The sequence below is a fragment of the Phocoena phocoena genome, chromosome 8, assembly GCF_963924675.1.
Source record: "Phocoena phocoena chromosome 8, mPhoPho1.1, whole genome shotgun sequence".
Classification (NCBI taxonomy): Eukaryota; Metazoa; Chordata; class Mammalia; order Artiodactyla; family Phocoenidae; genus Phocoena; species Phocoena phocoena.
In genome coordinates, this window is record NC_089226.1 from 68,017,633 (window position 1) to 68,161,811 (window position 144,179).

The following is a 144,179-nucleotide window of genomic DNA, read 5'->3' on the forward strand; positions in this document are numbered from 1 at the left end:
TAAACAATGACTCTAGAATACAGCCTCTACCAGGTTTTTACTGTGCTGAAAGAAAAGACCTTGATTCTCTCCCTCCTGTATAACTAATTTTTCTTTAATCTCTGTGTACATTACTTGTGCTTTTCCTTACCATTCTATGTTTGAAGGCCTATGTAACCTGAATTGCCACTTTCCTTTACAGAGATGAAGAGAGAAGTACTCATGTCATTTGTATTTCAAGTATTAAGTCATTCCTCTTTCTCGCTTTTTTATCCATTCTAAAACTTTGCCTTGAACATCAAGTTCTTCTGGCCCACATGACTCTAACCTGGTTGTCAATAATTTTTAGTAACTATTGTAACTGAGAGCTTTTCTTTCCACTCAAAGTTCACCAAACCCTATACTAAAAACAGAAATGTGTTAGTGAATCAAGCAGAGGCATGCAGAGCATCTTCTTGTGTAACCCGCAATGAAAAGTAAAGTTGCTGAATATTTGTTTCCTTTTCATTATTCAAACTTGATTACATATAATTTTGTGTGTGTGTGTTTCCTACAGTAAATACACACTTAACTTTGAGAAATGGATGGGGTGATTTTTGACTGAGAGAATTTTTGTCTTATTACTACTGACAAGCCTGGACCTTGAAATGCCTGATTTCTGTATATTTCTCTCACAGGATTGGGTAAAGAGTGGGAAATTTCCTTCCCTTTACATTGTGGATGAGCAGTTGACCCCCCTCATTCTTCTCTCTGGGAGCTGATCCTTGCCAGGGTCCCAGGGCCTTGACTCAGTTTCCTCTTCATTCTGGTCCCCTGTTCCATACTGTGCTCACAGTAGGTGAGGTAAAGGCGAAAGCAAGCAAGGAAGGGGGAAAAAAGCCCAACCCGCTGTTGCCACGATATTAGTCAACACCATGTCCTTCTGCATCACCTCCTTCCTAACTTTTATACTACCCTCATGGTCAAGAAAGGCTGACTGGACTGGGAACTTCCCAAGTTGGGATTTTATGAGAAGGAGAAGGAATGAGAAAGGGTAAACTCCATCCCAATACAGCTTCAGACCCTAATTCTCCCACTCCCTGAAATAATGCCTCACCCTTTTCCATAGAACTTTCTTTAGGTTCTTTGTACACTAATTTCTTGCCTCCTGTTTCAGCCTTTGGTCAGTCCCTATTCTCCCTGCTCCTCAACCATCCCACACCCTACTCCATTGTTATGCTGTTCTTGCACCAGTGCCAGTAATGTGGAAGGCCCACTCTCATTGTCAGAGGGAAGAGAACAGCACCTCCAGGGAATGGTACTGAAGAAAGATTTGCTTCTAGCACCTCAAGATGGAATTCTGTCACTTACCTTGATAAACCTAAAGAATAAGCATATACCACTATCTCTTGATTCATTTATTTTATCAATGAATGATCAATTAACTGCCTAGTCCCTCCACCTTTTCAACGTACTCACATATTTCCAAGTGAAGATACTTAGTAGGCAACGTTCAGGGGACAGGATAAGCCTGGATGTTTAAATTTGGGAGTTGTCAGCATCCATATGATATCTGACATACAGATTGAATAAAGGCGCAAGCTTCAATCCTTATAATAAATTTTAGTAAAGCTCAATTTCTTTTTCATTTCTGTATATATACATATTTTAAAAACACATCTATAGAAGTTCTCACATTTTCTTCCCACACATGCCTGGGGTGGTAGAGCCTTGCTTTGCGGAACAGTGCTCAGGGATACAGAAATCCAATGGCCAAGTTCTACAAAATGTACATTTTCAGTTTTACTGCAAACCGCCAAATTGCTTTTCTAAATGCAACGTACTAATCTGCAAGCAGTTTATGAAGGAGCTCCTCTTTCTTCACATCCTTTCTTAAACTTTATATTATCAGACTTCATACCTGCCAGTCTGTGGATTGATCTTTCCCCTCAGGGATCAGATTCCTGCTCTATCTCATTAGAGGAGGAACTGCCACTCTCACCTTAGCACAAGACCTTTGCCCATTTAATGTCCCTGAAAATAAGATTATTCCACAGAAATAAAAGTTTCGTTAGTGGGCCAGTAATTAAATGTGGATTTAATACTTTCTTTTCTGATCCCTATAATCACATAACGTTAAGACATTGTACCAAGAGCCCATTAAGCACTACTACCTACTACTTGGCACATAAGTAAGCCTTCAATAAATATTTTGTGAATGAACAGAAGGAGATGTCACTACATAGCCATGTACAAATACAACTGGGCATCTCTCTTGATCCCTCTCTTTTTGTTGCTTCCCTGACATGAATTACCAGGTCCTGTCAGTTCTACTTCTGAGATATCTTTTGTGGCCCTGTCTTATGAATTCCCACTACCATTGCCCAAGTTATGGACATCTAAATCTCCTCTCTTCCTTTCTCATTCTTCCATCCCCAAATTGAAAATGTGTGGGTTATTCTCTCATGTTTATGTGACATTCTACATGCTCATCTTCTGCCTAGAAAATACTCACCTGACAATATTCTTACTTATCCTTCAGAATTCAAGTCAAATATTACCTCCTCTGTGAAAACTTTCTTGACTCCTGGGCAGTTTCTCCTCTGTGCTCCCACAGATGTTCTAGTGACTCTTCTCATTGGACTTACATTCTGTTGTGTTCATCTTTTTTGCTATCTTGACCAATGCTGTCCAATAGAAATATAATGCAAGCCACATGTAACTTTTCTAGTAGCCACATTAAAAAATGTAAACAGAAACAGATTAAAAGAATTTAAATATTTTAATTTAACCTGATACATCCCAAATATCATTTCAACATGTAACATTTATTAATGAGGTATTTTATTTTTTGGTACTAAGTCTTCAAAATTGTGCGTGTTTTTTATACTTATAACATATTCCACTCCAGACCGGCCACATTTCAGGTGCTCAATAGCCACATGTGGTTAATGGCTCCTGTACTGAAAGACTAGTATGACGTTCAAAAGGAATCATATCTTGTTAATTTTTGTATTCCCAGGTGTTCGACTTGTCAGAAATGCCTAACAAATGCTTGCTAAATGAATTAATGAATAAATGAACAATGATAAAAATTAGCTAGTGCTGATTGCATGTGAAAGGCACTGTGGTAAGCAATATACATAACTTCATTCCTTTCCCTACCGGCAAATGTTTAGTTGGTATTCAATAGCTACTTAAGAGTCATTAAGTAATTAGTCTTGGGAAAGCCACTTGTTTGTTAAGAACTCAAGTTTTCCTACTTGTGAAAGACAGAGGGGATGGGCAAAGTGAGACTTAGACCAGTTCTGAAATAGTGTGGATATAAATGAATGCAGAGCATTTAGAGTTGAGTCATGAAAACAATGAATGATCAGATAAATTTTAGGAGACAATGTTGCACAGTGGAAGGGCACAGGCTTTGGAATTAGGCACACCTGGTTAGAATTCCCAGCTCCACTACTCAGTTATGTGCGCTTAGGCAATGAAATTAAATTTCCCAGTCTTCCACTTCTTCCCTGTAAAATGGAGACAATAGCTACCTGTTGCAGGGTTCGGAAATAATACCTATAAAGTCTTTGGCATGTTAGTATACCTTTAAAAAACAGAAGACATTATTTTTGGTTCTGAGAAGTCTTTCATTCTATTTTTTCCCCCTTAGGATTTAACAGTCGTAAAGGTAAGAGTTTAGATAAGGCTTACCATGTGCCGGAAACTGTGATAAAAAGCTTAAAAATATTAACTCATTCAGCTTGATAGCACCCCTATGAGGTAAGTGCTATTACTGTCATTTCCATTTACCCTCAGTGATCTGAGGCACAGAGGGTAAGTAACTTGCCCAGGGTCACACACATAGTAAGTCGTAGTGCTTCGATTCTACACCCAGGTGTTCAGAGTCAGGACTGTTAATCACTGCTCTATTCTTCTCAAGCCAACCACTGACTAATTTATTAGAAAAAACCTACAATTGGCTGCTCTAATAAATATCATAACAGAGTGGTTAAATGGCTTTTTTATGGAGAACCTAATCTGCACACTGTTCTCTGATCTGGAGAATAAGTGATTAGGAACTGAGTTAAATATAAGTTTTATTTCCTTAAGAGTCATACACGTGTGTATACCCTGACAGATTTTTTTTACACATAGGTGTGGTGTGCTGTCTGAGGTTCTCCCAGTTCAGGTCCTTTGTTTCAGCTGTTTCTGGGAAGAGGGCTTTCCCTAGAAGCTCAAGGGTGAGCTGATACTGATCTCAGAGACTTTAGGCACAGTTCTCAAAAAGCACCACCCAGAGAGCAGGACATAGGGGAGTCAGAGTCTGTGGCTTACCCCTTGGACATGCTGTGATGTTCTAATACAGATAATGAACTAGTGATTCCCACTTCTGGGCATCTGAAGCAGCTCAGTTCTGACTAATGTGCAAAGAGAGTAAATCCCTAAAAAAGAAAGAAAAAGAAAAAAAGAATAATTTCTAGGTCTCAGGGTCCTACTGAGTTACTACTGCCCCCAAAGTGAGCTCCAAACAATGACAATGCCACCCACAAAAGAAGGGCAAATGACCACCAAATCAGTTGTGGGAAGAAACAGGCCAGCAAGATGGTTACTTCTTTCCACAGTGACACTTGGAAAAAAGACAGCAGATGGTATTTAAAGAAATGTTACAAATACTGTTCCTCTTCCTCCCAATACCTGTGAGTCGGGTAACAGCAGAACACTGTTAGCAATAAACAGGGTCTGGAGGAGACACTTGAGAATGTAGGGAAGGCAAAATTTTACCTCTACCTCCTTAGGGGTTTTCAGCTGGGCCTGAGAATTAAACTGACATAAGACAGGAGAAATGTATACAAATTTATATGTTTTACGTGACATGGGGGCTCTGATAAGAAAATGAAGACGCAAAGAAATGGCAAAACCTACAGGCTTTTACATTAGGTTGAACAAAGAGAGGAAATTGTGGGAAAGTAACAATTATATGGGGAGGTTAAAGGAAGATAAGAATTAACAGTTCTGTTTATACAGGATTCTCAGCTTTGATTCCCCATTGAAGAATGTTTCTTTCTTCTGGTATAGGAAGGGTATCTTTCACCTGGGAGATTTTATCTCCTGTTTTCAGGAAGAAATGGGGAGATTAGAAGGCCACTTTGGCATCTGCTATTCTTTCAAGTGCCTTTAGTTCAAAATAATCCTTATGTCACAGTAGCATATTTTGGGGTGGTATATTCTGCCACTTTTTATTCCTCCCCTGTGAAACTTCACCCCAAAGATTCATAGTGCAGAATCTGAGCTTGCAGATTATTCTGTTTCTCCTCGAATTAGTCTTGAGAATAGGTCAGTTTATTTGAACAGTTGTGTCTTAGTTAAGGAGGCAGTGGTGCAGGTGAGAGCAGTAGCTCATCTAAGTTAGATCTCTATATGATGTGAACAATCAGGCATTTAGTGAGGGATTTTTGTTTTGTTTTGTTTTGTTTTTTTATGGTACGTGGGCCTCTCACTGTTGTGGCCTCTCCCGTTGCAGAGCACAGGCTACGGACGCGCAGTCTCAGCGGCCATGGCTCACGGGCCTAGCCACTCCGCGGCATGTGGGATCTTCCCGGACCGGGGCACAAACCCGTGTCCCCTGCATCGGCAGGCGGACTCTCAACCACTGCGCCACCAGGGAAGCCCTCTCCAACTTTTTTAATGTACTGCTGTGTTTGACATGCATCAAGCAATTTATTTTTACTATACGTCCTGATTTTAAATTGAGTTTAAAATTTTACAATCTTAAACATCTAGTAGAGATAACATAAATTCATTTGACTAGTAAACCCAAATAGAATAAGTGCTATGTCTTCATTATATTTACTGTTGACAACTCTGAAGACATGACTTAAACAAGCTTTTATCCCAGATCCTGTGAACCTGAGAAACATTTGGGTTAGTTTCTATATTTCTGAGAGTTTTAGGAATACTTTATATAAGCGTTTATTTTTTTAAACCAATTAAATAGAACTCTTTTACAGAGTAGTTTTGGCAGTATCATCCAGAGGTAGAAAAATATTACATATATACATAGACATATAGAGACATATACAAAAAGAGATCTTACAGTTTTCATTTTAAACCTTAGCCATGAATTAGGTATAAATATAGAAACACAAAATTTACTAACTTATACAAGAGTATTCTTCATCTTATTAATTTTTTCCTTTCAATTTGACCTTCCCATAGGTAACAGTAGGATAATTGTATAGGGTGTGAGCTCTCTAAAAAATCCTTTTAGATATAGAAGTCCAAATATTCAAGAGTATACCTATTTTAATTATGACTCAAAACCAATAAGCCTTTTATGGCTTAGCCACGGACATGAGAGGCATCCCCAAAGAGAGTACAGAAGATGCAGCCCTCCCAAAATCCAGAAAGTTCACTCCCAGAGTTAGCCTAAGAATGCAAAGAGCTTTACTGTCACAGGCAGTAAGAATAGTGTTTGTGAAACTGGTGTCTCTTGTTTCCTACAGGAACTTGAAATGTCTCCAGCTATAGACCAGCTCATTTGTGGCATCGGGTGGGTGACATTAGGATAAGGGCTTCCTAGCACTATGAAGACAACAAAGGTCAGACAACCAAGGCTCCTTATGGACTGGAATCTCTCAAGACAAACTGGAATCTCTCTTAAGACACACTTCTCTGAGAGGTGGCAAGGATGGACAAAGAGAATGCTGCTTGTCATTTTGTGTCTTGATTTCCACCCTGTCTGGCTCGTTACCTGACTCAAGCCAATACTTGTACTGTCCAGTCCAGCTGGTGGAGACCAGAGAGAATATTTTCCCTGCTCACAAAGCCAAGCTCTGAAGATGTGAAACAAGATGAATGGTGCAGCTCATTTTATGATTTTCCTCCTTATGACAAGCACCACTAAAGACAGAGACAAAGAAACAAAGACTAGGAGGCTGTGGATTATAACCGATGGGTACTCAGAACCAAATACAAAGGTCACAACTCAAAGAACTAAGTTCTACATATTTTTTCTCCTGCCAAGCTACATTTAGAAAGGGAAAAAGATAAGGAGAGATTTTCATTATTCTTGCTTTGGTTGGGCCATGCAGGCAGAGATCTAAGGGATTGATGTGTAAGAATTCTTACCTTCTGCTGGCTTTTTGTCAGCTGTCCCAGGATCTCTCAGTGTCCCAACCATTGAAATCCCAACCTCATAACCAGAAACTGTAGGGGAGGCAAAATTTTACCTCTATCTTCTTAAGGATTTTTGGCTGGGCCTGGGAATTAAATTGGCATAAAACAGATTAACGGTAGAATTGTATACACATTTATGTCAAATGAAGACTCAAAGAAATGGCAAAATCTACAGGCTTTTATACTAGGTTGAACAAATAAAGGCAATTGTGAAAAAGTAAATTATATGGGGAGGCTAAAGGAAGATACGAATTATTTTAACAAAGTCTATGTATACAGGATACTCAGCTTTGATTTGCCACTGAAGAATGTTTCTTTTCTTCTGGTATAAGAGCATCCTTCACATGGGAGCTTTTATCTCCTGTTTTCAGGAAGAAAAGGGGAGCTTAGAAGGCTCTTCTTGCATCTGCTGTTTCTTAGGTGACTTTAGCTCAAAATAATCCTTATGCTAAAGTGGCATATTTTGGGGTGGCATATTCTGCCACTCTTCAAGAACCAGAAAGTCAGTGGTCAGGACACAAGGAATATTTTAGAAGAGCCAAGAACACAGCAGCTCCACTTTTGTTCCACGTAGATTAAAGCTGTTGAATAACTGAGGGTCAGATGATTCGCCTCCAGGTGAAAACCAAACTTATTTCACAGATCTCTAAAACACTCAGAACAGATACTGGGCATTAAGTTTCACCCTTCTTTTAGAGATGAGGAAATGAAGCCACAGAAACCTGTGTGTACTCGTTCAGACTGACAATTGATGTATTAGCAGAAATGTTAGAAACTTGGCAGAATTTTTTTGTTTGCTTTTTAATAACAAGCTTTAAAAATATGTTTAAAGCAGACCAATTCTGGATGTCATAATTGAATACAGAACAAGGCAGAGATCACCAAATGAATTGCAGAGAGTAACTGTACTCACTAGAAATTTGGCTCTCTTGAGAAAAGCTGCCTGAAACTCTTTCTATGCTGTGCTCAGTCTATGCTATGAAAGTGAGCATCTCTGTTGCATTCTAGATAGCAGTAATGGGCTCTTCACTGCAACTACAAAGTTGTGTTCCCTTTAGTTTTGTCAAAAGAAGTAGTTACTTTTAAATAGTTCACACTCTCCTTTGTCATGAAACCTGTAAAGATAAAGCATGGTGAAAAGAATTATTAACACCATGAGTTCCACAAGAAACATACGTAAGATTCTGTGCTACTCATTGTGAGGAACACAAAGATGTATGGAGGAGAAGGCAAAATGACCAGATCTTGTTTTGGAGGAGGCAAATGTGGCATAGTAAAAAGATTATGGAATTTGCCATCAAATAGACCTAGATTTCAATCCCACTTCTGCCACCTAACAGCTGTGTGACTTTGGGCAAATTACTTGTCTCATTGAGCCTCAATTTTCTCTTCTACAAAATTCAGATGAATAGATGAACATTTGCATAGGGTTGTTGTAAAGATGGAGTGAAGAACCTCAACAAAACTATGTTTAATGAGACATTGACAGAACAATGTATCATATGAGTTAGAAAATGATACATGCCATGAGAAAAGTATTTCCTCAGAGCAGGAAGAGGTACTGTTTGCATAAAAAAGTTAATGCTTGACCTTACTTGACTTCTGTTTTTAAAGAAGTTATAGAAGACTGAGGGAATACACAAATAGCTATAACTAGTTTATGAGTAACATATGTGTTTTTGGTGTCTATTCCTATTTATTTTCTCAGTAATATATGGTATCCTTAGGCTGTAAACTATAGTAATACATTTTTGGCATGGTATAATTTACCTTCATTTACAGAACTGTGTTTCTGTAGCAAGAATCAAAAGTATATACAGGTGTTCCATACGTGAATAAAATTACAATGTAGTAGATTCCAATATATGGCAGCCCAATTTTCGGGGCTCTTGTTGAAAAGAGATGGGAAAAGCATTTGAATGAATTATTACTTTTTTTTTGGTATTACTATATTTTAAGTGTTAGACTCTGGGCAAAATCCTTCATTACCTTTTGTGAAGACTATTAGTCACTTTTTATAGATATATGACTTGGAATTCACATAAAAATGGTGGTGCACTGCAAGGGACATGAGCCACACAACATGCCCATGAGACTGTACCATCTTGGATAGTAAACTGTTGTTTTAATTTTAAGTCCTCTTCCAGAATGCATGCTGCCCATCTGTGGGGGGTCTCTGCTGGAGGGACATGTTACATACACATCGACTTGAATCAAATGAATGCCTTTAAGCTTGCAACCCTAAAGTTATTTCTGAAAGTCATAATGTATTCATTAAGCAATTACTTAATTTCTTCACATGTTTTTCTCAGAACTAAGTATTAATTTATATATTTATATATAGCTATTATATTGTTATATTTACATATAACTATTTTTTAAAAATGAAGGTATTTGCACAAAAATTTAAAAATTTGTAATGAAAGTACTCTCCAGAAATAGTGCCTAATTGCTTGTGGTATGGTGATAAACCTTAGCAGTGGTTAACTTAGCTCTGTATCTTCTAAGAAGATGCCCCTAAATTCCCTAGGCTGGGTTAGATCCTTTTTATATATATTCTCTCATCCTTCATTATAATGGAACTATCTGTTTATGTCTGCCTCCCTATTACACCCTATACTCTGTGGGAAATACTGTCTTACCTAACTTTATGTGCCTAGTTCAGGGACAAGTACTTTAAACAAAGGAATTTATCAGAAATGAACAACTTAATGACTGAGTTAATAAACACGAATCCTGTAATCTTTAACTTGTTTTGCTGCTGATGCCCTTCCACAGGCTAACATTTGGCCCATAGTTCTTGTGGCTATTTTGGGAAGAATATTATTGACTTATAGCTAAGAAGTGTTTCATCTGACTCTGGATATTTCAGAATTTTGCTAATGGACTGGGTTTTAGACACAGATACATCTTGCCTAGTCTAGGAAAATGACTCATCCCTGAGGGTAGGCAGCTGTATTAGTTTTGTGTTCAGTGCCCTCTGCCAGGAATGACTGTATCGACAGCCTCAGTATCTGTGGGTTCCACATCTGTGAATTCAAATAACTGTGGATTGAAAATATTCAGAAAAAAAATTCTAGAAAAGTTCCAAAAAGCAAAAGTTTGAATTTGCTATTTGTCAGCAACTGTTTACCCAGCATTTACATTGTATTTACAACTACTTACATAGCATTTACATTGTATTAGGTATTATAAGTTAACTAGAGATGATTTAAAGAATGTGGGAGGATGTGCACAGTGGTTATGTTAGCAGTGGTTAACTTAATTCTGCATCTTCTAAGAAGATGCCCCTAAATTCCCTAGGCTGGGTAAGATCCTGTTTATATGTATTCCCTCATCCTGCATTATAGTGGAATTATCTGTTTATGTCTGTGTCCTTATTATATTCTATGCTCTGTGGAAAATACTATCTTACCTAACTTTATATGTCAAGTTCAGAAACAAAGATTCTTCACCATCTCACATGAGGAACATGAACATCTGTGGATTTTGGTATTTGCCGGGGGGCGGGGGGAGAGTGTGTCCTGGAACCAATTCCCCAGGATACAGAGGGTGACAGTACTTGGTGCTGGACTGTGAGCTCCTCCAAGGCAGAAGCCATGGTGTTCAAATGAAAGTAAAGTACGCAGCTCCGTAAACTTCTGTAGTTTCCAACTGGGTGCAGCACCATGGGTGCTTTAGTTCTGGTTAACAGTGTCAGGCACTGAAACAAGCTCTAAATTCTCAGAGAAAAATCATTCTGAACCATCTTAGCTCATCCTTAAAGCACCAACCTGTGAGTGTTATTCACCGTGCCAGGAGCTTTTACTCACTTTAAATTCTCACAGTCCTTTTTTTCTTCCTCTGGTTTCTAGTTTTTGAACGATAGCTAAATCCTAGTGGGATTGTTTATACCACGGGTGTCCCATGGAGCCTAAGGTTATGGTAATATTAGAGTTTTTCTCACAATCCTTTTATCATTTAAAAAATTGAGATATTATACATAAAGTGCGTTGAGTGAACTAATCTTAAGTGTACGACTCGGTGAAGTTTTATCTAGGCAGACACCACCTCGGTAACTACCACCCAGATCAAGAGGCAGAACGCTCCGAGCTTCCGTGAGGTTCCCTTGTGCCCTTTCCATTTCCCCTCCTCCCCCCCGCGAGATAACCATTATTCTAATTTCTCTCATCATGGATAAATTTTGTATGAAATTACTCTGGAAGCAGTGTTAAGTGGAAATATTTGACCCACAGTCCCGCGGGGCTGGACGAGACGCACGCTCGGCTCCCTCTCTATAGGGCACCCCGCGGAGGCTCCAGGGGACCACAGAGCCACGGTTCCGCTCTCACCGACCCAAACCAGCCCCGCCAAGAGGCGCGTCGGGACTCACGAAGACAGCGCGGGAGCACGCCACAATGGCTGCCAGCGGTCACCTGCGGCTGCCTCGCCGCATCCTCCCCACCTTTCCAGTGGGCGCCGCTCCCAAGCGACGGGCAGCCCGGGTGTGGCCCTGGACGCGACCCGCCAGAACGCGAGCTGCCGGCGGGGGCGCTCGTGAGCTCGGGGTGTGGGGCGCGCGACCATTGGATGAACTTTCCCCGCGAGCTGGCCGGGAGCAGAGCCCACCTCCCGGCCCTCTCTCTGCCCTCCCATTGGCCGTTCGTGTCCCACCCGCGCCCGCTCCCGTCCTCCTCCCGCCCGGATGGAAACGGGGTTGAGGGGGTGGGAGGCCGAAGCCTGGCGGAGGGTGAGCGGTCCTCCTAGTAAGGGGGCACGAGGGAGCCAATCAGGACAAGACGTGGAAAAGAGGCGCCGCGTCAGCCAGTCACATTCCGAGGTCCGTGTCGGGGCCGGCTGACGCGAGCGCGGGCCGCAGCCAATGGGCGTGCCACCGCCCGTTCGCTCTTCAGCGGCCGGTCGGGGGCGGTGGAAGAGCGAGTGAAGGGAGCGCGACGCCGACGGCGACAGAGCCCTCTCTGGACTGCCAGGAGGAAAGCGAGGCCCGAGCCTCTGCGTCTAGGTGAGAGGCGGGGACGCCGGGCCGGAGAGGCGGGCTGCGGGTTCCTCCTCGCCTGGCCGGGGCCACGGCTCTGGAAGCCGGGGAGGCAGGCCTGGCCGAGGCGGGGGCTACACCAGCTGCCCCGCCCCCGCCTACGGCTGCGTAGAGCGGGGGGCGCCCGCTTCTGCCCGGATGGTCTCTGCGAGGCTTGGCGGGGCCACCGCCCTCTGGAGAGCCGGGACAGAGAGCGGTGCCATAGGGAGGGGTTTGGTTTGCAGACGCGGAGCCTGGGGGCGCCGCCTGGGGCGGAGAGACCGCGTAGAGGTGGCGAAGGTGGGGCTGAGTAGTTAACGGAGGAGCAGGTTTGTGCGCCTGAGGGTGGCAGTGAAAGGAGGCCTGTGATGGCAGGATTTTGGGTCTGGGGACGAAGAAAGTGATGGGAATAGGGTGATGCTCAGAAAAGGGTGCCCGGGGAGAAGGTGCGGAGCCGGGGCGTGTGGTTGGCCTCTTGGAAGTAGGCATTGATTGAGACTGGGGGGAAATCAGCTGGGAGTGAAGGGAGGACAGGCTTGGGACACGTGAATCTGGAGTAAGAGGCACTTACTAAAGCCGGAAGGTGACTGAGAGGCAGAGGTTTTAGGTGAGGTGTGGTTGGAGGCTGTTTGATTGGAAGGCGTTAGGTGGCCAGTTACGAGAAAGTATACGAGGAGCAAACGAGGTAGGTTTATGTATGGTAACTGAAGGGTGTGGATCTTTTATGAGTAAGTCAGCAAGAATAACTGTCGGTTTTGTCAGGTAGGAGTCAGTCAGCCAGGTCCATAGGTTCATTCACTACTCATCGATGGCCAAACTCTCAGACTTGTTAACTCTCACTGCTGAGGATGATTGTCCTCCCTCCCCAACCCTCCTCCTTCCTCCCCAACCCATCTCCCACCCGTGTGACAGTTCATCTCATTGTTTTGCCTCAGCAGCACACGAACTCATCTTCTCACAAGCCATGGCACAAATATTGTTAGCTTTTGATTGGATGGCAGTGAGGAATCGCTTAATTCTTATATAAAAAAAGTAGAATGTGTTAGTTTAAAGACAACATCACAGGATACTTTGCGAAAACTGCAATACAGGGGAGTTTCTCAACAGTTACGTGTCATAAAAATGATGCAAGATGTCTTACAGTAACACAAGTAAGAGTGAACATAAGTACAATTCTCTTACTCTATAAGAATCAAGCATTTTGATGTAGAATTTGATTATGCATCATGCTTGTTGGGAAATTTTTCAGCCTTGGGAAGAGTTTTGTAGCTAAATAGGTTCAAAGTTCTTTTCACTTACAGGAAAGAAAAACATGGTATCACTGCTACTACTTTTCTGTTTAAAGCTTTGGAAGTTTTATTTGCGGGGTATGGGCAGAGGTTGGGGGCAGGGAAAAGATAGTAGAAAAGAAAATGGTCCATTACTACATTTCCATTGGATTTAAACAGGAGGAGGTGATACAACTGAGGTAGTATTTCTGCCTGAGGATAGGACAAAAGGATTGTGAAGAGTTAAGTGCTTCTTTACCAACACGAAGTAGCATAGTGTTAAGGACAAAACCCAAAGAGGGCATTTGTCATATAGGATGTTTCCTAATTAACCAAATCAACAAAGCATTATAGGTAATGGACCATTCTTTAGGATGTAGAAATAGTTTTGTGGAAGTAATTTCTTGGTAATGCTATTCACTGATCACATTTTACTCTTAGTATAACAGAGTACCTAAGTGCTGAGGGGCTGAGGCGACTCGGAGCAGAGAAGTAATCTGAGTGGTGTGGAGTTAATCAGGGAACGTTTCCTGGAAGAGGTGAGTGTTGAGCCATCTTTTGAACTAGGAGTTGGGACATGGGTTATTGCAAGATAGGAGGATGGCATTCCAGTAGTATGGACATGTTATAAGCAACTGTGGACAAGAGTGACAAACTAAAAATGGTTTTTAAGGAGGATTGAAGATTTGAATGAAGACTTTTTAAAAAATAAATTTTATTTATTTATTTTTGGCTGAGTTGGGTCTTCGTTGCTGCGCGCAGGCTTTCTCTAGTTGTGGTGCGCTGGGGCTACTCTTCTTTGTGATGCATGGGCTTCTCATTGCGGTGGCTTCTCTTGTTGTGGAGCACCGGCTATAGGTGTGCAGGCTTCAGTAGTTGTGGCACGCGGCCTCTAGAGCGCAGGCTCAGTAGTTGCTTGAGGCACACGGGCTTAGTTGCTCCGCAGCATGTGGGATCTTCCCGGACCAGGTTTCGAACATGTGTCCCCTGCATTGGCAGGTGGATTCTTAACCACTGCGCCACCAGGGAAGCCCATGAATGAAGATATAAAGGTGTAGAAATCAACTAAGTCTGTTGTTATAGCTTAGTTGATAAATGATGGTTTTGTATGGTGGCTAGGAGAGAAAAATTAGAATAGTTGATGATGGATTGGAGATAAGTAGTGAAGAGTACAAAAATGTTTTTTGATAGTTATGATAAGAGGAATATGGTGAAAGTAAATTAGGTTATTGAGAGGTAGATTTGGTGTTCAACCGTATATAATAATAAATATTTTTGATTCCTGTACTAGATTATGTTGATAATAATAGCAAAATTTATTGGGTGCAACTTTGTGCCAGAAACTGTTTTGAGCTTTCCAAGCATCATCTTCCTTTGATTATCCCTACTTTATAAATGAGAGAACTGAGGTTCAGAAAGATTTAATTTAACCAAGGTAACACAACTAGTAGGTGGCAGGTCAGGGTTGGCAAAGTCAGTAAGTAAACGTGAATTGAGCATCTGCTTCATGCCAGGCATTGTGTTATTAAGTGCTAGGGATTCAAGGTTGACAAGCAACTTCAAAGTCAGGACTGAGCCATGTTTTAGAGATTGTCAGGAGTTAACAGAAGAGAGCCAGTGAAGAAATAGAAAAAGATTAGTTGGAGAGACTTTTGTAGACACTGAGGAATATACTGTTTAGGGAAACTTAGGATAGAGTTTTAAGAAAGAGGAAGTGATCATCACCAAAATATGTAGAGACTCAGAAGAGGAAAGATTGAGAAGAAACCATTGAGTTAAGTGAGGAAAAACAGTGTGAATTTGGTCTCAAGAAAGCCATGATGAAGATACTAACATACGGACTGGTAGTTAATTGTGTTTAGTGGCAAGTGTTCTGTACAAATTTAAAGTTTGGTATGATCATAATTATGGTCAAATTCATAGGAAAGATGTTGGTATGTCCTTTTGTAATATTTTAGTTATTGGCTGGTAAGATCATGGGTAGTTTAAAAATGCTGGTACTTTTTGTATTTTTCCAAGTTTAAAAAAAAGCATTGTTATATTTATCATTAGTGGGGAAAAATCATTCAACTAAAATGAACTAATAGTGAGAGAATATGTGGGTGGTCTAGTCTGTACTATGTTTGGGGTGGGAGAGAAGATGGTCTTATTTCAGTGTCTACTGCATATGAGCCACTTTGCTAGGCACAGTCCCATCTTGGCAATGACTTGTTATTGTTGGAAACAACCTGAAACTACATTTGCTTAATCTGAGGGATCAGGTTACTAAAGCATCCTGAATCATGGAGATATGGTCTTGGCTTTTCTGAACATTGTTTAATAAATGAATTTAAGGTTAAAAAAAACCAAACCAGTCGTACTTTGAGTCATTTTAAATGTGTCTTTTTGGCCTTATACCCTTCTCTCCTCCCACACGTAGGCTTATAGTTCCTCTCTTCAGTGGGTTTGTATTGGGCTTAGAGTCTCAGTTCAGTAAGGCAACATGAAAGTGCTGAGTTTACATATAACAAGTTTAACTTAAACACTTAAAATTTGTCATTGTTTTCTGTTCCCAGTTTGAAGAAGAAAAGAGAGAAATTTCAAGAAAATAAGCTTTTCTTAACAAGTAATTATTCCAAAGCAAATTAGTAGTATTTGCCCTAGGGTTAATACAGATTTATTCCCATCTTATAAGTCAAGAATGGGACGTAGTTTTTAGTTTTAATTTCATTTGGTCCATAGGAACTGTGGAAGGAAACTTAACATTTCATCTAGGCACTGTACTATGTTCCTTAAATAAATTATTACATTTAATTCTCAGGTAGTTCTCTAAGGTGGTTATCTTATTTTATGAAGAGAATGAGATTTGGAGAAATTAGTAACTTTCCAAAGGCCAGAGAGCTAAGTGGCAGAGCTGGAGATTCCAGTTTGCTTTCTCTGACTCCAGAGCTCATGCATATGAGATGTATGGCAAAAAGGACTTGTTTATTAATACAGACAACTGAAAAAAATGCCACATAGCCTTAGGTATTTAGTAACTATTTGTTACTTTAGAAGATGGGACTCTTGCTCTGTGTGTTTGTGCCTGTGACATGGGGTCTTAAATGATAGTGATTTTTGTGTCTTATAGGGTGCGTTATATTTCATTGCTTTAGAGGTGTGTGTTTTCACATTTTAATATTTTTTGAAATGAAGATTTTACAGTGTCTATATTTTTTAAAAAATGTTTACAAAATGGATACTATGTCTTAAAGTCAAATGTGTCTCAGAATTAAGGAAGTGTGGTATGTGCATATAGTATTCATGTATAACTGTCTTAGCAGTTTGTTTGCATTTTCTACCCAGCCTCCTCCCTTTACTTAGTGTATTGCTTTTTTTTTTTTAGTATGGTAGAATACAGAATTGAAGTGTATATTAATAATAAAATAGTCATTCTCTTTCGGTAGTGAATATTATGGGGTAGGAGAAAGTTTTTTATGTAGAAAATTCGCATTGCACTGTGAATGAGCAGATCTGAATTTTACTTTTGGTTTTGTTAGCAACTTGATGTGTAACTTGAGGCAAGTCACTTCCCCTCTCTGAGCTTTAGTTTCCTCATCTGTAGAATAGAGTGGGGAAGGGAACTTTTAGACCTGTCTAGCTTAAAGAAACTGTATGCCTTCTTTCTAATTAAAAATGCGAATGCCTTAGAGCCCTTTCTTAAAATACTGTATTTGTTGCTTTTTACTATTTTTTCTTTCCCTTCATCTCCCTGTCTTCCCTCCCTGCCCTTTTTCCCATGGATCCTTGAGGGTATTGTCAGATTCTTAATTTATTAGAGAGTATGAATTACTTTTTATATCCTCCATTTATCAAGACAGGATATCTGAGAAAAGCAGGTATCCAGTAAGTAGTGAATGAATGAATATGTTTTATCTGGGTTAATAAAAGAATTGTTTAAATAAAATACCATCAAAGAGTTGTTGAAGTTTCATTGAAGGATAGTACTGCTGCCTTTCACATAAAGAATGAAATGTGTTTAGCAAAGTAACTGCTCTCTACTGGGCAGATGTACAAAGAGGAAAGCTCCTGCACCTGTCTTTAAGAAGCTCTCTGTTCTAATAGGCGAGGCCAATGTCTTTAAACTTTGTATTATGGAAAATTGCAAACATAAAAATATAATAATATGCATATCACCAGCTTTAACATTTTTCAACTTGTGGTCAATCTTGTTTTATCTGTATCTCCATCCACTCCCCTCCCCCTTCTTAATTTTGAAACAAGTCCCTAGACATTTTTACCTGTTATTACCATACAATGCAACAATAGACATGCTAATCTAAGTGAAGTGGAAATTTCTTCATATAAATATATTTGAGACTTGTATATTATACTGTTCTGAGCAAGAGAAATTAGAGATAATAATCTACTGTAGGACAGGGATAAGTAGTTGGAGAGACTGAATATACATGTATAAAACAGAATGTAGCAACGTAAGATCATATGCCAGTATTAGAGATTCTAAGTGGGAAATGACATTGGTGGAGTGTGTGTATGTATGTGTGCGTGTGTTTAAGTTTTAACTGTTTGACAGTTTTAAGATTACTTTGAGATATCTAGTCTAGATCATTCTTGTTCTTTATGGAATTTTGCTGCCATGTGGCATGGCAGCCACATGAGAAATCCTTCTTGAATGTAAGGAATTCTTACCACTATATCTTATTATTTTGGAGTATTGACTTAAAAACTTTGAACTATTAACTGAGAATTAAAATCTTAAAATATATCCCATAATGCAGAGTCTTAGTCAAAGGTCATAAACTTCTTTGAGCATCTCAAAGCTTTGTGCTATCTCTTCTCCTCAGAAAAAATATACATATACACTTAGTTTTTCTAATAATTTCAGGAGGCTGATAATAAGACTTTCGAAACCCATTCAGATATCTTTGAAGGTTTACAGATTCTGGTTTAATAATCCATTCTTTAATGTATAGGCAGATAGCATACTGCTAAAATTCAACTTTATTTATTTCTTTGTGCTTTTCACCTTTTACATACAAGTGTTTTTGTTTTTTTTAACTTTAAACAATTTTTATTACACAAACGTTTTCACATAATTGGATATTGCTCTACTCTGTACACAATTATTCTTACTCTTCACAGAAAGTCTGCTTCTTAACTTCTCATCTGTTGATGGCAATCACTAAAATCCTGATTTTAATAGAATAGTAGTAAAAATGCCTCAGTGATTTAAGTTGAAAGCAGTACATTGGTACATGGCTCTTATACTCATTTACCAGGAATGTGCAAATGTCTTTATTCAAAAATACAAAATCAATTATCTGTAGGTATGGACAATGACAGCAGTAAACCATTCTATGTTGTCAACTGAAACCAGTAACTGATGGTTATAGTGATTTTCTTAAACATCAGCCAGCCTTTTCTTCAGTCATCTCCTTCAACTGACCTCTCTTAAAGTTATTGGTGAGGAACGCTGCCTTGAGCTTCCTTTCACATCTCATTAATGATGGTAAAACACTATTCTAGGAATTAGGACATGCCACCTCCCATCCCACCTCCCATCCCACCCATTCCGCCCATTCCAGGGTCCTTCTCTTTTCTCTTCTTTAGGAATTTCTGTGACTACGACTTCTACTGTAGTTAACAGAGAGGCCACTCCAGCAGCATCCAGTAATGCACTTCTTACAACCTTAGTTGGATCGGTGATTCCTTTTTCCACCATATTCACAAAATCTCCAAGCATAGCGTCATAACCAGCTTCTGAAGAACTTTGCAAAATTTTCTCAACTATCAGTGATCCTTCGACACCTGCATTCTTAGCAGTGGTCATTGCAGGAATTTTGAGTCAAACAAGTGTTTTTCATTATTGAGTGAAATTATAAAATTCATTATGCAAATGCCTAATTTTTTAAAAGACCAATTCTTAATTGCATTCTTGGGGGAAAACAAGCTGTAGCCAGTTTGAATATGTAGGAATGATTTTACCAAAGATTTTGGAATAAGTGTATGGAACTTTATATAATGGCTGCTATCCATCCTGAATTAAGGTGAAGTAGAATATGATTTAAGAATGAATAAATACATAAATACCACTTTTTCAGAGGTAAAGGAAAATCATCTTTGACCTCTCTTGCCCTTAAATAGTTAAGATCTGTGGAGGAAAGGATCTGTTAAAATATTTTGAGGTTCACATTTGTGTTAAAACAACTCCTAGATATGATACACAGAGGCTTAGAAACATGTATTGGTCTGACAGAGGATTGATTCTCTGTAGAGCCCTGAGATCATAAGTGTTTATTGTCCATCTAGTTTGAAGGATGGGCCTAAATATATTTCTTAGAAGTATGGTTTTTTTTTAACATCTTTATTGGAGTATAATTGCTTTACAATGGTTTGTTAGTTTCTGCTGTATAACAAAATGAATCAGCTGTATGTATGCATATATCCCCATATCCCCTCCCTCTTGCGTCTGCCTCCCACCCTCCCTATCCCACCCCTGTAGGTGGTCACAAAGCACTGAGCTGATCTCCCCTTGCGATGCGCCTGCTTCCCACGAGCTATCGATTTTACATTTGGTAGTGTATATATGTCAGTGCTACTCTTTCACTTTGTCCCAGCTTACCCTTCCCCCTCCTCGTGTCCTCAAGTCCATTCTCTACATCTGCGTCTTTATTCCTGGCCTGCCCCTGGGTTCATCAGAACCATTTTTTTTTTTAGATTCCATATATATGTGTTAGCATATGGTATTTGTTTTTCTTTTTTTGACTTACTTCATTCTGTATGACAGACTGTAGGTCCATCTACCTCACTACAAATAACTCAATTTCGTTTCTTTTTATGGCTGAGTAATATTCCATTGTATATATGTGCCACATCTTCTTTATCCATTCATTTGTCAGTGGACACTTAGGTTGCTTCCATGTCCTGGCTATTGTAAATAGTGCTGCAGTGAACATTGTGGTACATGACTCTTTGAATTATGGTTTTCTCAGGGTATATGCCCAGTAGTAGGATTGCTGGGTCGTATGGTAGTTCGACTTTTAGTTTTTTAAAGAACCTCCATACTGTTCTTCATAGTGGGTGTATCAATTTACATTCCCACCAACAGTGCAAGAGGGTTCCCTTTTCTCCACACTCTCTTCAGCATTTATTGTTTGAGGATTTTTTTTTTTGATGATGGCCATTCTGACCTGTGTGAGGTGAGAAGTATGGGGTTTTAAAAATTTGTGGATTGTACCTAAAATATAATCATAATAATGGTTATTAGCATAAGCAGAATCCTTAGGAGATAGGAACAGATCAGTTAGCTGCTAAATGAGACATTTGACTGCAGAGCAGAGCATAGGTTATTTGAAGGTCAGTGAATATTAGGTGTATGGCTTTAAAGTGATAACCTTGTGACCCATTGGAGTTAATAATTTTCTGAGTATCTAATGTATTACTAGGAAATAACTTATTCTAATATACAGTAATACATAGACTTTGAGAGCTAGAAGAGGATTTATCCATCAGTGATTTAGCCTCCCCTTCAGTGAATTTTATGACTGATCAGAGCAATTAATTGACTTGCCCAAGGTCACGTGGTTAGTGGCAGTCACAACAGTGTAGTCTGTTGCTCTTATTTATCTTGGCTGCCTTTTCATTCTGGATCTCAGTTTCTGGAGAAGGAAATATCTTGACAGAGTTTTTAGCATTGTGACTTTGATTCTCAATTGATAAATTGACTAAGAATTCGCTGGGCTTCTTAGATGCGTTAAGTCAGTTTCAGAGCTGGAAAGAGATTCTAAGAATCCACAAAGTCATCAAACACTTCCCTCCTGTTTTCTGTACCTTTCTATGCTTGACAGCATTTTGTTTGTTGCAAGCTTTACATAAGAACCTGGCAAGGTTTTAAAGCTAGACCAGGAAGATTTTTGAGAAGAGGCTTTGTTATGGGATTCAGTTGTTTAAAGAGATTCCTGGAAGCTTCCTACTCAAAACTAGAGACTGGAGGGATCATTGACATTCAAGTTCAGAGAAGTTTCTATTACTTCCACGAAGAGCTCTGATTCCAAGTCCTCATGCCACATTTGGTTGGTGTGGACCTGGTGACCAGGGAGAAGACCTGCGCCTATAGCTGGGGTAAAGACCTTTAGAACGGTGACCCTCCAGCTCTTTTAATCCCGGCCCTTTAGCTGGGTCATTCTTTAGCTCAGTAATTCCCATTTTCTAGTGGAATAATAACAACTAAATTGTCAAGGTATAAGCATTTTGGGGGAGAGAGGGACTTTCTTCAGCAGTTAGGGAAATGGGTGGTTCCTGTTTGAATCACAAAAATATACTTATCTTAAAGTCTAGACTAGTTAGAAAACTGTAGGTCTCAAATTCTAGTGATGGAATTATATAACACATTCTCCTGGTTTAATAAAACAACTAAAATGATAATAATTAAGCTCAACTTAATTAGAAGTAAGAATAATGATAATTGAAAACCATGACCAGTTTCACTGACAATGATTGATTGCTCCTCTTGAAAATTACAGAATTCCAGGTTTTGAGTGTGCATATTTGGAGCATTGTGAGTTGCAGCAAGCAGAGTTATTACTTATATACAAACTGAAGTTTTCGGTACATTCTAATAACATACTCATATTTGCAACTCTTAATAACTGGCTTTATAGTTTATTCATAAGTAGCCTTGTGGATCAATGGAAGGTCATGCTTTCTAAATAATTTGTAGACCATGGGAGGTTTGCTCCATGTTTGTATAGTCATTACCTTAGAAGGCTGATGTGGCAATAATGAGCTTTTCAGGAGCATTGTTTCCCTAGCGGTGTTGGGAAATTGGTGAAAGGCCAGCCTTAAAAAGAGGTCAGATGAACCGGTTTGCAGGGCAGAAATTGAGACATAGATGTAGAGAACAAACGTATGGACACCAAGGGGGGAAAGCGGCGGGGGGGTGGGGGGGGTGTGATGAATTGGGCGATTGGGATTGACATGTATACACTAATATGTATAACATGGATAACTAATAAGAACCTGCTGTATAAAAAAAATTAAATTAAAAAAAAGAGGTCTAGGAGTTTCTTTACCTCAGTACATTTTGTAGGTCTTTGATATGCTAATGCACTTTGTAGCTCTCCTGGTTGGGGATAAAATGTACAGCATCCCAGCCCCATTTTCCACAATTTGGAAAATGCTGCCTTGGTGGACTAGAGCCTGTTTTTAGGTTCAGCCTTGGGAACAGATTCAGAAGGCTTCATAAGAAAGTGATACAAGAGAAATGGAGAGGAAATAACAGCATACAGCAGGAGCTTCAAAGCACTTTTCCATAGTTAAGAGTTGCAGGTTATTTGCTATAATAATCAGACTGAGTATAAACAGCTTTCAAACAAAGTCTACTTCTGTAACCAGTGAAATACCTGATTCTAACAACTTGTTCTTAAAGTTACTAATCTTCACGAATAGGCTTTGGTAGTTTTAAATCAGACCACACAAGATACATGATTAGTAATCTGCCTGAGTCAATTTTTTGGGTAAAGTTGTATGTGTACGTCTACATGTAATGTTCGCGGTATACATGGAACATTTTCATGTTAAAATCAATTTTGCCGAGTAATTTGAAATGTGTATATATTTTCACGTAAAAGTTCTTAGTTTATTAATCGTCTCATGAAAAATCTGCACTGTCACCACAGATACAGTCACTGCAGAGTCTTTACTCCTTCTGTTGTCCAATCTCCAGCTCACTTTTACCCAGCACCAACATTGGCCTTTGCAGTCCTCTTGACTTTCTTCATTCTGTTCTTCGTTCCTTTTGCTGTTTCCTTGAGGTGTTTTTCTTATGCAGGCCATGTCTTGCACGTCTATGTTAGGGTTCATTTTTCTTTCTGTAGTCCAAGGAACCGTAAATCCTGCCAAAGCCAGTTGTCTTGCCACCGCCAAAATGGATTCTGAATCCACATCCAAAGATGACATCTGGTGTGGTCTTGTACATTTTGGCTAGTTTTTCCTGAATCTCTCTCTTAGCTACTTTTGCCTTCCCAGGGTGAAGGATGTCGATGATCTGCTGAAGTAGTTGGTTGGTCATGAACTTCCTGGTCTGGAGAGCTACTGTGTCATTTTATGATGGCTGCTGATCTTCAAGCAGCCAGAGAGAAAAAGAGTGAAATATTTTTATATTAATTCTTAGGTATATTATGGAGTCAGATGCACAACTTTAATGAGTTTTTAAGCAAAATGGGATATTTCGATTTCTGTGTTGTATTGGAGAAGTTTAAGAAGCCTTATCTTTGCTAATACACTTAAAATACTAGTATGCCTTTGTATATTGTATATCACTTTTTTGAGTCTGAAAATGTTAGGATAAAAATTACAATATTTAACATGAAAACATTTTTATTAAGGTAAGGAGTCTGTAGCACAATAGTTGATCTAAAGAATATCATGTATGACTTTTGGAGGTTACTTTTTTAAGATTGTTTTCTCCCAGAATGGAATTGGATACACGTTTTGCAAGCTGTGGAACTGTTTATTGCCAAACTGTGTTAACAAGAGCACAGCCCTTCTTCTGTAGGCTTTACAGTAGAGAAGTTACCCTACTGGTATACAGGCCTGGAGGACAGAAACAAAGGAAAATGGGTATTGCTAAAAAATTTAAGTTTTCTTGTCAGCAAATAATTTTAATGCTGTAGAATGGACATTTCCTCTCTGATGAAGTAGAACTTGACTTTTAAGGATGTTTTTGTGTTTGATTTTTACATCACTCAAAGGAATTCTGAGTCTGATTTTTCTTAACGTTTAATATTTTCCAGGATAATGAGGTTTTAGAGGCATTTTAACTTGCCAAAGTGCCATGCTTACAGAGTAACATCAGTATACAAAATAGTTGTGTAGTGCCCTAAGAACTAACGAGCCTACTGAGATTCCTTACCAAGATGTGTCGTAGAAATTGGGGAAGATTGGATATAGAGAGTTAAATATTGGCATATCAGTGTCTGTGTAGGCAAACAGAGTGGCCATTATATTCACTTCAATGGGTGCTTACAACAGGGTTGGACACTAGCATCTTTTATTGAAAACCAAGATGCTAGAGTTATTCTTTTGTTTGTTGAAAAATGCTTTGTAAGCCTTAATTTTTGAAAAGAAAAAGGAACCCACTATTCTTATCAACTTGTACATTTTGAGTTTGCATTTTTTAGTCCTTCTTTTGTTGTTTACAGTTCACTTGCAGAGGTTTTCTTTTATGTTGAGTCTTGATCAAAACACTAAATATTCTAGAGTTATTAAAATATAGTAAAAAGACGCTATACCAGTGGTTCCCGATATGCCTCCAGATGAGAGTCTGTGAAAAAATTTAAAAGAAAATATATGCTTACCTATAATATGAGGCCTCTTAATAGTCTAACTAAAATGAGTTGGCTTGTTTTTGGCTACAAGTATGTCAACTCCAAGTAGAAATCTACTGGTTATAAGTTCACAATTAAGTGAATATGGGAAAGTGAAATTTTTATTCAGTGAATGAGATTATTTGGTGGGCAAAATCAGTTGACCCTGGAGCAGCAGTGGAGGTTATGGGTGCCAGTCTTCCTAGAAGTCAAAAAAATCTGTGTGTAATTTTACAGTTGGCTCTCTGTATCTGTGGTTCTGCCTCCTCAGGTTCAACCAACTGCAGGTTGTATAATGCTGTAATATGCATTTGTTGAAAAAAATCTGTGCATAAGTGCACCCATGTAGTTTAAACCTGTGTTGTTCAAGGATCATCTGTACTTAGAAGTATGAGGCCCATGGGGCCATATTTTTTTTAAGGCATTTTGGGTAACTTGAACATGGATTAAATGTGTTACCGAACCAGGTTTGTTTGCCTGATGTGCAGCAAGCCAAACGCTGAGACACCGAGGTTTGCAGCAGAGAAAGGGTTTATTCAGGAGACAGCCAAGTGAGGAGACAGGAGACAGGAGAGCAGATCTCAGATCTGCCTCCCTGAAGGCAAGGGGTTTGAAATATTTATGGGATAAAGAAGCAGGGTGGTATTAGGCATGGGGAAAGGTGATTGGAGGTGGGGAAAAGGTGAGGTAATTGGTGTTCTTTGCAGGCATATCTGAGTTACATGCTTCTTCTTGAGATGCATGTTCAAAAATGGAGGCACTTAGCATGATCTGAGGGTGGAGTTTTGAGTCCTCTGACATCAAAAGGTCATTTATTGGACACCTTTGCAGGCCCAGTTTTAGGGTCAGTGGTCCCAACCAAAAATCTTAGCCGGCTCGAACTGGATAAGAGCTGACTCCAAGTTTCTGGAAAACAGCATAAGCCCCCAATACTGTAGGGACCCATACGACAGAGGTGTTACCTATAGGTGGTGGGTAAGGAGCCAAAAGAAATAATTAAGATGAGCTCGATCAGTGAAAGCATATTACAATCAGGGCGGTTTTTAATAAGCTGTTCCCTTAGCTGCTGTTCTGTAAGGCAAGCTCAAGAATTTCTTTTAGTCATCAGTTTCTGTTAACCTATGGGACAGTTTCAAATGGTTGACCATCTCAGGAGTAATGAGCAGTTACTTTACCATATTCTTTGTGGCAGATTGTATTTTCTAAAAGTAGTTGTAACAATGTGTCCCTTCTCACATGTTCTTGTGACCTTGACCATTCTCTCATCCTGAGGTGGAGTTATGTTCCCTTCCCTTGTATTTGGGTGTTCTTGTGAATCACTTGTGAGCAATAAGGTGAGGTCAGAAAAGGTGAGCTTCTATCCAGCTCACTAAAATACTGGTCTTGAAGTCTTCAACAGCTTTTCATCAGTATAGCCTGAGATTGCCATGCTATAAGGAAACCCAGACTGCCTCATGTGGACAGACCACGTGAAGAGGCTCTAAGATAGGAGCTAGAACTGTTCAGCTAAAACTGCTTATTTGAGCCATTCCCAAATTCCTAACTCTCAGAAACTATGAGAGAGAATAAAAATGATTATTGTTGCTTTAAGATGTTGTTTTAGAGTGATTTTGTTACATAGCAATAGATAATCAGAACACTACTTTCCCTGAATCTGCTACTATATACTGAGATTTGTCAGTGTACAGATGTACAGTCAGTGATATACCGCAATGGTTTGTTCTGGGATCTGAACATTAACTTTATTTTGGTCTTTACCTTTGATATATAAAACTTTTTTCTATCATTCTTTCCTGTACCCATTTGGAAAAGCCATTCCATCCTTAACTATTTAGTAGAATGTATTTTGGTAATTGAAACTGTCATGTTTGTTGGAAAGTGTCCATGATATGTTTATTATGTCATGAGAGCATATGATCATCTTTAGAAGGCCTTTTGCTCTGTACCTTAATTTTAGTTACTGTGGTATTTGGCCTTCTCTTAGTTTCCTAGGGCTGCTGTAACAAAGTACTACAAACTGGGTGGCTTAAAACAACAGATATTTATTGTCTCACAGTTCTGGAGGTTAGAAGTCCAAAATCCATGCTCTGTCTGAAACCTGTGAGGGAATTCTTCCTTGCCTCTTCCTAGTTTTTTCTTAGCAATTTTGATATTCCTTGGCTTGTAGCTGTGTAATTCCAGTCTCTGCTTTTGTTGTCAGGTGGAGTTCTCCCTGTGTATATCTATGTCTTTACATGCCTCTCCTCTTATAAGGACACCAGTGATGTTGGATTAGAGACCCATTCTGCTCCAGTGTTATATCATTTACCTTAACTAATTACACCTTCAACAACCCCATTTCCAAATAAGGTCACATTCTGAAGTCCTAGGGATTAGGATTTCAACATATCTTTTTAGGGGGAACACAGTTCAATCCATAACAGGCTTCAAGGGAGATTGATATAATTATGTTTTAACCATTTAAACATTTTTACTCCAGATTAGATGTGAATGGGGTTTTTAATCAGTGACCATGAAGCTCTATTCTCTGCAGTTTAGGTCCCCTTTCTCTCTAGCATACATACATACTACACATAAAATTTGATAGTAGTTTTTTTTACTGTTTACGCTCATTGACCCTTTTGAGAATCTGATAAGAACAGTGGATTTTTCCCCAGAAAAAATGTACAGATATATGCATGGGAGTGCACACTTGTACACACACACATAAACACACTCAAAACAATATTTTGCATGAAACTTTAACACGTTCTTGGATTTCCCCGCCACCCCCCAAGCCTGTTCATGAACTTCTGGATTAGAGAGTTATTAATTCCCATCAGTTACAGATACCTAATTTCTATTTCCCTTTTAGTGGAAAAGCAAACGAAAAGGAAAAATAATGAGGAAGCAGAAGTATGTATATGGAATCCCCTCATGGTCATTGTAGCTCAGTGCAGCTTTTTGGGGAATTTTCATAATTCTGTGATATTTTCCATGTGCGTAGTCTCTTTTCTGCTTCCATTCCTGTTCCCTTAGCCATGTATATAACGTTTGGCTACATAAAATTATAAGTAATGTTATACTTTTATGTAGAAAAGAATAATCTATGTAGTTTTAGACCTGTACACAGTATATAAACAAAGCTTTGTATCCTGCAACAGTGTTGGGTTAACTCTTGACCTCTTTAAATTCTGTGTTATTTTTTGATTATTATATCAAGATTATTTTGAACATGGTAGCGGTCTAGGGTTTCTGAGTCTGTGACAGGATTATATTCTGTGCTCTTCTTCACTTGTAGCCTTTTCTCCAAAATAATATCACCCAAGCTTCACCCCTGAACATCTTATCTTAATGGGCTCTCTTTTTTAAAATACACATTTTTAAGTACACCTTGAAAAAGGCTATAGGTCATGTCTTTGTGTTGTGTTTAGTCTCTGACATATCTGTGTTTCTGAAGCCTGTCATTCATTTATTGTTTTTGTTTTGGAAATATTATATCAATTATTTACTGTCCATTTTAGAGTGATATGCATAGTAACTCTAGTAATAGTGAAATCATAGGCAATGGATATTTAGACTGTGCTGGTTTCCCATTGATGCCTTTCTTAGTAGTTCATTTTTCTGAATGTGGAATATTCAGAATCTTTATTTAGAACAGGGGTTGGCAAACTGTGACCTGCAAACTGTTTTCCTGTCTTTGTGAATAAAGTTTTATTGAAACAGAGCCGTGCCCATTTGTTTACTTACTGTTCATGGCTGATTTTGTGCCCCATATGGCAGAATGGAGTAGTTGCTACTAAGATTGTATGGCCCACAAGCTGAAAATATTTACTACTTGACCCTTTACAGAAACCTTTGCCAACTCTTGGTTTAGAATATTTTGGAATTAATTCCCCCTCTTTTAAGGATATTTGAAATTCTTTTATTTATTTTACTTATTCAGCCATGGAATCTAAGGGATATTAAAAGACCATTTAGCTCAGCATTCTGTCTACTGCTGCTTGAATTTCCTCCAGTACTCCTGCCAAGTGGTCCTCCAGCTTAGAGGTGTAGTAGGATTATGAGACAAAACAGCATTGGATGTGTCTGTGTTAAACACAGAACTGCCCCTGATTGGGAGTCAATCAGTGACTCTCAATAAAAAGATAGATGAAATAGCTTATTCTTTGTCTCTTTGCTCTCCCCACTGTCTCCATTGGTAGGTTATTTACTTTGGGTTTGTTTACATGCTAGAGGCACAGAGGAGTCACTTTTTAAGAGGAAGACAACTAAGTAGATCCTACTTTAAGGTGTAGCTGTAGGTGGAAATTTATAGGAAGCTGGAATGAATGTTTAGACATTATCTAGAGATTTTCATATTCAGTGCTTAGTTTCCCTAAATAAATTTATAGCAGCTAAAACAAGGAACTAAGAGTTCTTACAATTACCTTTTGTCAGTTTTTACTGTATGTTCAATAAATAATGGTGCAGAAAGAAACATATAGGTAGAGCCAGTCTCACTGCAGAACTTCACTGCAGAACTGTGTTTGGTAATTCTGTGTACTTGACTCCTTGGTGAACATGGTGAGCGTAGGGGTCCTCTCAGGAGATGGGAGAGAGTGGTATCTGATCCAAAGATCAACATTATCCAGACGGGGGAAGAATTTCTCACATTCCATTTAGGAAATCCAGCCTGCTAAAGTCTTGTTAAACAACAGTTTCATAGTTAAAACATCATCTGGTTTTTAATCTAGTAGGTTTGCCATATAATAAAGAAATGAAATAAAAACTCAAGTAATAAAGATTAGCAGAAGAACGATATTACACTTTTTTTCTTAACACAATGCTCGTCTTTTATTTTTCACTTTAGAAAAGATTTTTCGTACTTTTTTTCTCATAGATGAAAGTGAGTTTGTAAATTGTTAGACGACAAAAGATAGTATAGGCTGGCTAATTGATGGGAAAATATACGCTTTCAAATATTTTTTTTGGTACCTTCTGATTTTTCTGTTTACTGGCTCTACCTGTATGTTTCTTTCTGCACCAGTAGTTTAAAATATATAACACATGCACTTTGTACATAATTTTAAATTGTGCAAAAGGATATATAGTGTGTATAGTGAAAAGCAAGTGCCCGTCATTTCTCTTCCCTAGTTATCCAGTTCTCCCTCCCAGAGGCAACCATTATTACCAGTTTTCTGGCTTTTTTGCCAGAAAAATCTGTGTATTTATAAACATATGCATTCATTTTTTCATTCCTTTTCCATGAAAGGTGGTATATCATACAGAATATTACATCTTGGCTTTTAAAGTTAATCATGAATGCCGTGTTTCATATCAGTATAAGTTGAACCACCTCTTTCCTTCTTTAGTCCTCAGAGGTTTGGTTTAAACCTACTTCTCCTAAAATCATTAATTTCCTTCCCAGAATTAAAAAATGGGTATATGTGCATGTGACTGTAACAGTATACAGTCCAGAGATAAAGTAGCTATTATTTTTACTTCGGTAATAAAAATTTTTTCCTAGTCTAAAAATTACACTCATAACTAAATGATTATTTCCATAAAAAAAGATAATTAAAGTTTTTTTAGACTGAAATATTACAGATCAGACTGACTGCTGAGGGACCACAGAGAAATCACTGCCAAAGAAGTATGGGGAAGATGAATAAGGAAATGTAATTATGTGCCCAGCCTTAATCCTTACACAGATGCTATGAAGTGAAGGGGTGGGGATGTATATGCTGTCTATATGTTTTAGAGATGAGGAAACTACAGAAACAAACAGATAAGTAAGCTCACCCCCAAGATAAATGGATGAGCCTGGATTCCAGCCCAGCCCTGCTAGACTCAGAGCCCAAAGGTCCCCACTACATCATGGCATTGGGTTATCTGAAAGGCTTGTTTCCACAAAGGGGGCCTACCTTGTTTATCAGGAAGCAGTTTATAACAGGGCCAGATTCAATAGAGTACTGAAAATGGCTTCACTAGAGACTTAATTTCTTAATAGCTTATGTAAGGGAGGAAGACTTTTCTTCTATCCTTTTATGTTCTAGGACTGATACCTGCAAATTAAACTGACAAAAGACATTAATAGAAAAGGCATATGTATATTTTTTAAATGTGCATAAAGGCTTCACAGAAAAGTGAAAACCCAAAAAAAGATGGTTAGACTTGAGAGCTTATATACCATATTAACAAAGGGTTATAAATTATGGAGAAGTGACTAGACAAAGGAAAAGGAGTTTGGGCTTCTAGGGGCAATAAATTGTGGGAAGGTAAATATGTGGGAAAACTAATAGAAGGTATCGGTTGCTAACATTCCATCTTCTTCATGGCCATAAAACTCACCCATAGAGTCCTCATTATGGCAGCCCTCATTTCTTGGAAGTTTCTGCTTTTAATCAGATGAGGGAAGCTCTGAGAAGAATTCTTTCTGCATCTGTTGAATCTCAGTTCCTTCAGCTCAAAGTAACCCATGTGCTATTAGTGATAAGCTTTGGGGTGTAAATTCTGGTCCCATACTCCCTTATACAGAACTCACTGTTTTTCAAAGGTAGGTAAGTGTGATACATAGTATATATATTGGTATAGATATTTGCATATATTGGTATAGATATTTATAGAAACATGTTTGAATTTTGTTATTAATCTTAAACAAGACCTTAAGAAGCTCTCAGAGCTTCTTGTCTTTATCTTATCTTGTTATCTTTACTGCCTTGAGTTTTTTGTTTCTAGTCTTCCAATAAATAGTTCTGTTTAGGAAAGGTCTTTCAGTGGGGTCGGGTAGAGTAGAGTTGGAAATAAATCCACTAACCTTCGATAAGTGTCTATTTCTTAACCTGAGAATGATGTCTGATAGTGGCAATAATTAAGTCCACTTCGGTGTTCTTGTGAGTCAAGTTCTAAGTTTGACAACAGACCTTTTCCTTTCTCATTCTCTTTGTTGGGTGCCTCTGGAAATGGCCTTCAGGGAAATACTGGTAAAGTCTAATTGCTCTTGAGCTTTAATTGTTTAAGAGTCTACCTGAACCAGTTAATAGTCTCATTTCTAAACTGTGTTGCTTAATTGGCCCATCAGCTTTTACTGTGAAATGATGTGGAGTTTTAAGGATTTTTCAGCCAGAATTTGCCTTATTTCATATGCTAAAATTTTCTGTGGAGCAGGTTCTTGACTGTTATATGCCAAGAAGATCCTGTAGTAAAGATACTGTCCATTTCCTCTTATAGTGAATCATACAACTTTAGAAATAGAAAGGAAGACCATCTGTTCCAGCCTCTTCACTTTCCTGCAACTTCTCTTCCAGTGTTATGCACTCACTCCTTACCCATGAGTTGATGCCTTTACCTCACTGTAGGACAAGTGGAAACTTCTTATACTCTCTATAAATGTGGAATTTAGTTAGAAGATACTGGTTTAAATTTGCCTCTGTCTATATATAGGTGCTGAGTGACCTTAGGCAAGAAAAATTATTAAGAAGACTTGTAGGAAATTGTATCGGGAAGCATGAGAGATACAGTTTTTTGTGCTTAATCTCTCCTTTTCCTGTCTTCCTTTTGTTATTTATTTTTCTCATCACTGATGACTTCTGTAAAGCTTTGCTTCAAGCCCATGGACCCACCTTGTTCCTCTCACCATATCCTAATCTCCATGTACTTTGTTCACATTTGTCTTTCTGCTTAGCAAGTTTCTGAAACAACTACTTGACAGTATATTAAAAGTTTTAATTAATTTGAGTTGTTTTTAGCAGTAAGATAGGCAAAGGAATTCCCATTTCTTGGCACTAAAGAGCTGCTTTTTTGGGCAGATTTTTGTGGTTTTCATGTTACTGTAATACCCCAGTCTCTCACTTTGATTGCTTTGTCTATTTAAAGAACTCTTTTTTAAAAATTTAAGTTTATATTTTTAGTTTTTTACACATATCCCCTCTTTTTTGGATTTTCCTCCCATCTAGGTCACCACAGAACACCAAGTAGAGCTCCCTGTACCACCCAGCAGACTCTCACCAGTCATCCACTTTATACACAGTATAAAGAACTCTTTTTTAAAAAGTTGAAAATGAGAGAAGGAACTTGTCTCTAATTATTTATCTTAACTAGGTTTCTGAAAGTAATGAGACAACATGATTGGCTTTCCATTAATTTTAGGACATCTATTAAGAGACTACAATTATGTTACAAGGGTGCAGTTTATATTGATTGGGTGAGTGCTATCTTAGAATTATCTGTGGTTTCTCCATTTACATCCATTCCAGGCTCTTTTTGCCCATGAGCCTGCATGTTCTCCTTTTATAGATAAGGAAACAGGTTAAGAGTAGTAGGTTTATCTTAAGATCTCATGGCTTCAAAGTGGCAGAGCCTGGACCTCAGCCACTAGCAAGTGAAGGTATCTTAGTTTAAGTAGCTTTGTAATATGTTCTCTTAATGTAAGTTTATGTGCATAATATAAAACCCACTAGGAAAACCCACTTTAGCAAGAAAGCCTCTAAAGTAATTGTGATATTTGGTACCCACCATTTTGCTGGTCTTCTGAAAGATTTCTGCCTCTTTAACTATTGAACCATAGGATAAGGTACTTTTTGAAGAAAATACCCAGCTGCCACTGCTAGGTGGTGTATCCTAAGGCATCTCAAGAACAGTGAAAATAAACATGAATCATGTTTCACAGTTTCTCTGCCCTGGCACATGGAATAATATTGCTGCTTTTCTCATTACTGCAGTGCTGCAGCTACTTTTTAACAGCTGATAGGAGCTTTAGATATTTTCCTGTGTAAGCAGAATCACACAGTAGGAACCTAAACAGCATGCTCTGGAAGGATTGGCAGCATTTCTTTCCTGGCTTCTGCTTTTCCTGTAGCTTTTGGCCATACTAGCAGGACTATGTGGAAGATGTGATAAGTCTAGACTTTCCTTAAAAGGAGTGCTCATTTGTACTTACTTTGCCAGTAAGTTAATAGGGTAAAGTATATTGGTGGGTGGGGGAATCAAGAATACCTGGAGACAGAGTTTAAAAATACTTGGTGCTTGTAAAGTTTTTGGTTGCATTGTGATAAAGTTGGGGAGCTGTGGGAATCTGTTCTTTCTTCCATGAAGAGAACCTTAAGGATAAAATCACATGCAATTAGCTTTAAGCTAGTTACCTGAAACTGGTAAGAAGTAGTTTCATTCTACAACTCTCTTAGCAAATAATCTTTATACTGTTAAGGAGAGAGTATTAAATTCGGTAAAAATTTTCTGTTGTTTGGTTTTAACAGATTTTTATAGGGAGGGTGTCCTGGTAGGTGAGGAAGGGTTGAGCCAATCCTTTGGTTGAGCCAATCACATATTCAGGCTATAAATCCTCAATTATTAAAGGGCAGACTGCTTAGTATCTTTTTCTGTCTTAAATGCATGTGTACACCTATGGAAAACTTTATGGTTCCTGGTATCTGGTAGGAGCTTAATAAATATTTCTTGAATAGATTTTTACATATGAAGCTCAGAGAATTAAATAACTTGTTCTAGGTCATGTGTCTAGGACACTATGTTTAATATATATTTAGTATGTAATTGTCATTAATACTTACCAGATTTGTTCGGTGTATTGATGCAGAATTATTCTTCATTTCTCCCCTATGACAACATTTTAATGCTCTATAGTTTTAATTAGGTTTGGGGGTCAACGAAGTCTTGAAATAGTCTTATTAGACCTGAAGCAGATTATAAGTAGAGTAACCATACTGTGAAAACTGGAACGCTTTTGAGAAGAGGGGGCTCTAATCAAAGTTAAGCTGGAATAATGTGTAAAACCAGGCTTATTCCGGGAAAACCAGGACATATATGGTCACCCTATATTTACTTTTATTTTTTACAGTAAACTTTTTTTTTTTTTTTTTTTGTGGTACGCAGGCCTCTCACTGTTGTGGCCTCTCCCGTTGCGGAGCACAGGCTCCGGACGCGCAGGCTCAGCGGCCATGGCTCACGGGCCCAGCCGCTCCACGGCATGTGGGATCTTCCCAGACCCGGGCACGATCCCGTGTCCCCTGCAGCGGCAGGTGGACCCTCAACCACTGCGCCACCAGGGAAGCCCTACAGTAAACTTTTTATTGACATGTAACATACCTTCAGAAAGTCCATAAATCCTGTGTACAACTTGACGAGTTTTAAAAAATGAGCCACCCAGATCAAGAAATAGAACATAACCAGTATCCCAGAAGCCTCCCTCACACCCTTTTTGGTCGCTACCTCTTCCTCCCCTGGAATATAACCATTGTTCTGACTTTTAACCGTAGATGATTTTTGCCTGTTTTTGAACTTTATATGCATGATATCATACAGTATACACCTTTTGTGTCTGGCCTCTTTGGCTCAGTGTTCTCTTTGTGAGCCCCATCCATGTGGTGTGTAGGATAATTCCTTCATTCTTATTGTTTTTTAATATTCCATTGTATGAATATACTATAATTTATGTAATATACTATTGACCAGACATTGGGTTTTTAAAATTTTGGGTCAGTAGGAATAGTGCTGCTACAAACATGTAAACATTGTTTATGAGTCTTTTGGTGAACAAATGTACTCATTTCTGTTGGTATATAATCAGGAATGGAGCTGCTACATCATATGATACGTGATTGTTTAGCTTTATTAGGTTGTACCACTTTTACTAAGTGTTATAACTATCTGTACTTCCTCCAGCAGTAGATGAGAGTTCCATTTTTCTCTCTCTGAAACTTTACCAGTACTATGTATTGTCTGTCTTTTTCATTTTAGCCATTCTGGGGACAGTGTACCAGGATCACATTGAGGTTTGATAACTAATGAAGTTCAGCCCTTTTTAAATTTTTTAAACTGTATTTTATTTTTATTTATTTATTTTTGGTTGTATTGGGTCTTTGTTGCTGTGCGCAGGCTTTCTCCAGTTGTGGGGAGCGGGGGCTACTCTTCATTGCATGTGCGGGCTTCTCATTGCAGTGGCTTCTCTTGTTGTGGAGCATAGGCTCTCGGTGTGTGGGCTCAGTAGTTGTGGCACACAGGCATAGTTGCTCCGTGGCATGTGGGATCTTCCCGGACCAGGGATCGAACCCATGTCCCCTGCATTGGCAGGTGGATTCTTAACCACTATGCCACCAGGGAAGTCCTCAGCCCTTTTTTATGTGCTAATTGGCCATTTGGATACTCTCCCTTATGCTTCCTTTTCTGTTCGAGCCTTTCCCATTTTCTATTGTTTTTTTCACTTCTCCTTATTGATTTGTAGTTCTTCATATATTCTGGGTAGTAATCAGTTGTCATTTATACATACTACTGCAAATATCTTTTACCTGTTTTGCCTTTTCTCTCTGTTAATAGTGTTGTGGGATGAACTCAGTTTTAGTGTCTTCCAGTTTATCAATATTTTTCCTTTTTGGTTAGCACTTCTTGTGTCCTATTTAATAAATATTTGCCTACCCCATGATCATGGAGATGTTCTGTGTCATCTTCTAGAATCATAACTATTTTACCTTTCACATTTGGGTGTATAGTCTGTCTGGAATTCATTTTTGTGTGTGGTGTGGTATAGAAGTCAAGATTCATTTTTTGCTATATGGACATCCATTGATTGTACTCTTCTCTTCTTGTCCCAATACCACATTTCTGTAGCTTTATAATGCATCTTGTTACATGGTAATATAAGTTCTCCAGCTTTGTTGTTCTTAATGCTTGTCTTGGCTACTCTTGGCCCTTTGCATTTCTGTAACATTTTAGAGTCTTAGTTTCCATACATAAATAAAAACAGCTTAAATTTTGATTGGGATTGTATTGAATCTAAGGAATGTAGTACATCTCTCCATTTATTTAAGTATTGTTTGATTTCTCTCAATGTTTTGTAGTTTTCCATTAGTATCTTTTACATTTATTTCTAATTTTTGGTGGTCTCAAAAATAAAATAATTCAGGGGCTTCCCTGGTGGTGCAGTGGTTAAGAATCCGCCTGCCAATGCAGCAGGGGACACGGGTTCGAACCCTGGCCTGGGAAGATGCCCCATGCCATGGAGCAGTTAAGCCTGTGCGCCACAACTACTGAGCCTGTGCTCTAGAACCGTGAGCCACAGCTACTGAAACCCATGTGCCTAGAGCCTGTGCTCTGCAACAAGAGAAGCCACCGTAATGAGAAGCCTGTGCACCACAACAAAGACCCAACTCAGCCCCCCCCAAAAAATTCGTTGAGGTGAAATTCACATAATATAAAATTAATCATTTTAAAGGGAAAAATTCAATGACATTTGCTACATTCACAATGTTATGCAGCTGCCACCTCTGTCTAGTTCCAGAATTCCTTCACTCCAAAGTAAAGCTCCTGAAGCAGTTTTCCTCCACTGCCCATTCTCTCCACTCTTCAGCTCCTGCCAACCACCAGTCTGCATTGTCTCTATGGATTTATCTATTCTGGATATTTCATAAAAGTGAAATCCTATAGTATGTGATCTTCTATATCTGATTTTTTAAACTTTGTATGTTTTTGAGGTTCATCCCCCATTGTAGTACGTGTCAGTACTTCATTCCTTATTATGACTGAATAATATTCCACTATATATACATGTTTGTTGATCCATTCATTTGTTGATGGACTTTTGGGCTGTTTGTACTATTTGGCTGTTGTAAACACTGCTGCTATAAACAAGTGTGTATATGTACTTTTTGAGTACCTATCTGCAGATCTTTTGGGGTGTATACCTAGGAGCAGAATTGCAGGGTCATATGATAATTTTTTGTTTAACTTTTTGAGGAACTGCCAAACTTTCCCACAGCAGCTGAGTCATTTTTCATTCCCATCAGCAATGTGCATGAGTTCCAGTTTCTCTGCATCCTCATCAGTCGATACTTGATATTTTCCATAATTTTTTGGTGTTTTGGATGGTATTATAAGTGGTATAGTTTTTTTTAACTTTATTTCTTATGCGTTGGTGGTGGTTTTTTTTTTCTGTATAAACCTTGTATCTAGTTCTCATATTCACTTGGTAATTCTAATAATTTACTTATATATTGACTGAATTTTCTGCGTACATTTGCATTTCTGATTTCCAATGCTTTTTTAAAATTTTTAAATTTTATTTTTTTATACAGCAGGTTCTTATTAGTTATCCATTTATTACATATTAGTGTATATATGTCAATCCCAATCTCCCAATTCATCACCCCACCCCCACCCCCCGCCACTTTCCACCCTTGGTGTCCATATGTTTGTTCTCTACAGCTGTGTCTCAATTTCTGCCCTGCAAACTGGTTCATCTGTACTATTTTTATAGGTTCCACATATATGTGTTAATATACGATATTTGTTTTTCTTTTCCTGACTTACTTCACTCTGCATGACAGTCTCTAGATTCATCCATGTCTCTAAGATGACCCAATTTCTTTCCTTTTAATGGCTGAGTAATATTCCACTGTATGTATGTACCACATCTTCTTTACCCATTTGTCTCTCGATGGGCATTTAGGTTGCTTCCATGACCTGGCTATAGTAAACAGTGTTGCAGTGAACATTGATGTGCATGTGTCTTTTTGAATTATGGTTTTCTCTGAGTATATGCCCAGTAGTGGTATTGCTGGGTCATATGGTAATTCTATTTTTAGTTTTTTAAGGAACCTCCATACAGTTCTCCATAGTGGCGGTATCAATTTACATTCCTACCAACAGTGCAAGAGGGTTCCCTTTTCTCCACACCCTCTCCAGCATTTCTTGTTTGTAGATTTTCTGATGATGCCCCTTCTAACTGGTGTGAGGTGATACCTCATTGTACTTTTGATTTGCATTTCTCTAATAATTAGTGACGTAGAGCCACTTTTCATGTTCTTCTTGGCCATCTGTATATCTTCTTTGCAGAAATGTCTATTTAGGTCTTCTGCCCATTTTTGGATTGGGTTGTTTGTTTTTTTAATATTGAGCTGCACAGGCTGTTTATATATTTTGGAGATTAACCCTTTGTCCGTTGATTCATTTGCAAATATTTTCTCCCATTCTGAGGGTTGTCTTTTCATCTTGTTTGTAGTTTCCCTTGCTTTGCAAAAGCTTTTAGGTTTCATTAGGTCCCGTTTGTTTATTTTTGCTTTTATTTCCATTACTCTAAGAGGTGGATCAAAAAACGTCTTGCTGTGATTTATGTCAAAGAGTGTTCTTCCTATGTTTTCCTCTAAGCGTTTTATAGTGTCTGGCCTTACATTTAGGTCTCTAATCCATTTTGAGTTTATTTTTGTGTATGGTGTTAGGGAGTGTTCTAATTTCATTCTTTTACATGTAGCTGTCCAGTTTTCCCAGCACCACTTGTTGAAGAGACTGTCTTTTCTCCATTGTATATCCTTGCCTCCTTTGTCATAGATTAGTTGACCATAGGTGTGTGGGTTTATCTCTGGGCTTTCTGTCCTGTTCTATTGATCTATATTTCTCTTTTTGTGCCAGTACCATCATATTGTCTTGATTACTGTAGCTTTGTAGTATAGTCTGAAGTCAGGGAGTCTGATTCCTCCAGCTCCGTTTTTCTCCCTCAAGATTGCTTTGGCTATTTGGGGTCTTTTGTGTCTCCATACAAATTTTAAGATTTGTTGTTCCAGTTATGTAAAAAATGCCATTGGTAATTTGATAGGGATTGCATTGAATCTGTAGATTGCTTTGGGTAATATAGTCATTTTCACAATATTGATTCTTCCAATCCAAGAACATGTTAAACATCTCTCCATCTGTTTGTGTCATTAATTTCATTCATCAGTGTCATATTGTTTTCTGCATACAGGTCTTCTGTCTCCCTAGGTAGGTTTATTCCTAGGTATTTTATTATTTTTGTTGCAGTGGTAAATGGGAGTGTTTCCTTAATTTCTCTTTCAGATTTTTCATCATTAGCATATAGGAATGCAAGAGATTTCTGTGCATTAATTTTGTATCCTGCAACTTGACCAGATTCACTGATTAGCTCTAGTAGTTTTTTGGTGGCATCTTTAGGATTCTGTATGTATTGTATTTCTGGTGGCATCTTTAGGATTCTGTATGTATAGTATCATGTCATCTGCAAACAGTGACAGTTTTACTTCTTCTTTTCCAATTTGTATTCCTTTTATTTCTTTTTCTTCTCTGATTGCCGTGGCTAGAACTTCCAAGACTATGTTGAATAATAGTGGTGAGAGTGGACATCCTTGTCTTGTTCCTGATCTTAGAGGAAATGCTTTCAGTTTTCCACCATTGAGAATGATGTTTGCTGTGGGTTTGTTGTATATGGCCTGTTTATGTTGAGGTAGGTTCCCTCTGTGCCTACTTCTGGAGAGTTTTTATCATAAATATGTGTTGAATTTTGTTAAAAGCTTTTTCTACATCTATTGAGATGATCATATGGTTTTTATTCTTCAATTTGTTAATATGGTGTATCACATTGATTGATTTGCATATATTGAAGAATCCTTGCATACCTGGGATAAATCCCAGTTGATCATGGTGTATGATCCTTTTAATGTGTTGTTGCATTCTGTTTGCTAGCATTTTGTTGAGGATTTTTGCATCTTTATTCATCAGTGATATTGGTGTGTAATTTTCTTTTTTTGTAGTATCTTTGTCTGGTTTTGGTATCAGGGTGATGGTGGCCTCTTAGAATGAGTTTGGGCATGTTTCTTCCTCTGCAGTTTTTTGGAAGAGTTTGAGAAGGATGGGTGGTAGCTCTTCTCTAAATGTTTGGTAGAATTCACCTGTGAAGCCATCTGGTCCTGGAGTTTTGTTTGTTGGAAGATTTTTAATCACAGTTTCAATTTCAGTGCTTGTGATTGGTCTGTTCATATTTTCTATTTCTTCCTGGTTCAGTCTTGAAAGGTTATAGCTTTCTAAGGGTTTGTCCATTTCTTCCAGGTTGTCCATTTTATTGGCATAGAGTTGTTGGTAGTAGTGTCTTAGGATGCTTTGTACTTCTGCGGTATCTGTTGTAACTTCTCCTTTTTCATTTCTAATTTTATTGCTTTGAGTGCTCTCCTTCTTTTTCTTGATGAGTCTGGCTAATGGTTTATCAATTTTATCTTCTCAAAGAACCAGCTTTTAGGGCTTCCCTGGTGGCGCAGTGGTTGAGAGTCCGCCTTCCGATGCAGGCGACACGGGTTCGTGCCCCGGTCCGGGAAGATCCCACATGCCCGCGGAGCGGCTGGGCCCGTGTGCCATGGCCGCTGAGCCTGTGCGTCCAGAGCCTGTGCTCCGCAACGGGAGAGACCACAACAGTGAGAGGCCCGCGTACAGCAAAAAAAAAAAAAAAAGAACAGCTTTTAGTTTTGTTGATCTTTGCTATTGTCTTCTTTGTTTCTATTTCTTCTCTGATCTTTATAATTTCTTTCCTTCTGCTAACTTTGGGTTTTGTTTTTTCTTCTTTCTCTAGTTCCTTTAGGCATAAGGTTAGATTGTTTATTTGATATTTTTTTCTTGTTTCTTGAGGTAGGCTTTTATTACTATAAACGTCCCTCTTAGAACTGCTTCTGCTGCATCCCATAGGTTTTGGATCGTTGTGTTTTCATTGTCTTTTGTCTCTAGGTACTTTTTGATTTCCTCTTTGATTTCTTTAGTGATCTCTTGGTTTTTTTGTAACATATTATTTTGTCAAAATATGAACAATCCATGTGTTTGTGTGTTTTACGTTTTTTTCCCTGTAATTGCTTTCTAATCCCATAGCGTTGTGGTCAGAAAAGATGCTTGATATGATTTGGATTTTCTTAAATTTACTGAGTCTTGATTTGTGGCCCAAGACATGATCTATCCTGGAGAACGTTCCATGCGCACTTGAGAAGAAAGTGTAATCTACTGTTTTTGGGTGGAATGTCCTATAGATATCAATTAATTCTATCTGGTCTATTGTGTCATTTAAAGCTTATGTTCCCTTATTAATTTTCTGTTTGGGTGATCTGTCCATTGATGTAAGTGAGGTGTTAAAGTCCCCCAGTATTACTGTGTTATTGTTGATTTATTGTTTTGTTTTGTTTTGGCGGTATGTGGGCCTCTCACTGTTGTGGCCTCTCCCGTTGCGGAGCACAGGCTCCAGACGCGCAGGCTCAGCGACCATGGCTCACGGGCCCAGCCGCTCTGCGGCATGTGGGATCTTCCCGGACTGGGGCACAAACCCGTGTCCCCTGCGTCGCCAGGCAGACTCTCAACCACTGCACCACCAGGAAAGCCCCGATTTATTCTTTTATAGCTGTTAGCAGTTGCCTTATGTATTAAGGTGCTCCTATGTTGGGTGCATATATATTTATAATTGTTATGTTTTCTTCTTGGATTGATCCCTTGATCCTTATGTAGTGTCCTTCCTTGTGTCCTGTAACATTCTTTATTTTAAAGTCTATTTTGTCTGATATAGTTTTGCCACTCCAGCTTTCTTTTGATTTCTATTTGCATGGAATATCTTTTTCCATCCCCTCACTTTCAGTCCATATGTGTTCCTAGGTCTGAAGTTGGTCTCTTGTAGACAGCATATATATGGGTCTTGTTTTTGTATCCATTCAGCAAGCCTGTGTCTTTTGGTTGGAGTATTTAATCCATTCACATTTAAGGTAATTATCAATATGTACGTTCCTATTACCATTTTCTTAATTGTTTTGGGTTTGTTTTTGTTGGTACTTTTCTTCTCTTGTGTTTCCCACTTAGAGAAGTTCCTTTAGCATTTGTTGTAGAGCTGGTTTGGTGGTGCTGAATTCTCTTAGCTTTTGCTTGTCTGTAAAGCTTTTGATTTCTCCTTCGAATCTGAATGAAATCCTTGCCATGTAGAGTAATCTTGGTTGCAGGTTCTTCCCTTTCGTCACTTTAAATATGCCATGCCATTCCCTTCTGGCTTGTAGAGTTTCTGCTGAGAGATCAGCTGTTAACCTTATGGGAGTTCCCTTGTATGTTATGTCGTTTTTCCCTTGCTGCTTTCAATAATTTGTTTTTGTCTTTAATTTTTGCCAGTTTGATTACTGTGTGTCTCAGTGTGTTTCTCTTGGGTTTATCCTGTATGGGACTATCTGTGCTTCCTGGACTTGGGTGGCTATTTCCCTTCCCATGTTAGGGAAGTTTTCGTGTATAATCTTTTCAAATATTTTCTCAGGTCATTTCTCTCTCTCTTCTCCTTCTGGGACTCCTATAATGCCAATGTTGTTGTGTTTAATGTCCCAGAGGTCTCTTAGGCTGTCTTCATTTCTTTTCATTCTTTTTTCTTTATTCTGTTCCACAGCAGTGAATTCCACCATTCTGCCTTCCAGGTCGCTCATCCGTTCTTCTGCCTCAGTTATTCTGCTATTGATTCTTTCTAGTGTATTTTCCATTTCAGTTATTGTGTTGTTCATCTCTGTTTGTTCTTTAATTCTTCTAGGTCTTTGTTAAACATTTCTTGCATCTTCTTGATCTTTGCCTCCATTCTTTTTGTGAGGTCCTGGATCATCTTCACTATCATTATTCTGATTTCTTTTTCTGGAAGGTTGCCTATCTCCACTTCATTTAGTTGCTTTTCTGAGGTTTTATCTTGTTCCTTCATCTGGTGCATAGCACTCTGCCTTTTCATCTTGTCTTTCTGTGAATGTGGTTTTTGTTCCACAGGCTGCAGGATTGTAGTTCTTCTTGCTTCTGCTGTCTGCCTTCTGGTGGATGAGGCTATCTAAGAGGCTTGTGCAAGTTTCCTGATAGGAGGGACTGGTGGTGGGTAGAGCTGGCTGTTGCTGTGGTGGGCAGAGCTCCGTCTCCAATGGTTTCTTCTTCTCTGTTCCTTTTTCATAGTAGTTTACTCGATGGATGCAATATTCTTGTGAATGACTTGGAGGGTATTTATTAGAATTTAAATTTCCTGTAAATTTTTCATTACCTTAGTTTTCTTCGTGGTTGGTTCTGTTGCTTTTCATTTTGGTCCTTCTTAATTTTGTAGATATTTCTTAAATATCTGATGATCCTTAGTTATCCATATTTATGAAGGACTAGTATGATTGGTTTTGGTAGCTGATACTGCCTTCCTCTCAGTTTTCTGAAGCCTGATTTTCCAAGAGATCTTTTCTCCAAGTGGAATTACTGCGAGCTCTGTATGAGTTTGTTTTAAGGGTCAGCAGCAGCCAGATAATCTGAGGACCTAAAATTTATTTCTGGGGCACAAGTGCTCTGAAGACTTTTCTTCTTTTGGTTGTTTTTCTTTCCTTTCTCCCAGTGCCCCACCTCCATTTGTGGATGTACAGAACAACCTCAAACTTAGCCCTACTTCTCTTTTGTCCTTAGCAGCCATGCTGGATGTTCTCAGCAGATCTGGATACTAAGCCTGGGAGCCAAAGTTTATACAGGAAGTAAGACTGTCAGGAGTGGCTTTGCTGTTCTGTGAGCAACCTTTAGGTACCTTAATTTCCCTAAGCTTTTATTCAGCTTCTTGATCCTGAACTTGGTGTTTTCTATTTAGGGGGTTGGGACAGCTCTTGCCTCCTTATGGTGCTTTCCTATGTTTTTTTTGCTTAGGTTGTTATTTCTTATGCTATGGCTTCTCTATCAGTTTAGTCTCATCTGTTTCTTGTGGAAATTCTTTTTTCTTGCCTTCCTTCCTACCTTTCTTCCTTCTTTTCTTTTTGCTTGTTAATGGGTTTTCAGATTGTTATGAATTTAATTTTTTATAATTGTGAAAAATGTAGATATAAAATACAGGTATCTACTCCTTAGCTTAAACAAAACATAAATACAATTGAAGCTTCTTATTCTCTTTTCTGATTGTATTATACTCTCTCTAATGAATTTATTAATATTATCATGTATATGCATTTCTAAACAGTAAGTAGCATCATTTTGAATGTGTTTGAGCCTTGAATAGTGACATACTGCATGAGTCCTTCTGCATCTCATTTTTTCCACTCATCATGGTTCTTTTGTGTGTTCATTCTATTAGTATACTCTCTTTTCTGCTGTTTCAGTAGAATTTGGGTAGGGAGGATAAGTCAGTCTATATATTCCTTACTATATTTCTTACTAAAAGGGAGGTTTAAGTACCTTTTGAATATATTGTCACTACAGACATGTAAAAGAAAGGACTTGGTGTTACCTCTTGTTTCAACTGGTGATGATAGGTGAATATGACACCTCACCATGTTATACAAGCTAGGCAATTGAGTCTTGCTGCTGACCTCTATTTGGTGTTATAAATACTTTTGGAGACAGAGAAACACCACTTATTCATGTTTGGGGTTTAACTGAGGTTTAAGTGAAGATTTGGATTCTTATTGCTGAAGGAATTTTTAGAGGTCACTTGGTACAAACTGTACTAAAGAAACCCAGGCCCAGAGAAGGTGAGTGTCTTGTCTGAGGTGGTCCAGGTAAAAACAGGGATTAGAAGCCAGTGTTGCAGTTCACTGTACTTTCCACCTTACTACAATGAGCCAAACGTTAATGTCCCCTTTTGTGTTAACGTTGAACTTTGATTTTTGCCTGTCCTTGAAAATACTTATTTGAATACCAAGAGATTTTCAGTATGTAACAATGAACATAAATCTTTGAAGTGATGCCTATTTGTCATATTTTCCTTAGGATCAGAATGGTTTCAATCCCAGAATACTATGAAGGCAAGAATGTCCTCCTCACTGGAGCTACTGGTTTCCTAGGGAAGGTACTTCTGGAAAAGTTGCTGAGGTCTTGTCCTAAGGTGAATTCAGTGTATGTTTTGGTGAGGCAGAAAGCTGGACAGACACCCCAGGAACGAGTAGAAGAAGTCATTAGTGGCAAGGTAAGTATGGAAAATGATCATTTGGAAGAGAGAAAAAAGTGTGTGTTTGTGCATGTAATTATTGTAATCATCAACAGCTTAGTATATTTCCTAAGTATCCTGAAAAAAATTGGTAAAAAAAAACCCTATAAGAATGGCAGTAAACTGAATATGACTTGTGATCGGTAGGAGAAAAAAGCTTTCTTCTATGATGAACAAAATTATATAACAAGTTCGAAATTACCTTTATGGTAAAGGTTTAATGTGTTTTTAGAATATTTGAGGCAGATTATTTGTAATTACTAGATGTTTAAATAGTTTCAGAATGATAATAATGAGTTAGTTTCTAACTGCTACTATGCTGTGAGACAGTGCTTTGATAACAGTTAAAAATTTGTAAGCACTAATTGCTCCTCACAAAAGTATTAGGAAGTAGCAAAGTCACATATTCCCATTTGACAAATAAGAACATGGTGACAGGGGTTATATACAAGAGTATGTCATATATTTGAACCTTTAGTAAAATACGGCTAAGAAAAAAATGGAAATGAACTGGAGTAAAATTATTTCACAGTTATAGGCTTTAGAATTTATCTGACATTCATTGTTAGTAAGTTTGGTATAGTAGCTATGTAATTTTTTAGTTATTAGGTGGGTATCTGATACCTTTTAACCTTCTAGGGCAGCTGTGACTTATGTATAAAAAAAACAAAAAAGACCAAAACTAGAAACCTCTGAGTTACTCTGAGCAGTGAAAGAATTGCTGCAAAGTATCAAAAGATACGTTGATTACTTACAGATTAACAATTCTCTAGAGTTAATAAGTAATTTATTAGACATGATTTGTATTCCAGCCTGTTTTGATCTTTCAGTAGAAATCCATAGTTAATAGTGGCTGACATTTATTGAGTGCTTAAGTTGTGCCAGGCACTGTGTGCAAAGCACCTTAAATGTATTTAATTATCACAGGAACTCTTCAAGGTAGGTACTGGTCTTATTCCCATTCTACAAGGTCATATAGTTAGTGTTAGAGCCAATGTCTGTGAACGATTGAAACCAGAGCTCACGCTCTGGTAGGGACAGATGTTGATATATCCCATTTTACAAATATGGACAATGAGTCTCAGAGGTGGTTATTTTATCTGAAGTTGTGTAGCTAATAGATGTCGGATATAACGCAGATGACTTGATAACAAATCCCTTTCTACTTTATAACATTACTTCCCCAATAGATAAGAAAGTAAGGCAAAGATGATGGAACGCTTTGTGATAAAATGGAAAAAGTAATCTTGAGAGTTGGATACCTTACTAGTTGTATGTTGTAGCTGGTACACACTGAGTAAAAATAGCTTAATTTCCCTAAGCCAATGGCAAAAGGCTTGGTGCCCAAGTTTACAAAAATTAAAAGAGAAGATGACAAAAGCAAAAGAGAAGTGCATGAAGGGCAGCGAATAACAGAGGTTAACATCAGAAGGAATAAGAGTCAGTTTATGGGTTAGGGCAGTAGTGGGAAGCTTATCTCCTAGGAGTGGTAAAGTATGATAACAGAAAAAGAATCAAGAGAAAAAGAGAAGGTACACAATAAGACCTGTACAGAAGTGTGGGAGGGTTTAAATATAACTTTTAATTTTCTTAACATTACAGAGTTATAATAAAATACAATCACTAATATTCACTACAGTGACTTAGGATAAATTAAGAAAAGGTTAAACTATATTTAGAATGTTTTCTTTACTAAGATGTTACGTTGTTTGAGAATGATTTCCATTCAAATATAATTTTGGTTCAGAAAGATAAACTTCTCTTTTGTGAAGCATCCACGTTTTTCTTGTTTGTATTCCCCCTCCTCCCCATTAAGAGGTAATCCTAGACCTACAGGGTTTTAACAGTGATGTAAATTAATATTTGTTTTTACTTTTAAAAATAAATTGTTTGAAACTATTAATAGGGCATTAAAGAATAAAAATAATATTTACTTTTGTCCCACTGTTTATTGAGTTTGTCCCCACATGAAAACTTTAAATAATCTTTATTTCAACTAGAAAAACTTCTTTTCTCTGAATTACTTTTTAAAACAAATCTACTTCTTTGAGGGCTACTCAGTGACAGTATAGCTCACAAGGGTAGTTATACTCTAGTAACGTTCTTCCCATTGCCCCAAACTCTCGTGCACTTATGTTCTTCCCATTTGCCCTCCCTTCCGCAAAGATGTGAGTCCTGCTACATACTAGAAGCTGTTCAGGTTACTAGAGATACGGCAATGAAGAAAACAAAATCCCAGCATTTGGAATTTACATTCTAGTTAGGGAGACAAGTTAACAACTATATAACATGTTGAATAGTGGCACGTGCTGTTCAAAAGTAAAGCAGAAAAGGGGGATTGAAAGTGATGGAGGTGCTGCTTTAGATACGATGGTCAGAAAAAGTTCTCTGAGGTGACGTTTGGTCAGAGACCTGAATGATGAAGTGAGGAAGAATCCATGTGGTACGTGGAGGAAGAGTGTTAAAGGTAGAGAGAACAGCACGGGCAAAGGCTCTGAGAACTGCTTGGTAGGTTGGAAGAGTGTCAGAGCAAGCTGTGGTGTTTGCTTTACTGGACTCTGTATAAGACATGTAAAGTAAATACTAAGTGCTGGAGTATTCCTACTAACACTCTCCTCTACCCAAGTGAGGTTTTTGCCTTTTAAAATATCGAAAATCAAAATTATTGATTATTCTTTTATTGTTAATTAATTGTTAATTATTAAAATATCAAAAATCGAAATTGTTAATTATTCTTTTAAATTTTTGCTTGTTTAACATGAGGAAGAGGGTTTCAAACAAATATTTATACTTACACATGAGAAAAATGTAGCAAGTGTTAACTTTAAACTCTTAGATTAAGGAATTATCACATGAACTTTCTATGTACTTATTTTTAGAAGTAAGATGTGGGTTAAATGTGAAAACAGAGAACAGAGTAGTGATTACCAGAGAGGAAGGGGTTGGGGGTAGGGTGAAATGGGTAAAAGGGGGTCAACTGTATGGTGACAGATGGAAACTAAGCTTTTCTTGGTGAGCACGCAGTAGTGTATATAGGAGTCAAAATATAATGTCCTAATCGTGGAACTTATATGATGTTATAAACCAGTGTTAGTTATCTCAATTAAAAAAAAAGACAAGGGACTTCCCTGGCGATCCATTGGTTAAGACTCTTTGCTTCCACTGGAGGGGGCATGGGTTTGATCCCTAGTCGGGGAACTAAGATCCTGGGTGCCAGGGGGAATGGCCACACACACACACACACACACACAAAAAAAAAGACAAGTTTTAGTCATTTTCATTATTGTTTCTAAATTCTTTAGAGACAATAAAAAAAAGATGTGAGTTAATATTTCAGTATTTACTACCATAAAATCTAGCTACATAATAACTATGCTTGAAGAATTTGCCATCTTAAAGTGTGGTAGGTACAAAGGTCATTTTCAGTTTTTCCTGAGAACTGGGAAGATCAACTAAACTGTATTCAATATCATTTTAAAATTAAAAGTATTTGGTAGCCTAGTGTAAGGACTTTTTTAAAAACGTGATATAATTTATAGCTTTTTCCAAGTGACTTTTAATTAAAACTCTTGAGCAAATTATTTGATAATGTATATTGACTGCAGTGTATTGCAGACTGATATTATTACCTTATGGCTGTATTTTTTCATATCATCCAAATAGGTTGAAAGATTCTATTTATTTAAGGCAGTGATTCTCAAAAACTTTTGACCTCTGGACCCCTTTACACTCTTAAAAATTATTGAGGACTTCAAAGAGATTTTGCTTTTGTGAGGTTTTATTTCAAATATCTTACTGATGTATTATCGTAGTAGAGATTAAAATTGAGAATTTTTTTTTTCAGTCTGTAACACCTCTTTGTAAAGTTTTGAGACTTTAACAATACCTTACACAGACCACGTGTTAAATACATGTTGAATGATTGATTCAAATAAGATACTGCTATTTAAAACATTTTGCACAAAGCCTGGGCCATAGTAAAAACTCAAAACATGATAGAAGCAGTAATAGCAATGATAGTGATTTAGTACTTATGATAATTGTAGTGCAATATTAATATTGATTTATTTTATACTGGATTGCTAGATCATTCATCGAGTGCTGAGAGTTATTTAAAAAGAACAATTTTCCAAACAGTCGGGTATTCACACTGTAGGTATGATCTATGCTTCCCGAGTTCAGCTCTTCATCCATCTTTTTCTATGTATAGATTTATCAAAGTAAGCTTTATGCTGTATTCCTCTTCTAGTTTCCTCTCTTCTTTTTTTTTTAACAGCTTTATTGGAGTATAATTGCTTTACAATGGTGTGTTAAGTTAATGCTTTATAACAAAGTGAATCAGCTATACATATACATATATCCCTGTATCTCCTCCCTCTTGCGTCTCCCTACCACCCTCCCTATCCCACCCCTCTAGGTGGTCACAAAGCACCAAGCTGATCTCCCTGTGCTATGGGCTGCTTCCCACTAGTTATCTGTTTTTCCTTTGTTAGTATATGTAAGTCCATGCCACTCTCTCACTTTGTCCCAGCTTACCCTTCCCCCTCCCTGTGTCCTCAAGTCCATTCTCTACGTCTACGTCTTTATTCCTGTCCTGCCCCTAGGTTCTTCAGATCCTTTTTTTAGATTCCATATATATGTGTTAGCATATGGTATTTATTTTTCTCTTTCTGACTTACTTCACTCTATATGACAGTCTCTGTGTCCTTCCACCTCACTACAAATAACTCAATTTTGTTTCTTTTTATGGCTGAGTAATATTCCATTGTATATATGTGCCAATTCTTTATCCATTCATCTGTTGATGGACACTTAGGTTGCTTCCATGTCCTGGCTATTGTAAATAGAGCTGCAGTGAGCATTGTGGTACATGACCCTTTTTGAACTATGGTTTTCTCAGGGTATATGCCCAGTAGTGGGATTGCTAGGTCATATGGTAGTTCTATTTTTAGTTTTTTAAGGAACCTCCGTACTGTTCTTCATAGTGGCTGTATCAATTTACATTCCCACCAACAGTGCAAGAGGGTTCCCTTTTCTCCATACCCTCCAGCATTTATTGTTTGTAGATTTTTTGATGATGGCCATTCTGACTGGTGTGAGGTGATACCTCATTGTAGTTTTGATTTGCATTTCTCTAATGATTAGTGCTGTTCATCCTTTCATGTGTTTGTTGGCAATCTGTGTATCTTCTTTGGAGAAATGTCTGTTTAGGTCTTCTGCCCATTTTTGGATTGGGTTGGTTTTTTTTTTTAAACATCTTTATTGGGGTATAATTGCTTTACAATGGGGTTGTTTGTTTTTTTGATATTGAGTTGCATGAGCTGCTTGTAAATTTTGGAAATTAATCCTTTGTCAGTTGCTTCATCTGCAAATATTTTCTCCCATTCTGAGGGTTGTCTTTTTGTCTTGTTTATGGTTTCCTTTGCTGTGCAAAAGCTTTTAAGTTTCATTAGGTCCCATTTAAAATTGGGAAATTTTTAAAGTAAAAGAATATACATACAAGCACACATTCCATGAGCCATCGAGAGTGATGATGTCATTACACCTGTAGCTTTGGAAAATTCCTCTCTATACTTGTGAGAGAATGAAAGTGAAAAATGCAAATAATGTTTTACTTTTATTATGAAAATAGTTTTGACTTCGTGAACTCCCTAAGTGGGGGTCTCAGGGACTCCTAGGATCTTCTACACTTTGCGAACTGGTGCTGATTAAGAGTGTACAGTGTTGCTTAGACCATGTGGGGACAGCCTACTGGCACATTCTAATGGATATACTGAATAGGGGCAAATGTTCATGCTTTAAGGAGAGAGTTGACTTTTGCAGACATCCAAAATTAATTTGAACCCAAGCTTGGCAGTAAAGATTCAGAGAATAAAATTAGAGTCAGAAACAAAAGTGATTAGAAAGCTGTGAGCTCAGTTTTGCAAGGACTCTGACTCTATAGGCATATCCCTCCAAAGAAATGTCAATGATAGCATTATTTTTTTTTTTTTTTGGAAGAGAATGATGCTCATTTGTCTATCTAAATTCTTATAGTCCTGTTGGAAAAAACAAAAAAATTAGCAAATCCTTACATAGCAACTAAGCAGACTTTTTACTTTGAATGAACTTTGTATACCTTTGTGATAGTTCTTTGGATTAGAACTAATTGTCATGTCACAGTAGCTTTTCTTTGACATCATGCAGCAGATACTTAACATGTTGCTTTTATTTTTATTTAACTGTAGGATGTAAAATCCTTTCTCCAAAATTTAGAAGTTATCCCTGAACTTCTTAACTACTCAGATAGTGTATGTTAGTCTCTCTTCTTTTTTCTCTTTCTGATTTTTTGCCACATCCTTTTGGAATTCTTTGCTTCCCTGAAAACCTGTGAGAAGGGAGTCATCAAGGGGGCTATCAGACCACAAGGCCTATTTTAAGTAATAATGCCTGCATGTGTGTTTTGCTGCCATCTCTGCCCTTTGTTTACTCATCTTTGCATTTTATCATGAACCACTTGTAATTGGTATATTGTAATTCCCTTCCCAACACCCTCCTTCCCCCTAATGAGAGGTTATTTTTTCTTATTCATTTTTTATTTTTCAGAAAACATTTATTGTGTGTACTCAGTGCTGGGCACTTGACTTGATGTAAGGGGTTGAATTCAGGAATAAATAAGAGTCCCTGCCTTAATGGAGCCTACAGTCTAGAGAGCTTTTAAGAGGGAAGAGGGAAGGAAGAGAGAGTGTAGAGGTGTTAAGAGAGATTGGATAGGAGCAGTTATTGAAGCTGATGTCTTGGTTGGAATTGAGGACCTAAGTAAAATGTGAAAGAGTTGGGCATCTTCTCTGGGGTCTCCAGGGTAATGCTTCTAAAATTTTTCCTCACCAGTAAGTCTGATTTGTAAAGAAAATGATTATCTTCTACTGAAAGCCTGAAATTTCATTGAACTTTTGTAGTTTAGTCTAAACATATGGCCATTATTTTCAATATAAAAGTGCCTTGTCCCCAAGTATTTGTCTAAATAAATATTTGACTAAAATACTCTATAAAATTTTGTCATTTTATCTTACGCTTTTAATTCCCCCCGGCACATCCCACCACTTACTCCTAGGGCCATTCATTCCCACTTATGTATAGCATTTCTGGTGAACCAATAAAATGAGTTCTTTTTATATCAAGTAGCAGTGAATATGTACACTTAAAGTTGTTAAGAAACCTTTAGGTAGAGCCTTCTATGATTTTGCAACAGGAATAAAAGAGCATAGGCATAGAGCATATACTATAGTGGGACATTGTCTTATAGCAGAATTTCTCAACTTCAGCACTATTCACATTTTGGGCCAGATAATTCTTTGTTATGGGGAGCTGTCCTATGCATTGTAGGGTGGTCAACATTCCTGGCCTCTACCCACTGAATGCCAGCAGCTCCCTCTCCTCACCATCCCAGTTTTGACAAAGAAAAATGTCTTCAGACATCACCAAATGTTCCCTGGGGGCTAAAATTGCCCCAACTTGAGAACCACTGATTTACAGGAATGTCTCTGGGAAGGTAAACCTCATTGCTGGCAAGGAGTGCAAATAGTTGACCACGAAATAAATTCTGGAAAGGGAATAAAATACATTAAAGAGGGCATTAGTGGACTTAATAAAGTAGGAACTAATTGGGGTACCAGTGGGTTAAAGACTTTGGAAAAGATGGTATTGAATAAAGAGATGGTAGCTAAAGAAGGGAAGAGCATCACATTTGAGATGTAACTTGTGAAGCAGCGTGATCATGTATTGGTGGTAGTGGTGGAGATATCTGATATGAAGGGGAATTAAAGGTCATTGGCAGTCTGGGAGAATGAAAAAGTCTGAATTCAGTGTGTTAAAAGTACTTTTCTGGTCATTCCTCAGGCTCCTTTTTCTCTGCTAGCCCCTTAAATATTCTTCAGAATTCTGTCCTAGGCCTTGATCTCTTCTTACTAGGTCCATTTAGGTAATTACTCAGCACCTTCTGTTTTGTGTGAGGTGAAAGGTTGTATTTTAAATTAGATTTGGAAAAAGCTTCATATAGTCTGGACCTTGGGTGCTCATCACTGCTGCTACCTGGGTGGTTAATAAAATCTGTATCAGTAGTCTGACTCTTTCTTCCCTGAACTCAGGACCCACAGAGCCAGTTATCTCTACTAGACCAGTCTTCTGGGGTGTTCTCATTGGCACTTTATACTCAGCATTCACAAAACTGAACTCATATCTCCATAGCTTTCCACCTAATGTGGAAAGTGTTTTCCACCTAATGAATTTATTCCAGTGTTTTCCACCTAATGAATTTATTCATTTAACAAATGTTTATCATGTCACTATCTTGCCAGGCACTCTGTTATCTAGGGCCTTTGTTCTGAGCAAAATAGACCTAGTCCCTGTCCACGTGGAGTTTATATTCCTTATCCCTCTTCCAGTCATTGGCCAAGTCTTACTGAGTTTTTAAAATTTCCCAAACATTAATGCTCTGTTACTTCTAGGTGGTTATACATGCTACTTTCTCTACCTGAAACACTATTCTTCTACTTTATAATCTCAGGTCCTTCCCAACTAGCAGGGCTAGATGTTGCTCCTGTACAGTCTCATAACACTTATATTATCCCTATTTTATTACTTATAACATTATATTTTAACTGTTTACTTGTCTAATTTTTCCTATTAGACTCTAAATAGACTGAGGCAAAGGTCATAATTCTTGTTTTCTCAGTGTCTAGAAGGTACTTAGTTCATCTGAAATGCTTAGTAAATGTTTTATTAATTAATATAAAAAAACAATAATATTGAAGTCACTAGCTAGCAGTGGTGGAGGGGAAGACTGTTACTTACTAGAAGTCACCTGGGAAGATGAAAGCGAGTACCATATATGTTTTATAGACTTTTTCCCCAGATTTCAGAATCTCTGCTTAAACTACAAATATGGACTTTAAATGGAGTGGAGAGTCAGGGTGTAATAGAACAGTGATCTGGAGGTGACATCAGTGTTCCTCTATAAAATCTGCGATAAAAAATTAAATTTGACTCAAAATTGAATGTACCTTTATACTGTAACCATTTTGGGATCTGATTCTCCAGTTAAAAATTTATTCCTTTGAGTATACTTAAGGAATACTGAATTTTCTATTTTCAAGTTAGAATCCTGTATGTATTTCTCAAGTTTATCCAGCTTCATATTCACATTTGCTTACCAAATTTTTTTTCCTTTAACATACTTACTTTGTTTTCCCCTTTAAAATTTTCCTAAGATATTAGGTAGAGTATGATTAATGGTATTTTAATCTACTAAAAGAGACTAAAAGCAAAATAAAATGAAGTGATAAATTAAGGTTTGGATTTTAGAAATCTGAATGATCTTTTTATTTATTTTTTTAAAAATGTTATTTATTTATTTTTATCTGAGTTGGGTCTTCGTTGCTGCATGCAGGCTTTCTCTAGTTGTGGAGAGCAGGGGCTCCTTTTCATTGTGGTGGCTTCTCTTGTTGCAGAGCACGGGCTCTAGGTGCGCAGGCTTCAGTAGTTGTGGCACACAGGCTCAGTAGTTGTGGCACACAGGCTCAGTAGTTGTGGCTCGTGGGCTCTAGAGTGCAGGCTCAGTGGTTGTGATGCACAGGCTTAGTTGCTCCGCGGTATGTGGGATCTTCCCGGACCAGGGATCGAACCCGTGTGCCCTGCATTGGCAGGCGGATTCTTAACTGCTGCACCACCAGGAAGTCCCTGGATGATCATTTTAAACGTTGTTCTGATGTCTGTGCTGCTTATGTCTATTCTGAGAGATAATACAATCTAATCAACAAAGGCATGGACAGTTAAAATTTAACTCTGCAAGCTACCAGCCCTGTGTCCTTTGGCAAGTTACTTAACCTCTCTGTGTCTCAGATTCCTCATCTATAAAATGGGGATAACAATGTGGACCCCATAGAGTGTTTTTCATGCAGAATGATAGCAATTTAAGCAACCTTAGGATTCACGTAGTGGAAATTTAAAAAATAGTGATCCTTGGGGGAGGAAAAGGTGGTGATGATGGGTTTTAGAAAGTTGAAAAATACTGCCCTAAAATGTTTTTCCCCTTTGATAGCTTTTTGACAGATTGAGAGATGAAAATCCAGATTTTAGGGAGAAAATTATAGCAGTCAACAGTGAACTCACCCAACCTAAACTGGCTCTTAGTGAAGAAGATAAAGAGATCATCATAGAGTCTACCAATATTATATTCCACTGTGCAGCTACAGTAAGGTTTAATGAAAACTTGAGGTAAGTAAAGGTATTTATATGATATTTGAACTGCAGCACAGTTAAAAGATCTAATTTGAATTCTACTTTTTAGTCAAGTCATTTGAAAGTGTTTTGAAAATGTTTGCTCTCTGTTAATTGTAGCATTCTGTGTCCTACAGAGTATTAAAAGAATTTTCTTTCTCTTCTTAACAGTTTAACAACATCGGATAGCTAGTATATGTTTATTAGAAGTTGCCATAAATTTATATATGGGGCAGGGAGGAGGCAAGAAATGGGAAGTGTGGAGTAGAAGAAAGAGAAGTTTCCCTTGGGTAGGAGTATTAGTCTTAACAACTAATAATGTTTATTTCCTCTGCCCTCCATTCTTTCAGAAGTGTATACCCCAGCAGCTTTGTCTACTTCACACATATTCATCTGAAAATTTTAAAAAGTTAGGCTCAGGTTTTGCAGAGTAAGATGAAATGGCTTATACATTGAAGTCATACCCTGTTTTTGTTTTAAAACTTTGGTATCTGTGTTAAGGGCAGGGTACATTGGATATAGGTTTACTTTAAAAACGGTTTGGACTTCCTTCAAGATGCCCTATTTCAAGAAAAAAATAACATTTTAAATGGTCACTATGTTTTAAAAAATCTAACAAATACACATTTCAAATAATGGTGCTTAATTCAGAGCATTTTTTGATGTTATATACAGTTTTATAATGTTAATCTAATTGTATGGTCTTATATCAATTAAAATGGTGCACACTTCTTTAGGTTTCATAATTGCTTGAAGGCCTTCTTAAAATGTTTTTAAGTTCAATTCTGATTGTAAAGAGTTTTGAGATTATCCCCCATATTGTCTATGTGTAGAAGTATAAACCTTAATCGACAGTGTATATAACATGACAGTTCAGTGCCAAAGCATTACAGTGAGTTTTGCCTATATTGCAGGTGAGGACACTATAATAGTCCCTTAGATTCCTCTAACAATGCTTTATAGTTTCAGGGTGTTTTCTCGCTCATTATTTCATTCCATGCTTAATGTTACCCAATGTAATATAATGGTCAAATCCATTTTATACTTGAGGAAGCTGAGGCAGCACTGTATCATGGAGAGGGCGGGAGCTTTGGAATTACACACCTTAGTTCTAATCTTGACTTTATCCTTTATTATCTGGTGGTAATAATTTATTTACATTTTAGTTCTTTTTATGCAGCAATTATGTGTTCAGGATTCAAAAGTGACAAAAGAATCTTATTAGAACTATAGTATAATCTCATTTTCATAAAATATGTGTGTACATAAATGTGTATTTATATACATATCTTTTAATATTGGCCAGTTATTATATTTGGATAGTGCAGTTACAGGTAGGTTTTTAATATGAAGTAGTCCATCTAACTGGTATTTTTCCCTGTAGTTCTAGCTTTCATTTTTTTCATAACCAAAAGAAAGAGTTCACATAGCCTTATGAAACTGTTTTCAAGGAAAAAGGTATATAGATACTTGATAATTATGGTATAGTCCTCAAAGGGAAAATCAGATGCTTTTGGAGGGGAAATTGTTTTACAAACAGGCAACATTCATTAGGGTGAAACTCATCCAAGTAACGAGGAGAACCAAAGTGTAATACTTTTGGGGAATGTTCTCTCTTCTTTCTCCCCTCAGGGTAAGCAAAGTTACCATTAACAAAAGGGAAATCTTTTTATTATTATTATTATTCTTTCTTCTTTCACTAGTGATGCCATAGTGGAAGGAGGTAGACAGGTGAACAAGAAAATTTATTGTTCTTCTCTTCCTTGTCAGGGCATGACCTAATCCTAGTCATTAATTGATATTGATGTCTAAGTGGTGATACTACAACATTCTAAAATACTGTAGGTTGACATATAATAACTACTTACTAAACAATTATTCTTTATAGCCACTTTTTAAGTTAGCCCACAAATAAAAAATGGTTCAGAGCCTTTACTGCCAGGACAAGAAAATCCAGATTTTACTCCCAACATTATACTCTGTATTTTGGGAGAAATCAAAATAAATTGTACACAGATCCTATTTGCAAAGTCCATATTGTCTATTAGAGGAAATGTAATATACTTAAATAACCATAAAATAGGATAGAAAATGTGGAGTTACTGAAGAGCATACATTAAAGTGCTGTGAGAGTTGAGAGGTGGCAGAGCTCATTTATTTTCAGATACGGTGGTCTATAAATCTTGAAGTGGGAAAAAATGGATATCAAGATTAGGAATTATAAAGAAATACAAAAGTTGAGGAGAGAGTGATATTGAGGATAATAAAGGGAGTTACTTAAATAGTTGACCATAGGTATGGTATCTCTTAGAAGGTAGAATAGGGCCATTGGACTTGAGAGTAAAGAAGTATCAGGAGACTAAAGACCATGATGAGGACAGAAAACTGGCTTAAGGGCAGAAATGGGAGGACAGGTAGTGTGGTCTGGGGAAAATTCATAGTATGAGATTTTAGAGCTAGAGCAATTTGGGGTATGAATATGAGAGTAGGTGTTCAGAAAGCAGTGGAAGTAAAGATAGATGATTTAGAAAAGATCAAGAAACTGTTGAGCCTAAGGGCATGGATTCTCAAACTTTAGAATGTATTATGAATCTTAAGGATTACTGGAAAATGTGTTAAAAATGCATAGTCTTGGACTGTATTTGCCAAATTCAGACCCTCTAGTTTTGAGATAATACCCAGGAATCCTCATTTTTAATAAGAGCCTAGGGTGTGATTTAAATTACAAGCGACCGGATCCCCTACCCTGATTGATTAGTGGTCCCCTTAATAGACATCTGTTTCTATATCTTCATTAAGTTAAAAAAAAATCAGCAGCAGTATAGTGATGAGATCTCATGTAGGTAGTATTTTTTCAGAGGTGGGGAAGGGAGTGATGAGGAAGAGACCAGAATGGCCTGGGGAGCTTATATAAGATGTGATTTAAGGGCTTCCCTGGTGGCGTAGTGGTTGAGAGTTCACCTGCCGATGCAGGGGACACGGGTTCGTGCTCTGGTCCGGGAAGATCCCACATGCCGCGGAGCGGCTGGGCCCGTGAGCCATGACCGTTGAGCCTGCGCGTCCGGAGCCTGTGCTCCTCAACGGGAGAGGCCACAACAGGGAGAGGCCGTGTACCGCAAAAGAAAAAAAAAAAATGTGATTTAAGACACATTAAAAAGTGTCTGAAGATGAGGGCCAGCAATCTGCATTTTTAATAAGCTCACAGGTGTCTGTCAAGCAAAGCATGATCTCTGGTTTAAGGTCTTAAAAGTGTTATCAGCATAGATTTTGAACAACCCAATATGTCAATAGAAGACAGGTGAATAAGAAAATTTATTGGCAGTTCAAGTTGAGCTTTTTCCTTTATTAAAGTGGTTTCTATGTCTACATTAGTGATAGACCATAATTACAAAGATTTGTTCATTTTTGCTCTCCCCCCAAAAAGCCAGTGTTATATAAGATGCGTTTATGAATACCCATAACCAAAACATAGTGAGAACTTTATGTTTGTTTGGTACTGCTAAATGCTTTCAGATCTAACATTTCAGGGTCTCAGCCTAAAGTTCAAGGTGTACAAATTGGATGGTAGTAAAACAATGAGGATACTAGCCTGGCAGAGATACTAAGTTATTTACATGGGCACAAAATGCCTTCAGGTTTGCGCTGTCAGGTGCGGATGGATGGGAAGAGGTGAGTAGGCAAAGCTCAGGAGTGCTTCCTCTCTCAAGTTATTCCTTATTTTCAGTGACCCAGAAATTCTGTCACCATCCTCAGGAACCTGTAACAAAATATCCTTTGTGTTCTGTTCCCAAAACATCACTCTCCCTACCACTATTGTTTTGCAAATGCAAAAGAAAATAGCACATTGCCTTATAGTCTAGTGGACAGTATCCTCTCTGTGAAACGTCTTTTTTGCTGGATATCTATTTAAACAGATTTTCCTCCCTCAGTTGAGATAAGGAAGGAAAAAGATACACTCATGTTTTTAAGATCCCAGCCCAATTAGTCCATTAAAAAAATTATTTTTCCTTTTAGTGTGTTTTCATAGGTTCTCAGATAATATTAAATTAAAAGAAAAAATAAGTCCCAAGAGTTTTTCCTCTCATGAATTACTTCTTATTCCTAGTGACCCAGAACTTGTTGTTCTGTCCTCAGAAACCTGTAACAGGATATTCTCTGTATACCTTTTTGAAAACAGTACCCTCCCCATTCCCACTGTTTTGCAAATGTGATACGCATCAAAGAACTACTTTACAGTCAAGTAGACCAGATTCTATCTGTGACATATCCTGGCCTTTTAAAAGAACAGTTGGATTTTTTTCTTCTTAAATACTGAAAATGTAAGAATTTCAGAAAGTACTCAAAACTATTTTTATTTAAAAAAAAAAATTTTCTTGTGGTCTCTCTTTGAAAATACGTTGTTTTCCATAAAACGTAAATATAGAATTTGTAATTTTACTTATTGAAACAATTTCCATATTTCTAACTTTTTCATAGTTATAATTTTCATGATATGTTATTTCATCATGTTACTATACTGTAATTTATGTCATGTTCACTTAGTATAGCAAATATAGGGAATTTTTCTGAGGGTGTGGAGAAAAGGGAACCCTCCTACGCTGTTGGTGGGAATGTAAATTGGTGCAGCCAATTTCTATGGAGAACAGTATGCAGGTTCCTCAAAAACTAAAAATAGAGTTGCCATATGGTCCAGCAATCCCACTCCCGGGCACATATATCTGGACAAAACTATAATTCAAAAAGATATATGCAACCCTGTGTTCATAGCAGCACTATTTACAATAGCCAAGACATGGAAACAACCTAAATGTCCATCAGCAGATGAATGGATAGGGAAGATGTGGTGGTGTGTGTGTGTGTGTGTGTGTGTGTGTGTGTGTGCGTGTATACACACACACACACACACACACACAGAGAGAGAAATATTACTCAACCATGAAAAAGAATGAAATAACGCCATTTGCAACTACATGGATGGACCTAGAGATTATCATATTACATGAAGTAAGTCAGAAAGAGAAAGACAAATACCATATGATATCACTTATATGCAGAATCTAAAATATGACACAAATGAACTTATCTACAAAACAAACTGACTCACAGACATAGAGAACAGACTTATGGTTGCCAAGGGGTAGGGGCAGGGGAGGGTTGGATTGGGAGTTAGGGACTAGAGGATGCAAATTATTATAGATAGAATGGATAAACAACAAGGTCCTAATGTATACACTGGGAACTATATTTAATATCCTGTAATAAACCATAATGGAAAAGAATATGAAGAAGAATATATATGTATAACTGAATCACTTTGCTGTACACCAGAAGCTAACACAACGTTGTAAATCAAGTATATTTCAATTAAAACACAAAAGCAAAAACACAACCAAAAAACCCAAGAAACAAATTTAAGGAATCTTAATTTCTTTCTGTTTGAAAAATTACGGTTAGAACAAGTTTTTCCTCTCAGTTAATTTCAGTGGGTTAACTAGATTAATAACTCTGTCATTTCTGTAATTCCTGGTACTTTGTCCTAGTCTCTTTCGGATCAGTTGTATCAGTTTATAGTGTCACCAACAGTGTATTACTTTGCCAGTTTTTTCACAGTATTACTGGTTTGGGGTATTTCAACTTTTTTCCCCTCAAGTAAGTTATAAACAAAAGTATAATAGAAAGCAAAAACTATCCACCCCTTAAGTAATATTTATTGAATGCCTATTTTGGGACTATGTTAAGAATAATGCTGAATACTTGCAAGCTGTTTTGTTTAATTTAACTTTATACAAATCTTAGTAGTTAGTCTCCATTACGTATTCTCCTTTACAGATGAAGAAATTGAGGCCTGAGTGCTTGAATGACTTTACAAGGTCACCTAATCCTAGCTGATAGGCAGGCTAAACCAGGGTTTGAACCCAGGTCTTATTCCAGAGTCTTGTTTTTAATCCTGTTTCACTTCATAATCTATATATTTAAAAAATATTATTCACACAGATTTTCCATGTTTTTATAGTTGTCAGTTATTTAATGGCTGTATTCTTTCGTTGTGATAAGATACCTACTTTATTATACCATTTCATAGTGAATATTTGAGCTCTCTAGGCTTTTGCTATTACTAGATGATGCTTCATCGATTATTTTTCTGCATATATACTTTTGCATTTGTGAACTTATTTACCTCAAGTAAACTTCAGGAAGGGAATATATAGATCATCTTGGGGTCTTGCATTTGCCTCTTGTAACAAATGTATTATAACACCCCTTTGAATTTTGTAAGGTAGTCTTAAAAAGGTGTTTGGGTTAATTGCTACAAAGAGAGAAGTAAACATACTTTTACTTGATTATATATTAATATAATTTAATGTTTTTGAGTTTTCTTTGACTGTTTTACCCTTATTGATGACTCTACCATAGCATTTTAAAATTACTCAATGATTCCTACTTCTCCTGGTGGTATAGCCATTCATAAAACAGTATGCTTTCAAAAATCAAGAGGCAAAAGAAGTCTAAAATGACTTCAAAAATGTATGCATAAAAGCCAAAGACTGAAATTATCTGTGTCTATTTCTGGGTAATTTAAAATTTTTAATTTGTGCTTTTATTTTTACAATCCTAATATGAAGTTTATTTTATAATCAGAAAAATTTTAAACACAACTGGTAGAATGGTTGTACTTCATGTTGAAATAACACACAAAATCTGAGCTAAGGGATCAGTTGTAAAGAAACAAAAACCTCTTTGTCCCTTTCTGTCTCTGATGCTCTAAAATGGAAATAAGATTTTTTTAACAGGTGAAAAAATGACACAGCTTCCCAATTTTTTATTGTCACTTTTTCTTTTACAGAGATGCTGTTCAGTTAAATGTGATTGCTACACGACAGCTTATTCTGCTTGCACAACAGATGAAGAATCTGGAAGTGTTCATGCATGTATCAACGGCATATGCCTACTGCAATCGAAAGCATATTGATGAAGTAGTCTATCCACCCCCTGTGGATCCCAAGAAGCTGATTGATTCTTTAGAGTACGTTTGTTTGAAATTTATATACATTTGCTTTGACCCCAAACTTTGGATCCAAGTTTATCTATTTACATGTATCTCTTGGTCTGTTTCAGTTTCTATCTCTTTCTCTCTAAATCTCCACCCACGCTTATGTATACATTTACCTCTTCCTTATTCAGCAAATTATTATGTATCTACTGTGTTCTTTTTATTTTATAGATTTGTCCCTAAATGACTCTCCATAAAGTCAATGTGTAAAGTCAGTGTAGAGCTTTCACTTTTGACCAGGTGTGATGGTTGGAGGAAAGCCTCTGAACAACTCATCCATGGTATTAGAGTCTCCGTTTTTCCAAGGAATCAATCTTAGCTGCTAAGAAGTGCCTGATATCCATGGAGACTAATGACTGCCTATTTAATAGCAAGGTCTAATTTATTAAAAGATTATCCTTTTTTTTTGCCCAATGGAGTTGACCCTTGAACAACATGGGCTTGAACTATGTGGGTTCACTTATACACAGGTTTTTTTTCAGTAAATAAGTACTCTAGTACTACACAGTCTGCAGTTGGTTGAATCTTTTGATGCAGAACCATGATACAGAGGGCTGACGGTAGAGTTATATGTGGATTTTTGACTGCGCAGTCAACGCAGTCAACGCCCCGACCCCATGTTTTTCAAGTGTCAACTGTATATCTGCAGAGAGGCCTTGAATTATTAGGGAATCAGAGGAGTCATGGTCCTTTAATTGATACTCCTAGTGTTGTTGTTTGTCATCTTTCTGAGGACTAGGATCCTGTCATCAATTATTACTTGAGAAATGTTTGCATTTGATGGATACAAATAGGCATAGCCAAGATTTCATTTGCTTCAGCCTTTACTTTCTCATCGAGTGAAACAAACAAACAGGATCAGAGCAAGAATAAATAAAGGGTCTTTTATAGACGATAATTATAGAAAATTCCAGTATCCGTATCTTCACATATTTGTTAATCCTCATATAATATTCCTGTGAGCTTTTTCCTCCTTTATTCTGTTTTCTTTTCGGTCTCTTTTATTCCAAGGAATCCTATTCACGTTCAGCTCTTCAGTTACCATCCCCTGTTTTCTCAGTCGAATTCTTTTCTTCCCAAGGGTGCTACAGAATGTTGGTAGCTCCTTCTCCAAGTTTTCTTCTAAAATAAACACATAAGTCCATTTCTTTAAAGCTTTCCTGGAAATATGAGGAAGTGGACAGATTTGTAAGGAAACTAATAAGTATGGGAGCTTACTGAGACATTCTTATGGCAGTTCCCTGGTTTCTGTTTTCTAATTCGTTTCTTAGATTGTCCCAAATGTCTACCTCATTTTCCTCAGGTCAGTAGGCAGAAGTGTTTAATATCTCTGGGAACAGCTGGGTGTGGAAGTTAATAAATCTTTTTACTTTTTCTCTTATTAGCAGTTTGTATAGCCAGACATCGAAGTTGCTGAGAAAGAGCCTATAACCTTCTAATTCTATTATTTCCTTTCTTTGCTTACAAAGAAATCTGACCAACTGGCCAACAGATAATTTTAGGATAACTCATAGATTGGCTCTGTAAACTCACTCCAGTGATGAGGCTTACTGACTCTAAAAGTCTTTCCTCGGTTTAGCTAGTTTGGTTTTTTTTTGCGGTACGCGGGCCTCTCACCGTTGTGGCCTCTCCTGTTGTGGAGCACAGGCTCCGGATGCGCAGGCTCAGCAGCCATGGCTTACAGGCCCAGCCGCTTCGCGGCATGTGGGATCTTCCCGGACTGGGGCACGAACCCGTGTCCCCTGCATCGGCAGGCGGACTCTCAACTGCTGTGCCACCAGGGAAGCCCTTGTTGTTTTTTTTTAACATAGCAGCTCTCTCTTCCATTTTTCAAAGTTCATCTCCACTATGGAATTTTTCCTAAGTTGAGTAGCAACCTCCCTTCAATTTTGTTAGTGTTCTTTTCCTTCTGCATGCAAAAAGTACTTCTACACACAGAAGAAAGTTTATCTTGATAGTCTCCATTTTATGCATCCTTATCAGTTAGTATGGGTATCATTTGTGCACTGATAGAGTACTTACTATGCATACAAGTATGCATTGTATTATAGACAGGAAGAAAAACTATCTGAAAACAAGTACATAATGTTTTGGAATTAGAAATTTAGACTGGAAAAGACTATAGAGATCACCTAGCGTATCACTTTCCTCTTACAGATTATCATAGTAGAACTTTTCTTCAGAGACACTGTGAGAGAATTGGAGGAATTTTGTGACTTCACAGTAGGTTGCTAATTGAATTTTTACAGCACGGTTCAGTTTATTTTTATCATTTACCCCAGTGTTTGTTAGTGTTGGTAGTGAGAGCATAACAAGTTTTAGTGCTTCACCTTAAATATTTAGATTACTAGACCTTTTATGTTGATTGTAAATGTATGTTCATTTAAAATATATAATTTACATGTTATGCTGTTATGGTGATTATACACAAATCTGTAATTCCTAATCTGAAACCCTTGGGGCCAGATGTATTTTGGAATTTATTTAGACTTTAGAAAGGAAATATAATCTATGTATTGTGTAATATGAAATAACTTCAACTGGATTCGGGGTAGCACCCCTCATCAAACACATATGAAGTATACGAATACGTACAACTAAATGATGTTTTTTTTTTTTAAAAAAAAGACCATAAATCAGTTCTGATTCACTTTTGCTACCTACCATATGAGTTATTAAAGAACTCTTGGTTTTCAGACCTTTGTGGCTATAGAAACTGGATATAAGAGATAATGGAGTTCTGGTTGATATTTAATGAAAGTAAAGCTAATTTCCATTTTTTTAGTAAAAGTTGTTGTCAGATCACTTGAGTCAGAGCAACAGATATGTTTGAAATATGCAAAGTGTTTTTTCATTTTATAGTAAAACATCCGAAAATATTTTTGCATGCAATTTCTTTGTTTACCAGGTGGATGGATGATGGCCTAGTAAATGACATCACACCAAAATTGATAGGAGACAGACCTAATACATACATATACACAAAAGCATTGGCAGAATATGTTGTACAACAAGAAGGAGCAAAGCTAAATGTGGCGATTGTAAGGCCATCAATTGTTGGTGCCAGTTGGAAAGAACCTTTTCCAGTAAGTTGTTAGAAATCTTTGTAAATAATTGGAATTGGGGATTTTAAGGCATAATTCTGTATAAAAAGAGTTGGCAATTTTTTATGAGCAGGTTTTGTTTACTGAACATGGCTTACTATGGCAAAGTTGTTTCTGTTTGTAGAAAGAGACACTCTTATTGGTACTTTTATTTCTAATGTAATACTGTATGTATATATATGCAGATCAATTTTTAAAATGTTAATTGAAAATTAAATCGAAGGCTATGGTGTTGTCTGGAGTCAAAGGAGACCATGAGTTTCCTTCATGATTGATGAGGGATTGGACTCTGACACGTCAACGTTTGTTGGAGTTTAAAATTATTTGCAGATTAGTTTCCCTTGCAGAGGTGAAGGAAATAGAGATGAGAATATTCAGATCTTATTTTATTTCATTTGCTTTTTAGTACCAAAAAGAGGCAGGCCTTCCAAGAGGTTGACTCCTCCCTGTATAGATTACAAGCTAAGGAAGATAAGAGATTTCTGTGATCTGCTGTAGAAAAGCAAGGCATTATGGTATTTGTGAATCCCTGAAATAAGAGAAAACATAAGAGATAAATTGATTTAGGAAAAACTTAGGTCTCTGTAATGGTAGTAAATGATAGTATCTCTTCTGTTGCTTTGGCATTATTCTGTTTTCTTCTGTTTTATTCAGTAATTTTGAGGAGGATTTACCATTTCCCTCAGTCTCAGGTTACTGCCTTAGTAAGTAGCACAAAATCAAACTTAAACAGTCATCATTTAGCTAAAATATTTGACAGATATAAAATTCTCTTTGCAGAGAGTTAATGGAAGAGTAGGTACCCCTTTGGAAACTATTTTACTTAGTCATTTGCAATCTCAGAGGAAGACTGCTTCTATTTAAGATGGGGAGAAATATTCTGGCCTGAATCTAGTCTGTTTTTTAGGTTTTAGAAGAAAACTACCAAGTATGTATGTGGAGTTATAGATTTCAAATGATAAATCTCTAGTTTCATAATATTTCTAAGCTCCCTCCCTTTTTTTAATTTTTGGTATTAGGGATGGATTGATAACTTTAATGGACCAAGTGGTCTCTTTATTGCGGTAAGTAAGCCTTTTGTTTTATTGAATATTCTGTACTTTTTTTCTGTTTTCTGTGTTTCTGTATATTGTGTATATGTGCTTTGGCTTATATATCTTAAGGTGTTGTTTTTAATTTCAACAAAGGCAGGGAAAGGAATTCTTCGAACAATGCGTGCCTCCAACAATGCCCTTGCAGATCTTGTTCCTGTAGATGTAGTTGTCAACATGAGTCTTGCGGCAGCCTGGTATTCCGGAGTTAATAGGTATATGAGATGACAGTGTCACTTGTTAAATATATAGTAACTGAGATGGGAATACTAATGTTAAATAATCCCTCATAACTGATATTTATCAGTTTTATTAACCCATACCAATATTATATAGGCATTATCACTTTAAACTGCAAGTGGTGGTTTAAATAGGCGATGAAGTGGTTCCATCAGCAATTATTAAGAATTAACATAAATTCTTGTGTACTGCCCACAGGATGGACAAGGTCATTAGAAATTTTAAAAAAAAACATGTTTTTTTTAAAATCCAAACTAGAACTTGGTATAAACTTGGCATATATAAAGAGCTAAAATTCGCAGAGAATGGCTTACATATATCAAACATGCACACTAGAGCCCTTCAATCAACTCATGGGCCTCCTTTTAAAAGAGAGTAGTAGCATTTACAGGTAACACCTAAGCCTAAACACCTAAGCTTCTTAATAACTTTTTTTCTAAATAATAAACTGCCCTTATTTTTGAAGTCAGTATTTTATATCTTAAAAAGGAGGGATATGATTATATGAATATATTGTTTCTGGTGAAAGAGAACTCAATTCATAATTGTTTCAGCTAGAGCCTCTGAAAATGGGAAGGAGATAGGAAGAGCTGAGGTTGTTTGTTGTTCTTTTTCCTCGCATGAAAAGCAGACACTCCTGCTAATACAAAGAAGAAAATAGGAAGTCTATATTATTTTTTATAAATAATTTTTTTGGTAGAATAGGGAAAAAGGGTAGTGTAAATAGTTGTTCAGCCACAAAAATTAATCCTTTAAAGATAATATTTTAAATATTCACTGTAGAAGAGGTACCCATCATCCTCATTTCTTCCTACTTAAGTATCATGTAAGATTTAGATTGGTTAAGTTTAGCCTCTTTTTATGTTTCATTGCTTTGATCTTTGTCTTTGCAGACCAAGAAACATCATGGTGTATAATTGTACAACAGGCAGCACTAATCCTTTCCACTGGGGTGAAGTTGGTATGATTTTACCTGTGTTTTTGAATGTTAGAATAAATTTTAACGAACTTAAAATGTTCACTGAGTTTTTACGTTAGAATAACCCATGAGGCATTAAAGCCACCAGTTACCAATTTATTCTTACTTTAATTGCCATGTTAGAATATCTACTAGTACTGCCTTTTGGTCCTTAATAATGTTTCATAAATTTTAAAATATCCTGCTGTATATTCCTTCCTCATCCCACCCTTGTCTGACCCTTACTATTTCTCTGCTGCCATCTGCAGCAACGCCTATAGATACTCGTGGTATGGAAATAATGCTTTTTTCCTCCCTCGTGGGTACTCTCAATCCTGATGTTCCCTGTTCACAGGCAGTATCACTTCCAACTACAAGAGTTGGTATATTGTAGGAGATAGCTAGTTGTCCTAAGAGTAATAACTGAAGGAATTAGCAAGTAGAAAATATGTTGCCAGAATATTTTCTATTACATTTATTAATCTGTTTAAATTCACAGATTCACAGCAGGTAGTGTATATGCTATGTTACTTGTTTTAGAATAGGAATAGTATAACTTAAAGGCCTACTTAAATTGAATCATTTTTAAGTTGCTGGTTTATGTTTTCAAATTTAAAGTAAAATGTATTCACAGTGTTGATTTAGTACTAGGTCTTATTTTACCTCTAATTGAACAATTTTTGTTACCCTTGAGGAGCGATTTGATTTTAAAGTAAATCTTTGTCTTTCATCCTCGGGTTTTTTATGGCATTTTTATTTCAATTGAAAGATTGACTGTTAGAGCATATAAGAAAAAGAAAATCTAGGGTGCTTTTTATTTTATGATAATTTGTATTCTTTTACGAATTTTAAAACACTTTAATGAGGTAGGTTTTTTGTAGTCTTTCACTGTGTTATGAAGTTTAGCAAAAATCAAGTTGAGCTTTATTTTAGTGAATATTCCAGTATACATTTCCATTGAAGTATTAACATACATGATAATAGATTTGATTATTTTGATATTGCATAACCTAAATAAATTACAACAGAAGTTAATTTGGGGTTGTTTTAAGCTTGTTGATATATGTTAATTTGAGCAACTTAATTATTCACAAGCAAAGGATGATGGTTTCCCTTTTCTTTTTTAAGTAAGTACAGTAATAAGAATCTGGAAAGAGGAACAGAAAGAAAGAAGCTATCATGAGAGGTGAAATATAGAAACTGACATTGTAAACTGATGTAGGTAAAACATTAAAAGGATTTTTAAGAGTGAATTTTAGCAAAAATTCATTCATCTAATTAAAATTCATAAATAGTGGCAGTTCTAAAATCATTTATGAGTTCAGCAGTCTAATACCCATATTCTCTTAGCTACTATAGAAAATAGAAAAGTTTGTTTTTTAAATGAGCAAACTCTTACATCTTTGGTAAAATATTTTGCTTTGTAAAAACATGTGTTTTTGTTTTTTTTTCTCAAAACTTCATTACATGGTTATTATCAAAGCTGTTACACAACTTTTCTTCCTCAGAATACCATGTAATTTCCACTTTCAAGAGGAATCCTCTCGAACAGGCCTTCAGACGGCCCAATGTAAATCTAACCTCCAATCACCTTTTATATCATTACTGGATTGCTGTAAGCCATAAGGCCCCAGCATTCCTGTATGATATCTACCTCAGGATGACTGGAAGAAGCCCAAGGTAATGGTGACTAGCTCTGTCTTATCTGTTCCTCTGACTGTTAAGCAACCCATGCTTACGCTAAAATGCATATTAACTCTGTATTTGTTTATGCTTATGATAAGGCTTAATGGCCTTTTGTGAATGAGAAGACTCTTGAATTTAAGAATTTGTCAGAAAAGCGAAGGTAGTATTATAATTCACTCTGTTCTAAAGTTTGGATGATAAATTATTGTCATGTGTTGAATTCTAGGTCTAACTTCAGGTTATTTTTTCTGAATAACAAATAACATTCAAAATGCTTTGACGCTTATTTTTCCTACAGGATATTATCTAAATCATTCCTTCAAGATGAATCCTTTAAACCAAGTATTCAGGCGCCCCAATATTAAGTTGTATTCCAACAACTTATTGCTTCATTATTGGAAGGGTGTCAGACATACAGTACCTGCATTATTGCTCGATCTTGCACTCAGGTTGACAGGTCAGAAACCGTGGTAAGAAGAATAGCAGTAAATACACTATGTATTGGTAAGGTGGTGGAAGCTTGCTGGAGAGACAAAAAGTCGCTAGCATGAGCTTACCTTTAGAATTACTAACCTGATTAATCACAATCACAGTCAGGATGCTAGGACATTTCTTAGAAATTAAGCATATTTGGGGAGACTAACTGTGGATCTCATCTGATTGGGCCATTGATCCTCCAGAATCCCATAATATAGGAAATGTCCAGCGTCAAGGTTGTCATTGTTATTATAAGCTGAAATTGAGCCCTTTTCTCCCCGTTAAAAACTTGGAGGTGAGTTTTATAGGGGATTAAGGGTTAAATGTTTTGCTTTAAGTGGATTGTGCAGTTTTATATGAAAAAACCTAGGATGCGTCTAGAAAATTAACTGCTTGAGCTATCTCAGCTTCCTATTCAGCTTATAATATGGTAATTACCGTTTTTGACTAATTTTTAAGGTTGAGAATTTAAAACAAAAGTTAACAAATGGAAAACTTTCTATTATAGTTGTTACGGCCTTTCTTTCTTTTCTTTTTTATTGAAACCCCACAAACTTAAATAAAGTAATCCTACTGTCTTTACCACAATTATAGTGAAATATACTATAAAATATTTATTTTTTTAACTACATTGGCATTATAGTGGAGCCTTTGATTAGAGAGTTCAGGATTTGAGTATTTATGTATAAAGAAGATGCTGATTCCAGAACTTTCATCAACTGCTCAAAAAAATAAAAGTGAGGTATCTTCCAGTTATAGTGTATCAGGATCTGAGTTACATGTAGGGAATTTTCTGTGGATTCAGTTGTCCATTATGTTTCTAACCCTGTATGTTAAATATTGAAATACAAGAGAGGTGTTGAATTGAACAACTTTAGAATAGGTAAAGAAATACTCAGTGGAAAGAAGATCCAAAATACATTAAAACTATCTTCAAGTTTTCCTAGAATGATCTGCAAAGTACAGTATTTGTCATTGGCAACATTCTTTCGTGGCTAAAAAGCAGATGTAAATTTATGAGTGATGGCAGTGATGCTGTCTTGATATTAATAAAGTTGTTGCAAATTAGAGCAGAACAATCAAAACTAGGTCAAAAAAGTAAAATAAGTTAAATATATCACAGTGCTTTACACAGAAAATGGGACTTAGTAAACTTAAAAAATGAAGAGCCAAAGTTTATTAAATAATTTATAGTAGATGTTGCTACATAACAAATCATCTCAAACTTAGTGGCTTAAAACAGCAGTAGTCATTTTATTTCTTTCAGGATCTGGAATTCAGGAAGGAATCCACTGGGCAACTTTGTCTTAGAGGTCTTTCATGTGATTGTGGTCAGATGGAGCTGAAAGGGGGGTGTGCAGTGGAACAGCTGGTATCACTGTCTCTTCATATTGTGTCAGGATCTCTTCATAGAGTCTCTTTGCAAGGACCAGTGGTAGCCTTAGGGGAATTGGACTACTTACATGGCAACTGAAGGCTTCAAGGAAAAGTGCTTCAGCAGGCAAGGTGGAAGTTACGTGCATTTTCTGACCTACCTAAGGAAATCATGCAGCACTACTTCCACCTCACTCTTTTAGTCACAGGCGAGTCACAGATCCTCCAAGATTGAAGAAGAAGGGATATAGAGAATAGTCAAGATCATCTTGTAAATGAACGGGTGAGATGAAAGGTATTGTTGCAGCCATTTTTGGAAAGTGCAGTCTGCTATAGTCAGGCCTCTGGTGCAAACAATTCATATTCCTCCTACATGGAAAATACTCTTGCCTTTTCCCCCCAAAACCTCTCTGACATCAGCTTGAAGCCAGTGTGGTCAGCGAAATCTGGTAAATTGTGGATGAAGCTCTTTAGGAGTGTTTTTTCAGGTATAGTTCCTCAAGTGTTAATCTGAAAACCTGTGAACTAAAGTGACAGGTTACCTGCTGCCCGTCCACCCAACATATAATAGTGAGACAAGCATAGGAAATACTTGAGACAGTCTTGTTCGAAAGAGAGAAAAAGAGAGGCACGCAGCAATCACTGGTCCATAACAGTTCTGCATTCCAGCAGGGTCCCGTTTGATGGTTTCTTAGTTAGGGCTCATTCCCACTGCCTGGTTGTTTTCTGAGGCTTTTGGCTCTCCCCTCTGAGTCATCCTTCTTTTCCCATAAAAAAATGGCCTGTGTTTGCAACTGAGTAGCCTTTGTACCCTACTTCCTGCCTGTAAAAAGTTGGGAATCTTCAGGGCAGGGATTGGCAAACTTTCTGTAAAGGGCCATATAGTAAATATTTTAGCCTTTGTGAGCCATGGATTCTGTTGTAACTACTTAACTCTGCTGTTAAATGTAGCTTCCATCTTGTAACTACTCAATTCTGCAGCCTTAGGCAATGTGTAAATGAATAAGCATGACTGTGTTCCAATCAGACTTTATTTACAAAAACAGGTGGATTTGGCCCCTAAGCTCTGGTTTGCTGGCCCTTGATCCAGAGGCCTCTTTTCATTTGGTACTGTCTCTGTCCTTTTAAGTGTAAACTCATAGGATTCCTTTTAAAACTGTGTGGGTTTCCCATGTATCTATTTTAAAACAATCCACTCCATTATACCAAAGCCCACATATCTTTTTGAGACATAACCTTCTCTATCTTGGGTTCCTTATGAGGTTGCTGTGGGATAACACCCTTGAATCTTAGATTCTTAGACTCTTACATCCTGCCTCTTAAACAATAGAGCTTATGTAAAGACATAAAGATGTCTTTAACATCTAGAGTGAAACTTTTGTTTGTCTGAAAGGTTCTATGAAGTATACTACCTTAAATCTTTCTGCGGTCCTAACGAAGAATCTTATATTTACATTCTGGATTTGATCTATCCCCAGAAGATGTTTCTTAAAGAATTCCTGGCTGGAAATTTACATTCCTTCCACATTGCACCCAAACAGATAGTTCATTTTTTAAGATCATCTTTGAGGAAATCTTAGCTAGATCATCGAGTTTATTAGATACATTTTCCATGTGACCACAGGTGACAATTTTGTTCTTTTAACTTCCAACATTATTTTCCTCACTTACCTTGAAACTCTCACCAACAGTTTCCTTAGAGCCCTTTTATTTTTTCCACTAACACTCTTGGTCCTTCCAGGATTTAGCAGTGGTTTCCAGGGCCTTCCAGTTTCTGTCTGCCCCCTAATCCTAAAGTCAGTACTGCATGTTTAGATTTTTATTATAGCAGTCCCTCACTCCCAGTACTGATATCTGTTCCCATTATTTGTGCTGCATAGCAAATCTTTCAAATTTATTATCTTTCTTTTTTTAAAAAATTGAGATCTAATTGGCATCAAACTTAGTATCTTAAAACAATAATCATTTCATTTATTGCTCATGATTTCTGTGGGTCAGAAATTCTAGAAGCCTTTGATGGGGTGGTTTTTTCTCAGGATCTTTCAAGTGGTTGCAGTCATAGGGGCTGGAGCAGGTACACTGTAGGAATGGTAAAGGAGAGGAAGGGTACAGAGCAGCTGGGTGGCCAGGCATCTTTCTCTCTTCATATAGTCTCAGAGCCTCTCAATGTGGTCTCTACACGTGGACTAATTTGGGCCTCCTCACAGCCTGGCAGCCTCAGGGGGAGTTGGACAGCATACATGACCTCTGAAGGCTTCAAGGGTGAGTATTCCAGTGAGCAAGGCAGAAAGCTACATCACTTTTTCTTACCTCCCCACGGAAGTCACACAGAGTCACTTCCACCTCATTCTTTTTGTATAAGTTACCTTCACCTCTTAATAGGGTGATAATTAAGGTGATATTATAGGTGAACATGTAAGATGGGAGATAATATTTGCAGCCACCTTTGGAAATTAAAATTTGCTACAAATAGGAAACATCAAATAAAGAATCTTCTTACATGAGGTTTGTCCTGTACAAGGCTTCCTAAGTATCAAAGCAGGAATGCTTTGGGAGCCTATACTGTGAAAGCAACAAGAGACATAAAGGTTTTTTATTTAGGCAATATTATAAATGTTAAATATAAATATAGCAAATTTATATTAATTTATATGTAATATAAATTACATATTTACAAATATAAATTATATTTAAATTAAATTTAATTTAAATTTATATAAATTTAAATTAAATTTATATTTGTAAATATGTAATTTATATTATTTAATTTGTTCAGATATTTACTGAGCAAGGTACTGGCCTCTATACCTTATATTGGGGCCTTAATATAATGCCTACTTCTGCATTAAACTAATGTCAGTCATGTCATTCGTGATGTCCAGTTTACTCATTTACATTATTCTGAGTACCAGCTAGATAAAAATCTGACTTACTGTATATCTTGACATAATTTAAAAAGTATACACATCATATGGATTCCTGGTTAATAGTCACTGGGGACTAAGATGCATGATATTATCACATGTAGAAGCAGTATAAATTATTTACTCTAGCTCTTGAAATGTAGTAGATATTTCATCACTCTTAAAATGGTATTTTAAAAAAATGTTTCCATTGTCTTGTTCTTTTTTTGATTATTTAGCTTAACTTTCTCCAGCTTAACTTCTCTGAATATGATATTTTTTTATCTTTGTGATTCTCAGTGGAGGACAATTTTGCCTCCCTCAAGGGACATTGGACAATTTTTGGAGATGTTTTTAGTTATCACAACTGGGGGATGGGTGCTACTAGCATCTAGTGGGTAGAGACCAGGGATGCTGCCGAGCATCTTACAGTGCACAGGACAGCCCCCTACCACAAATAATTATCTGCCCTAAAATGTCTATAGTGCTGAGGTTGAGAAACCCTGGACTAGATGACCGTTAAGATCTTGCCTGCCTCTAAAAGATTGTGATTATTTTTTACAGGTTGCTGTAATAAAGAATAAATACTCAGAACATACATGGCAGTGTAGTCCCAGGCATCTGCTCTTACAGCATGTTTAACCAGAGATTGATGGTGCAAAGTTTTAAGTTTCTTTTTATCCCCCATAGTATTCAATCCAGAGTTTTATTGCTTGATAAGTATTCTGTGAACTTCACACATATATGACCTTTCAGATTCCTTCTCCCCCTCCAATTTTTTATTGTCATTATGGCTGAATCAGTGATTGGTTTTAGGGTAGTTCTGTCACTTGAATGAATCTGAAAATAAGACTAGGTGAGAATTGTCAGTGAAAAAGGAGTTAGGAAGAAAAACTTTTTAGTAAGATGTATGTTGGAAAATCACATTAACTAAATATGTGTATATGTGTGATTCAAGTGTACTATACTGGCTGTGATAGTGGGTGTTAATTACAAATCTGTTAAATCTTTTCGTTGTTTTTTAGAAAAAAATTGCCTAATCTCTTTTCTAAAAGCAGCATGAATTGTTTTTTTTTCCCTTCAAGTACTTTCTATTTGAACTATTCCTGTCCACATTTAGCCTTTGATGCTCAATAATTCTTTTTGTGTTTAATGGAGGTTTTATTTTGGAATTGCTTCCTTGCATGAAGTACAGTTTTTCTTTACATAGTCCATGTTGCCTCATTTTCTTTCAGTATTCTGGATTTAGGGTTTCTTTCTAAATGTATGTGTCATCAGAATTTCTTAGCTAATGTTACTGTTTTGATTTCCCCCCCCCATTTCTAATGTTCTAATTTTCTCCTATTTCCCCCGTTTCTGAAGCCCAAAATTTGGGGACTTCTAAACTGCATATAATGCTATTCCTTATTGTGGGACTATAAATAGAATTCTTTTTAAGTATTACTTCACACGTAATTTTTCTATTTACCAGAGGTTAGGAATTTTTGGTGTGTGTTTTGTTTCAAAAAGTTCTTTCTTCCGTTTCTCTACTTATCATAGGTAATTATTATTGTATAGATGTTGCTTTTCTGGTTAGTGTTATGATATCAATGACTTATGGTGAGCCATGATATATAAAATGACAAATTTAAAGATTAAAGCTCTTCACCCTTCTAAAAAGAAACAAAAAAAGTATCGAACTCCCTTGTTTCCATAAGGATGGATATTGGGGACATGGAAGGTGAGTGAATATCTTGAATATTTTTTTCAGAAAGCTGTCAACATGAGTCATTGATTTCATGGCACGTCCAGACAATCACGGAACCCGTTAGTGTTCAAGAGAAAGTTATTTAAAATATATATAGAGAGTTGACTAAATGGCAAATGAATATTTCTGTATACTTTGCTTCCATGATGCTGAAGAGTTGAGATTATAATGGAACAGTATGTTATGAATTCACAGATAATCTTAGTAAAATGCAGCTGAACTAAAATGTGGCTTAAGGAACAAAAAGGAAAGGAATACTAATTGAATCCATTTATTTGCTTAGTATTGTATGTAGAAAATTTGAGCTTGAAGTATTGCATTTCCTTTGAAAATTAATTTCATATATCAGCAGAACTCTCTTTAGGCATTTACTGCTGCTTAAATTCAATTACTGCTGCTTAAACTTACTGCTGCTGTATTAAATTCATTTTGGATTTATAGAATGTTCTTCTAAGATGCAGAAATATTCTTATTTCCTGGTGGTTTGGTACACTTATTGAATTACGTGTTACAATTTTATTGTTAATGTCTCAAAATAGAAACTGGTACCCTGGGTGGTGATGAGATTTTTCCCTATCTATGCAAATTATGAATCTCAATTTTTCTTATAATACAGGATGATGAAGACAATAACTCGTCTTCACAAAGCTATGGTGTTTCTTGAATATTTCACAAGTAATTCTTGGGTTTGGAATACTGACAATGTCAATATGTTAATGAATCAACTAAACCCGGAAGATAAAAAGGCAAGTATTTTCTGTTTTATATTAGAAAACAAGTAGCATACTAATTAGAGTATGCTAATTAGTAACTCGAGAAATAATTGAGTATTTTCCCCAACCATTATACAATAAGAAATTTGATCTATTTATAGTCTCCCATTAAAGCTTCAGTCATAATTGGTGGTGATAAAGTTGCTTTATCCTAGAATTTATAATGTAAGTATGAGAGTAGCAGAGGTATTTTCAAAGCATGATTGACATGTTGATTCTCTTTTTCTCTTTAATGTCAGATTCAAAGAGAATTTTGACTTCTTTATGCATTTTCCCCCCAAACACTCTGTTTTCTTTAAGTTTTAAGGAAAACCTTCTCTCAGAAACTGCTTTTCTATACTCTTTTACTTTTTGCCATTCCACATTTTGCTCTCTGTTAGTTTGAAACTAAACTCTGTATTTTCTTTTTAAGGTTACCTTAGATATTTGAACATGCATACTTAAGAAAGTCTAAATTGAACAATTTCTGTAGTCTCTTCCTTAATAATATTTAGGACCATAAAATGTTTTAGCTCTGATTACCATCCTCATTAACTTATATGGTTATATGTTACTTTAGTTCTCTACTTAAACCTCATAATTAGAAATGATTATTTTGTTCAGTTTTACTGAGATTTAACTATATATTTACTAGAGTCTTTGCTATAAGATCTTCTCTTTAGGGTCATTTTTGTTTCTGCTTGAAATATATCCAGAATACAAGAATATGTTTGAGTAGTAGGTATGTTGGTAGTGAATTCTCAGTTTGTGATTATGTTACATGATTTCAGCACATTAAAGACAACTTTCTTTTTATATTTGTCTTATTTTCTTGGTGTTGAAAAGCCAGTCTAATTTGTGGCTGCTTTACAGTATCCTTTCTTTTTTTTTTTTTTAAACATCTTTATTGGGGTATAATTGCTTTACAATGGTGTGTTAGTTTCTGCTTTATAACAAAGTGAATCAGCTATACATATACATATGTTCCCATAAGTCTTCCCTCTTGCGTCTCCCTCCCTCCCACTCTCCCCATCCCACCCCTCCAGGCTGTCCCAAAGCCCCGAGCTAATATCCCTGTGCCTTGCGTCTGCTTCCCCCTAGCTATCTACCTTACTATGTTTGTTAGTGTGTATATGTCCATGACTCTCTCTCGCCCTGTCAAAACTCACCCTTCCCCCTCCCCATAACCTCAAGTCCGTTCTCCAGTAGGTCTGCGTCTTTATTCCTGTCTTACCCCTAGGTTCTTCATGACATTTTTTCCCCTTAAATTCCATATATATGTGTTAGCATACGGTATTTGTCTTTTTCTTTCTGACTTACTTCACTCTGTATGACAGACTCTAGGTCTATCCATCTCATTACAAATAGCTCAATTTCATTTCTTTTTAAGGCTGAGTAATATTCCATTGTGTATATGTGACACATCTTCTTTATCCATTCATCCGATGATGGGCGCTTAGGTTGTTTCCATCTCCGGGCTATTGTAAATAGAGCTGCAATGAACATTTTGGTACATGACTCTTTTTGAATTTTGGTTTTCTCAGGGTATATGCCCAGTAGTGGGATTGCTGGGTCATATGGTAATTCTATTTGTAGTTTTTTAAGGAACCTCCATACTGTTCTCCATAGTGGCTGAACCAATTCACATTCCCACCAGCAGTGCAAGAGTGTTCCCTTTTCTCCACACCCTCTCCAGCATTTATTGTTTCTAGATTTTTTGATGATGGCCATTCTGACTGGTGTGAGATGATATCTCATTGTAGTTTTGATTTGCATTTCTCTGATGATTAATGATGTTGAGCATTCTTTCATGTGTTTGTTGGCATTCTGTATCTCTTCTTTGGAGAAATGTCTGTTTAGGTCTTCTGCCCATTTTTGGATGGGGTTGTTTGTTTTTTGTTATTGAGCTGCATGAGCTGCTTGTAAATTTTGGAGATTAATCCTTTGTCAGTTGCTTCATTTGCAAATGTTTTCTCCCACTCTGGGGGTTGTCTTTTGGTCTTGATTATGGTTTCCTTTGCTGTGCAAAAGCTTTGAAGTTTCATTAGGTCCCATTTGTTTAGTTTTGTTTTTATTTCCATTACTCTAGGAGGTGGGTCAGAAAGGATCTTGCTGTGATTTATGTCATAGAGTGTTCTTCCTATGTTTTCCTCTAAGAGTTTGATAGTTTCTGGCCTTACATTTAGGTCTTTAATCCATTTTGAGCTTATTTTTGTGTATGGTGTTAGGGAGTGATCTAATCTCATACTTTTACATGTACTTGTCCAGTTTTCCCAGCACCATTTATTGAAGAGGCTGTCCTTTCTCCACTGTACATTCCTGCCTCCTTTATCAAAGATAAGGTGTCCATATGTGCGTGGGTTTATCTCTGGGCTTTCTATCCTGTTCCACTGATCTGTCTTTCTGTTTTTGTGCCAGTACCATACTGTCTTGATTACTGTTGCTTTGTAGTATAGTCTGAAGTCAGGGAGCCTGATTCCTCCAGCTCCTTTTTTCGTTCTCAAGATTGCTTTGGCTATTCGGGGTCTTTTGTGTTTCCATACAAATTGTGAAATTTTTTGTTCTAGTTCTGTGAAAAATGCCAGTGGTAGTTTGATAGGGATTGCATTGAATCTGTAGATTGCTTTGGGTAGTAGAGTCATTTTCACAATGTTGATTCTTCCCATCCAAGAACATGGTATGTCTCTCCATCTATTTGTATCATCTTTAATTTCTTTCATCAGTGTCTACAGTATCCTTTCTTAATTTAGCAAGGTCTAATATAATATTGATACTTCTACCTTTTCTTGGATAATGCAAAGGGTAACACCTATCTGCTATGTTGTTATGTTTTTTAATTCTGTATTTATGTTATGTGCCTCACAATCATTCCTATTGTAGTCTAGTCAATTAGTATTCATATAGATTTACTGGCATAATTGTCCTTTTACTGCTCTTATTTCTTCCTCCATCGTCCAGCCTCCTCTAATTATTCCAGACTTCAATCTGGAATCATTTTCATTCTGCCTAAAGAGTACCCATTAGTATACTTCTTCTAGTGTGTGTCTTCTATTGATGTCAGTTTGTATCAGTTTTTATTCTTCTGGGACTATTTTTATTTTTCAAAGATATTTATACTGGTATAGAATTCTATGTTAGCAGCTTTCTTTGAGCACTTGGAAGACATCTTCTCATAGTCTTTCGGCTTCTACTGCTTCTTTTCAGAAGTCAGTTGGTCAGACTAATGTTTCTTTGGAGGTACTCCACAGTGCCTTCTCTGGTTTTTAAAAAAAATTTTTCTTTGACTTTCAGCAGTTTTACTCTAATATGTGTAGATATATGTGTGTATATGTGGTATATGTGTGTTTTGAATCTTTGGCTTGGTCTCTCACCATTTTTGGAAAATTTCCAGCCATTGTCTTTTCAGATACTGCTTCTGTTCTATTCTTTTTCACTCTTCCTATGGGAATACAGTTGCACATATGTGTGACCTTCTCATAATATCTCATATCTTGTCAAGTCTCCATTTCAGTGCACTGGTACTTTAGTGATTTATTTATGGTAGCTTTTATATTTTTGGTCTAGAACTTGCTATTTTCAGAAATAATGGTAAATTAAATTGTGAATAATTTATTACACCAAAAAAATTACCTGATTGTGTGTGGAGGAGCACTGAGCAGTGTATAGCCCTCTTATTTTGTCATGAAATAGCATTTTTGTAAGGCTTTCTTTTTCAGATTTATCTACCCTTTTCATCAAATGGCCTACTTAAATTTATCTAAATTCCTAAGCCAGCTTTCATAACATATTCTATCTCTTGATGTCAGTACTATTTCTCTAGGAAAATTAATCTGTGTGGTATGCAGGATGTTCAAAAAGAAGAGATAGTGTAGACAGAAGGAAACTGGAAACAGGTGTATTGTTACATGTATAAAAGGAATACTTAGGTCTCTTTGGACAATGGGATTTTGTCGGTTTATCTATTTATTTTTAATGGTGCAGGCTTCTTTCTTCTTTGTGTACTCCTCTTTAAAAGCTGACATGAGTTTTTAGATTATCTTCTCAAATGTTTCTTTGTTTAATGGACGATATGAAATAACTTTTGTGAATAGCAGTAACATTTAAAAAATTAATACAGTAAATGTTTTGTAATCATGTCATGTAGAATTAGCCTTTAGAAAAAGTGTGAATTTTTGACTGGTTGTGAAAAAAATTATCCAAGAAAGTAACCAATAATTTTTTTGTTTATGTAGACTTTTAATATTGATGTACGACAGTTACATTGGGCAGAATATATAGAGAACTACTGTATGGGAACTAAGAAATATGTATTGAATGAAGAAATGTCTGGCCTCCCTGCAGCTAGAAAACATCTGAACAAGTACGTTTTTATATGGGTTTGATTTCATCTTGTCTTCCTTATGAAATATTATAATTTTTTCTAAGCTGATAAATTGAGATACTGCTAATAACATATTGTATCAATATTTAAGAAAAGTGGTTGCCTTTGAGCTGTAACTATGGTAGTATTAATTTAGCCTATGATTGTTGAACCTTACTATTTTCATCAGCTTATACTGTCCATTAGTAATAAAGTCAGGTGGAATTTAGTTTTAAATATCACTTTTATCTTCCCTTATTGCTAGTGAAGGAAGAAGTAAAGATATTAGGAGAAAATAAAAATATATTTTAAACTGGAGGTAATGTAAAGTTTCTTTTACCCTATTTAAATACATCTTTAGAAGAGGAAAAAGGTATAAAAATACATTATTCACTATAGAACTTTTCTCCTTATTTATAAAATGGTTGTAATTATTCTCTTAGTCTCTTATAAAAGTAATACATACTAATTGTTAAAAAAACAAACCTCAGAAAATAGAAAAGGAAAAATTACTATTAATCCATTATTCAGAGATGCAGTTAGTTTTAATAGTAATCTCTTTTATTCATAGTAATTTTTTGTGTGTGTGTGTGGTACGCGGGCCTCTCACTGTTGTGGCCTCTCCCATTGCGGAGCATAGCCTCCGGACGCGCAGGCTCAGCAGCCATGGCTTACGGGCCCAGCCGCTCCGCGGCATGTGGGATCTTCCCGGACCGGGGCATGAACCCGTGTCCCCTGCATCGGCAGGCGGACTCTCAACCACTGCGCCACCAGGGAAGCCCCCATAGTAATTTTTTAATACAAGTTTTATAACAGTTTTCAAAAGTCTCACATTATTTTTCTTGTGCTTTCAACTCTTCGAGAATTTTTAGGGCAGCTAGTTGTATAGATGAGGAAATGGAGACTTAAGAAAATTGTGTTTGACAAGGTCGTATTGTATTAAGTGGCAGGGCAAACTAGAATACTGATCTTTGACTCCTAATTCAAAGCTCTTTTGTCTACACCCATTGTTTGTGTGTTGTTTGGTTAACCCTTGAACAACATGGGTTTGAACTGCATGGGTCCATTTATTGATACATGTAGATTTTTTTCTACAAATACATACTGTATTACTACACAATGTGAAGTTGGTTGAATTCACTGATGCAGAAACACGGGTAAGAAGGGCTGACTGTGAAGTTATACTTGGATTGTTGGAGGGTCGATGCCCTAACCCCCACGTTGTTCAAGGATCAACTGTAGTCCTATATCTTTCACTGCCTGTTGAAGTTAATGGAATTTATGTAACAGTATTGCATATCTAAAGGATTTATATTCCTTTCTAACACCATTAAAAAACATCAAAAATGTTTTGAAACATGAGCAAGATAATGTGCATGTTGCTCTTTGAGAATAGGAGGGTCTTCCTATTTAGAGCAAGTGCCATGTTTCTTTCATGAATGAGGACTTGTCAAGTTGGCTTTTGATCCTGTGACTGAAGGAGTAAATTCACTTGTCTGACAACTTGTAAGCAGCTAAAGATGTCCAAAAAATGTTTATTTTGTCTGTAGGATGATGTATATGATGAATCTACCTTTTTAGATTAGATAGGAAGCTCCGAAGTACAAGAGATATGTCTATTGTACCTACTAATGTACTTGCTGACTAGCACAGTATAGGGCATACAGAAGGATGCTAAATAATACTTGTTAAATAAATAAATTTGCATCCCAAATGTAGTTATAAAAAAACTTAGCATTATTCGTTATTAATAGAGGTAATGCATTGTTTGATGGACTCTTGTCCAGAATGTGCACAGTCAGGTTTGTTTGATGTTTGCTAACTTTCTAATTTAAAGACTTCTAGTCAGTTGTTGTGTTTTTTTAATAGATTTATTTATTTACTTTTGGCTGCGTTGGTTCTTAGTTGCTGTGAGCAGGCTTTCTCTAGTTGTGGAGAGCGGGGGCTACTCTTCATTGCGGTGCGCAGGCTTCTCATTGCGGTGGCTTCTCTTGCTGCGGAGCACTGGCTCTAGGCGCACGGGCTTCAGTAGTTGTGGCACACAGGCTCAGTAGTTGTGGCTCACGGGCTCTAGAGCGCAGGCTCAGAAGTTGTGGCACATGGGCTTAGTTGCTCTGTGGCATGTGGGATCTTCCCGGACCAGGGCTCGAACCCATGTCCCATGCATCGGCTGGTGGATTCTTAACCACTGTACCACCAGGGAAGTTGCTTCTAGTTAGTTTTTAAATAAGTTGCAGCTTAATATGGATTTGAACTTTGATTAGATTAAAACTGAGCATGAATTATCTGCTGTCCAACAATATTCTATTCTAGAAAATAGTATCCAGTACATTTCTTGATTTGCTTTTCAGGTTGAGGAACATACGTTACGGTTTCAATACTATCCTCGTGATCCTGATTTGGCGCATTTTTATCGCAAGATCACAAATGGCAAGAAACATCTGGTACTTTGTGGTTAGTCTGTGCTACAAGTTTCTGTCTTACTTCCGAGCATCCAGCACTATGAGATACTGAAGACAAGAATTTAGCATTAGAACATCTATGCATATGGTGGTCTAAATGCACAAAATGTAAAATGTACTTAAGTCATTTCACCTTTTGTCAAGACATTAAACCATCTTAACTCAGAGTGTGGAGTAAATTATGGAACATTTTATGTAACATATGCTCATAAAAACCTAGTGAATACACTGTGGTATGCCAACTCAAATCTATAATAGCCACCAAAACCATGACTTAACATTTTGATCCCTGGGGAAAAGGGGTTGGGTGAGGATAGGAGTGGGGAAATAGGAACACTGACCAGTATAACTGTGCAATTCTGGAACATATTAATTAAAATATGCCTTAACATACAGTGATTTTCTAATTATAATATTTAGTGCAGTGGAAAGCATTTATTTGGACAGGAATACTAGCTAAGTGGTAGATATTTGATTCTTCAGTGTTTGATTCTTTTCATCAGTTCAAGTGGGTTTTAGTTTTGTTAAAGTTACAACCAAACTATTTTCACCTCATCCTGTAAGGTATTGAGTGGTCTCAGACATGAGAGACACGTTCTCATTTTTCTTTCTCTGATTAGAGGTCTGATGCATATCATTTTTCTATAAGCAGTCAGTTGCTTTCATAATCAGAAGGCTATATATTATTATAGAGGCCCTACTGGATCTAAATGAGTTTGAGAATCATGTCAGCATATGCTATGTGTTTTTAGAAGGAAAATGAAAATTCAGTAAGACAGTTAGTATCAAAAAGAATAGGAATACATTTTTCTTGACCACATTATGACCAAATGAAAATCAGTTCTGTGACATTTTGTTCATATTTTGAAGCTGGATGATTACTTGAGACTTTGACAAGCAGGTGTGGGTGCAGGGAGGAATTCACCATACTTATGCTCTCTGCCCTTTATAAATTTTATTAATAGGACTTTAAAAGACTTATACTGTCTTTCCAATGAAAACTAAAAGTACATTACTATGGAAGAATGTATTTGCAGGTAGTCATAGCATTAAGAAAATGTTCTCATGTGTGTAAACACATACTAATTTTTGACCTTGAGAGCTGAATTTCTTCCAGAAAAACAAAATAATACATAAAATAATGTGTATAAAATTAAAGAACTTTATTTACATACCACATAAAGTAGCAAACTGTTGAATGAGTTTAAAGATATCATTTATTTTTTTCTGCATGTGGTTTTAGCTTTTAGAAAGGAATTCATTATAGAAACAAGTAATAGCAAGAAAATGATGTATATTTTAATGATACATTATAATTCCCTTTAAATCTTAATAGTAGGTAACTCTCCTTACTGTTATAACACATTTGCTTTAACATATCAGCATAACATGTTCTAATTTAGCTGATCAAGTTGTACTATATTTAAATCATTAACAATGTATCTTGAATATGTTTAATGAAGTCAGTTCACAATACAAAAAGTTACATAGAACTTTACATCTTAATTTTCTTCATCAATTTAAATGCAATGTATAAGAAATTTATTTTGTTATTGTGAAAAAACTAAATGTAAAGGAAACCACCTTCTTCCATGCAGGTGTATAATCTTGAAAAGGAAAATGCTTCCATGTTGAAGCCAGATTTTCTGTAGTAAACCTTTTAAAACATTATTTTAAAAGAAATATGTATATAAATATAAATACATATGTATTCTTTGCAATGATACTAAAGTCTCTGGTTTAGGACCATACCTTGTGTAAGGTGTGAGAGACCATGGCAGTGTCTAAAGATGGAATAAATGATGATGCCTTTGATTTGAAGTGGCCCACAAAGTTAACTATAGATGCTCTATAAATTGAGTACTCCATCTCTCCAAATACATTTCCATAATGTGTTGAAAACATGCTAACATTTGTATGATTTTTACACATCTGCTGAATATACTTAGAACCAGATGAATTGTCTTTGTGTCTTGCAAAAGAATCAGGTACAACTTTGGCAGGTGTGTGAAGCACATGGAAGGTGTATGTCTCTGAACTCTGTCAGTTCTAGTAATTGTTCTTGTAATCTAACTTAAAGAAATGATAACTGGGAGGGTGCTGAGGCCACTGCATTAATTTTGTGTGTTTAGAATTCTTCTGTCAAAAGAAAGCTAATGAATAAATTAATACGTCATTCTGGAACTTAAAGTTCTAAAATTAGTATAAAAAGTATATAGGTTGTTAATCCTCACCAGCTTGACTTTAAGCTTAACTCAAAGATTTTGGAAATCATTTGTATTTATGTCATTTGCTAGATATGGTTTTTAGTTCTTTCTGATTGTGTTTTACACACAAACTCAAATTTTAACAGGGTAGCCTGTTAAATAAATCTAATATTTCATTTAACTTATTTGATAAAGCTGATTTTTAAACATTGGGTTTTTTCTCCCTATTCACCCTTGATTCTTATAATTCTAACACATGCATTTGTCAGTCGTGAAGTCATTATAACTGTATTTAAACTTGACTTGGCAACATTAATATGTTCAAAAACTCAACACAGAGAAGCATGGCAATACATTCTTTGACTTAAGGATGGTATAAAATAAATATTTTCTGAATCTGTGTAATAAAGCTTGGAAGCAGGGAGGAAAAATCTTCTCTCCCTTTTTTGTGCTTGTCTGTAGGAACTGTTTCAGGGTTTTTTGCTTTTTGTTTTAAATGTAAATCGATAGTCTTTTATAAGAAATAAATAGAAGCATTATTGGGTGCCTTTGTTTGTAAACCAAAAAGTAATAAATGAATCCCTATATTTCCATTATAGTATTTATTGTATTTTTACAATAATTGTCCTGAAAATTACTCATGGGGTAATGTGGTTAGGATTACAGGAAACAGTTCTCATTTATACTTCTTACCTTTTTAAAGGTATACTCATTACTTTTTATATCCTAATTTTATTGAATTCTAAATCTCTTACACAGCATTTTAGGGGAAGCATATAGGCAGGATGAATACTTTTTGTTAAAGTATCATTTTTATTTATTAGCTGGAATGAAGTGGTTTTTCTAAAAACAGTGCCAGGGTGTCATTAGGCTCCAGCTCCTCTCCTCCACATTGAATGATATTATATTAATTTATAAATACATTTGTTGTAATTTGTCTATTGAGTAAGTATAAAGAATCATTCATTAGTAATAGAGGGTAACTAAAAAAGGAGAGAGCTGATATCAGGCTGGGGTACAGGTGAATATAAATGTCCTTCCTAGCCAAGCTCTTCTAGGCTGACTCCAAGCTGTGACTTGAAAATATTAGCACTGACTTGCTCTATTTTGAGAAAAACTCCCTAATCTTTTGCATGAGAAGCTAGAGAAAGGAAGGTATACTGCATAACTTGATATAGAAATGTGTTAATTAAATTAACAGTCTCTGTGATAAAAGAAATATGAAATATTTTCTTATTGAATTAGTATTTTTATCTTGAGACATTTTCAAGTCATAGAATGAATGAATGCCTTTTTTTTTATGATGGTACTCTCTTAGCATACATCTCTGCTACCCTTAAGATTCCTAAACAAATCATCTCTGTCATTTGAGCATATTTGTTGAATTATTCCTTTGATTTTTCTTTATTAAAGAAAATTTGAGTAACATTAAGTTTGACGTGCTCCTTTGCAAGTTGATGGCTGTAAGAATACATTTATATAGAAAAATGTAAAGTGATAAATATGAGTTAAATATCTTTATGGTGGGCAAATAAGGCTGTAATTGTCGTTTTCTTTCTTTTCTTTCTCCCTCTCTTTCCCTCCCTCCCTCCCTTCCTTTGTCACAGATCACATACAATACCTATACTTTTATACAAGATGAAGAGAGTCAGGGACTTCCCTGGCAGTCCAGTGGTTAAGACTCCGCACTTCCAATGCAGGGATGCAGGGGGTGTAGGTTCAGTCCCTGGTCAGGGAACTAAGATCCCACATGCTGCGTGGTGCAGCCAAGAAATTTTTTAAAAAGATGGAGAGAGGCAGTGGAGATTTTTCTGAATTCATTAAAATATATAAGCATACCTCATTATTCTCTTCAAAATATTTACTTTGAGATTCTCTCCTAGACATTTGACTTTTTTTTTTTATGGGGTTGAATTAGGTGTCCTCCAAAGATGCTTTGGAGGCAGAATTCCTTTATTTTCTGCTGTTATACAGAAAACCTAATTCTCTTTCTTTCTCTCTCTCTCACATATATCTGTGGAAAGCTTATCTTCAGTTTTTGAGAGCAAAGTGTAACTAGAAAGTGTTAGGTTGAAACACATAAAAATGCTAATACTTGATGGTCTTTGAACTACAAAGATACTCTCATATGACTCTACCCTAGTATTAGAGCTGCTTTTTTTGTTTTATTTTTTAACAAACACACCTGAACCTAAACATACAGATGAATGGATTTTATTTAAAATAGTAATCCCAGGAGAATATATATTTATTTCATCAGTACTTAATTTTTTGACATATAATACCTACTTCTCTGCTTTATGTTACATCTTTCACAGGTTTGTCATTTTCCCGAACTGGGTTGTTGATTTCTGGTTGTTGAGAGGAAAACCAGCTCGCACCTTTTACACTGTAGAAATAACATTAGTGAACACTTGTTGAGCACTCACTATGTGCCAGACACTACCCTAAGCATTTTACATGTATTAACCCATTCGTGACTTACAGCAACCCTTTGAGAAGGGCACCTCTGTTACCCTAAGGTGTGTAACATTAGTAATTTATCCATGTTACACTGCTAGTGGCAGAGCCAAGGTTTGAACTCAAGTAAGTCTAGCTCAAAAGCCTGCTACACTTGTCCATCACACTATACTGTCTTTCACTATAGGAGCACGTGCTTCTGGACCATTTAGAGAGGTTCTCTTATATGCTGTTGGGTTAGGCACTGTGTTTTATATATTGCAATTATCTGTTTATCTGTCTGTATCACTCAACACACTCTAAACTTGTCAGTGGTTCAGATCGGAGTATGACACACTACCTACCCTTTAGGGTTGTATGACTTAACATAGGTAAGTAAACATAGTTTTAATATAACATATAAAGAACAAAATACTAAAAGCACAAAGGAGTGATTTACTGCTTAGTGTTTCAGGGAGGAGCTCATACAGACATACAACAGTTGAATTGTGGTTTTAAGTCTCATTGGAAGAATGGTGGGAAAGGGAAGCATTCCAGGTATAGAGAAGGGCATGTGTAAAGGGAAGTGTGGGGAGCCATGAGGAAATATCTTGGTGCCAAAGGGGAGGATGACTAAGGGAAGATGAGGCTGGGGAGGCAATTGGGGGCCAACCAAGGGCCTTTATATACTCAGAATTCACTATGGAATGTGGAATGGCTGTGGTCAAAAACACTCAGAAGGTCCTCCTAGCCAAAGCACACCAATTCCTATTAAATATGAATAGATTTTGGACTTCAGTGAACTGACCTATAACACTTATTTCCTGAATGAAATCAACTTAAGAGAAAAAATTCTACTTAAATAGTGACACTAAGTATTTTTGAGAATACAAGCCACACCAGTGTTTAAACAGCTGGTCTCTCTGTTTTTCAGTTTTCTGTGATTCTCAGAGTATGATCCCAGACCAGCAGCAGCAGCATCTGCATCACCTGGGAGCTCTATAGAAAGGCAGCTTTCCGATCCCAGCCAGACGTACTGAATCAGAGACTGGGGGGGGCCCAGCAGCCTGTTCTGAGGTGGCACCCTAAAGTTGGAGAACTGCTGGTCTGAGTAGTCAGTCTTCGTGAGATACCAGCAAGGTCCAAGTAGAGTACATTCCTAGGACCTGGGACAAGGTCTGGAAAGTCCCACTTGAAAGTAAAAATCAATATATAAAACATGACACGTAATACATAGGAAATGGTCTGGCCTCACAGGAATAATGCCAAAATGTTCAAGAAGTTAGCCTTATGTGATAATTATGGGTGGTCTAGCTTTTTGACCCTTATACTTTCATATTTTCTACGTTTTCTGCAATGAGTCTGAGTTTTTTGTAAACTAAAGCAAAAGTTTTTATTTTACGGTAACAAATGAGGGTGTGTGGAATCTGGAAAAATAAGAAAAGCCTTAAAAAAAAAAAAAAAAAAGTCCATTCATTCTGGGTTTTTAACTCCAGATCTTGAGATGGCATTTTTGTCTCATGGTTAGAGAACAACAACTTACTATGCTATGATAGCCTTTGAAATTGTCCAGGTCTTTGTTAGGTTTTTGGTAAACTTGGTAAGTATATTCATTTCTGTGCTTACTAGTTTCTTACTTGGTCTTTATCTGGTACTAAGCATGAGTGTATGTCCTTTCTGTGCAGCCAAGTTACCACAGTCCTCCAACTAGCTTACTTTCCCATTGTAATTCCCATTATAATGCTCATTTTATATATCAATTAATTGTGAGTTTATGGAGAGTCAGCTGTCACAGAGAATGCTCAGCTCTTCATAGGTTGAGAAGGTGTTTCTGTCCTTAAAACTGGGTTCTAGAGCCTGTGCCATGGGAGCCTCGCATAATTACCAAAGCATGCAGGCAGTTGAAAGTATTGCTAATTTTAGAATGTTTTACTTGGGAAAATCTGAAATGATTAGGGAGTTTGCCTTAAGCTATATGAAAACAGGATCTAACCCCATTAGATTGAAAATACCTGTTTACTTTGTTTACTTCATACACTTGTGAGCTCTCCCATAGGGCAGGGCCTATTTCTTTAAGGAACCTGGCACATAGAAGTTACTCAATAAATGTCTCAGCTTAATTGATAATATGAAGTTTGTCCTTCCTTCTATCAGCCCCAGAATTGTTAAGCTTCCTTTTCCTATATAATACAAAATTACAATCAAGAATTTGCCAAGGGCTTCCTGGGTGGCGCAGTGGTTGAGAATCTGCCTGCTAATGCAGGTGACAGAGGTTCGAGCCCTGGTAGGGGAGGATCCCACATGCCGCGGAGCAACTGGACCCGTGAGCCACAACTACTGAGCCTGCGCGTCTGGAGCCTGTGCTCCGCAACAAGAGAGGCCGCGATAGTGAGAGGCCCGCGCACCGCGATGAAGAGTGGCCCCCGCTTGCCACAACTAGAGAAAGCCCTCGCACTCGCACAGAAACGAAGACCCAACACAGCAAAAATAAATTAATTAATAAACTCCTACCCCCAACATCTTCAAAAAAAAAAAAGAATTTGCCAAAAGGAATATAAAAGTTGACACCAATAATTTCATTTTCTTTCCTCACCTAGAGATGCTAACAAAAGACAATGCAAATGCTCCAAGTTAGAAACTCCACAATTGACAAACTGTAGTAAGGCTTTTATTCCATAAGCATTGATTGGCTCTTTGCTGTCCACTAATGTAAAGTCATGCTAAATACAATCTTCTGAATTCTTAGTAGACCATCAAGTACTAGTTCTGCTGTCTGTACTACTTCTAGAGTTTTTCTTTATGAAGACACTTATCCAAAGAAATCTAGTTGTCTAGATTGAAGGGCAACTTGATTCCTGGTGTGTGGTGATTCCTAGTGGTGTGTGCTTTAGATTAGAAAATCTCTGGATAAGCTTTATGAATCTGCTTAGCTCAGTGGTGCGAAAGCAACTGGGAGGGTCGACTGTGCATGTAACACCTGGCAGCACGGTAGAATGGCCTGATGGCACATTTTTGACCTGGCTATATCATCTGCCTTCTTCCCCAGTATACCAGAATGATCTTGCAGGCCTAGGCCAATTTTTGAATTTTTTCCCTTTGACACAAGAGGTAATGTTCAGTACACTATATGAAATGCCCACCCTGCTCTGACATCACTTCAACCCTCAATTTCCTCATTGTATAATTCCAGTATTGTTCAAACTTATACCATGTTATGAGCACCCTCCTACTTCTCGAATTGTCAGATGCACTTTACCTGCAAGCATATTGTATCCATATACATCAATACTCTGCTTAACAGACCATAAAATTGTAGGTCATCACAGAGCATAAGGACAAATTCTTCAAGAAATGTCAGTACTGGGATCCTGGAGTATCCCGAGATCCTCCTTGGCACTAGGCACACGTATTAGCATAATCTCAAAAAGGCACACAGAACCATCCCCTAGGTTGGGCATCCTAGGAGGAATCCCTTTTGTCTGAAAAGAAACCTTTTTTTTCTTAACACAGAAAAAATGCAAGGGGAAAACGTTGACTTTGAGGCATTTTAAAACTCCAGCTCTGGGACTTCTTCACAAAGCCCAGGTAATGTACTAAAACCTAGCCTCATCTGTTTGAGAGTCACTACTGCTTGTTTGCCCACTCTGGTCCCATTGCTACTCTGCCTTTTGTCACATAGTTCTTGACAGTTCTCTCTCTGCTCTTGTCTTCTGCATTTCCCATTTGAAAACTCCCTTTCCAGCTGCAGTGAATCTTCCAGAATTACTGACATTCTTCTTGCAGGGAATTGGACTAATATTCCTTCTAGGAGGCTTAATTCCTATAAGGTCCGCACACATGAAGGATTTGCTGTTTTAAAAAATAACTAAGCGGAATTCCCTGGCGGCCCAGTGGTTAAGACTCAGTGCTTTCACTACTGTGGCCTGGATTCGATCCCTGGTCAGGGAAGTAGGATCCCACAAGCCGCATGACACAGCCATGTTAATAATAAAAATAACTAAGCAGTTAAAGATTAGTGTCGAAAGGGATTCTCACAGATATTCTAATTGTTCTTGAGAATGAATACTCCATGTCTACTTTTCTAACATACTGTTCCATGGTAACTGGAGCACAAGTACATAGTCACTTCTAAAATTAAAAAAAAATACAACAAAACTTCCCTAAGGACAGAGAAGCAGAATTGTATAGTAGAAAAAGCATTCATTTTGCTGTAAGACTAGGCATGAATCAACTGCCACTTATGAGCTGTGTGACTATGAATGAGTCATTTAACCTCTCAGACTCAGTTTCCACTTTTGTAAAATACCTGCCCAGGAACGTGGTTGTAAGGATTAAATGATATAATGAATATAAAGTGTGTGTTACAAAGTGTTCAGTAACTATTTCTTCAAAATCACCAAAAATGCCTAAGGAATAAAGCTATGGAATAATTATGGAATTAGTTATACTAATGCAACGCAATTTATATTCTCCAATTTTATACTATGATTTCCCCATTTCTGATGTCACTTTTTTTAAAAGATTTTTTTAATGTGGGCCATTTTTTTAAAGTCTTCTTTTAAAATCTAAATTTATTTATTTTTGGCTGCGTTGGGTCTTTGTTGCTGTGCATGGGCTTTCTCTAGTTGCGGTGAGCGGGGGCTACTCTTGTGGTACACGGGCTTCTCATTGCAGTGGCTTCTCGTTGCGGAGCACAGGCTCTAGGCGTGCGGGTTCAGTAGTTGTGGCACGTGGGCTCAGAATTTGTGGCTCATGGGCTCTAGAGCGCAGGCTCAGTAGTTGTGGCACATGGGCTTAGTTGCCCCATGGCATGTGGGATCGTCCCTGACCAGGGATCGAATCTGTGTCCCCTGCATTGGCAGGCGGATTCTTAACCACAGTGCCACCAGGGAAGTCCTCATTTTTTATTTGACACAATATTGCACACACAATATGAATTTGACACAATATTGCCCTTGCTTTTACGTTTTTGGTTTCTTGGCCCCGAGGCATGTGGGATCCTAGTCCCCTGACCAGGGATCAAACCCACACCCCCTACATTGGATGGCAAAGTCTCAACCACTGGACCGCCAGGAAAGTCCCAGATACCACTTTTTTTAATCATTAAGGAATACAAATTTTGAACATTTTGAATAAAAGTATAAGAAATCAGTTCTCTTTACACCTTGCAGTGTTAGTATTATTATCACTTTAATTGAGCACCCTTCTCCACTGTGGCTTTTCTGCAATCAACAGGACTTGCCCACTGGATAAAATGAGGATCCTTCAAAATTTCCTCATACGGGAACAGAAGTCCCACTTAGTCATTTCACCCGCGGGCACGTTGAGACAACTGGCCCTCTTTATCTGCCCTAATGATCTGTAGTCAACCCAATAGTTTGTCTTCTTGCTGAGGTAGATTATAGCACATGACCTGGGCCTCATTTGTGTTCCAAGAATTCTTTGGGGAGTTTCCCTCCTCTTGCTTTTATTTAAAAGAGATAAAACAAACTTGAACTGCAAACTGTCAATTTTTTCTAATTGTTTATATAACTTGGCTGCTGGAGCATTTTGCATTCCATTAGCTCTGTAGTCCTCAATCCTGATCAGTGGCCTGTAATTAGGAAAAGCCTTGAACTATCCAGAAGCCAATTCTGGAAATCATCCCACCCTCACACGTACACATTTAAAATCTTCATTTTTGAACAAGGCTTCTTCCTCAGAATCAAAAATCTTCAGGAAATTTTCACTTACAACTAGAAATTGCAGGGTACGTGTATTTGTATACTGTTAAATCACAGATTCTTAGCTCTAGATTTGATTCTTTGCTTTGCCAGGCATTCTGTACAGCTTTCTCAGTCTTCCTCATTTTCAAAGGAGAATGTACAGTGTTTCCATATCAGTTGTCAGGTTCCCCTCTTCCCCCTCCCACCCCCACCCTGGGCTTCAATTATTTTTTTTCCAAGATAAGTCTAGTTACTTTTTACCTTTTTTCCTTGGTTAGAGCTTGCTGGTTATTTCATTTGAGTTTCTAATTCTGATTCACAGTCCTCACTTTAGAGGCACCCCGCCTCACCCTTTTCCCTCAAGAGGAAAGTTCCTCTGCTGAATGTTCTTTGCCCCTGCAGACCCACTCTATTCTCCACGCTGCTCTTTGCCACGTCAAGCTGACCTCTGTGGATGACACATTTGGGTTCCCTTGCCTTCTGGCTTCCAGTTGGATTCAGCCCGTGAGAGGCACTGGCAGGAGTAGAGGACAAGAGGAGAGAAAGGACAGGGCTGTTTGCTCCTCAGTCATTCCCTCTGAGCTCTGGTTTGGCAGTGGTTGCATTCCTCTACCAAATGCCATTGCTGCTGCATGCAGAGTGGCCTCCCTCCTACAGCTCCGCATTTCTCAGAGTTCCAATCATCGTCTCCTCCCCTTGCCTGCAGCTCCCCACTGTTGATAGTCCCTGTGCTTCACCGTTCCTTGTCGTTGCTTTAACCCTGCTCATACTTTTGTAGTCCCTTCCTTGACCTCTATTACTTTTCTCAGTGTGCCATCTGTTTCCTGTCCGGTTTGGATACAGCTCCTCATCTACATCTTAGCAATGCTGGTACCTTCCACTAACACAGTTCAGGACCCCAAATGTGGTAGAATAAAGCCTACTGGTTGGTCCTGAAAAAGTGTTCACTGCCTTTCTCACTTTTTCAAGTTGGCTACTACTTCCTTTGTCAGTACCTGATATGGGCACACCATCATTACATGGGAATCATCCTTGCTCTTCCATATGTATTATATCACTGTGGAACTGATTGCTAATTCGCAGATTTGGTCCGCCCACCAACATCTAGAAGGCAAATTCTTTGCCTGAAAACAAAAAACAAAAAAAACCCCCACTCTTTCTACCTAGTCTGTCTTCCCCATCTATACATCCCATTCCCAAAAAGGCGTGTGCACACGCGTGCACACACACACACACGCACACACACACACACTGTTTTGTTGTTTGTCAGTGGAGTCACGGTTGTAGTACTTCAATAAAGAGCCCTTCATCTGTTCCTTAAGATGAACTCAGCTCTGGAAGAGACTGTTCAAGGTTGTCAAAAAATGGAAATTATCTCTTATATTTTTCTCCCTGTCCCCCAAACTCTCTTCCTCTGTCCCATCAGATGGACTCCATCATCCACCCAGGTAAACTAGAAATGGGAATCATTCCCTCTCTTTATACTAATTTTTGCATTAGTCACCAGATCTTTGCCATTCTATTCCCTTTACGTTGGGGATATGTTAACTTCCTTCCATCTTCATTGCTACCGCTGTGGTCCAGAGACCAACATTTCTCTTACCTGGATCGTGATGACATTTTCCTAACTGATTTCCATGCCTCTAGTCTGGTTCCTCTCCAAAGCATGCTCTCTTCAACAACTGAATGATCTTTCTAAATCACAATTCTGATATGTTGGTTTCCATACTTAAAACCCCTAAGTGACTTCCCATTTGTACACTGTACCCAGGATAAAGTTTGTACTTCATAACACAGATTTCTAAAGCTCATTACGATCTGAACATTCTCATCTCCTACATTTTTTCCTGTTCCTCATGCCTCAACCACTTGCTCTTCTACCAAAGTTCTAATCTCTGTCTCGTCTTGATCACGACGTGCTTCTACCTGCAATATTTTGTCAGCTCTCACCCATCTTTCACATTTCAATTTAGGCATCAAGTCTGTATCAAGAATGCTTTCAATGGCAAATATCCAAAAACAGATTGCTACTAATTTTTCTTATATAAGAAATCTGGAGATAGGCAGTTGATAGCATTGATTCATTATTACTGTCATCATAATCATTACTGTTATTATTTATAATAATAAGATTAGTCTTCTAACCATCATTCTTAAGTGATCCCAGACTTCTGATAAAACTCCATTCCACATCTCATTCTTCTGGTCCAAACCAGGTATTGTAAACGGACTTTATCTTAGGTATTATTGCCAGTCAGTTGATAACTAATATCTGTATTGAGAAAAAATTTGAGACCCAAGAGAGGCTCGGCAGAAGAGAATGCGAGGCGTGATCATTTATTGATGTCTGCCATGGGTGCAAAAAACAGAAACATGGGCTGTGTGCAATATATCTGCCATCTTTTGTCAAACTGAAGCATCTCTATGTGGCCTGGTTTGAAGTTGCACAGTTAGCTTGTCAGGATGGAAAAGGACAATTCTAGAATAGGAAAAACATGATTATTTTTTTCTCCTTTAATTTGCATAGAGTGAATTATTCCACTTTAAATTATAAAACAACCTCACTTTTCTAGAATTAAACCCAATTTAGTTTTGGTATAGTGTCTTTTGTATACACTACTGAGTTTGGCTTGCTAATATCTCTACTTATCACAGTCTACATGGAATTAATGTTACACCACTTAGCATATAAGAACCTTACAACAGTATATTTCCAATTACCCCCTTCCCATTCTTCATTATACTGTTACCAAACACTTTTCTTTTTTTTTTTTTTTTTGCTTTTCCAAATGTTGTAAACTGTAATAAATTGTTAATACTTTTGCTTTAAACAGTCAGCTGTTTTTCTTGTAATGAAAACAAGACTTTGTATTTTCTAAAGTACTTTTAAGAAAAAGTATTTAACATTTCTGGAGTTCTTCATTTCTTCATGTAGATTCATATTTCCATCTGGTGCCATTTCCCTTTGGCCTGAAAGCATTAACATATCCTGTTGTGTAGGTCTGCTGGTGATGAATTGTTTTGCCTTTGTCTGGAAATGTCTATATTTCATCTTCATTTTATAGGATATTGTCTCTGGAATAAGAATTCTAGGTTGACAGTTTTTTTCTTTAGCACTTTACATATACCATTCTGTTGTCTTTTTTTTTAACATCTTTATTGGACTATAATTGCTTTACAGTGGTGTGTTAGTTTCTGCTTTATAACACCGTGAATCAGCTGTACATATATCCCCATATCTCCTCCCTCTTGTGTCTCCTTCCCACCCTGCCTCTCCCACCCCTCTAGGTGGTCACAAAGCACCGAGCTGATCTCCCTGTGCTATGCGGCTGCTTCCCACTAGCTATCTATTTTACATTTGGTAGTATATATAAGTCCATGCCACTCTCTCACTTCGTCCCAGCTTACCCTTCCCCCTCCCTGTGTCCTCAAGTCCATTCTCTAGTAGGTCTGCGTCTTGATTCCCATCCTCTCCCTAGATTCTTCATAACCATTTTTTTTTTAGATTCCATATATATGTGTTAGCTTACGGTATTTGTTTTTCTCTTTCTGACTTACTTCACTCTGTATGACACTCTAGGTCCATCGACCTCACTACAAATAACTCAATTTCGTTTCTTTTTATGGCTGAATAATATTCCATTGTATATATATGCCACTTCTTCTATATCCATTAATCTGTCGATGGACACTTAGGTTGCTTCCATGTCCTGGCTATTGTAAATAGAGCTGCAGTGAACATTGTGGCAAATGACTCTTTTTGAATTATGGTTTTCTCAGGGTATATGCCCAGTAGTGGGATTGCTGGGTCATAGGGTAGTTTTATTTTTAGTTTTTTAAGGAACCTCCATACTGTTCTCCATAGTGGCTGTACCAATTCACATTCCCACCAAGAGTGCAAGATGGTTCCCTCTTCTCCACACCTTCTCCAGCATTCATTGTTTGTAGATTGTTTGATGATGGCCATTCTGACTGCTGTGGGGTGATACCTCATTGCAGTTTGATTTGCATTTCTCTAATGATTAATGATGTTGAGCATTCTTTCATGTGTTGGCAATCTGTATATCTTCTTTGGAGAAATGTCTATTTAGGTCTTCTGCCCATTTTTGGATTGGGTTGTTTGTTTTTTTGATATTGAGCTGCTTGAGCTGCTTGTAAATTTTGGAAATTAATCCTTTGTCCATTGCTTCATTTGCAAATATTTTCTCCCATTCTAAGGGTTGTCTTTTCGTCTTCTGTATGGTTTCCTTTGCTGTGCAAAAGCTTTTAAGTTTCATTAGGTCCCATTTGTTTATTTTTGTTTTTATTTCCCTTTCTCTAGGAGATGGATCAAAAAGGATCTTGCTGTAATTTATGTCATAGAGGTGTTCTACGTATATTTTCCTCTAAGAGTTTTATAGTGTCTGGCCTTACATTTAGGTCTTTAATCCATTTTGAGTTTATTTTCGTGTATGGTGTTAGGGAGTGTTCTAATTTCATTCTTTTACATGTAGCTGTCCAGTTTTCCCAGCACCACTGATTGAAGAGGCTGTCTTTTCTCCATTGTATATTCTTGCCTCCTTTATCAAAAATAATGTGACCATATGTGCGTGGGTTTATCTCTGGGCTTTCTATCCTGTTCCATTGGCCTATATTTCTGTTTTTGTGCCAGTACCAGACTGTCTTGATTACTGTAGCTTTGTAGTATAGTCTGAAGTCAGGGAGCCTGATTCCTCCGGCTCTGTTTTTCTTTCTCAAGATTGCTTTGGCTATTCGGGGTCTTTTGTGTTTCCATACAAATTGTGAAATTTTTTTTCTAGTTCTGTGAAAAATGCCAGTGGTAGTTTGATAGGGATTGCATTGAATCTGTAGATTGCTTTGGGTAGTATAGTCATTTTCACAATGTTGATTCTTCCAATCCAAGAGTATGGTATATCTCTCCATCTGTTTCTATCATCTTTAATTTGTTTCATCAGTGTCGTATAGTCTTCTGCATACAGGTCTTTTGTCTCCTTAGGTAGGTTTATTCCGAGGTATTTTATTCTTTTTGTTGCAGTGGTAAATGGGAGTGTTTCCTTAATTTCTCTTTCAGATTTTTCATCATTAGTGTATAGGAATGCAAGAGATTTCTGTGCATTAATTTTATATCCTGCTACATTACCAGATTCATTGATTAGCTCTAGTAGTTTTCTGGTAGCATCTTTAGGATTCTCTATGTGTAGTATCATGTCATCTGCCAACAGTGACAGCTTTACTTCTTCTTTTCCAATTTGGATTTCTTTTATTTCTTTTTCTTCTCTGATTGCTGTGGCCAAAACTTCCAAAACTCTGTTGAATAATAGTGGTGAGAGTGGGCATCCTTCTCTTGTTCCTGATCTTAGAGGAAATGGTTTCAGTTTTTTACCATTGAGAATGATGTTTGCTGTGGGTTTGTCGTATATGGCCTTTATTATGTTTAAGTAAGTTCCCTCTATGCCTACTTTCTGGAGAGGTTATATCATAAATGGGTGTTGAATTTTGTCAAAAGCTTTTTCTGCATCTATTGAGATGATCATATGGTTTTTATCTTTCAGTTTGTTAATATGGTGTATTGCATTGATTGATTTGCGTATGTTGAAGAATCCTTGCATTCCTGGGATAAACCCCCCTTATCATGGTGTATGATCCTTTTAATGTGCTGTTAGATTCTGTTTGCTAGTATTTTGTTGAGGTTTTTTGCATCTGTGTTCATCAATGATATTGGCCTGTAGTTTTCTTTCTTTGTGACATCTTTGTCTGGTTTTGGAATCAGGGTGATGGTGGCCTTGTAGAATGAGTTTGGGAGTGTTCCTCCATCTGCTATATTTTGGAAGAGTTTGAGAAGGATAGGTGTTAGGTCTTTTCTAAATGTTTGATGGCTTTGTCTGTGAAGCCATCTGGTTCTGGGCTTTTGTTTGTTGGAAGATTTTTAATCACAGTTTCAATTTCAGTGGTTGTGATTGGTCTATTTATATTTTCTATTTCTTCCTGGTTCAGTCTCGGAAGGTTTTGCTTTTCTAAGAATTTCTCCATTTCTTCCAGCTTGTCCATTTTATTGGCATAGAGTTGCTTGTAGTAGTCTCTCATGATCCTTTGTATATCTGCAGTGTCAGTTGTTACTTCTCCTTTTTCATTTCTAATTCTCTTGATTTGAGTCTTCTCCCTTTTTTTCTTGATGAGTCTGGCTAATGGTTTATCAATATTGTTTATCTTCTCAAAGAACCAGCTTTTAGTTTTATTGATCTTTGCTATTGTTTCCTTCATTTCTTTTTCATTTACTTCTGATCTGATCTTTATGATTTCTTTCCTTCTGCTAACTTTGGGAGTATTTTTGTTCTTCTTTCTCTAATTGCTTTCAGTATAAGGTTAGGTTGTTTATTTGAGATGTTTCTTGTTTCTTGAGGTAGGATTGTATTGCTATAAACTTCCCTCGTAGAATTGCTTTTGCTGCATCCCATAGGTTTTGGCTCATCGTGTTTTCATTGTCATTTGTTTCTAGGTATTTTTTAATTTCCTCTTTGATTTCTTCAGTGATCTCTTGGTTATTAAGTAGTGTATTGTTTAGTCTCCTTATGTTTGTATTTTTTACAGAATTTTTCCTGTTCGATATCTAGCCTCATAGTGTTGTTGTCGGAAAAGATACTTGATATGATTTCAGTTTTCTTAAATTTACCAAGGCCTGATTTGTGACCCAAGATATGATCTATCCTGGAGAATGTTTCATGAGCACTTGAGAAGAAAGTATATTCTGTTCTTTTTGAATGGAATGTCCTATAAATATCAATTAAGTACATCTTGTTTAATGTATCATTTAAAGGTTGTGTTTCCATATTTATTTTCATTCTGGATGATCTGTCCATTGGTGAAAGTGAGGTGTTAAAGTCCCCTACTATGATTGTGTTACTGTTGATGTCCCCTTTTATGGCTGTTAGTATTTGCCTTATGTATTGAGGTGCTCCTATGTTGGGTGCATAAATATATACAATTGTTATACCTTCTTCTTGGATTGATCCCTTGATCATTATGTAGTGTCCTTCTTTGTCTCTTGTAATAGTCTTTATTTTAAAGTCTATTTTGTCCGATATGAGGATTGCTACTGCAGCTCTCTATTGATTTCCATTTGCATGGAATATCGTTTTCCATTCCCTCACTTTCAGTCTGTATGTGTCCCTAGGTCTGAAGTGGGTCTCTTGTAGACAGCATATATGTGGGTCTTGTTTTTGTATCCATTCAGCCAGTCTGTGTCTTTTGGTTGGAGCATTTAATCCATTTACATTTAAGGTAATTATCGATATGTATGTTCTTATTACCATTTTTTAAATTGTTTTGGGTTTGTTATTGTAGGTCTTTTCCTTCTCTTGTGTTTCCTGCCTAGAGAGCTTCCTTTAGCATTTGTTGTAAAGCTGGTTTGGTGGTGCTGAATTCTCTTAGCTTTTGCTTGTCTGTAAACGTTTTAATTTCTCCCTCAAATCTGAGTGAGATCCTTGCCAGGTAGAGTAATCTTGATTGTAGGTTTTTCTCTTTCATCACTCTAAATATGTCCTGCCAGTCCCTTCTGGCTTGCAGAGTTTCTGCTGAAAGATCAGCTGTTATGGGGATTCCCTTGTATGCTATTTGTTGTTTTTCCCTTGCTGCTTTTAATATTTTTTCTTTGTATTTAATTTTTGATAGTTTGATTAAGATGTGTCTTGGCGTGGTTTTCCTTGGATTTATCCTGTATGGGACTCTGTGTGCTTCCTGGACTTGATTATTTCCTTTTCCATATTAGGGAAATTTTCAACTATAATCTCTTCAAATATTTTCTCAGTCACTTTCTTTTTCTCCTCTTCTTCTGGGACCCCTATAAATCGAATGTTGGTGCCTTTAATGTTGTCGCAGTAGTCTCTGAGACTGTCCTCAATTCTTTTCATTCTCTTTTCTTTATTCTGCTCTGCAATAGTTATATCCACTATTTTATCTTCCAGGTCACTTATCCATTCTTCTTCCTCAGTTATTCTGCTATTGAGTCCCTCTAGAGAATTTTTAATTTCATTTATTGTGTTGTCCATCATTGTTTGTTTGCTCTTTAGTTCTTGTAGGTCCTTGTTAAACGTTTCTTGTATTTTCTTCATTCTATTTCCAAGATTTTGCATTATCTTTCCTATCATTACTCTGAATTCTTTTTCAGGTAGACTGCCTATTTCCTCTTCATTTGTTTGGTCTGGTGAGTTTTTACCTTGCTCCTTCATGTGCTGTGTGTTTCTCTGTCTTCTCATTTTGTGTAACTTACTGTGTTTGGGGTATCGTTTTCACAGGCTGCAGGTTCATAGTTCCTATTGTTTTGGGTGTCTGCCCCCAATGGCTAAGGTTGGTTCAGTGGGTTGGGTAGGCTTCGTGGTAGAGGGGACTAGTTCCTGTGTTCTGGTGGATGAGGCTGCATCGTGTCTTTCTGGTGGGCAAGTCTGTGTCCAGTGGTGTGTTTTGGGGTGTCTGTGACCTTAGTATGATTTTAGGGTGGTTTTCTGCTAGTGGGTGGGGTAGTGTTCCTGTCTTGCTAGTTGTTTGGCATAGGATGTCCAGCACTGTAGCTTGCTTATCGTTGAGTGGAGCTGGGTCTTGGCATTGAGATGGAGATCTCTGGGAGATTTTCACCATTTGATATTATGTGGAGCTGGGAGGTCTCTGGTGGACCAATGTCCTGAACTCGGCTCTCCCACCTCAGAGGCACAGGCCTGACAGCTGGCCAGAGCACCAAGACCCTGTCATCCACATGGCTCAGAATAAAAGAGAGAAAAAAAGAACGAACGAAAGAAAAAAAATAATAAAGTTGTTAAAATAAAAAATAATTACTAAAAATTAAAAAGTAATAGAAAGAAAGAAAGAAGAGAGCAATCAAACGAGAAAACAAATCCACCAGTGATAACAAGCAGTAAAAACTATACTAAAAACAACAACAAAAAAAAACAAAAACAATAAATGGACAGACAGAACCCTAGGACAAATGGTAAAAGCAAAGCTATACAGACAAAATCACACACACAAGCATACACATACACACTCACCAAAAGAGAAAAAGGAAAAAAAAAATACATATATATACATGGTTGCTCCCAAAGTCCACCGCCTAAGTTTGGGATGATTCGTTGTCTATTCAGGTATTCCACAGATGCAGAGTACATCAAGTTCATTGTGTAGGTTTAATCCGCTGCTCCTGAGGCTGCTGGGAGAGATTTCCCTTTCTCTTCTTTGTTCGCTCAGCTCCTGGGGTTCAGCTTTGGATTTGGCCCTGCCTCTGCATGTAGGTCACCTGAGGGCGTCTGTTCTTTGCTCAAACAGGACAGGGTTAAAATAGCAGCTGATTAGGGGGCTCTGTTTCACTCAGGCCAGGGGGAGGGAGGGGTACGGAATGAGGGGTGAGCCTTTGGTGGCAGAGGCCAGCATGACATTGCAACAGCCTGAGGCGCGCCGTGTGTTCTCCTGGGGAAGTTGTCCCTGGATCACAGGACCCTGGCAGTGGCGGGCTGCACAGGCTCCCGGGAGGGGCGGTGAGGATAGTGACCTGTGCTTGCACACAGGCTTCTTGGTGGCTGCAGCAGCAGCCTTAGCATTTCATGCCCGTCTCTGGGGTCCATGCTGATAGCCGAGACTCACACCCATCTCTGGAGCTCGTTTAGGCGGTGCTCTGAATCCCCTTTCGCACACCCCAAAACAATGGTCTCTTGCCTCTTAGGCAGGTCCAGACGTTTTCCTGGACTCCCTCCCGGCTAGCTGTGGTGCATTAGCCCCCTTTAGGCTGTGTTAACGCAGCCAGCCCCAGTCCTCTCCCTGGGATCTGACCTCCGAAGCCAGAGCCTCAGCTCCCAGTCCCCGCCCATCCCCGTGGGTGAGCAGACAAGCCTCTCGGGCTGGTGAGTGCTGGTTGGCACTGATCCTCTGTGTGGCAGTTTCTCCACTTTGCCCTCCGCAGCCCTGTTGCTGCACTCTCTTCTGTGGCTCTGAAGCTTCCCCCTCACCCCACCGCCCCCGTCTCCACCAGTGAAGGGGCTTTCTAGTGTGTGGAAACTTTTCCTGCTTCACAGCTCCCTCCCACTGGTGCAGGTCCCGTCCCTATTCTTTTCTCTCTGTTGTTTTCTTTTTTCTTTTACCCTACCCAGGTACATGGGGAGTTTCTTGCCTTTTGGGAAGTCTGAGGTCTTCTGCCGGCATTCAGTAGGTGTTCTGTAGGAGTTGTTCCACATATAGATATATTTTTGATGTATTTGTGGGGAGGAAGGTGATCTCCGCGTGTTACTCTTGTGCCATCTTGAATGTCTCCATTCTGTTGTCTTTTGATCTCTGTTGCTTCTCATGAGCGGTCAGTGATTATTCTTATCATTGGCCCCCATATGTAATGTGCCTTTTTTCCTCTGGGTGCTTTATTTTTATTTTCTTTTAGCAATTTTTAGTTTAGTTTTTTTTTTTAATGTTTATGCTGCTTGTGTTTTATTGAGCTTCTTCTGGGATCTGTGGGTTGACAGTTTTTATCAAATTTAGAAAATTTTGGCCATTATTTCTTCAAAATCTTTTCTGTGCTGATGTTTCTTTCCCTCTGAGGCTCTATATATATGTATGTTAGACTGCTTGACATTACCCCATAAGTCACTGAGGCTGTGTTTTTTATCCTTTTTCTTTCTGTGTTTCAGTTTGGATAGTTTCTATTCACCTGTTTTCAAATATACTGATTTTTGTTTTGTAGTGTCCAACTTGCTGTTAAGCCCATCCAGTAAATTTTTGTTTTGTTTTCTTTGTTTTTTCTTCTTGGCCATGCTGCACAACATGTGGTATCTTAGTTCCCTGACCACGACCACGGATCAAACCTGCACCCCCTGCAGTGGAAGCGCAGAGTCTTAACCACTGGACTGCCAGGGAAATCCCAAAATTGCATTTTAAATATTATAACTTTTAGTTTTAGAATTTCCATTCTGTTCTTCTTTTTTTTTAAATAGTTTCCATTTCTCTGCTGACATGCCTTACCTCCATCTTTTTATTTTTTTTAATCTTGAATATATTTATAATAGCTGTTTTAAAGTCCTTGGCTGTTAATTCCAGTGTCCTCTCAGAGTCTGTTTCTTTGGACCATTTTGTTTTTGTTGTTGCTACTCCTGGTTATGGGTCGCATTTTCTTGCTCCTTTCCAGGTCTAATGATTGTTATTGCTTGCTGAGCCATGTGGATATTACATTATTGAGAGTCTGGATTTGTTTTCTTCCATCAAAGAGTGTTGTTTTTTTGTTCTTTTAGGTAGTTAATGTATCGGCACATCAGTGTGATCCAACTGGGACTTGGTTTTAGGCTTCATTAGGGTGGGACTAGCATAGCCCTTATTCTAAGGCTAGAGCAAACCTACTTCTAAGATATGGCCCTTCTGAGCTCTCCACTGAATGGCTGGGATGTCACTTTATTCTGGCTGGTTGGAACACCAATATCTCAGCACTGTGCAAGCTTCAGAATCCTCATTTCACTTATACAGACCCCAATGGATAATTCCTTTCTGACAGACCTGTGGTATCTTGCACTGTGCATCTACAGGTTGGTATTTGGTCAAAGACCCAAGGGGGTTCATACGCAGATTGCAGGAGCTCCTTCCTTGTGCAGCTCCCTCCTCTCTGATATTCTGACTCTCAATTTCCAGGCACCTCAGCAGCTCCATACTCTGCTCTCTGTTTCCTCCACCTAGGAAGACCACGCTCAGTCCTGGGCTCCCCAAGGCTCTGGAAGTCCCTCCTGAGTGAGAAGCGGGTGATCTTACTACTGTTTCTGGCCATCTCATTAGGGAGGTGCCTGATATCCAGGAAGAAATCTGCAGCTCCCTTTCTCCCCCTAGATCCACCTGGGGCACCCAGCTTCCTGCCCCTGATGTACTCCTTGCTAAGTTTGTCTGTACACACAGGGCTTCCAAACCAGACAACTCTACCAGATGTCATTGTGGTGAAAAGGGAGGACTGGGGAGCCTTCAGCTTCTCCATCATCTCCACTGACACCCCAGAGCCGCCACTTGGTATTCTTCGGTAGGGATGATTTTTCTCAAATGTATGAAAAGCTTGAATACAAGAAGTTTAGAAAATATTGATATCTGTATTTATCTTTAAATTTTTAAAAATTGGGCAGTTTGGGTTTTGGGGAACAGACTCTGGGTTGGGGTTCTGGGATCAAGCTGTTTGTTAGGGATTAACTCCTGTGAAATTGGTAGAGGTGGAAATCCACCTGGATGCCGATAGAGCCTCAGCCCTCCAGCAGGGAGCCCAGGAGTCAGCGTTGCCTGTTAGATGTCTTGCATCAAGCCAAAATAGCTAAGCCTAGATACGCCACCTCCCTCGGTCACCAGATAGGGGCTGCCCCGGTGAGGGCATGATTTTGGACATGGCAACTCTTCAGCTGAGGCAGACCCTGTAGGAGCTGACATCAAAGGCTGTCTGCTGACCATGCTCCCTGCAGCTGAGCAGCAAGTCCTCCCTCAAAGGGGACTGTGGTGGTAAACTACACAAAAAAAGTGCTTGCTATGGAAATGCAACTTTAAGACAAATCCTCTTGCCAATCTTCCCAACCTGATTGCTACTCCTAAGCTCCTTCTAAATAGAAATTCTGGAGCCAACTGGACTCATCCTTTGAAATACCAGGAAGTAGTGAGAACTGGACTGTCATGGAGCCTCACTGGGGTTAAGTCACGGCAGGGACTCCAGCAGGCATTGATCCATTTATCCAACCATCTGTCCATCTTTCCACGGGTCCACCCACAAATGTTCCCTGTGCCAGATTCTTAGACATGTGTTGGGAAGGTAATTGTGGCTATGACACCTTCTCTGTCCTCAAGGAACCCAGAGTCAATGGGGCTGACATCACAGAGAGCACAGCAGCCCTCAGTGTGACCTGGGCAGATGATTGGACCCACAGCAGGAGGGCCTCAGCTAGTCAGTTGTCCCACTGCTTCTGGGCCCAGAAGCCAGTATCAAGGCAAATGGGAGGCACTGAGAAGTCAGCCCGCATGGGAGAGTAGCAGCCATGAGGCCATGACAGGGCTGGGCTGGCAACAGCTGCCATAAAAGGGTCAGGCCTCGGGCTGGGGTGCCTGGGGTGGCACAGGAGAAATAGGCCCTGGGCTCTGTGGCAATCCTGCTGGGCCGGAGCCCTGAGGTGTCTGGGCACAGGCTGCAGCTGAGCTTGGAGGAACTGAAGAAAGTGTAGCGAATCCAGAAATGAGGGGGGAGGAAACGGGCTGGGTGGACGTAGGAGTGGAGTGGGGTGAGGGGCACCAGTAGTGACTGTGACAGGTGGGAGGGGCACAGATTCAGACAGTGGAGACAGAAGGTCAGCTTCCTTCTGGGGTTGAGGGTCCTGTTTCTAAATGTTCTTTCTCAGACGAGCTTACCTGGTGGTCCCTTACTCTCTCCTTCGTGCTCTGCTGCCTTCTCCCTGACCCAGAGCTGACCTAGGAGGAGGCTGATCTTCCAAGAGAGAAAGCCACGGTGAATGAGAAACAGGAAGACCAGCCCTGATATGGGCACCAGCCTCACCTGGCTGACGATGACCCTCTACTGAGGATTTCAGCCAACAGAGGGCAGCCGGAGGAAGATGCCCTGGGTGTACCTAGGGCTGCAGCCATCGTTTCTCAGGCCTCTGCTGTTTGGGGAGCTTGAAGCTCAAAACTGTCCTACAGTATGCTTCATCCTGGAAATATTTCCTCTGCCTGCTGCAGAGACACAGCTCCCATATCCCAAACATACCTGCTTATGTCACCTTCTCACCCAGGCAGATCCAGTCAGGCTGTGAGGAAAAACGGCCTTCGGAAGGTCTGGAGCCCTGCAGCCAGTATTCCAATAGGCGTTGCCTGACCGGGGCCTAAGGAAGCGGACCTGAAGGCCGGAGGGAGGCCTTTGAGAAACTTCAGCAGTAATATTATTTCTGGGCAATTTAGGCCTTCCCTCAAAGCCCTGGCACACGCTGCATCTATGGCAAGAAAAGAGACAGCTGAAGGTTTTTGCAAGATACTTGCCTTTTGGAGAAAAGCCAAAGAAAAAAGAAAGGATTAGCACGAACGCTCAAGCTGTTGTTTTCTGCTGGGGCAAAATTCTCTTGCACCTAGGTTGCAGGGGAAAATCCAAAGCACAACTCTTCTGAGCATCCCTGGTGGGCTGCTTTGCCCACTTCCTGGGTTAGTGCTCTTCTTCACTCTCTGCAAGTTCCCACATCAGTCCAGACTCCGTTCCCCCAAATCACAGACCTTCAGGTGTGAACCCTTCTACTTACAGACTCACTGCTCAGCACTGCCGCCCTTCCCTGGGTCTCAGAAGCTGCATCCCTCCACCTGGTCAAGGCCAGGCCCACCCCTCTCCTCAGGTGCCCTTCCTGCCTTGACTGCTCCAGGACACTTTAGCTCTCTATGATTCTTTCTAACCTCTCACTCCCCCTGCTTCCTTTCCTCTTTCCTAGCCACCTGCTCAGATGTACCCCATCAAGAGGCAGAGACTCTCCACCGGCTCCTTTGCACACTAATGCCTCTTGTTTCTCTCCTGTCACTCCCAATCTTGAAAGGGCAGTTCTTTCTTGCTTTTCTAGCTTGGCTCCCTCGCTGCCACCCACATTTCAGCACGTTGTGCTCAGGCTAGTCACATCCAACAGATCCTTGTCCGCAAGCCTTTATCTCCTTTGACCTTGCTGAACCAGTTGGCAGAGTTGGCCACTCCATTCTCCTTGATCTCTCCCCTCCCTTGGCTTTCCCTAACACAGCTGTATCCTGGGTGTCCCCAATCTCCTTTATTGACATTGCTTTCCTTTTTTTCCCCTTCTCTTTACACAAGCTCTGTCCTCAGTACTCTTCTCTCCTTCAAGTGCTCCCTGGCAGTGACCCATCCACAAGCATGAGTTCCCCTCTAGTGATTCCAAGTCTGTATCCTCAGCTCAGATACCTCTCCTGAGCTTCAGATCCACACTTCCAGAGTCCACCTGTCACCCCTTGAGGATGTACATAGACATTTTCAAAAAGGTCATCTTCCCACCTTCCATTTCTCCCTTCTCCTGTGTTATCTTAGTCATGTCTCCTGTGTTATCTGTCCTAGTCACTCAGTACATGTGGCTGCCCAAGCCAAGCACCTGGGAGTCATCCTTGCTCCCCTACTTGTGCACTTGCCTCAGTCCCCCTCCCCCCTCCCCCTCTTCCTCTCTCTCCTCCGTTACCACTGCTCTACTCTGGTCCTTATCTCCTCTTACTCCAGTCACTCCAATTGCCCCCTAGTAGAGTCAGCGCCTCCTGTCTGACACTCCTGAAACTCATTCTGTGTAATCAGAACAATCTCGCAAAGCACACAGCTGATCATCTCACTCCTCTGCTAGACACCTTCAATGGCTCTTACAGTACAATCTCCTCATTGTAGTCCATAAAACCATCTCTGACCTGGCTCCTGTCGACTCCTCCAGCTTCCCTTCTCCCTCCATGCCTTGCATTTTACACTCCAGCAACAAGCTGATGCCTCTGTAACTTTGTTCATGCTGTTCTTTCTGTCTGGAATCTGTTCTCCTTATATTTTCACTTTCCCTACTCCTTATTTAATGCTCAACTCTGATGTTCCTTCTCCAAGACACACATCTGATTTACATGCCCCTTCTCTGAGCTTGCACCTATGATAGCTTGTGTCACCATTGCACTGTAGTTACTGATGCAAAAGAGTGTTCTAAGTGAGCCTAGAATGGGAGTCAGAATTGGTGGACTGGACAGCCCTTGGATTCTATTGGCAAGAGCTGATATGCATGAGGGTAGTTTAGGGGGAAGTACTGAGTGTGAGATTGCACAACTGGATGACTGAGAGAAAGATGGGAGATAAGAGAGGCATTTATTCTCTGCCAAGCCCCTTGAAATGTGAGTCCTGGTGAGGGTGAGTCATAAACCTTGTGCAGCTCTGGGCCCTGGCAGCATTAGTTGGCCCCCAGGTGGCAAAGTACAGTGCAAATGTAAGGAGAGGCTGTTCTCTTCTCAGCATGGACCACTATCAGTCTGGCACCCTGAAACCTAGAGGTCTGGGGATCATCCTTGGCACCCAGCCCTACCTTGTATGGTTACACAGGTTGTGACTTCCACGTGGGCTCCCGGACAAAGGGTTGGGAGTGGAGCTCAAGTCCACCCAAAGTAAGCAAGACCTTCCTCTGCTTTGCATAGAAGATTTTATGGTCTTGTGGCGGCTCTGTTGGAGTAGCCATGGCTTTCCTGGAAAGGGCACTGTCATTTCTGGGTGTGGAAAGGCTCCCTTGTGCACCTGTGAGGACACAGGACATTGACAAGAGAGAACCAGGGCAAGCTGTAAGGTAGGGGTTAAGTGTTGGTTCAACTGATGAGTTGATTCATGATTATAGGTCAGACACTCCTTGGAAACTTCAAGAAATATTTGAGGGATTCTGTAGGGAATTAAAGTCCCTGAGTGAGTTATTTGAATGCATGAACCCCCATCTGTATTCATAAGCTGCTGGGGACTGGGGACATTGAGTTTATATTTTCAGTCTCCCCGTACTGGACCCCCAAAATCTAAAGATTGGACTATTCTTATTCCTTTTTCACTCCCTGAGGCTAAGCACAGCGCTTGGACATAACAGATGATAAATGGATGGATGGTTGGATGGATGGATGGATGAAAAGACTATTCTGTTGATTCCTTGCCCCAAATCCAAGGGATTTAAGGAGGCCATAGCAGCCCTGCCCAGGCCAGTCCCAATAGCAATTTTCTCTTGTTTCTTCAGGCAGGATAATAGCCCTCTGACAGTGAGAGACTTGACCCTCACCCAGGAGGATGCAAAGAAAAACACCCAGTGGTGGATCTGGCTTGTGCACTGGCTCTGGGGACTGTGAGCTGCGGGCCTTTATGGGGCCCTGGGGAGAGAGGAGTGCTTCCATGAGGTGCTGCCTCCACAGGCTCTGGCTCCTCTTCCCTACGTAAAGGTGGCTAGATCAGTACATCCCTGTGCAGCCAAGGCGCCAGCCGAAAGCGAGGAATTGGGTGAGGCAACTTTGGGCAGCCCTGGAAGAGAACACCCTGCCCAAGCTCTACTCCCCTTCCTGCTTCCACTCCGCAGCTCTCCTGGCCCTATTCTGAGCTGAGCGAGGGCCCGGAGAGTGGTGGGCATGGAGCCCTCGCACCATCGTGCACGGAACCCACTGTAGTCCTCTGCAGACCTGTCCTGCCAGGCGGGAGTTACCTGGCTTTGGGCCCTTTCCTCCCTTTCAAGAAACCACCATTTTCTTGTGACTGAGAGGAACAGGCCGGTGTAGGGGAAAGGGCAAAGGCCTTTAGAGTCAGAAAGATCTGGGTTCAAGGCCTGGTTCTCCACTTGGGCACCTTAGGCAACTCATTTACTTCTCCTAGCCTCAGTTTTCTAACCTGAATGCAAAATGAGTCACTGCGACGATGAACCGTGATCATTTCATGTAACGTACTGGGACAACGCCTGACTCAGAGTAGCTTGCTTAATAAATGCTAGCTCTTATCATTACAGGCAAGCTGGCAGAACAAGTTCTTTGGCCTCCTCCTGGGATGAAAGCCCTTGTACAGGCTAAGAGCAAATATTCTGACAATCCAGTGGTGCCACTTTAGCCAACCGAAATATGCACGAACAACGTGGAACAAGGGTTCACTTTCACTGAGCTGGTGCACCAGGTCTTGGAAGTGAATTCAATTTGGCAAATGTTTGGGGTTTTTTTTGCGGTACGCGGGCCTCTCACTGTTGTGGCCTCTCCCGTTGCGGAGCACAGGCTCCGGACGCGCAGGCTCAGCGGCCATGGCTCACGGGCCCAGCCGCTCCGCGGCATGTGGGATCTTCCCGGACCGGGGCACGAACCCGTGTCCCCTGCATCGGCAGGCGGACTCTCAACCACTGCGCCACCAGGGAAGCCCTGGCAAATGTTTTTTAATTGCCTGTTTGTATCCACACTTAGTCTGGAGTTTCAAAGGGAGGATGGCATCATTCTGGGGCCAGGGACAGGACGACTGGGAATCTGAGCAGGACGTGGGGGGCGGGGGGAGCCTAGGGAGCATACCTGGGCACCGTGTGAGCACATCCATCACAGCACCTCCCCACAGAGGCCTGCAGGGATGCCTTCTGGCTTTTAGAAATGGTGGGAGCCGTTCCCTGCAGATGAGAAGGAATTCGGTGGCTCTGTGTCACCTGCAGGAGGGCCCAAAGCCCATCATGTAGCCATGAGGCCGTTTACGATTTGGCCCTAATTTATCTTTTCACTTACATCTCACACTCAAGTTATCCTTCCCCACCCAGACGCTCAGTTTCTCAATAGGGCTGCTACTGCCATTTCAGGCAGGACATGTCTTCATAATACAGGACTGTCCTGCATGGTTCAGGACATTGGACTTCACTGGCCTCCACTCACTAAATGTCCGTTGCACCCACCCCTTTACCATTCATTTCCAAATGCCCTCCCCCTTTTCCAAATGCACCAGGTGCTCTTTGCACTTGCCTGAGCCTCTGCCTGGAATGTCCCTCCCACCCCCACTTCTCCACCTAGAGAAGCGTCACATCTCTGGAAGCTCTTCCTAATTCCCCACAGGCCAAGTCACAGCTACAGTCAGTCCTTCCCTCTGACCCTGCTGGGATCTCCACTATTGGATGGGTTGTTTGGAGGTCGATTTCCTTCGTTAACCTGCAGTCCCTGAAGGCTGGACCACATCTTAGAAGCTTTTTTTGTAGTCCTCACAGTGCCTACCATCAAGCTCGAGATGCAAAATATGCTTCACCCTGGGTGCCTCGGAGTAGCGCCGCGTATTCCCAGGCAGGGCGGGGCGCGCTCCAGGAGACCCGGAGGGACTGCAGCTGGGCTTCCACTGCCACCTGGCGGCGACCCAGCGCTCGCTTTGATGCAATGGAAAGAGCGGCTGGGCCCGCGGCCAGCCCGCCCCAGCCTGGGCTCCTGAGGCCCAGTTTCAGAGGCGCTCCGGGCATAAGCCAGGATATTACAGCAACCATCATGATTATTATCACAGTGGCAACCACTGTTTATGCAGCTGTTTACAGTTTAAAGAGCTTTTATTTCATACACACTATTTCACGCAAAGCGCATTGCAACCTTGGGAAGTCGCCAGAGCTTAAATTATTATTCTTATTTTTCAGATGAGCAAAGGGAGATGAATAATATCATTAACAACACCAGCTACTACTATAAAAATAACATCTCTTCTTCCACCTCCATTCTCTCCTCTGTCCTAATTACTGAGTGCTTAATATGTGCCAGGCAGTGGTCTAAGGGATTTGCAAACGTCACATAACGGCCTCTTGAATGGGACTTTTCCTATCTCAGAGTTTGGACCAGGCCCTAAAGCCATGTGCCCATGCATTTTAAAGCCACGCTATCCAATAGAAATATAACGTGAGCTGTATATGTAATTAAAAATTTCCAGTAGCCACATTTTAAAAAAAGACAAAGTGGTGAAATCAATTTTAATGAGATAGTAAATTCATGCAATATATCAAAAATATTATTTCGACGTCTACTTAATATAAAAATATTAATGAGATATTTTACAATCTTTTATTCATACTAAGTCTTGGAAAACTGGTGTCTTGGGGACATAGCTCATCCCACTTTGGACCAACCATACTTCAAGTGTCATACAAGGTTAGTAGCTGCCATGTTGGGCGGTGTGGTTCTGAAGAAAGGAATTTCACCATCCAGAAAGACCTTGCTCACTGGAAGTCTGCAAGCCAGCTCGTGAGTCTTAGCCCACCACTATCAATGTCTAGACCGTTTGTAAGAGGAGCTAGGGGATTGGAGGAAGAGAACTGGGGAGTGAGAATTTCTTTGAAAAGCGTTATTGGAGTGCTGTGTGATTTCATTCCCCTACTAATGGAGGAGGGGAGGGCTGTTCCCTTTCTCCAATTTGAACTAAACAAGGGAAGCTTCTATGCAGTACAGAAGCTGATGCCTGACTAGTGCTGGGAGAAGCCAAGGAATGAGCCTGGCTGGGGTTGACCCTGATGTCAGAGGAGGGAGAGAGGGCTGCAGAGTGAATAAGGTGAGCCGTGCTTATGGCAGGGCAAGGGGCATGTTCTCCATGGGACACTGGTCACCTTGAAGGAGCCAGCCCAGAGGACCTCATGCCAGGACAGAAAGGCTGCATGGAGTGCACCAAAGGAGCAGGGATGGAGGGGGCAGGTGCGAGCAGCCAGCCAGAGTTTGTGTCACTCACAAGCTGAGGATGGTGCAGTGAGAGCGCCCCACTGAAGGGAGTTTTTGAGAAACCCACAAAAGGTCTCCATGGGAGAAGGGGCCAGGATGTTGATACCTCCCACCCAGAGTGTCCCGAACCTGTGTTAAAACGTTATCTATGGACGACCTTGCCCTTTTCCTCAGATCTCCTGCTCTTCCCGTATGTGACCTGAAAGAAGGCCCAACATGGCAGCTTGAACAAGTGGAAGGCAGTGGAGCAAGGAAGAGGGAAGAAACTGACCATTACCTTCTTTTCCTTCTGTGGCTTCTCCAGCAGTGGCAGACATTATATGGGGAGGTAGGGCAAGCAGGAACTGAAATTCCTGGAGAGGGACACAGGACTACGTAGCCTCAGCTGGGTCCTGCCCTGTCTTTTGACAAGGCTTTTGTACTTTGGTGATGATCATTCATCCCATGAACACCTAGGGAGCACTCCACAGTAGTAGTTGCTATTATCACATACTAGCCTTTATTATTTGGGTTAAAATGTATTTTAATAAATAACTGTTGATAACATTGAGGTTAAGTTGGAAGCTTTGTAATACAGGTAGATTAATCAGAGATCTCTGATGTAAGCAAAAGAAATCCAGCTCAAACTAGCAAAAGTGGAAATGGTAATGGAGTAGATCATATAAGTGGGAAATTTAGTGGTGACTTACCTCAGGAACAGTTTAATCCAGAAACTCAGACAATAGTATGTCTTCTTTTAATCTTAGATTTTTTTTTTTTTCTGCTTCTCTTTGTGTGATGACCACAAACTTTCTTACTGTAAATGACGTCTCCTGCCAAGCTACGCAAGATGGCTGTCCATTGCTCCAAATTTGCAGCTTTCTAGCACTGTAACCTGAAGGTAAGATAGCATCTTTCTTGCTGGTGTCAGCAGGCATGTTCTTAAGACTCTGGTTTGACTGACTCAGGTGTCCACCCTTTGGAGTTGGGGATTAGGCATAGACAAGATGTGGTAATTGACCACATCCAAAACACAAGGACTGGGGGCAAGTTTCCTTGGGAATGAGGGTGCTATTGCCAGAAGTGAACTGGGGAAGCATGCTGAGAAGATACAGCTACAGTTACCCCTATCCACTCCGGGGTACAAGTGCACAGAGCTGTGGGCACACAGAAGAGGGTGTGACCAATATTGCTTCTTTAAGAAATTCCCAACAACCTTTGTCAAATACCTCATTCAAATCCAGATACCTTATGTGTATTTAATTTTCCTAATATTCCTCAGCTGGATATCTTCTATTTGCCCCTCCAGATCTGCCCTCCACCCTTCTCTAGCCTGTTCTGTGCCCAGGAGGCTGACTTCTCTGGACTGCATCAATGGCTCCTTTGCCCTCTGGTTGGATTTCCAGTTGGGGTTGGCCAATGGAGACAAGAAATTGAAGGGAAAGAGAAGGACGTGTTGGGATATTTATTCTCCAGGTCCCTTACTTCAAGATTACTTGAGCTGGCCAATTGGTGTGGCCCTGTAGACAGTCACTCTGCTTCCAGGTTTGCCCTCTCACTGTCACTCCTTCAGGCTTGGGTGGTAACATCCCCACTGTTCTAGCCCGGGGTACTGTACTATTCCCTGTGGTTTTCCTACATCCTGCTCATCTTTGTGTATAGTCCCTTTATAAGACTCTCTTTTAAACCATCCTAATATGTGTACACTGTTACCTGCCAAGACCCAGACTGGTATAAAATCTGTCTGCAAAGCAAGTGAAAATTAGTTGGTTGTGATTGTCTTTAAACCACATTGACTCCTTATGGTCTCTGCTTTTTTCCTAAGTGCTCACAGACCATTCTCTTCACAGTACTTATTCCTTCCAGACTCTTGTAGAGAGTCAACACCAAGCTTGGCAGCCTGTAGTTTCGGAACACTCTTTTAAAAAGAATCACTGCATTTGCCTAGTCTCAGTTCTTTAATGTCCTTCCTTATGCTCTAAAGTGCTCTAGAAGCTTGACCATTTCGTCCCTTTAGTGTTTCAGTCAGAATAACCCAGGTTATGCTGTGATAATAAACAACCTCCAACACATGATGGCTTCAAACAAAAACAGGTTTATTTCTCGTTCCCAGTACGTACTCATCACAGGTTGGCAGAGGGCTCTGCTCATGGCAGACACTCAGAGACCCACAGTGACGGAGCTGCCGTAACTCAAGCGGTGCCGGTCATTGTGCCAGAGGGAAAGAGAATCTGAGAGTCTTGCAAGGACAATTAAATGTTTGTCCTGAAAGTGACACCAAACTAGTCACAAGGCCTTATCCCTGCACAAGGGGGCCAGAAATGTAGTCCTACTGAGTGTCTCTTTTAGGGGAATGTCATTATTTTAGGTATATATCGTTCTTCCAACTGGGGTATAAGCTCTCTTGGGACAGTTATTTTTCTACTGCTTTTTGTTAGTATATGTCTGGACCCAGATCATGCTCAGTAATTACTCGCTGGAGGGACAGCTTATCCAACCATGATTTTAAGAGTGAATGACATTTGAAAAAAAAAAAAAGAGTGACTGACATGTGAAAGCAGGAAGGTGTGCTGGGTGTTAATGATGTTTAGGCAGAAGTTGCTAAGGTTTTGGGGTGTTTGTGTGTGTGTGTGTGTGTGTGTGTGTGTGTGTGTGTGTGTTTTAATGTTAATGGTAAATACTAGTTCTTCCAATAGTAAAATCTCATACAGAAGGTAAAAAGCATAATACAGAAGGAAAAATGCATCTTCTAGATGTGCCAGTTCTACTACTAGGTTTGTTTTAAGGTAAATATACAATTTGGTTTGGAACCAACACAATGCCTGGCACATATTAGGCTAAATATTTGTTGAATGAATGAATGAGTATCATCTCTGCTTATTCACTTAGCCTCATATATCAGCTTTTTCTCGTTGAAAAAGAGAGACCATATGTTCACTTTATACATAGTATAAAGAGACCATATGTTCACTTTATACATAGTATAACATAGAAGAGCTGGACTACAATGCCAATAAGGTGAAATGAATGATGAGGGCTCTTATTGAAACACAAAGACAGTAGAATCTGGGCTAGAGGGGCTTTTATTGTAAAGGGGGAAAGGGGTGGGTGGAGGACCATAGAGGCCATACCTACTATTTGCTGGCCACTGCTAAACTCACCTATGTAACTTTAAATCCCCCTGGCTTCACCTGCCTGAGAGTGTAAAATACACTGAATTAACATAGAATCCCACGTCTTGAGTGCTGTGAGTCCCATCTGATCACAAAGGAGGTCCAGGTAGTTCCAAAGCCCCCCACCCCAGGTATTTCTACATACCTGTGCTCAGGCTGAGTCCATTCATGCTTTTCTGCTCCTCGATGCAGGTTGGTGCCTGCAAACCATGCTGCCCCTGCTAGGGGTGCCGGTGGTTTAATACACAGTTCTGTCATGCACAGCTGTCTGTCCTCTGGCCAATTCTTTCTAACATAAATGAAGAAGCATTTTGAAGGGATGTAAGTATCTCCTTTGACTGTATAGTTTAGGATTAGCTTGTAGATAAGCCAGGACTGCATAGAGTACACAGCTTTAATGCCAACAGAACAAGACAGGTGTGGGCAGTGACATGTGGCACTGGGTGATGAAAGAGCCCTGGAAAGAGTTGACTTAGAGACGATGAAAGAAGAGGAGAGAGGAGTGGAATACAGTTGTAATTGCTCAGAGACCACAGGAAAAAGACAGTAGATTGGAGACAATGTTTATACGACAAAAACAATCCACTAGGGTTATTTAAGTGTTAGAAACATCACAGTCCAAATCAAATAGATTTGGCTTAGTCCTTTATCTGCCAGAATTAACGAGAAAAGCAAAGTCTGTCATGGCACGTGCCCCGTGTGTGTGCACACGTGCATGCCTATGTGCACACCTTTCCTATCCAGCAATTATGCAAGAGCCCTGGGGGCTTATGGGGTATTCCCAAAAGAAGGCTTTTGCAGGTGGGTGCAGCTCTTGCTACTTCTTGGTCGTGTCTCGTTGGATCCATTCAGAAGCCGCGAATTCCGTGTATGTTATAACAAGCCCAAACACAGAGATCTTTGCCAAGATTCCTACCTAAGCCCTGGTTCCTTGTGCCCAGTGTTCTTAACCATCTCTGTTTGGAGCCTCTAGTAGTTTTTCTGCTATGCAGCATCCATACTTGACTTCCTCCAGTTATAGTACCCAATTCTCACAGTTTCAGGGAAGAAATATGTGACTGGCCAATTAGAGTACTATGTCTCATGGCTTTAGTAATTGGCTCAGTAATTGACATATATTCTGTTGAGAAGCCAGTGAGAGTTTGTCTGTTTGTCTGAGACAGCTGCTGGGGGAACATTACATGGATCTTGACAATGAAGTCAACAGAGAGAGGGAAATGCAATGTTGAGAGATGAATAGAAACAGTCTTCGTGATATATTTTAGATCCCTGGAATAACCCACACCTGAAGTTAGTTACCCATGCACTTTTTAGTAACAAACAAATAAATTACCCAACCTCATCTTTTTTCTCCTCTTTAAGCCTGTTTGGCTGTGTCTTCTGTCATTTGCAATAGAAGGAATCCTAATATTACTGAGTCCTGCTCATCCTGGGGATATTAAGTGAGATGAAGGTCATGGTCATTTATGAACCCAGCTTCTCCCCTCTAGCCTGAGTCTTAAAGAGTGTAATTCTCTTCTTGTTTGCAAGTTTTCTCTCTCTTCAACCCTTGGGATACTTTCTTCTCTGGAACAATCCAGCTCTAGGTTCTAGGTGACTAGGTCCTTGAAAATAAAAGCCTGTTAATTCTCCCACAAGGCAAAGGTCACTTAGATCTTTTGGACACAAATGCTTGTCTGTTCTTCCAGGAATAGGGGAGGGAAAATTTACCTTTTCATTTGCCTTCAGCTGGGGGAATAAGCTAGAATAAACATCTCAGTAAATTGCCTGCTAATTAACTTTAGAAGGTGTAATGGTAAGGCAGCAAGTCCTAGTAATAGAGCACCTGACCAATGACTCAGTTTCAGGCATGTTTGAAACACTATGAGGACAGGACAGCAGAGGAAGACAGAGGGCACCTGACCCAGCCCTTCCTGACTAGAGAACTCTTGCCAACTGCCACTGGAGAGGCTGGGTGGCCAGAGCTAAACTCACTTGGCAGATTGCAAATTCAAATGCCACCAGGGGCCAGGTGGATAACAAAATAAGTGAACTGGGGGAGGACGGAGGAGGAGTGGGGTCTTCTGTGAACAGGAGAGGTTGCCTCAATAAACAGGCAGCCCCTATTCAATGGAGCCTGTGTCTCCATGTGGGAAAACGGGCACAATGTGGCTCCAGTTTAAGAGAAGCCCTAAGTTTTGCAAGTTCTGAATGTTGGCAGCCAATTACAAAAAAAAAAAAAAAAAAACAAATAGCACTATTGAGCCAAACAAAATATTCAAGCAGGCCGGATCCATCTTCTTCTGTTCCTTTGTTTAAATCCAAGATAAATAGTTGGTCTAAGATATCATGTTCATCAGAAACCAGATTCCCCAAACCTCACAAGCTACTAGACGGGTATCTAGCTTGGACCACTGTGGGTGATGGGTATCTATGTTGATCTGTCCCTCCTTTCCATGCACTGGACCTGTCTCTCATTTGAGGACTGCTCCCTCTTTGAGTACAGGTGGTTTGGCTGGGGCCAACTCAATCCCTGAATCCAAGGGTCAGCCCATACCCTGATCCTCTGATCATCCCTTGTGGACTAGGGCAAGGTTGGGGAGTAGTGCATCAAGCCACACCAATGAGACCGTTTCGTTGTTTGTTGTTGTTGTTACTATTATTATTTTTGCAAAACTTATTGGGAAAGAGAAGCTCTCTTTCCTCTGGCATTGCTAGCTATCAATATTATAAATCTGGAAGATCCAGGTGCCATCAGCGGGAGAGGGCCTGGAAAAGAAGGACACTGTCACCAAGGAAAGTGGAAAATGGGGAGAGTGTGCAGGTGAGAGAGACAGGGACCAAATTTGAGCCCCTGACTACAGCTGAGCCTGAAGCCATATCTACAGCTGAACGTTTGATTAGGTTAGCAAAATGTAATCCTTTTCTTAAGATAGTTTGAGTTTAGGTTCCCTCACTGGTAACCAAAATAAGCTTGTCAAATATATACTGTATTGTTAACTACCTGTTAGCACCTCAGACATAACTGAAGCCTGGGAGCCCAGAGCTTTGATGGAGCCTCCCTAGCAGGAGGTGAGACATTTGTGAATCCAACATTGAGTTTGTAGGGAGAGAGGCCAGAGGAAGAAGGAGGGCTGACAGATCCATCCTTTCAGCAGGGGTTATTGTCAGATGTGTTCCAGGGAAGCATCCCATGTTCAGTCTGTTTGCTATAACACCTGTGTGTTTGTGAATGATTGCAACAAATTAGCTCAAATGTAGTTGATAAATGGTGGAATGGTGTCAGTGAAATGTGGGAGTTGTGCTGGTTCATAGGAGATGCTCCTAGCCTGTCAGAAGATGAAGGCAAAGTTTAGGACCAAGGCTGACGGCAGCAAGCTGAGGAGGGAGGCGGTCTGGTGCATGGTCCTCCCTGCCTCATGTCTCCCTGTCGCCTTAGCTGAGCCATCACCTTGGTCTAGGAGTGCTTCTTGCTCAGTGCGCCCCCATCCTGCGTGTCGTTCCCTTATTTCCAAGACTCAGAAGTCTACACTTCTCCCACACTGCCTGCTATCAAATTACCTTCTCTTTCTTTTTTTTCTTTTTCAGGCAAAGTCCTTTGTTTTCTGCAAAATGTTTTATTTATTAAGTGCTGACCATTCTTTTTAAACTCTGCTGATATTTTAAAATTAAGATTTTTATTGCTTTTGTTAGTGTTCTAGTTGCAAAGTTGGGTAAGTTTTAAACTATCTGCCTCAATCCTCTTTCCCCCATAAGTCTTATTATTTTTAGTTTGCAATTTGCAGAAAGTGTCTTTTTGTCCTCTCCCACAGGAACACATATATCTCGTTGTTGAAGAAACACTTGCACTTTTTAAAAGGGCAAAATGGTAGATAGCTCTAGATATGCTGAGCCTGGACCACATTGCTTCAGTTCTCATTGATTTTCCTTGCTTTTATACAGTATCATCAAAGTTCAACCTGTCTTATCACTTTTTTTTTTTTTTGGTCTAGTATTGAAATATAAAGAGACTTGAATCTGATTCCTGGTTCCTGATAGGCTGAACTCAGGAATTTTTCTGGATCCCTGAATCCAATTTTCAAACCTGGGTGACCTAACTTGTGCTCTGCCTCTCAGCATCCAGGAGGAGCCTTTAAACAAAACTATATACACCAACAACACAGCATAAGCAGATGCCACACACTGTAAAGGACACAGGATGCAGGCAGCTGGAAAATTGTGCTACAAAAATAAACACCCGGTTTCTGCAAATTGGGCGACTCTCATTAGCCCGGGGAAGCTCATTCTCGTGGTTAAGTAGTTAAGCTGCTGATTAAAGGCACAATACTATTTAGACACCTGCTTATTCTTTCATTTTCTTTTCATTACTTTGGCCAGGAGATGGTGCTCTGGAATGTAATCTGCCAGAGGACCCCTCAGATTTGGAGCTACAGAACAAATTCAGCACCTGCAAATACTCTCTCTTAAACTGAGAAAATGACTTGGATTTTCCAAGGGGGAGAGGAATGCAGTTTTAAAACCAGTTAGAGACCGAGTGGCTAAGAACATAACACTACCTGTCATTTTTCTTTTGGATTTCCAAATCCAATTAACGATGATTCGTGGTAGGGGCAGGTACAGCGCAAGACTATGATGTTAAACTGGCAAGTAAAACTATTTGGAAGTAAAAAATATAAAGCACTTCAGGAGAAACTAGTTTTAGAGCCTACCACATTAGAATAATGACAGTGTACCATTATTAATAATAATGGTACACTGGCCTGAGGTGACCTGGATTTAAATCTTGTACACAAATTATGCATATAATGGCTTACACCTTCCAGGTATGCCTTTGCATGTTACCAGAGGCCTTCAAAGCCATTATGCCCAGGACTGAGTAAACCAGGATGGATCGTCAAATATTGCTTTTTAGGCAGCTTCCACCTCTATTCGAAGAGCTAGTTCTAGAACATAGCAACTTGAGGTCTGAATCTTACATTGAGATGTAAGAGAGTGATATCCTAAAATAGCATCATACCACTATTGATGGCTGCCATGTGCCAGTTGCCCTGCAAGAGGTGCTCTGAATGTTCTTTTTCTCTCATTCCTTACTACAACATCAAGAGGCGGTTGCTCTTGGGCTTCCCTGGTGGTGCAGTGGTTAAGAATCCACCTGCCAATGCAGGGGACATGGGTTCAGATCCCTGGTCCGGGAAAATCCCACATGCTGCAGAGCAACTAAGCCCGTTTGCCACAACTACTGAGCCTGTGCTCTAGAGCCCACAAGCCACAACTACTGAGCCCGTGCGCCACAACTACTGAAGCCCGAGCGCTTAGAGCCCATGCTCTGCAAAGAGAAGCCACTGCAATTAGAAGCCTGCACACTGCAACGGAGAGAAGCCCATGCACAGCAATGAAGACCCAACACAGCCAAAAATAAATAAATAAATAAATATATATATATAAAGAGGTGGTTACTCTTATTATCCTCGTTTTACAGATGAGGAAACAGAGACTTGAAGAGGCTAAATAACTTGCCCAAGGTTAAACTGGTAGGAAATATTACAGCTAGTAAATAATTCACCTGGTTCCAGAATCCACACTAATTATTATGCCGTTAACCTCCCCACAGAATTGCTACTGTGTATTTCCCACTTAAAACCTTCCGAGGTCTTTCACAGCCCACAGGATAGAAACCAGATCCCTTAGCCTGACACTTAAGGTCTTTTATGAATTATGAGTCAGAAAAATGGCAGTGATATTATCTAAGGCCATGTGTAAGGCAGTGACCACCAAGTCCTATCACTGCAACTGTTTTGAAGCACACACCCACAACACATGTATATTTATTCATGAGTTATTTATGGGTTTTCTTGTCAAATCAGGCATTAAATACTATTAAAATTTATTTCTAATTTAAAAGAAATTCTAAAGAATGTCTAATATATCCTTCCTTCACCCCCAGTGGAAGATCTTGTTCATCCCTTGCCTCTCACACTCTGTGCACACTTGGGAAACCACCAGCCTAAGGTGAGGCCAGCTGGGTCTGGATCTCTGCTCTGAGACAGAGATTCTCCCTTGTCAATGTTCAGGAGAGCTCAGGCCCTGAGAGGCAATGGGCTGGCATACTTGTGCTGAAAAATCTTTTCCCTGGGATGGGGAGGGGGTGAGTATCATAATTATCTATAACTTGGTAAGCCTGGAAACAGAACTAAGAGACATATAGGGACTGAATGATGCTTGCACTTCGTGGTCCAGGATGTGCAAAGTCCATTGGCCAAGGCATCATCTCCCATAAACTGTGCTTGGATGATGTATCAGTTTTCTAGGGCTGCCATAACAAAGTACCACACACTGGGTGCCTAAGACAACAGAAATTTATTCTCTCACAGTTCTGGAGGCTAGAAGTCTGAGATCACAGTGTTGGCAGGGTTGGTTCCTTCTGAGGGTATGAGAAAGAATCCTGTTCCATGCCTCTTCTTTGATGTTCCTTGGCTTGTAGACACAGTACCCCAATATCTGCCTTCATCTTCACAGGGCATTCTTTTTATGAGGATGCCAGTCATGTTGGATTAGGGAGTCTGCCCTTCTCCAGTATGACCTCACCTTAACTAATTACATCTACAATGACCCTATTTCCAAGGATGATTGCATTCTTGGGGGTGAGGATTTCAACATATCTATTTTTTTTTAACATCTTTATTGGCGTATAATTGCTTTACAATGGTGCTAGTTTCTGCTGTATAACAAAGTGAATCAGCTATATGTAAACATATATCCCCATATCACCTCCCTCTTGCATCTTCCTCCCACCTTCCCTATCCCACCCCTGTAGGTGGTCACAAAGCACTGAGCTGATCTCCCCTTGCGATGCAGCTACTTCCCACTAGCTAGCTATTTTACATTTGGTAGTTTATATATGTCAGGGCTGCTCTCTCACTTTGTCCCAGCTTACCCTTCCCCCTCCCCGTGTCCTCAAGTCCATTCTCTATATCTGCATATTTATTCCTGTCCTGCCCCTAGGATGTTCAGAACCTGTTTGTTTTGGGGTTTTTTTAGATTCCATGTATATGTGTTAGCATACGGTATTTGTTTTTCTCTTTCTGACTTACTTCACTCTGTATGACAGACTCTAGGTCCATCCACCTCACTACAAATAACTCAGTTTTGTTTCTTTTTATGGCTGAGTAATATTTCATTGTATATATGTGCCACATCTTCTATATCCATTCATCTGTCGACGGACACTTAGGTTGCTTCCATGTCCTGGCTATTGTAAATAGAGCTGAAATGAACATTGTGGTACATGACTCTTTTTGAATTATGGTTTTCTCAGGGTATATGCCCAGTAGTGGGATTGCTGGATCGTATGGTAGATCTATTTTTAGTTTTTTAAGGAACCTCCATACTGTTCTCCATAGTGGTGGTATCAATTTACATTCCCACCAACAGTGCAAGAGGGTTCCCTTTTCTCCACACCCTGTCCAGCATTTATTGTTAGTAGATTTTTTGATGATGGCCATTCTGACTGGCATGAGGTGATACCTCACTGTTTTGATTTGCATTTTTTTAATGATTAGTGGTGTTTAGTGTCCTTTCATGTGTTTGTTGGCAATCTGTATATCTTCTTTGGAGAAATGTCTATTTAGGTCTTCTGCCCACTTTTGGATTGGGTTGTTTGTTTTTTTGATATTGAGCTGCATGAGCTGCTTGCATATTTTGGAGATTAAACCTTTGTCAGTTGCTTCGTCTGCAAATATTTTCTCCCATTCTGAGGGCTGTCTTTTCGTCTTGTTTAAGGTTTCCTTTGCTGTGCAAAAGCTTTGAAGTTTCATTAGGTCCCATTTGTTTATTTTTGTTTTTATTTCCATTTCTCTAGGAGGGCGGTCAAAAAGGATCTTGCTGTGATTTATGTCATAGAGTATTCTGCCTATATTTTCCTCTAACAGTTTTATAGTGTCTGCCTTACATTTAGGTCTTTAATCCATTTTGAGTTTATTTTTGTGTATGGTGTCAGGAAGTGTTCTAATTTCATTCTTTTTCATGTAGCTGTCCAGTTTTCCCAGCACCACTGATTGAAGAGGCTGTCTTTTCTCCATTGTATATTCTTGCCTCCTTTATAAAGATAAGTTGAGCATATGTGTGTGGGTTTATCTCTGGGCTTTCTATCCTATTCCATTGATCTATATTTCTGTTTTTGTGCCAGTACCATACTGTCTTGATTACTGTAGCTTTGTAGTATAGTCTGTAGTATAGTCTGAAGTCTGTAGTATAGTCTGATTCCTCCGGCTCTGTTTTTCTTTCTCAAGATTGCTTTGGCTATTTGGGGCCTTTCATGTTTCCATACAAATTGTGAAATTTTTTGTTCTAGTTCTGTGAAAAATGCCAGTGGTAGTTTGATAGGGGTTGCATTGAATCTGTAGATTGCTTTGGGTAGTATAGTCATTTTCACAATGTTGATTCTTCCAGTCCAAGAACATGGTATATCTCTCCATCTGTTTGTGTCATCTTTGATTTCTTTCATCAGTGTCTTGTAGTTTTCTGCATTCAGGTCTTTTGTCTCCTTAGGCAGGTTTATTCCTAGGTATTTTATTCTTTTTTTTTGCAATGGTAAATGGGAGTGTTCGTTAATTTCTCTTTCAAATTTTTCATCATTAGTGTATAGGAATGCAAGAGATTTCTGTGCATTAATTTTATATCCTACTACTTTACCAAATTCATTGATTAGCTCTAATAGTTTTCTGGTAGCATCTTTAGGATTCTCTATATATCATATCATGTCATCTGCAAACAGTGACAGCATTACTTCTTCTTTTCTGATTTGGATTCCTTTTATTTCTTTTTCTTCTCTGATTGCTGTGGCCAAAACTTCCAAAACTCTGTTGAATAATAGTGGTGAGAGTGGGCATCCTTCTCTTGTTCCTGATTTTAGAGGAAATGGTTTCAGTTTTTTACCATTGAGAATGATGTTTGCTGTGGGTTTGTCATATATGGCCTTTATTATGTTTAAGTAAGTTCCCTCTATGCCTACTTTCTGGAGAGGTTATATCATAAATGGGTGTTGAATTTTGTCAAAAGCTTTTTCTGCATCTATTGAGATGATCATATGGTTTTTATCTTTCAGTTTGTTAATATGGTGTATTGCATTGATTGATTTGCATATATTGAAGAACCCTTACATTCCTGGGATAAACCTCACTTGGTCATGGTGTATGATCCTTTTAATGTGCTATTGGATTCTGTTTGCTAGTATTTTGTTGAGGATTTTTGCATCTATGTTCATCAGTGAAATTGGTCTGTAGTTTTCTTTTTTTGGGACATCTTTGTCTGGTTTTGGTATGGTGGCCTTGTAGAATGAGTTTGGGAGTGTTCCTCCATCTGCTATATTTTGGAAGAGTTTGAGAAGGATAGGTGTTAGGTCTTTTCTAAATGTTTGATGGCTTTCCTTTGAAGCCATCTGGTCCTGGGCTTTTGTTTGTTGGAAGATTTTTTTTTTTTTTTTTTTTTGCGGTACGCAGGCCTCTCACTGTTGTGGCCCCTCCCGTTGCGGAGCACAGGCTCCGGACACGCAGGCCCAGAGGCCATGGCTCACGGGTCCAGCCGCTCCGCGGCACGTGGGATCCTCCCAGACCGGGGCACGAACCCGTGTCCCCTGCACTGGCAGGCAGACTCTCAACCACTGCGCCACCAGGGAAGCCCCTGTTGGAAGATTTTTAATCACAGTTTCAATTTCAGTGGTTGTGATTGGTCTGTTTATATTTTCTATTTCTTCCTGGTTCAGTCTTGGAAGGCTGAGCTTTTCTAAGAATTTGTCCATTTCATTGAGGAATCTTAGTAATTCCTCAAGATTCTTTGTATTTCTGCAGTGTCAGTTGTTACTTCTCCCTTTTCATTTCTAATTCTGTTGATTTGAGTCTTCTCCCTTTTTTTTCTTGATGAGTCTGGCTAGTGGTTTATCAATTTTGTTTATCTTCTCAAAGAACCAGCTTTTAGTTTTATTGATCTTTGCTATTGTTTCCTTCATTTCTTTTTCATTTATTTCTGATCAGGTCTTTATGATTTCTTTCCTTCTGCTGACTTTGGGGTTGTTTTGTTCTTCTTTCTCTAATTGCTTTAGGTGAAAGTTTAGGTTGTTTATTTGAGATTTTTATTGTTTCTTGAGGTAGGATTATATAGCTATAAACTTCCCTCTTAGAACTGCTTTTGCTGCATCCCATAAGTTTTGGGTCATCGTGTTTTCATTGTCATTTGTTTCTAGATATTTTTTGATTTTCTCTTTGATTTCTTTAGTGACCTCTTGGTTATTTAGTGGTGTTTTGTTTAGCCTCCATGTGTTTGTATTTTTTACAGTTTTTTCTCCTGTAACTGATATCTAGCCTCATACCATTGTGGTTGAAAAGATACTTGATATGACTTCAATTTTCTCAAATTTACCAAGGCTTGATTTGTTTCCCAAGATATGATCTACCCTGGAGAATGTTCCATGAGCACTTGAGAAGAAAGTGTATTCTGTTGTTTTTGAATGGAATGTCCTATAAATATCAATTAAATCCATCTTGTTTAATGTGTCATTTAAAGCTTGTGTTTCCTTATTTATTTTCATTTTGGATGGTATGTCCACTGGTGGAAGCCGGGTGTTAAAGTCTCTTACTATTATTGTGTTACTGTCGATTTCCCTTTTTATGGCTCTTAGCATTTGCCTTATGTATTGAGGTGCTCCTATGTTGGGTGCATAAATATTTACAAATGTTATATCTTCTTCTTGGATCAATCCCTTGATCATTATGTAGTGTCCTTCTTTGTGTCTTGTAATAGTCTTTATTTTAAAGTCTGTCTTATCTGATATGAGAATTGCTACTCCAGCTTTCTTTTGATTTCCATTTGCATGGAATATCTTTTTTCATCTCCTCACTTTCAGTCTGTATGTGTCCCTAGGTCTGAAGTGGGTCTTGTATAGACTGCATATATACAGGTCTTGTTTTTGTGTCCATTCAGCCAGCCTGTGTCTTTTGGTTGGAGCATTTAATCCATTCACATTTAAGGTAATTATCAATATGTATGTTCCTATTACCATTTTCTTAATTGTTTTGGGCTTGTTTTTTAGGTCCTTTTCTTCTCTTGTGTCTTCCACTTAGAGAAGTTCCTTTAGCATTTGTTGTAGAGCTAGTTTGGTGGTGCTGAATTCTCTTAGCCTTTGCTTGTCTGTAAAGCTTTTGATTTCTCTGTCAAATCTGAATGAGATCCTTGCTGGGTAGAGTAATGTTGGTTGTAGGTTTTTCCCTTTCATCACTTTAGATATGTCCTGCCACTCTCTCTGGCTTGCAGTTTCTGCTGAGAAATCAGCTCTTCACCTTATGGGGGTTCCCTTGTATGTTATGTGTCATTTTTCCCTTGTTGCTTTTAATAATTTTTCTTTGTCCTTAATTTTTGTCAATTTGATTACTGTGTGTCTTGGCATGTTTCTCCTTGGGTTTATCCTGCCTGAGACTCTCTGTTCTTCCTGGAGTTGGCTGACTCTTTCCTTTCCCATGTTAGGGAAGGTTTCAACTATAATCTCTTCAAATATTTTCTCAGACCCTCTCTTTTTCTCTACTTCTTCTGGGAGCCCTATAATTCGAATGTTGGTGTGTTTAATGTTGTGCCTGAGGTCTCTGAGACTGTCCTCAATTCTTTTCATTCTTTTTTCTTTATTCTGCTCTGCAGTAATTTCCACTATTTTATCTTCCAGATCACTTATCCGTTCTTCTGCCTCAGTTATTCTGCTATTGATTCCTTCTAGAGAATTTTTAATTTCATTTATTGTGTCATTCATCATTGTTTGTTTGCTCTTTAGTTCTTGTAAGTCCTTGTTAAACGTTTCTTGTATTTTCTCCATTCTATTTCCAAGATTTTGCATCATCTTTACTATCATTACTCTGAATTCTTTTTCAGGTAGACTGCCCAATTCCTGTTCATATGTTTGGTCTGGTGGGTTTTTACCTTACTCCTTCATCTGCTGCATATTTCTCTGTTGTCACATTTTGCTTAACTTAACTGTGTTTGGGGTCCTCTTTTCATGGGCTACAGGTTCATAGTTCCTGTTGTTTTTGGTGTCTGCCCCCAGTGGGTAAGGTTGCTTCAGGGGCTTGTGTAGGCTTCCTGATGGAGGGGACTGGTGCCTGTGTACTGGGGGGTGGGGCTGGATCTTGTCTTTCTGGTGAGCAGGATCGTGTCTGGTGGTGTGTTTTGGGGTGTCTGTGAACTTAGTATGATTTTCGGCAGCCTCTCTGCTAATGGGTGGGGTTGTGTTCCTGTCTTGTTAGTTGTTTCGCATGGGGTGTCCAACCCTGCAGCTTGTGGGCTGTTCAGTGGAGCTGGGTCTTAGCTTTGAGATGGAGATCTCTGGGAGAGCTCCCACCAATTGATATTATGTGGGGCTGGGAGATCTCTGGTGGTCCAATGTCCTGAACTCAGCTCTTCCACCTCAGAGTCTCAGGCTTGACACCAGGCCAGAGCATCAAGACCCTATCAGCCACATGACTCAGAAGAACAGGGAGAAAAGAAGGAAGAAAAAAAAAAAGTAATAAAATAATTAAAATTAAAAAATAATTATTAAGGTAAAAACATTTTTTAAAAAGTAATAAAAAAAGAAGAGTGCAACCAAACCAGTAAACAAATCCACCAATGATATCAAGCGCTAAAAACTATAGTAAGATAAACATAAAAATCAGAAACAAGTCAGTCGCAAACAGCAAACACCAAGTCTACAGTTGCTCCCGAAGTCCACCGCCTCAATTTTGGGATGATTCATTGTCTGTTCAGGTATTCCACAGATGCAGGGTACATCAAGTTGACTGTGGGAATTTAATCCACTGCTCCTGAGTGTGCTGGGAGAGATTTCCCTTTCTCTCCTTTGTTCGCACAGCTCCTGGGGTTCAGCTTTGGTTTTGGCCCCACCTCTACATGTAGGTCGCCTGAAGGCGTCTGTTCCCCGCCCAAACAGGACAGGGTTAAAGTAGCAGCTGATTAGGGGGCTCTGGTTCACTCAGGCCTGGGAAAGGGAGGGGTACAGAATGCGGGGCGAGCCTGCAGCGGCAGAGGCCGGCATGACATTGCAACAGTCTGGGGTGTACTGTATGTCCTCTCAGGGAAGCTGTCCCTGGATCACAGCAGTGGTGGGCTGCACCAGCTCCCGGGAGGGGTGGTGTGGATAGTGACCTGTGCTTGCACATAGGCTTCTTGGTGCCTGCAACAGCAGCCTTAGCGTTTCATGCCCGTCTCTGGGGTCCGCGCTGATAGCCACAGATCGCGCCCGTCTCTGGAGCTCATTTAGGCAGTACTCTGAATCCCCTCTCCTTGCGCACCCCGAAACAATGGTCTCTTGCCTCTTAGGCAGGTACAGACTTTTTCCTGGACTCCCTCCCAGCTAGCTGTGGCACACTAGCCCCCTTCAGGCTGTGTTAACGCAGCCAACCCCAGTCCTCTCCCTGGGATCTGACCTCCAAAGCCCAAGCCTCAGCTCCCAGCCCCCACCCGCCCTGGCAGGTGAGCAGACAAGCCTCTCAGGCTGGTGAGTGCTGGTCGGCACCGATCCTCTGTGCGGGAATCTTTCCGCTTTGCCCTCTGCACTCATGTTGCTGTGCTCTCCTCCGCAGCTCCGAAGCCTCCCCCCCTCCCACCTCCAGTCTCCGCCAGTGAAGAGGCTTCCTAGTATGTGGAAAATTTTCCTCCTTCACAGCTCCCTCCCAGAGGTGCAGGTCCCATCCCTATTCTTTTGTCTCTGTTTTTTCTTTTTTCTTTTGCCCTACCCAGGTACGTGGGGAGTTCCTTGCCTTTTGGGAAGTCTGAGGTCTTCTGCCAGCGTTCAGTAGGTGCTCTGTAGGAGTTGTTCCACGTGTAGATGTATTTTTGATGTATTTGTGGGGAGAAAGGTGATCTCCACATCTTACTCTTCTGCCATCTTGAAGCACCCCCCTCAATTCACTTCTGTATCGCTGCTCACCCAGCATGGCACCCGGCACCCCAGCACGTTTTGCTGAATGCAGGCATTCCCAGCTGATTGCTTCATTCTGTTTGTTACCAGTGTATCTTTTTTAAAAAACTGCTTGATTGAGATATAATTCACATACCATACGACTCACCCATTTAAAGTATGTAATTCAATGGTTTTTAGTAGAGCTGTGCAATCATAACTACAATTAATTTTAGAACATTTTTATTGCCCACAAAGGAAACGCTGTGCTGATTCTGTCACTCTCCATTTCCTCCAACAGTCTCTAACTTTAGCAATCACTATTCTACTTTCTGTCTTTATGGATTTGCCTCTTCTGGATATGGGTATAAATGGGATAATACAATATGTGTGATCAAATTTCATCCATATTGTAGCACATATCAGTACTTCATTTATTTTTATTGCCAAACAATATTCCATTTTATGGATAAACATGTTTCATCCAATATTTGATGGACATTTGCATTGTTTCCATCTTTGGCTACTTAAATAGTAACATATGAATATGAATGTTTAGATGCTCTGTACGAGTTTTTGTGTATCCAAAAACTGGGTCTGGTGGTAACTCTGTGTTTAACCTTGAAGAAACTGTCAAACAGTTTTTCTAAAGCAGCTGCATCATTTTACGTAGCAGTATATGAGGGCTCTGATTTCTCTACATCCTCGCCATCTCTTGTTATCTTTTTTATTGTAGCCATCCTGGTGGGTGTGAAGGTGTATCTCACTGCAGTTTTGATTACGTTTCCTTGACGGCTAATGATGGTAAGCATCATTTCATGTGTTTATTCAGTCAGTTATATATCTTCTTTGGAGGAATGTCTATTTGGTTCCTTTGCACACTTTTTGATAGGGTCATTTGTCTTCTTATCGTTTGATATATCATTTTATCATTATGTTATTTGAACTCTTAATATAAAGAGTTATCAACATATTCTAGATATAAGTCACAGATATATAATTTGCAAAAAAAATTTCCCATTCTATGGATTATTTTTTCACTTTCTTGATGATGTCTTTTGAAGCACAAAAGTTTATTTTTGATGAAGTCCAGTTGATAGTTTTTTTTTCTTTTGTTACTTGTGCATTTGGTGTCACATGTGTATCTTGAATAACATCCATGCTACATACATACTACAATAGCTCTTACCTGACAGTATTGAGATATTATTGCCTTGTCTCTTCCTGATGGGACTCTGAGCTCCCTGGCAAGGAGCAGGGGGAATGGGGAACAACCATGCCTTAGTAAATTCGTATCCTTAATAGTCCTAAGTGGTTGTTCTCATTCTAGCAAAGTGGTTAAGGACATGGGCTCTCCAATCAGATGCCTGGGTTCGAATCCCCTCTCTGCCACTATCACTGTGACCTTGAGCAAATTACATAGACTCACCAGGCTTCAGGGACTTCAACTGTAAAATAGGGAAAATAGCAACCAATTAGCATTATCCTGAGGATTAACTGGGTAATGCATGTAAGGTGGTTGGCACAAGGCCTTGGACTTACTAACTATGTTAGCTGGACCATTATTATCTCAGTACCTGGCAGAGAGTAAACATCCAAGAAATGCTTGTTGAATCAATGACTGATAAAAAGGGTCATTTAGGAGAGCAACCCAATCTCTATGTAGAGTCACAATCCTGGTGCCCAGGGGGGCAAACAGAAACTTCTACTCTCTTGGAGAGGGATATCTAAACCAGTCCATACCTACCGGGGGTGGGGTCCCATCTGACACACTCTCCAGATAAGACTTTTCTTGACCTGGGCATTTCTCCCACCTTGAAATGTCTGTTTACACAGCTCACCCTTTGACGGTCCTGGGGACAGTGTCTTCTGCTGCTCTTGCTTAATTGTCTCCTAAACGTACAAAGAAAGTAGATAATTGTTCCAGGAGGAAATACTGCTGGGCTTTGATTCCTAAGCTAGCATTACAGAGATGTCAGCATTTCTTACGAAGTCCCCAAGCACAAGATTTGCACAAGCACTCTATCCCTCAAGTCATTATTTTGTGACATTTGTTAAGAAATATGCTTTCTATTTTACAGTCAGAAGCTTCTTATCCTAAGTGTGTTTCTTTCCTTGGTCTTGGTGAGACTGAGGCTGAGTTCACTGGCCACTGAGCTTAAGCCAACTTTTAATTAATTGCTGCTACCAAGTGGAGGCAGATTCTGGTCGTGGGGATGCTACCCATGGGAAAGGACAAAGCATGCAAAAATCTAAGATGAGTTAAAGGATCATCACAGCAAAAAGCAAATATAAATGAACTTCAGTTTTTCTTATCCTTTGGGAAGTTCAAAAGTTATTATCCATCATTCCCAAAATGAGAAAAATAGGATGGCTGGTTTTTTTGGAGCTGCCATTATTGGGTTCATCACAAGCCTGATCTTTTCATTGAAGCAGGTCCTTTAATGCCTGTGCTGGGAAGTGAGTTCAGCTTTATCCTAGTTGATGACTGATGTTTGCTCAAAGGTGTTTTCTTTCTTGGATTTTACCTGAATTGTGTGTGTGTGTGTGTGTGTGTGTGTAGGACTGGGGTTGGGAAGGATGAGAATACAGATCAGTAGAGGTCAGAGGAGGCTTCAGGCCCCTCATCTGTGGAAAGGATGGCAGCCCTCTAGGTATGTAGAGGGACAATCGCTGCTACCACCTTTTCATTCCCTAACACCAATCCTATGAGCACAGAATATCTCCATTCTCCCCTCAAAGGTCTTCCTAAAACAGGTTGACTCTACTATTCCTCAACCCTCAAGTCCGCTTCAGTATCAGAGACAGCAAACATGATATCATAGAACAGCAAGGAACTACGAGTCAGAAGACATGGATTTGAATTCAGTTCTGCTGCTGATCTTGGGGAAGTTGCTTAATCAAACCAGAGTCTAACTGACTTCAACACCAGAGCCCAAAAGAGGCTCAGCCTCTCTCATGAAGAACCTTGAATGATATGCTGAGATGTTGAATTGGCCTGGGCGGGCATATCAACATCCATTGTAATATGGGCATGATCCAGGGCTCCCAGGCCACGAGCAGAGGGGAGCTGAGACTGGCATGATGACAGTAGTTACAAGTCACCTGCAGTAGCCATGAGAGCCCTCCCACCAGTTGTACGCACGTAGTCCCTGCACTGCTGACGCAGGTGCCTTGCTGCTCAACACGCCATGGGGACGGGGCGGGGTGGGGGGGGTATGTAGGATATTTCAGTTTTTATTTCTTTTATGTTACAGCTCCTTTGCTTTAGGATTCAGCATGAGGCCATTGGGATGAAGGGCAAGCTACAGACAGACCCCATGCTGGGCTCAGGCCTCTGTTCACCTCTCCCACTGGCTCACTGTCTCTAAACCAAACTTGTGCTCTTTTCCAGAAGTCTCCTGGACTCCTCATGCAAACAGGTTCTCAGTAGACAGTTCCCTCTAAGGCTAGTCATATGCAGCTCTGGGGGTAACTACAGCTTGGCTTCAAACCAGGCCCCTCCAGCCATGTTTGCTTTCTTATGTCTAGGTATGCCCTTTGAGAAATGGGTTCATGTCTCACATTGAATGCATTTTCCATCAGCTTTATTGTGAAGACCAATTAGATGTTTTATTGTATAAATCATCTTAAGGCCATGCATTCTTGACAGGGGCAATATCACCCCAAGGGAGTGAAAATGGGTGCTTGGTTATATGCTTTATGTATAAAGCACAACATATAAATAGTATACATATATACAAAATATTGGTGGTGTTACAATTTCATTGGGGATATTAGGAAATAAGTGTCTAAAAGGCTACTTAGGGGCAATAATGAAAAAAGTTGAGAAACACTCTTAAGACCCTAAGATAAAAGGAATATTTATGTAAATTACAAATATACTTTCTGTGTGATTATCTTTCTGTCCATGCTTATTAATAGATAATTTCCATCTAACAAAAATATTAGTAGGGCTTCCCTGGTGGTGCAGTGGTTGAGAATCCACCTGGTAATGCAGGGGACACGGGTTCGAGCCCTGGTCTAGGAGGATCCCACATGCCAAGGAGCAACTAGGCCCAGGAGCCACAACTACTGAGCCTGCACGTCTGGAGTCTGTGCTCCGCAACAAGAGAGGCCGCGATACTGAGAGGCCCGCACACCGCGATGAAGAGTGGCCCCCGCTTGCCACAACTAGAGAAAGCCCTCGCACAGAAACGAAGACACAACACAGCAAAAATAAAATTAATTAATTAATAAAAATATATATATTAGTAAAACAAAATGAATGTTGAAGACTCCTGTTTCAGAATGTGTCTACAGATGTTACACATTTCAAGAAATCTCTTACATAGGCTGTATTTGGAGTACTTCATATATTTGGAATTCTGTGCTTTCTTAAATGATAACATAGAAATTCCCCAAATGGTTTTATTGGCGTTGATTACCATCCTTGAATTTGAATGGAAAGCCCTTTACACATCTGTGATCAATTAGCTTTTGATTATTGGCTAATGATACACATTTAAATATATCCAGGAGACATATTATGGTTCAATACAATAATTAAATTAGTGCTATGATTGAAAATATTTTAATCTTTTATCAATCTAGGGCACTCATGGAAGGAATATTTATTATTTTGTTTTAGTGCACAATTTACAAAGAGCTTTCAAATAACTTCATTTGCTAATCACTCATTTCACCCTCACAAGTCCTATAAAGTTAAGATTATTATCAACTTAACCATTTTCGTTTTAGAGATAAGGAAGCTGAGGCTCCGTCAGCTTAAATGATTTGTTTAAGAGATTTAGCTGCGAAGAGTGTGTATGACCTCAGGCTGCCACAGCAGCGCATCAGAGACTGGGTGGTATAGGTGAGTAAAAAGTCTTTTTCCTACAACCCTCTTAGGTTCTGTGCCTGGGGACTGCTTGAACTGGGCTGACAAAAGACAGATTAACAAGAGAAAAGCAGAAGTTTGTCACATTTACATATGGGAGCAGTCAGAGATCAGTAACTCAAAGGGTTGGTTGGAATTTAGGCTTACATACCATTTTAGCAAAGGAACAATACATTTTTAGAGAGATCACAAGACAAAGGAAAAGAACCTTGAGTCTCTAGGAACAAGAAATTGTGGGAAGGCAAATACAGAGGGAACTAATGGTACACAAAGGCTAGTTAGTGAAGTTTGCTTATGTAGATTCCTCTGGTGCCATCTCTAGGCTGGTGAGGGATTAAAGTTGTCTCCGATGATTAACTTTTGTCCTTCCTGGTAGAATAGGGAGGAAATTTGTGTCCTATTTTTAGGCAAATAGGGGAAACACAGCTCTTTTCTTGTATCTGCTTATTCTCGACTGCCTTCAGCTAAAAATAATCCTTATGCCAAAGTAGTATATTTTGGGGTGGCATATTCTACCACTCTACCATGGCTTAAACAACAGAAATTTATTTCCTCACAGTTCTGGAGGCTGGAAGTCCAAGAGTAAGGTGCCAGCAGTGTTGGTGTCTGGTGAGCCCTCTTCCTCGCTTGCAGATGGCCACCTTCTTTCTGAGTCCTCACAGGGCTCACGTGGGGAGAGGAAAAGATCTCTGGTGTCTCTTCCTCTTCTTATAAGGTCACCAATCTTATCGGATTAGGGTCCTACTGTTATGACTACATTTAAACTTAACTACCTCCTTATGGGTCCTAGCTCCAAACAGAGCCACATTGGGGGTTAGGGCTTGAACATATGAATTTGGCAAGAGGGGAGACACAATTCAGTCTGTAACAGAGTGGCAATGGGATCTGAATTCCTGCTCTGACTCCCAAGCCTGTTCTTCTTTGTCCCATCACGAGACCCCTCCACATGCTGGCATCCATCCTCTGAGCCAGAGCCAGACCACTGGCAGCAAGCCTAGAGCAGACAGGCAGCTGTCTGATTCTGGGGTGACTACTAGAGTTGGGAGGAAGGTGTGCATCATCTGTATCAGGGGGAAGAAGGGCAGGGGGAAAGGCAAGTTTGCCCTTGACGTGGCCACTGCCTTAATTCAAGTGCTTATTATCTTTTGCCTTGACTCTTAGAAGAGTCCCCTGCTTACTTCCCCTGCCTCTAGACTTGTCCCACTCTATTCCATCCCCCAAACAGACAACAGAGTCCTTTTTCTAAAATGCAACTCTAATCACCTCTTTACTGTGCTTAAAACTATTCAGTGTTTCTCAATATCGAGATAAAGTCAAATTCCTTAGCTTTGCATTTAAGACCCATCATGACCTTGGCCAGGACCACATCTCTGACATCATTTGCTGTCCTTCTCTGTCATATTAAACATTCCAGCTACACAAAACTCCCTTTTATTCTCGCCAATACAGTTCAAGTTGAAAATGCTTACTCTTGTTTATAAACTTAGCTCAGATGGCATCTCTTCTAGAAATCTTCCCCCCAGATCCCTCCTAAAATACTTAACCATTCTTTTCTTTCTGAAGCCATGATAATTCGATTATAAAAAACAGTTACCCTCTATTGGAATTGTCTCTATTTTTATTCCCCCTAATGGAATGTGGGCCTCCTGTAGAACAGGGGCTCAGAAAATACTTGCTGGACAAATGAGTGTTTTGTCATGAGATGGCAGGTCCCTCACTCAGGTGTGTTTCTTCATCTTCTCCATCCCTCAGCAAGCAACAAAGCCAGCCTATTCCTATGGGAACTTCCAACTCTGGTTATTCTCCATCTCTAAAGGCTGATAGATAATCTCGATCAACAAATTGACCCTCATAGATTTTCTGCAGTTATAGCAAATATCACCAGGAAAACTGGATTTCTCCCCATACTTGGTAACAATCGCTTCATCCCCTCTTCTATTTGGAGTAGTACTTCTGTGCCTTATGTGGCAGCCCAACTCCATATAGTTTTTAGAACTCTGGGAGGTCTCTAAGGCTCACAGGAAATCAGTCCTCCTTGCCTTCCTACAACAAGCAAAGGCCCCCTAGAAGGTCCAGATTTCACCTGGAAGGTCAAACACAAGCCCTGGAAAAATCCCTTTGGTCAGAGGCCAGACTTGGTGCTTTACTCACCACCTTCAGCCAATTGTCTCTTTAACTAATTGGTCGGTCAATTGTTACAGCTTTTTCCATCTGACCAGCTGTTTAACTCCGAGGTCTATCACTTCCTTCCCAACTTGAGATATACTCAATCATTCACAGAAGCCTTTTCTGTCTGGCTCAGATCCCACTCTTTGTTCCCTCTCCTTCCTTCTTCTCCTTGAGCCAAACCACCTTCAGTGCTGACCCAAGGAGAGAAAGACCTCAGTGTAACATTAAAATTCTGCTGCTTTATGACAGAAGAGAGGGATTGCAGTCTAACAAAATTGTCTTTAGTCAAACACACAGACGGTTCCTGAAGATTATTAAGATGGTTCTTTATTTTAGGATCAAGAGGTCTATTCCAGCCTATACGGAATCCACACTGTGGATTCAGCAGTTCATATATGGCTTCTCCATCCTGTCTAACTTGCCTCAACCATCCTTTGTTGGCTTTATGCCTGGCACAAGACTCCCCGAGCACTCCCTTTGCTCATCCCTGTGGTAACAAAGAGTAACGTTCCTGAAACTTCTTTCTTGAACTCTTTTCTATAATCTCCTCGACACTTTATATCCTCATTTTATTCCAATTACTATCACACCGCAAGAATCTTTCATGTGTTTTTACATGTTCTTCACAATTATTATAACTTAATTTGTTCCTCCAGTGAATATAAATACATTTAAAATTATTTTCCTTTTATCTACTAATCATATGATGTTATTTTTTACTCGTATATAACACTTCAATGAATATCTTCACAAAATAGATTTTTTAAAATTCTTTTGACTTACTTCCTTAGGATTAATTTTTAGTGATGGAATGACTGGGTCACTGGAGATGCATATCACTATGACTCTTTCTAGCTATCATTATCTGGCCTTATATACACGGGACCAACTCTGTGCAGGTGCCTGTTAGAGAGCAAGATCACCCACGCTGAGGGCTATGGCTTTCCATTTGTCTTTACTGATTAAATACATACAAAATACTATTTTCACTTCCATTCCAATTGCCATATAAGTCATTGCCAGTACCTTCAAAGTACAACTTCTTATTAAGGCATGGTCACCTCAGACTTTTTTTTTTTTTTTTTTTTGCAGTACGCAGGCCTCTCACTGTTGTGGCCTCTCCCGTTGCAGAGCACAGGCTCTGGACGCGCAGGCTCTGTGGCCATGGCTCATGGGCCCAGCCGCTCCACGGCATGTGGGATCTTCCCAGACTGGGGCACGAACCTGTGTCCGCTGCATCGGCAGGCGGACTCTCAACCACTGCGCCACCAGGGAAGCCCACACCTCAGACTTTTTAAGCACCATTAACTTAAATCAAAATTTTCAAGCCCCACTAACTAAACTGCCATTTTCAAGTTCCTTTAAATCCCGTCTCCACTTTGGTTCAAGACCTGTTTCACTACTGGAAAGGTGACATCCTGCACCTGTTTCATGGGGCTCTTCCCTGTCTCCCTCCCCTCTTTTCCGTCCTTATCTACACTGGTGTCTACACAGGTGGCATCTCTCTAGATAGTGCATCGGCTCTGCCATGGGAGTTAGTCTAACTCTGCATTTCTTTCCCTAGAAACATGTTTTGACTCCTTATTCCAAATGCTCAGGATTATTCCAACAATGCTGTCAGAGCCCAAAATAGCTTGGAAAATTTTCTTTGGAAATTGTTTTCAAAAGCCATAGGCATGCCCTTTTGAATCTCCTTATTGGTGGCAAAACTTGGTATTTAGAAGATAGATTTTATTTTTTGGAAGGAAACTAGTATCTTTTACGTATTTTTCGTATCAGACAGGATCCTGTCAGAAGCTAGAAACCATGCCATTATTTCAGTGAAGAGAATTTAGTATAAAGAGAACTTCTTCCCAGATAGAACTACACAGGCCAAAAGGGGAAACTGAGGTATCATGAAGGTCGTAGCTGCAGGAGGCAGCTGCCTCCCCTAAGGATGAGGGAACAAAGGGAAGATGTTGGGATTACAAACTTAGAAGTTTGCAGAAGGGGCCTGCAGAGCTGGGACTCGGCCCCTGAGGGACAGGGTGTGCTCCGATGGAACTTGGAGCCCGGAGAAGAGGCCCCTCAGAGCTGGGGTTCTGACTCCTGAGGAGGAGGTGCCGGTGGCTAATGCTGTCTTTCTGAGCGGTCACACTGAGGTTGGTTCTAAGAGTGTGGAAGGGCAGCAAACTAGAACCACCTGTGCTGCTGGAACCAGCAGCTGCTGGAGGGTGAATAGTGTTGCTGGGGCAACGCTGATAGGAGCCGGAAGCAAACAAAGGAGAAAGTCTCCATTCCCTCCTCCAACCCGCAAGTTCCCTATGGCATCCCTGATAGGCAGAGCCTAACAAGGAGAGAGCTGGCAAAGGAAAAGTATCATTTGCAGAGGCTCAGCCCCAGTATCAGAAAGTAGAGTGAGGAGGAGGGGAAAACTGGAGACCAGAAACAATGACTTAATAACGAGCAACCGCCCAGGTACCAGGTACTCGGTAAGTATTTTGAAATAGGAGATCTTTAGTGCTCACGCCACCCCTGTGATTGAGGAATTCTTGCCCTGTTTCATGGATGAGGAAGTGGAGGCCCAGAGAGAGTAAATGATATTAGTGGCCCTGAAATCAGAACACACGTCTCACTTCGTGTTCACTGCTTCGTGTTCCACTACATCTGCCTAAGTGAGGCTTCCTTCTGGATGACAAGGGAAGGAGTTTTCTTATTTCTGAGGGGGCTGTCATGAGGGGAGATAAGAAGGAAGAAAGGAAAGAGCCAGGGAGTTGGCATAAGGCTCTGCCATATATACGATTCTTCCATGTGACCCACTCTCCAAATGTTTAGAAAATTCTACCCAGCTCATGAAACATCTGGAGTAAGTGGATTTCTTGTGAAAATTGTTAAAAGGTCTGAACGTTGCACCAAGAGAGACTTGGAGACGAATAAGGACAGCATCTGAAGATGCTGCACAAGAGTTAGAGAGGGTAAACTCTTTGGTGGCAGAAATCTTGAGAAGTTTTATGATTTGTCTAGGCTGTGTAATTTATATTTTAAGACATGGGAGGATCTGACATTTTTCTTTACTTTAAAAAAATTTTTTATTTTATATTTGAGTATAGTTGATTTACAATTTTGTGTTAGTTTCAAGTGTACAGCAAACTTATTCAGTTATACATATATATATCTATTCTTTTTCAGATTTCTTTTCATATAGGTTATTACAGAATATTGAGTAGAGTTCCCTGTGCTATACAGTAGGTCTTTGTTGACTATCTATTTTATATATATTAGTGTGTATATGTCTGATATTTAAATTATACCCATTTATTTATTTATTTATTTATTTTTATTTTGGCTGCGTAGGGTCTTAGCTGTGGAATGCGAGATCTTTAGTTACATCATGCTTTCTTTTTTCTTTTTTTTTTTTACATCTTTATTGGAGTATAATTGCTTTACAATGGTGTGTTAGTTTCTGCTTCATAACAAAGTGAATCAGTTATACATATACATATGTTCCCATATCTCTTCCCTCTTGTGTCTCCCTCCCTCCTACCTTCCCTATCCCACCCCTCCAGGTGGTCACAAAGCACCGAGCTGATCACCCTGTGCTATGTGGCTGCTTCCCACTAGTTATCTAACTTAGGTTTGGTTGTTTATATATGTCCATGCCTCTCTCTCGCTTTGTCAGAGCTTACCCTTTCCCCCTCCATATCCTCAAGTCCATTCTCTAGTAGGTCTGTGTCTTTATTCCTGTCTTACCCCTAGGTTCTTCATGACATTTTTTTCTTCTTAGATTCCATATATATGTGTTAGCATATGGTATTTGTCTTTCTCTTTCTGACATACTTCACTCTGTATGACAGACTCTAGGTCTATCCACCTCATTACAAATAGCTCAGTTTCGTTTCTTTTTATGGCTGAGTAATATTCCATTGTATATATGTGCCACAACTTCTTTATCCAGTCATCCAAAGATGGACACTTAGGTTGTTTCCATCTCTGGGCTATTGTAAATAGAGCTGCAATGAACATTTTGTTACATGACTCTTTTTGAATTATGGTTTTCTCAGAGTATATGCCCAGTAGTGGGATTGCTGGGTCATATGGTAGTTCTATTTGAAGATTTTTAAGGAACCTCCATATTGTTCTCCACAGTGGCTGTATCAATTTACATTCCCACCAACAGTGCAAGAAGGTTCCCTTTTCTCCACACCCTCTCCAGCATTTATTGTTTCTAGATTTTATGATGATGGCCATTCTGACTGGTGTGAGATGATATTTCATTGTAGTTTTGATTTGCATTTCTGTAATAATTAATTATGTTGAGCATTCTTTCATTTGTTTGTTGGCAGTCTGTATATCTTCTTTGGAGAAATGTCTATTTAGGTCTTCTGCCCACTTTTGGATTGGGTTGTTTGTTTTTTTGTTATTGAGCTGCATGAGCTGCTTGTAAATTTTGGAGATTAATCCTTTATCAATTGCTTCATTTGCAAATATTTTCTCCCATTCTGAGGGTTGTCTTTTGGTCTTGGTTATGGTTTCCTTTGCTGTGCAAAAGCTTTCAAGTTTCGTTAGGTCCCATTTGTTTATTTTTGTTTCCATTTCTCTAGGAGGTGGATCAAAAATGATCTTGCTGTGATTTATGTCACAGAGTGTTCTGCCTATGTTTTCCTCTAAGAGTTTGATAGTTTCTGGCCTTACATTTAGGTCTTTAACCCATTTTGACCTTATTTTTGTGTATGGTGTTAGGGAGTGATCTAATCTCATACTTTTACATGTAGCTGTCCAGTTTTCCCAGCACCACTTACTGAAGAGGCTGTCCGTTCTCCACTGTACATTCCTGCCTCCTTTATCAATGATAAGGTGACCATATGTGCGTGGGTTTATCTCTGGGCTTTCTATCCTGTTCCATTGATCTATATTTCTGTTTTTGTGCCAGTACCATACTGTCTTGATTACTGTAGCTTTGTAGTATAGTCTGAAGTCAGGGAGCCTGATTCCTTCAGCTCCGTTTTTCGTTCTCAAGACTGCTTTGGCTATTCGGGGTCTTTTGTGTTTCCATACAAATTGTGAAATATTTTGTTCTAGTTCTGTGAAAAATACCAGTGGTAGTTTGATAGGGATTGCATTGAATCTGTAGATTGCTTGGGGCAGTAGAGTCATTTTCACAATGTTGATTCTTCCAATCCAAGAACATGGTATATCTCTCCATCTATTTGTATCACCTTTAATTTCTTTCATCAGTGTCTTATAATTTTCTGCATACAGGTCTTTTGTCTCCTTAGGTAGGTTTATTCCTAGATATTTTATTCTTTTTGTTGCAGTGGTAAATGGGAGTGTTTTCTTGATTTCACTTTCAGATTTTTCATCATTAGTGTATAGGAATGCCAGAGATTTCTGTGCATTAATTTTGTATCCTGCTACTTTACCAAATTCATTGATTAGCTCTAGTAGTTTTCTGGTAGCATCTTTAGGATTCTCTATGTATAGTATCATGTCATCTGCAAATAGTGACAGCTTTACTTCTACTTTTCCAATTTGGATTCCTTTTATTTCCTTTTCTTCTCTGACTGCTGTGGCTAAAACTTCCAAAACTATGTTGAATAAGAGTGGTGAGAGTGGGCAACCTTGTCTTGTTCCTGATCTTAGTGGAAATGCTTTCAGTTTTTCACCATTGGGGACG

At 39.1% G+C, this 144,179-nt stretch overlaps 1 protein-coding gene and 1 pseudogene across 1 annotated transcript; one reads left to right on the plus strand and one right to left on the minus strand.

The window, feature by feature from the left end:
- Positions 1–12,082: 12,082 nt before the first annotated feature.
- Positions 12,083–85,062, plus strand: FAR1 (fatty acyl-CoA reductase 1). The gene is made up of 12 exons (XM_065881949.1): positions 12,083–12,127; positions 45,207–45,402; positions 55,502–55,677; positions 62,525–62,704; positions 65,640–65,817; positions 66,855–66,899; positions 67,023–67,141; positions 68,060–68,127; positions 69,633–69,804; positions 76,928–77,057; positions 81,296–81,423; positions 83,775–85,062. Exons 2-12 carry the CDS (start codon positions 45,214–45,216, stop codon positions 83,935–83,937), a joined length of 1,548 nt encoding a protein of 515 aa, XP_065738021.1. The 5' UTR covers positions 12,083–12,127; positions 45,207–45,213; the 3' UTR covers positions 83,938–85,062.
- On the minus strand, positions 23,118–23,488 carry LOC136126967 (small ribosomal subunit protein eS24 pseudogene; annotated as a pseudogene).
- Positions 85,063–144,179: the final 59,117 nt, after the last annotated feature.

Excerpts from the sequence above, each read along its gene's own strand:
- FAR1 (XM_065881949.1), top strand. The coding sequence starts at position 45,214 with ATGGTTTCAATCCCAGAATACTATGAAGGCAAGAATGTCCTCCTCACT. Across the intron at positions 67,142-68,059 it reads TGGTATTCCGGAGTTAATAG|ACCAAGAAACATCATGGTGT; the intron begins GTATATGAGATG and ends TTGTCTTTGCAG. Across the intron at positions 77,058-81,295 it reads TAAACCCGGAAGATAAAAAG|ACTTTTAATATTGATGTACG; the intron begins GCAAGTATTTTC and ends TTGTTTATGTAG.